This window comes from Molossus molossus, unplaced genomic scaffold (assembly GCF_014108415.1).
Source record: "Molossus molossus isolate mMolMol1 unplaced genomic scaffold, mMolMol1.p scaffold_m16_p_10, whole genome shotgun sequence".
In the NCBI taxonomy this organism is placed as follows: Eukaryota; Metazoa; Chordata; class Mammalia; order Chiroptera; family Molossidae; genus Molossus; species Molossus molossus.
In genome coordinates, this window is record NW_023425345.1 from 246,558 (window position 1) to 380,435 (window position 133,878).

The window sequence follows — 133,878 nt, forward strand, 5'->3', positions numbered from 1 at the left end:
AGCCAAGGGGAGGATGGTCGGCCGCACAGGACGGTTCCCCAGCAGGGCCTGTCCTGACTGCTGCCTCGGACCAGCCCCGGGATCCGTCCAGGCCACGCCGGGAGTTCTGACTCACCCCGCGAAGGGGGCCAGGAAACCCAGCCGCGTGCAGCCCGAGGGGTTCGAGGGGTTCGGTGGTCCACCTTTGAACCAACTTGGAAAAGAACGATTTGGATAAAATGTCACATCCGTTTTCAAAGGGTCAGCACTGGAGGCAGACGCCCGTGCCGGGCGGAGGTGGCTCCCACCTCTTGCTGTCCCTTTCGCTCTCCTGCCTTGGCATGAAGGGGCCAAGGAGCCCGCAGCGCTGCCTCCTGGCAGAACCCCACGGCTATGTTCTTTCCAGACCCAGACCTGGCCTCCTGGGTCTCCTCTCCCCATGGCCCCGGGGGTGGGGGGTGAACAGAGGCGGCACAGAAGGTTCCGGCCTCGGCCTCGGGTCCGTTCCTCTCCCTAACGTCACTCATCCTGAGAAGACGCCCCGATGCCGTTGTAACTCTCTTCCCTGCTGCAAACACCGCCATTCTGACCCACCCCAGCCTGGGCACAGCGGGGCCCGACGGAGTGCTGCACCCTCTGCCCGAGGGTCCGCGTGGCGCTCAGCGGGGTCGGACGGCCCGCTCGCCAGCGCTGGCCCACGCAGGAGGCGAGAACCACAGGGAAGAGAAAGGCCGGAGGAGGCTGACTTGCTCGGGCCGCCCCGGGAGGCAGGGGTCACACGCACGTCATACACCCCAGCGGGGGAGCTGAGGAAGGAGGGCTGAGGGGTGAGTCAGTGCAAGGACCCCCTGAGACCCGGCCGACGCTCCCCCTTCCTCTCCTGAGCCAAGAGGTGACCAGCACGTCCAAGTGCCCAGCATTCCCCTCTGCAGACACCCCAGGGGGAGACCCCAGGGGGGCTCCAGAAAGCCCTACCCCAGGAGGAGACAGACGAACACCATCGTCCTCTGTGGGGCTGCACTGTGTCCCCAGAGTCCGTGTGTGGTCCTGACCCTCAGGACCACAGAACAGGACCATCTGGAGCAGAGGTGTTCCGAGGCAACTGAGGTAAAAGTAGGCCGTGTGGGTGGCTATAACCCACTGTGACTAGTGTCCTTCTAGAGGTTAGGACAGACACACACAGAAGGACGAGCTGGGAGGACACAGGGAGAGGGGCTCGGGGAACCAGCGCTGTGGGTGCCGGGTCTCGGACGCCAGGTCCAGACCTGGAGAGGACACTCCTGCTGCCTGAGCCCGGCCTGTGGCTCTGTCGGGGCACCGAGCATACACACAGCCTGCTTCCCCAGGTTCCCAACGGGCCCTGAGATGGGGACCCCGTGGAGTGGCTGCCACCTGCCCGGCCGCTCCGCGGGACAGACATCCGTCCGCAGGTCCCTCCCTCCCCGGCGGCAGCTGGGTCATCGGGGCTTAGAGGTTGGCGTAGAAACGAAATGGAAATGACGGAGTGGCCAGGACGTGGAAATGGGGGGGGGGGCATTCCTGCCACAGCAAAAGCTTCTGGAACTTTAGAGTGGAGTTTTTAAAACGGCAAACGGCTTTTAATCAAAGGCCTGGTTTCCGAGGAGAGCCCTCCCGGGAGACTCCGCCAGGATGGCCAGCTGCAGGGGCCCTTCTGCGGCCTGTGGTCACTAATGTGCCCGCCGCTGGACCGCAGGGCCCCTCCCAGGGCCGGGGGGGCTTGGGTCCGGCTTTCTCCCCTTTCACCCTTCCATCCAAGCCCGCAACCAGGGACTCGCGCCCAGGCCCCCGGTGCAGCGAGGCCTCGGACGTGAGCACCGGGTCTGGGACCCTGCACGGCAGGCGCGTGGGAAGGAGGTCAGGGCAGCAACAGAGGCGGGCGGGAGGGGGCGGGGAAGACGCGGGCTCGCGGAGCAGCACAGGGGACGTCGCCGCCGAGGTCACTCCACCTCCTTGTACTTGTTGAACATGTTGTAAAGGACCCGCAGGGTGGATTTCAGGTCCAGGTTCACCACGTCTGCGGAAGGAAACAGAGGAACCGTCACAGGACGGAGGGTTCACCTGGAGCCCGGGCACTTGGGGGGCACGTGGGCCAGGTGCTGCGTCCAGGGCGCCCTCCAGGACGCTCTGGGCAGTGCCATCCCAGACACGGGCCTCGGGACAGCCCCAGGCTGCCACCCCTGGAGGAGCCCCCGGGGCAGCCGGCTCAGGTGCCCCTCATCCTCTCTAGGATTTCTGGGACCAGTGTGATGACGACGTTTGCGTGGTGTGGGGTCAGCAACAGCCAAGGCCATCGCTGGGGACCAAACTCCACAGGCTCAGCTGCGCTGGGACCACTGGCCGGCAGCGGGCCTGGCCTCCTGGGGCAGCGTGGTGCGGCCTGCCCAGGACACTGGGGATGACAGCTGCGTCCAGGGCCCCGTCACTGCGGGCCGCGGGTTCTCGTCCTCATACCCTGTGACCTCACCGCGTGACTTGGGGAGGGCTGCGGTTCACGGGTCACAGGAGGGAATTCCTGTCCCTGGATGGGCCTTCAGAGCTGTCTGGCGAGCCTCCCGGAGTGGGCGTCCAGAGGGTAAGGAACACATCCCCCCAGACTCGTGCTGCGGCTGGAGGGTGGTGATTCTCAAAGTGGGGTCCCCAAACCGGAGCATCGCCGTCACCTGGACACTTGTTAGAAATGGGCCTTGTGGGGCCCATCCCACAGCCCCAGACTCAGTCTGTCCTTGGACAAAACCTCCCAGGATTTAGATGTTACCTCCAGTTAGAGAAGCCTGGAATGGGCCACGTGACACAGTGCCAGGAAGGGCCAGGGAGGCGGGCCCTCGGCCCTGGCCTCCGCCCCTCGGGGAGCGTGCACACGCCACCTCCCTGCTCAGGCATCAGGGACACAACTGTGCAGTCACTGAACTACAGTCGGCCTCTGATGTCCTTCCAGGCCATGGAACAGCATCCCCAGCCAGAGTGTGGCCCTGGGAGAGGCAACTGCATTTTGAAGTCCGTGGCCACAGCCTTCGAGTCACATGGTCCGAAAAGACCCAGCACTGGTGGCTCCGTCAGCCCTCCTGGTCTCCAAACCAGGAGCGTAGGAGTCATGGGGACATGGAGACGTGGGACACAGCAGAGCAGAGCCAGCCTGTGAGCCACCCACTCAGAGACCTGGTCACACTGTCCTGCCATGCCCGCTCTCCCCAGGGCACCTGGTCGTGGCCTTACCTTCGGGCCGAGCCTTGGGTTTCTTGAGCCCTCCATCCAGCATCAGCTCAAAGGCAAAGGACACGTTGTGCACCTGCCAAGGACAGGTACAAGAGTTACAAGGACAGGTGCAGGAGTTACAAGGACAGGTGCAGGGGTTACAAGGACAGGTGCAGGAGTTACAAGGTGCATGAGTTACAAGGACAGGTGCAGGAGTTACAAGGACAGGTGCAGGAGTTACAAGGACAGGCGCAGGGGTTACAAGGACAGGCGCAGGGGTTACAAGGACAGGTGCAGGATTACAAGGACAGGTGCAGGAGTTACAAGGACAGGTGCAGGAGTTACAAGGACAGATGAAACAGTTACAAGGACAGGTGCAGGAGTTACAAGGACAGGTGCAGGAGTTACAAGGACAGGTGTAGGGGTTACAAGGACAGGTGCAGGGGTTACAAGGACAGGTGCAGGATTACAAGGACAGGTGCAGGAGTTACAAGGACAGGTGCAGGAGTTACAAGGACAGATGCAACAGTTACAAGGACAGGTGCAGGAGTTACAAGGACAGGTGCAAGAGTTACAAGGACAGGCGCAAGAGTTACAAGGACAGGTGCAGGAGTTACAAGGACAGATGCAACAGTTACAAGGACAGGTGCAGGAGTTACAAGGACAGGTGCAAGAGTTACAAGGACAGGCGCAAGAGTTACAAGGACAGGTGCAGGAGTTACAAGGACAGGTGCAGGAGTTACAAGGACAGGTGCAACAGTTACAAGGACAGGTGCAGGAGTTAGGTGCAGGAGTTACAAGGACAGGTGCAGGAGTTACAAGGTGCATGAGTTACAAGGACAGGTGCAGGAGTTACAAGAACAAGTGCAGAGTTACAAGGACAGGTGCAGGAGTTACAAGGACAGGTGCAGGAGTTACAAGGACAGGTGCAGGGGTTACAAGGACAGGTGCAAGAGTTACAAGGACAGGTGCAGGAGTTACAAGGACAGGTGCAGGGGTTACAAGGACAGGTGCAGGATTACAAGGACAGGTGCAGGAGTTACAAGGACAGGTGCAGGGGTTACAAGGACAGGTGCCAGAATTAATGCCAGGCTGAAGCTGTCGCCAGGCCCGCCCTCTGCCCACCACTTTTCTTCTGAAAGGGCAGGACAGGAGCAAGTGTGGACAGAGTGGGCCTTTGGAATAACCACAAGGACCCAGGGCACCCGGTGCAGGGCAGACATCCACGCATTCACTAGTGGTCCTTCCTCCCCTCGCAGTGATCGGGGCGGCCGGGAGACACAGGGGTGAAGGCACAGAGCCTGCCCTTGAGGTTCCTTCCATGTGTCTGCCCCAGGCCCCGGCCACACAATGAGAAGTGGCAGTGGCCCCATTTTACAGATGAGAAAACCGAGGCTCGGACAAGACAAGTCACTCCCAGAGCGCCCAGCCCTGTGCAGTGTCCCCGGCAGAGCAGCCCCTTCTCCCGGAGCACCCTGCCCCACCAGCGGACCACCATCGAGCGCCTCATCTGCACACAGCAGGCTGTGGATCAAGGCGGAGACAGGGTGGAAAGAGGGAGGAACAGAGTCGGGCTCAGACGGCAGCTGACTTGGGAAGCTATGTCCTCTGGGCCCCTGAGAGGGTGACGGGGGGAATCCTCGAAACCGCTCAGCGCTGAGCGTGGGTGTCGTGAAACCCACGCTGCCCGCGGAGAGAACAGTTCGGAGGGTGCTCCCTTCCGAGCCACACGCAGCCACTCGGCCCAACAGGGCCTGGTTCGGAACAACTGCCCTCCTCCTTCCTTCTCTACTGAGCACACTGGCAGGCAGGGGACGGCCACCACCCTCGGGGTCGTGCCTTCACCCCTCCGTGCTCGTGTCCACAGAGAAGCCTCTCCTGGGCCCGGGCCCTGAACACAGCGGACAGAACGCGGCTTTGGGGCCACCCTCCCTGACCGTGGGGACCAGCCACATGACAGGACACCCTGAAGTCCCTTCTCGCGCAATTAAAGGACCTTGGGGAACCTGGCCAGGTGAGGGAGAGTGGAGGGTTCTGGAAGGGCGCGGGCCCCTCCCCTGCCAACCCTGTGACCCCGCGCTGTCCCAGCCCTCTGTGGTTCCGTTTCCTCGTCAGAGACAGAGAGGAGCAGACTGGGGGGCAGAGGGACAAGGAGCCTGAAACTAGAGCCCTTCCTGCGATTTGCTTCGAACCTCTGAGTCTCCAGGACACGGTCTACTCCAGAGAAAGGGGCTCTGTGGAACCTTCCAGAAGATGAGGGATGAGCACAGGTACTTAGCCAAGCGGCCAGCACAGAGTAAGACTCGCCGAGGCTCTAAGACAGAACCCGCGGTCCCCAGGCCTCTGAGGGCTGAGAGGGTGCTGGCCGTTTGCCGGGAGGACCCTGAGGTCGGAGCGTCCTGTCTCGTCCTAAACGCACTGAGTCGTTTGGTGGCCTGGGCCCAGGACGCTGGCCCTCGGTCTCCTGCTGCACGGGTCCGAGGCCAGAGCTGGGGTGCAGGAGACACCACCCACCACCTCTGCTCGCGGAGCCCGGGAGCTCGGGTATCGGGACCAACCCAAAGTGGGTCCGGGTCTACGCCGTGGGGACACATCGCCTGTGAGGTGTCGGGAAGACAGGAGGTTGATAAACATCACGGCTCAGGGAGACCCTCCTGGCGGCTCCGTGACACCTCTGCTCCCTGTGGGGGAGGGGAGAGGATGCAGGGGTGGGCTAACGGGCGGATAAGGACCCCCCAGAATGGGCACCCTCCCTAAAACAGCCTGCCTTCCTGGCTCCCACTCGGAGGTGAAGGCGGACTGAACAGGCCAGGGCGGCGACTGACAAGGACTGTCATCCGTGGAGGGAAGAAGGCCAGGCAGGGGATGGCCCCGTCGCTGGCACAGAGCCTCGTCCAGCCCGAGGGCGGAATCCACCCTCCTGCCAGCGCCCTTATCCATTCGGACCGGGAAAGACGCTCTTCAAAGCCCTGCTTCTGCCGCCAGCCGCACGGGGCCTGGACACGCACCAGCCTCGTCAGCGCACGGCGCTTCCTGCCCGGCTCTGCAGCTCGGCTGGGTCCTCCGCGCCCCCGTGCCCACGCACTCGCCGCGCCCCACGGACTCCTCCGCCTGTCTCCATCCCAGCAGCCAGAAGTGGGCAGGCGGACAAACCCCGGCCCCGCGTTCGAAGGTTTCTCTGGCTGCCTGCCTCTCTGACTCATGGGTCTAGCGCTTTGGGGAAATAAAACGACAGATGCCCGTGTGTCCGCAGCAACACGGTCCGTCCGCACGCCAAGTTTCCGAAGGCGGTAAATGCTGGCAGGCTGACCGCCGGGAGGCCCCGGGCAGGAGGCGGACGGCCCGGCCGCACGCACAGGGCGGCGACGCCGGAGAACCAGCACCCCAAAAGGACAGGTTAGGCCCTTCGAACCAAACAACCCTCTTCGGGGACTTTTCCAAGAAACAACCCACAGGAATTGAAGAAACACACAGATTCAGGAAGACGCCCATTGTTTTCACAGGGACCAACGGAACAGCGGGTCACCACTGAGCAAGGCGCCTGGGACGCTGGCGAAGCGGCAGCGGCCCCGGGAGAGACACGTGCGTGGCGCAAGCAGGGGGCAGCCTGGCAACAGTGCTGCATCTGACCACAGTGATCAACGACGCTCTCAGCCCGAGGGGAAGACCGGCAGAGAACCGACGCCCGCATGGCCCAGGGGCTCCGTCTCCCTGCGATGCCCAGTCAGGCTGGCTTATGTTTTGAGCCGGTCGGGGTCCCCACCCGTGCACCATAAGGGGGACGCGCACCTTCTGGTCGAAGCTGTCCGGGGTCAGGTAGAAGTGCTGCAGCGGCACGAAGTAGTCCTCCAGCAGGCCCATGAGCAGCACCAGGTACACGCCGTCTGCAAACTGCAGAGAGAGCAGTGATGCGGGGGAGTGTGCACGGAGCCGGCGAGGGCCCGCTGCTCGAGAGGAGGACAGGTTTGAGAGCTGAACTGTCCCTCTCCGATTTACGAAGGGGTCTGCCGCCACAGGTGAAGGCCGGTGCCGGCGCCGCGCCGGGCATGGATGGGACTGTGACTGTGTTTGCAGTTGGAGCCACGTGGGTGGGGCCACGGCCTTCCCAGCCACCAGGCCCCTCCCCCACCACTGCCGTGGGAACGACACGGGCTCCACGTCCGGTGTGTGGCTCCAGGGAGATGGTGACCCACTGAGCACCATCCGTGCCATGACGGCGTGACTGCCCCAGGGGCCGTGCGCTCTGGTTCGGGGTTTGCAGCCCTGTTCTGCTCACTTGTCAGCTGCCTGCGCCTCCCTCTGGCTGTGCTCAGGGCAGCGGACAAGACTGCCCCATCCTGGAGCCTGGGGACGATGACCTGTGTGTGCAGCCGGCATCTGGTGTCCACCCCAGCTGGGCCCCGGGCAGCGGGACGGGCCCCGGGCAGCGGGACGGGCCCCGGGGGGGGGGGGCAGCCGTCACCCGAGGTCCCAGTCCTCCTCCCCGCCCCTCGCCCAGAACCACTCCCACCACAGGATGGGGACCGGGGTCCAGAGCAGACTGCCCCATGCGCCCCTTTCACAGAAAAGGGAGGCGGATGAGGGCAGAGTGACTCCGGAGTGGAGGAGAAGTGATGAAGAGTCAAAGCCTCAGAGTCCACAGGCAGGAAGCCCTGGCCGGGGGCGGGGAGGCCGGGCAGGGTCAGCGGCATGTGGGCAGGCGGGGTCCCTGAGGGCCTCCAGGGGCAAGAGCCGCAGGCTGGGCTCGTGGCCTGATTGGTAGGTGACCCCTGCCTGTGTTGCGAGTCTCATTCTTCCAGGAAGACGTCACTCATTCCTTAAGGAGAGCAGAGGGTGCTTTTAAAAAGTCATGTAGGCCTGGCTGGTTTGGCTCAGCGGTAGCACGTCGGCCCTGGATCAACGAGCTGCAGGCTCGGTTCTGGCCAAGGGCACTACCCCGGCTGCCGTCCCCAGCCCCGTCGGGGTCGTGCAGGAGGCAAACCAGTCGACGTGTCCCTCTCACGTCAATGTTTCTTTCTCTCTCCCTCTTTCTGCCTCCCATTCTATCTGAAGATAAATAGCAAAATCAACAACAACAAATATAAAAAGTATGTACCCCGGATGTGACCGTTTTCTGCTCCACTCTGGTGGGAAGCACTGGAGTTTCCCCCAGTGACACAGAGCCGGCGTGCCCAGGACACGGAGCCCGTCATCACGACACCTTCAGGGACCAGGGGGGCCGTGAGGAAATACACCACCCACACCACCTGCCCGGGGGTGCTGTACCCACCCGAGACGGGCAGGGGGGAGGGACGGGGGCCGAAGAAAGGAAGACACGGGAATGGAAAGGGGCCCCCAGGAGGGTGAGGGCCGGCAGACTGTGGCAGTTTATCAGCAATGAGTGGGCCCCCAAACACAGAGAGGGGGGTCCTGAGATAGGGGTGCCCGAGCTCAGAAATCCCACCTGGGGAGGCCCCAAGATTCCATCCTCACTATCTCCATCATCAACACCAACTTTTTTTTTTAATCCTCAACCAAGGATATTTTTCCACTGATTTTCAGATAGAGAGGGAGGGAGGGAAGAGGGAGGAAGAGAGAGAGAAACATCAGCGTGAGAGAGACACATCGACCGGTTGCCTCCTGCACGACCTTGACCAGGGCCAGGGGATCAAACCACAACCAAGGTATGCGCAGGCCCTTGACCGGAATGGAACCCACAACTCCTTGGTCCATGGGCGGACGCTCTAACCGCTGAGCCAAACGGCCAGGGCTCCACAGCCACTTTTAAATGCTTTGTCCCCCATTAAGCCTCACCGTGTCTGCGGTCTCCAGGTCAGACACGTGGAGATGCTCGGAGCTCAGTGACTGGCTCAAAGCCAGCGAGCGGCCCGGAATACACAGGGTTTTCAAAAAGAGGGAAAACACGTGTGTGCGCACACACGGACACACACACGCTCACACCTCTGAGCAGGAATCTGACCCCCACACATCCGGACTTGAAGGGTGACCTATTTATAAAAATACACCATTCCCCTGAAATAGGAGAAGAACGTCCTCTGCATTTCTGTGGCCACTGGTCTCTTCTGATGGACCAGTGGCTAAAGGCAGCTTTGAGATGTTACTTTACACAGTGTGGTCACAGGAGAGGAGCAAGGACACGGAGCAAATAAAGACTAACACAAATTCAAGCCCTGCCCTGGCCGGTTTGGCTCAGTGGTTGGAGTGTCGGCGTGAGGTCTAGAGAGACCCGGGTTCGGTTCCCGTTAAGGGCATGTACCTCGGTTGCAGTTGGTCCCCGGCCCTGGGTCGTGTGGGTGGCAGCCACTCTATGTGTCCCTTGTGCGTCAATGTTTCTCTCTCTCTCTCTCTCTCCCTCCCACTTTATCTGAACAAAATATCTAAAAAATGTCCTCGGGTGAGGATTAAAAAAAATAAATTAAATTAAAAAAAATTCAAGCCCAGAGTCTCGGTCCAAGACGCCTGGCCACTACCACTGGGGTGGGGCCCCTCTGGGAAAGGGCAGTCGGAACCGCAGGGGACGGTGTGTCCTCAGCACTGAGGTGACAGCGCCAGGGGTCAGACCTCCCTGGGCCTCAGGGCCCCTCCCTCTGCTCTAACGACTCTAAAGAGTTCACCCTGAGGACCGGACAAGGCACCAGGCCTGGGCCAAGAGGCTCCCTGCACCGCCGGGCGCCGGCGCCGGCGCGGGCGACGCCTGTCGTGAGGGGCCGGCCCGACGCAGCTGAGGGACTAGACAGCGGCTATTAAAAGAGACGACCACAGATGGCAGCCCAGGCACTGGAGGAAAGATCAGACTGCCACACACACACTCTCCCTCAGATGCTCACAATATATTTAGTAACAAAAAGCACATTACAGACAGCTGCTCAACAGGATCCACTGCCGTTTGGAAAACACGTGTGCACATAAAATACCCAGAAAAATGCACGTCCATCCGCGCACGACGGTGACCGCGGAGAGGGTGATGGGGGAGGCCGTGGGGAGGGAGTGAGGAGGGCTTTCACTCCCCACTCAGCAGACTTCTGGACTGTTCATGGATCAAGCAGCAGACAGTGGCCGTGTGTGCAGTGTTGGCAGAGCGCTAACACGATACAGGGATCTGCACGCAATTCACAGAACACGTGTTCACACTAGAAACGGCCGTTCAGCCCTGGCCAGTTTGGCTCAGCGGTTAGAGCATCGGCCCACGGACAGAAGGGTCACAGGTTCGATTCCCGGTCAAAGGCATGTACCTGGGTTGCAGGTTTGATCCTCAGCCTCGGTTGGGGTTGTGCAGGAGGCAACCCAGCGATGTGTCTCTCTCACATTGATGTTTCTCTCTCTCTCTCTCTCTCTCTCCCCCTCCCTCCCACTCTATCTGAAAATCAGTGGAAAAATATCCTCGGGTGAGAATCAACAACAAAAATAATATATATATATATATATATATTTTTTTTAAACGGGCCATTCGGCTTTCAAATACTGACCCACGCCGTCCGGGCCTATGCGGAAGAAAAGTCTGGAACCAGCCTCGTGGCACAGACGCATTACAAAGGATTTTCAGTTGTTTTGCTTATCTGCCTGCTCAGACATTTCTCCAATGAACCTGAATTACTTTTTTAATTAGAAAAGCAAATGGGGAAAGTTAAGGAGAAAGGAATGAATGCAATCACCCTGGGCTTTCAGAAAGATCCGCCGCGTATTAGAGAAATTGGTACCCAGGACGCCCGGCCCCGGATCCCAGCCCCAGCTAATCCTGGGGAAATTATATTTTGTCTTGAACACTTGCTGAGTGCTCAAAACCTATTTTTGCAATGCTGCTCTTGTTCTGAGTGGGAGTGGGGGAGGCTACAGCTGAGCCTCAGATAACTCAGGGGTTAGGACACCCACCCCCCTCACCGTCGAAAGGCCATGTGTTATACACTGTGTTCTTACAATAAAGTCAGCTGGAGGACAGATGTTATTAAGGAAAACCACAAGAAACAGAAAATGCACATATACTTCTGTACTGTGTTCACTGGCATCACAAGTTTACATGTCTGTGTACAAGACAAATCCCATGTGGTCCAAAAGCCTGCAGACATTATGTGTGTGACTGACACTAGACATCAAAGAGAAAAAATGACGTGAGAAAGAAATGCTCATTTACAAGGATAACGATTTGTGCCTGATAACAAAGAAACAGCAATATGATCGTTTGGTGAGTAAGACAATCTCAAAAGATGTTTCCAATATATTTTTTGTTGTTATTAATCCTGACCTAAGGATATTTTTCCACTGATTTTTAGATAGAGCAGGAGGGAGGGAGGGGGAGAGGAAGAGAAACATCAATGTGAGAGAGACACATCGACTGGTTGCCTCCCACACAACCCCGACCAGGGCTGGCGGTCGAACTGGCAACCCTTGACCAGGAATCGAACCCTCGACCCTTCGGGCTGTGGGCCGACGCTCTAACCACTGAGAAAACCAGCCCTGGTCGGTTTGGCTCAGCGGTTGGAACGTCGGCTTGCGGACCAGAGAGTCCCAGGTTCGGTTCCCACTAAGGGCACGTACCTCGGTTGTGGTTTGTCCCCAGCCCTGGTTGGGGTCGTGTGGGTGGCAACCGGTTACTCGATGTGTCTCTTTCACATCGATGTTTCTCTCTCTCTTCCCCCTTCTCTCCCTCCCGCTCTATCTGAAGATAAATGCAGAAAATGTCCTCGGGTGAGAATTAAAAAAAAAAAGAAAAAGAAAGACATCCAGGTGTGAGTGGACCCGTACCTCAAACCCATGTTGTTTGAGGATCAGCTGTACCTCGTACTTATGCAGAAAACACTGCATATTCACCAGGGGGCATTTAGCAAGCATCTGCCAGGTGCCCGGGACAGAACATTCCAGACCAAGGGACCTGCACAGGCAGAGGCTCTCTGTTGGGGTGCATGGCACCCTGGAGGTGTTATGAGTTGAATTGCGTTCCCCCAAAGAGATGTGCAGGCGTCTTGGCCCCGCGTCCCTGTGAATGTGACCTTATTTGGAAATAGTCTTTACTGAAGTCATCAGTTAAAAGGAGGTCAATAGGGTGGGCCCTGATCCAACATGACTGGTGTCCTTACAAAAAGGGGAGACTAGCCCAGCTGGTGTGGCTCAGTGGTTGAGCATCGCCCCAGGCACCAAGGGGTCGCCGGTCCGATTCCCGGCCAGGGCACATGCCCGGGTTGCGGGCTTGATCCCCAGTTGGGGTGTGCAGGAGGCAGCCAGTCGATGTTTCTCTCTCATCGATGTTTCCACCTCTCTCTCAGCCTCGGGGAGCAGCCCAGAACTGCGAGGGAACCCAGGTCCGTTGTCTCCGCCAGTTGGGGATACTTTGTTCCAGCCCCGGGAAATAAGCAGAGGGTCTGCGAGGTGGCGAGGCCGGCTGGGGCTGGGGCTGGGGCTGGTTCGGCTGTAGCGCGGGCGTCCCAGCCTTGGAACAAGATGGTGCACGGTTTGCCCACGGGGCCCCGGGATCAGAGCACTGGCCGGCGCAGAGACTTCCGACCCGGAACACCGCTTACCTGGGTCTCCAGTTCCGTCACCTCCAAATTCAGCTTGTTCAGGTGCTTGTTCACAAACGTGATGAGAGACTGTCAGGGCAGAGGGGCAGGGCAATCAGGACAGACGCCAGCTCCCACCCGGGGCTGGGGGCCACCCGGCGCTGTGAAACGCTTCCCTGGTCTCCTGTTTACTAAAATAAAGGGCTCCTGTTTAGAACGAAACGTTCTTCCGATGACCCTTGGTTTGAATGAGATTACGCCTGGAACGGTCCCAGCTGGAGAAGGAAGCACACGGCAGGTCTCCCCCAGGAGCTCAGGGCCCGCCCAGGCCTTCGGAAGGATACAGTGGTCAGGTGTGGCTCAGTAGGTTGGAGCATCGTCCTGTGCATCGAACGATTGCAGGTTCGATTCCTGGTCAAGGCACGTGCCTGGGTTGCCAGTCTGGACCCCAATCAGGGTGCACATGGGGGTCGGCCGATCAATGTTTCCCTCTCACATCAATGTTCCTCTCTCTCTCTCTCTCCCCCTCTTCCATTCTCTCTAAACTCAATAAAGCGTGTTTGCAAAAGGAAAAGAAAGCCGTTTGGGGAAACTCCTAGACGAAGGACTCTCTCCTGGTCGCAGGCAGAAAGGATCACGGCTCAGATCTCACAGGAGGGCAGGCTGCCTTCCCAGCGAGTCGTCTGCAGAGGCTGGGGCAACGCCGTGCGCTGTGGGCTGAGGCTCCGTTCCCGCCGGGGGAGAACAGGCCTTCCTGGCAGACCCCCAGCCCGACTCCAGAGCCTCGGGTGCAAGCGGGTGTTTCGTCCCGAGGCTTCCCAGCCCGCCTGTCCTCTGCGCACCCGTCGTGGGCAAGCAGCCCCACGTGCGTGTGGACGGCCCTGCCGGCAGAAGCCTCCTGTTCACTGAGCAGCTGTGGATGCAGCGTCATGGTGAGGAGGCCAGCAAGACCCAGGGGGCGACACGCTTAACATCTCACAGTGAAAAATAGCCTCGAGTGGGCATGAACGCCACGCCGGCTGGGGAAGCACTCAACGAAGCAGGGAGGGGGCAGGACGGTCCCCGGGGACGGAGATACTGAGCTGCTCACTGGACGCACTGTAGTTACGTTTCCACTGTAATTACACTCCAGCCACGTGACAGACACTGCGGGACCTCAGACGTGTCCCCACCTTCCTCCCACTCGGAGTCGGGGCTGCGGGAGCCGAGGAGACGCACACGGCCCGGGAGCTTACCTTCTTCACCAAGCTGAGCTTGTCCGGGGCGTGGTCAAACAGCGTGTCGAAGGCGTCCCGCTCTGCGTGCAGGGAGACACAGGGACGGGGGGTGGACACGGCGCCGCTGCTCCATCCCCGCCCGGCCGGCCCAGGCAGAGGCAGCTTCGGCCCTCGGGAAGCCAGCCCAGAGCTGAAGAGCCTTGGCAAGAAGATGCCTCTGGGGCCCCTTCGACAGGGTGTTTCTTCCGACAGGAACACGTGGGAGCAGCTGGGCGCCCGCCCCCGTCACATCCGAGGACGAGGACGGGAGGGGTCCTTCCCCGCACTCCGCGTCTCCAGTACATCCTGAGTCCACTGGACATCTGCCCCCCGCTGCGCAGCGCCCTCCCCTGGCACAGCTCCAGCCTCTGGCTTAACACGTGTCCCTCCCCCACGCCGAGCCCCTCAGATCCACTCCCCCGGCGGGTGGGGCAAGCTTTTTACAGTGTAAATTAGACCATTTCTTGCCTTCTCCCAACCCTGCCCCCACTAAAACTGACCGACAACTTTTTCTTACTCTTAGCATAAAAATCATTCCCGACTTCCGGTCAAGGTGGCGGGTAGGTAACCGCGGTATCGCGTCCTCCCACAACCACATCAAAGTTACAACTAAACTACAGAACAACCATCATTCAGAACCGCCTGAAATCAAGCTGAATGGAAGTCCTACGACTACGGAATTAAAGCAGCAGCCACATGGAGACTGGTAGGAGGGCGGTGGCGCGACGGGCTGGTCCCACACCCACGTGTGGCGGATAAAAATCAGGAGGCTCCCATGGCTGGGAAGGTCCTTCCTGAGGACTGAGGGGTCCCCGTCCCACACCAGGTGCCCCGCTCAGGGTCCCAGTGCCAGGAAGAGAATCCCCATCACTTCTGGCTAGAAAACCAGCGGGAACTGAGGCTCAGGGAGGCTGAGGCGGCTGGAGCCCCAGGCAGCTCCTTAAAGGGCCCGCGCGCGAACTTATCGGACTCGCTCCCTCTCAGCTTGGAGGGGAGGCAGCTCGAGGGGCGCCAGAGACATACAGGGAAAAACTGAGCTGTTTGGCATTGGAGCGAGGGCTGGAGAGGGGGCTTTCTCCGGGACAAACGTGCTGTCAGAGGCCTTTGTTCCTCTGGTGAGCCCTTCCCTGGGGCGGCAGACAGTCGCCATATCTGGGACCCCAGCAACCTGGCTCACACTGGTAGCCCCACCCTGCTGACCCCCTGAGGCCCCGCCCTGCCCCACGCAACTTTCAGGCCCACCCAAGCTGTTGCCACTTGCTTAACCATAGGATTGGCCTGTCTTGGATCCCGCTTCAGGTTTTTCCTAAATTCCTCCAAACGAGCAGCATCTGGTCTCAGCGAGCCCCATACCTCTCGTTAAGTAATACACAGAAACAAACACAGGGAGGCAGCCAAAATGAGGAGACAAAGAAACAGGTCCCAAATGAAAGAACAGAACAAAACCCCAAGAAAAGAACTAAGCAAAATGGAGATAAGCAACCTAACAGATACTGAGTTCAAAATACTGCTTATAAGGATGCTCAATGGACTTAGTGAGAACCTCAGTGAACTTAGGGAGGGCCTGGATGCACAGTCAGAAATGAAGGAGGCATTAACTGAAATAAAGAATAATTTACACAGCTTCAATAATAGAGTATGTAAATCCAAGGAGCAAACCATCGATTTGAAATATAAGGAAGCAAAAAATGCTCAATCAGAACAGCAAAAAGAAAAAGGAATAAAAAAAAAATGAGGATAGTGTAAGGAGCCTCTGGGACAACCTTCAAGCGTACCAACATCCGCATCTTGGGGGTGCCAGAAGGAGAAGAGCAAGAACAAGAAATCGAAAACCTGTTTGAAACAATAATGGCAGAAAACTTTCCTAACTTGGTAAAGGAAACAGACATACAAGTCCAGGAAGCACAGAGAGTCCCAAACAAGATGAACCCCAAGAGGCCCACACCAAGACACATCATCATCAAAATGCAAAAGGTTCTCAAGACAAAGAGAGAATCTTAAAAGCAGCAAGAGAAAGGCAGCTAGTTACCTACAAGGGAGTTCCCATAAGACTGTCAGCTGATTTCTCAAAAGAAACTTTGCAGGCCAGAAGGGAGTGGCGAGAAATACTCAGAGTGATGAAAAGCAAGAACCTACAACCAAGATTACTCTATCCTGCAAAGCTGTCATTTAGAATCCATGGCCATATAAAGAGTTTCCCAGAGAAAAAAAAGTTAAAGGAGTTCATCACCACCAAACCATTATTATATGAAATGATGAAGGGTCTTTTTGAAGAAAAAGATAAAACATATGAACAAACAAAATGGCAATGAATACATATCTATCGACAATGGAATCTACAAACAAAATGAACAGGCAGAACAGAAACATTCTCATAGATACAGAGAACATTTTGTTGGTTGCCAGTTGGGAGGGGGGTTGGGGGAATGGGTGAAAAGGTGAAGGGATTAAGAAGCACAAATTCATTGCTAGACTGACAAACCTCAAAGGAAAGGGGTTGGGGGGTGGGAAGAAATAAACCAAAGAACTTATATGCATAACCAATGGACACAGACAATAGTGTGGGAAAAGGCGGGAGGGGGGCGCGAGGGGAGAGGAGGGGGTTAATGGGGGAAAAATGTGGAACATCTGTAATACATTTTACATCCAACAATAAGGATTTAAAAAAAAACAACCATTCTCCTTCCTATGGGCCCACGGGACTCTCGGAGCTCAGCATCGTCCCGGACACACTCACCCTCCCTGACTTGACTCCGCCAACCGGCCTCCGGGCTGCTTCTCTGTCACTCGCTCCCGGCAGGGCCTTTGCACCTGCTGTTCACCTGTCTCCCTTCCTGCCGGTTGCACTGCCTCCTGAGGGCCTTCCCTGAGCCGGGAGCAGAGCAGCCCCTGCCAGTCTCCTCCTGCCCTGGGGCGTTCTCCACAGCGCTTAGTCACTACTGCTTAGTCACTACGCCGCAGGCTCCTCCTCACTTGTCTGCTCCGGATCGCTGGGCAGTCAGCGCCGGAGGGCTGGCACCACCGTCCCTCGTCCCAGAACAGGGAGGGGCCGCAGCCAGTGCTCAGAACACATGAGTGGACAGAGGGGACGCTGCTCCAGAGTCTCTGCACGCTTCCAGGGTACCCCTGTGGGAAGATCTTCGGGGCCCGAGGGGGTCCGTTTCACCACCCCACCCATCTCCCTTTGCCCAGGCGAGCCCTAACCCACGTGGGGGACCAGCCAACACAGAATCCCACCTTCCCCCCGCGCGAGGTCACGGGCGGCTGTCAGCGCAGCCCCTGCCTCCCTGGGGCTGAGAAAGGAGCGGGCTGGCTGGGGGCCAGGGGCCCGGCTCTAGGCTGAAGCCGCGGGGGGACGTGGCGGGCAGGGCAGAGACCACTGCCAGCAGGACCCCAGGCCGGGGCTGAGGTCTCCAGGGTGGAGGCAGGGCTGTGGGAGTCGCTGCCGGGCAGGAGGGCAGGAGAGGAGGACGTCTGGAAGGGCCTGGGGCTCCTGACTTCTGTCCTGAAGGAGCCGCTGACCCCCCAGGTTTCTGGGGTCAGCACGAGGTCCTCTGTCACTAGCCAGGGCTTAGGCCCAAACCCAGCCCAGCGGGCGGGGGTGGGGTCTCCTCCGGGACCAGAGCCAGCCCGGGGACGTTCAGTCCTGCCCGGCCTGACGCAGGGGTTGGGGACAATGAGAAAAGGAGGTGAGGGCCCGAGGAGCTGCAGAGCCAGGTGACAGGGAGGAGCTCTGTACCCCACTGCCCAGGGCAGGGCCGCAGGGCCCCTCACAGCCCAGCCCCTGCCTCCTGCGGCTTTGGGGAGGGGGGAAGGTGAAAGGGAAGAAGGCGGGAGAGAAGGAAGGGGTGTGGGTGTGTGACAGGTGCACACATGCATACGGGGACCAGGCGTGTGTGAGGGGTGGGGGTGGGGTGCAGAAGCCTCTGCCCAAGTCAATTACTGCTGTAATCGTCTAAGTCAGATTATACTCAATCAGACGGCCGGCTGAAGAGGGGAAAAGCTAATCTTTACAAAGCAAAACACGAATTTTAAATGCAGTTTGAGAAAACCCCAGAGCACAGCGCTGACGTCAGCGGGGTATATTTAGCCGGGCACCGCGGGGCTCGCAGAGTCGGGGCGAGGAAGGGCAACAGAGCGGCGTCACCAGGGCCCGCAGGCCTTCGCTGCACCCCGCGCCTGGCCTTGGGCACGAAAATGGATCTGGGTTCAAATCCCAGCTGCCCGACTCCACAGTCCCCTGACTTCAGGCAGGTCGCTCCTGGTAAAGTGGGGGGTGAAAACACCCTCCTCTGGGTCACAGAAACAAACAGGGAGCAGCCCTGCCCTTGGGAGGGGCTGAGGGGTAAACCGAGGTGGCCAGAAAGGACACCGAAAGGGGCCGAGTCAACTGGCGTGTGCCAGTGTCCGCCAGGCTCAGCCTTCAGGGATGTCTGGTTTGGTCCAGGAAAAGTTGTTTTTGTTTGAGTCGTTTTTTAAGTTGGAAGTTGTATCCATAGTTCTGAGTTTCTGGCTTCTCTTCAAGAACCGACGAATCCACATTCCCACCTGACATCAGCGAGCCCCACTCGAAGTGCACTGTGGACTCTGCACTTTGCCCCAGACCCCACCCCTCCCCGCTGCCACCCCCAGAGGCCAAGGGGCAGCTGCCTGTTACCATCAGATATTCCGGCCGCCTCCCTTTCATGTGATCAGCCCGGTCCCTGGAGGCGTCTACGCTCAGGGCCCTGGGACACAGGGGCCCGAGGAGGGGGTCCCACGGGACGAGAAGACTGGAAGGGGGTTCCGGGCAGAGAACAGAAAGCAGAGAGGGCCCCACACCGGGTGGCCTGTGAGGGAGGCGAGGGGGCTGGGTCCCGCGGGCTCAGGGTCCATGACCAGGAGAGGTGTGGGAACAGGCCCAGCGGCAGACGGGGGGTGGGTGACCCAGAGGGGCCAGGAGGGGAAGAAGAAGACAGCTTCTCCTCCCTTCTCCCCCACTTACCCAGGAAGGGGCTCTGGGAAGAAGCCGGGGAGGGGGAGGGGGCGCATTCAGAGAAAGACAACCAGCAAACCCGTTGCCATGGAGATCAGGCTGCAGCTCCCCAACTCCCCTGGGGAGAGAAGGGCTTCCCATTCCCCTAGCAATGATGTCAGGAGCTGGGGGTAGGGGGTGGGGGGCAGAGTGGACCCTCCCTCCCTAGCTCAGAGAGCTTATGGGAGACACTGAGGCCAGGGACACACGCTCTGCGAAGCCCAGGGGTGGACACCAGCCAGGGAGCGTCCGCCTGCTGTTCTGGAAGCTCCTGGGCCATGCACTGAGGAAGACCCGGCTCCAGCCCCCAAGACGCTTACTCTTCGGGCAGCCATGTGCTAACGGAGAGTGAGAAGGGCCGGGGTCCCCACACTGCCAGGTTCCCCGTGCCCGCCAGACACGTGGCGGGGCTTGACGCGAGTGAGCACAGCAAGGTGCCTCCTGTGAGCGGAGACACGAGTAAAGAAAGAATAAGGTGAGGTGGGGGCAGTAGGAGCAGAGGGTGCTCAGGGAGGGCCCCCGGTAAGTGACATTTGAGGGAGAGCTGGAGGTGAGGGCGTGAGCCATGGGGGAATCTGGAGGGAGAGCATTCCCAGCGCAGGGTTCTGCGGTGTGAACGCTGAAGGGAAGTGTCCTGGGGGCAGAGAGGGAGCCACACGCAGGCTGGACATGTAGGGGAGCGAGGAGGCCAGAGACCAGGAGGGGGCGTCCAGGAGGGCCACTGCAAGGACCGTGGTTCTGTCCTAAACCAAGGTGGGGGTGGTGAGGAGGAGTGAGGGGTAAAGGGGTGCTTAGGAAGCCTGGCCCCAGCGACAGTGCAAAGGAATCAACTAGAGGGGCCAGCGGGGGCCAGTACCCTGGGGGAGATCCCACCTTGGCGGCGGCGAAGGTGTGCACAGGAGAAGGCTGGCCCGCTGCTCCAGGCTGCTGGCGTGGGAACCAGGAGACCCGGCAGCTGCGTCAGTGAAGCCAACAGGGAGTGGAACTAATTGCCTGCCACCCACTAACAGCCTCTGCATCTCACACGGATGCAAGAGCCTGTGCAGGAATGAGGCCAAGTCCTCGGGCTCCGTGGCTCCACGTCCCTGCCCCCCATGCTCCGGGCCCCCCTCCCCCATGTCCCCTTCACACACCGTGACACCTGGCTCTCACCCAGGAGTCGGGTCCTGGCACCAGCCCCAGCAGCGCCCGCTCACAGGCTGCCGGGGCCCCTCCCCCAGCGTCTCCTCTCTCTTGCACACAGCCCCCCAAGGTCTCTGACACCTGGAGCAGGCCTGTCCCAAACACAGAGGTGCCAACACACAGAAAACCGCAGACCACAGTTTCAAATGCTCCGCGGGCCCCACTCGTCACCCCCGGGCCTCTACAATCCAGAGGTCTAGGACCCCCTGCGGCAAGGACAGGGAAGCCGCAGACCATGCACTGCGCCCCCAGACGGGCCTCCCCAGACAGGGCCAGGCCGCCCACATGCCCGTCCACTCGGGGCGCCCCACGCTGGCCCTGCAGTGAGCTGCACTCCCCACTGCTACTCTGCCCACAGCAACTGGCACGTGACGGATTCCTTTCCTCTGCACCCCCATTTGTTTAATTAATAAAGACACAGAAAAGACCTGAATTGCTACTTAAAACACAGGGCAGACGGGGATTCCCAGGCCCGTGTTCAGGCCTACCTAAGAAAGCGTCACTGTGGCGTCGTCTCACGTTTAAGACCTTTGAGAACCGAAGAGCCTTCTTCATACACAGGTAGCAGTGGGGTGCCCCTGGACCCCCACAGCCCCGGGACAGCTCCGGGGGACGCTCCCCCGGGGCCCTGCAGCTCCCGGACCAGCTCCAGGCCGGCAGGCCCCCGAGCACACGCGGACACGTCTGCTGGGTTTCCACGTTCCCTGCGGACATGCTCCCACCCGCTCACTGCGGAACATGGTATTTGGGGGCCGATGCTTTTGGAATAGTCTCCAAAGCAGTGCGCCTGGCTCAGGCTGCCTCTGGTGTCCACGCTGCCACAGCTGTCCCTCCATCCGCCACCCCTCGCCGAGGTGCAGACGGGGCCACGGGGCTCCAACGGGCAGGGACCAGCTCTGGGGAACCCTAACCACCGCCCCGCAGAAGGAGAGCCGGCGGCCGAGTAGATCCCGTGCTCACTCTCACGTCGTCTGCCCAGCAACTGTGACCAACCCACTCCACAGAGAGGGACAGAGAGGCCACGGGGCAGGCCAGTGTGCCCAGCGGGGCAGAGGCAGGGCTGTGCCTGGAAGGGAGCTGGCTGAGCAGAGGTTTTAAGGCAGGAGGCTCCACCCCTTCAGGAAGTCTCCCCTGGCTAACACGCTCGCATGCAAGCCGGCACCTCTGCCCTCCCTGCTGTCCTGGTTTCCACTCGGGCTGCGTCCCTGCGGGGGAGCACGTGCTGTCACCCACACTCCTCTCCTCCCGCCCGGCCCCTCCCTGCTCGGAGAAGCACACCACGGCCCCAGCACAGGGCCCACGGGGAGCCCCGGGGAGCCCCAGCTTCCTCGAGGGTCCCAGCGCAGCTAAAAGCACAGGGCTCCTGCGGCCCCACGTGAACCCTGGGGGCTTCCGGGCCAGCCCAGTGCCCACCACCCCTGACCCCCCACCTTCACCCCGCCCGGGCTTACTTACCAAAGCGCCCCATCATCTGCCTGCAAACAAGAGAGAGAGAGAGCGCGCAGTGAGTCCGTGTGCGGGGAGGGCGACCCAGCGCCGCCGGCCGGGATTGCCCCCCTGAGGGCTATTTATAGAACGTGACCACACTTTGATCAATTCCGTCCCACAGTAAATCATCATCTTCTTTTAAAGCCCTCTGCCCTTGTCGCTGGGAGGGTGTGCACATCACGGAGGGGTTCATATCAGCAGGAAAAGGGTCTTCCTGACCAGCATGGATGGTGAACTTTAAAATACAAGGGTGCAGGTGACCTGAGCCCCATCTCCCTGTAACAGGATCCTGGGGAGCCACAGGCCACGCTGAAGCCAATGGGTGGATACCTGGCTTCTCTGTGGCGACTTCAGGGGCACGAAGGCGCAGCTCCTCCCATGTGCCACCTTCCCGAGACACAAAGCCATCTTTATGTCCTCCCCAAACCTCTCTGGCCTCAAGTCCTTGGGCTCCATCTCATTGAACAAATACTTTCTGGAGCCCCCGCTATGAGCAGGCCATGGAGGTACAGTAGTGACGCCCCTGGCCCGCCCTCGGGGCACCTGGCGGTGCTCTCCAGCGTGACACACGGGAGATGCGGTGGGAACCAAAAGAAGCCAGCTGCTCCTGCCTGCAAACAGAGGGGGCTTCCTGGAGGAGGTGGCCTCAGAGCCGCCTCTAGAAAGAGATGGGAAGGATGTTGAGGCTAGACGGGAGGTGGGCAGGACGCCGTAAGAAACTGAAGACGGGCTTTCAGTACGGCGGGAGGGCAAGCCGCGAGGCGACTGAAGTCAGATGCAGCAGGAGGCAGACGGGCACTAATGGTTTAGGCAGACGTCCGAGGACTGCGATGCCACACGTGCTAGGGGAAGGGGTGGGCCAGGGCAAGCCAAGTCCGCTGGACAGCTCCCCCACCCGCGTCTGGGGTGCTCCGCTCCTCGGAAATTCCCTCAGGGCTCACGGCACTTCCCACAAGCTGATGTCGCATTTCTAAGACACACCCTTCCTCGTCCGCTAGACCGCCAGCCCTGGAGGAGCAGCAACGGTCAGCCTCCCGGCGCCCAGCACAGCGCCTGGCACACAGTAGGCCCCGTGGGCCGTCCACCGCTGCTCCCCCACCGGCAGGGTCTGTCCCCGCCCTCTGGTCCGGGATGGCCTTCTCACTGGCTCTGACTCTGAGTGTGGGGGTACGGGGCACCCGGGGAGGCCCTCTCGCCCTCTCGAAACCTGAGGGCACCATGGAGGATGCCCAGCTTTAGAAGGAGAGACATGCGGAGGGACAGAGGTCCACACTGTCACCAACCCCCAGACCAGCCTAAGAGCCACCCAGCTGAGCCCAGCCCCAGCTGTCGCACAGAACTGTCATCAAATAAAATGACTGTCGCTTCAAGCCACTTGGTTTGGGGTGGTTTGTTACATGACCATGGACAACTAAGACACCAGGCCACTCCTCACCCCTTTCAAGTCCTCCTCCTGCCCCAAAGCCCGCTGTCCCCTCCCTGCCCCTCCCCGCCCCTCCGGGCCCCCACGTCCCCGCCACGGGCTCGGCACAGAGCTGCCCACGCACCAGGCCGCCGGCAGCGTCCCTCCCACCCCCTGCCTGCTCCCGCACCGGGAGTGGCTTCCTGGGTCGGCTTCGCGCTTTGAAAGACCTGCATGGACTCACGACAGTGATCAGCCCCTGTGAACTGAGTGGGTGGGCTGAGACGGCCGATAGCCCACCTTCCGTTCCATCCCGAACAGCTCTAGTCGGGGGCACAAGTGCCGTGACTTTAAAGACCCCCCACAGGGTGTGCGGAGGGCCGCCGACACCCCACGCGACACGCACCACGGGACCTGCTATTCGCAATGTGCTGGAAGCGGTTTAGGCCTAAGGATCGCCCTCCGGCTCCTCCAGGCCAGGGTGGCTCAGCCCTGTCTGCCCACGAGCAGTGGTGGGTTAGACGTGTGGTCCCTCTGCGGAGCCAGTGCAGACGGGTAAATGAACGGGGACTGTGGTCCCTCTGACCGTCCGAACGCCCCCTCCCTCCCCTCTCAACACTGCCAAGGCCCCTTCAAACACAAGGAGTCAAAGGCCCCGCCCTGGGGAAGAACTGTTCTGCCCTCACTTTGCGGATTGAGTGCGCCGGCCCTACCGAAGGTCGACGCCCTCCACTCCCTTTCCCTCCCTGAGGGAGACTGTGAACATGATCGATGTGTTCCCACGTGTCCATCGGTTCAGGCAGCTACAGGAGTTCTACCTGCTCCGCCAGACGTTTTCTAATGTTTCTACGTGGGAAGTAATGGTCTGGGTTCCTCGTTCACCACCAGCCCACACTCTCCCTCGTCCTCCCTCCAAAGAGGGAGCGAGCTCTGGCGCAGGCCGTGGAGGCTGCCAGCCGGGCAGACGCGGGCGGGATCCACCGCCAAGTGGAGGGACGTGAGGTGTCGTGTCCCTGGGGCCACGGGGCCAGGAGGACGGGGCGGCAGGGCCACTTACTCGGTGGTCGTGGTCAGCTCCTCCGTGACGTGGCTGGAATGCAGCAGGCCTTCCCGCTTCTGAAAGGCCAGAATGAACAAGTGAAAAACACACAAACACCCGGGCAGGTCGGGGGGAGGGCAGACGGGGAAGGGCAGGTCGGGAGGAGGGCAGGTCGGGGGGGAGGGCAGGTCGGGGGGAGGGCAGACGGGAGGAGGGCAGGTCGGGAGGAGGGCAGGTCGGGGGGAGGGCAGACGGGGAGGGCAGACGGGGGAGGGCAGATGGGGGAGGGCAGGTTGGGGGGAGGGCAGACGGGAGGAGGGCAGGTCGGGGGGAGGGCAGACGGGGGAGGGCAGGTCGGGAGGAGGGCAGGTCGGGAGGAGGGCAGATGGGAGGAGGGCAGGTCGGGAGGAGGGCAGACGGGGGGAGGGCAGGTCGGGAGGAGGGCAGGTCGGGGGGAGGGCAGACGGGGGAGGGCAGATGGGGGAGGGCAGACGGGGGAGGGCAGATGGGGGAGGGCAGGTCGGGGGAGGGCAGACGGGGGAGGGCAGGTCGGGAGGAGGGCAGACGGGGGGAGGGCAGGTCGGGAGGAGGGCAGACGGGGGGAGGGCAGGTCGGGAGGAGGGCAGACGGGAGGAGGGCAGACGAGAGGAGGGCAGACGGGGAGGGCAGACGGGGGAGGGCAGATGGGGGAGGGCAGGTCGGGGGGAGGGCAGACGGGAGGAGGGCAGGTCGGGGGGAGGGCAGACGGGGGAGGGCAGGTCGGGAGGAGGGCAGACGGGAGGAGGGCAGACGGGACGAGGGCAGGTCGGGAGGAGGGCAGACGGGAGGAGGGCAGACGGGAGGAGGGCAGACGGGAGGAGGGCAGGTCGGGAGGAGGGCAGACGGGAGGAGGGCAGGTCGGGAGGAGGGCAGACGGGAGGAGGGCAGATGGGAGGAGGGCAGGTCGGGAGGAGGGCAGACGGGGGAGGGCAGGTCAGGAGGAGGGCAGATGGGAGGAGGGCAGGTCGGGAGGAGGGCAGACGGGGGGAGGGCAGGTCAGGAGGAGGGCAGATGGGAGGAGGGCAGGTCGGGAGGAGGGCAGGTCGGGAGGAGGGCAGACGGGGGGAGGGCAGGTCGGGAGGAGGGCAGGCGGGGGGAGGGCAGGTAAGGAGGAGGGCAGATGGGAGGAGGGCAGGTCGGGAGGAGGGCAGGTCGGGAGGAGGGCAGACGGGGGAGGGCAGGTCGGGAGGAGGGCAGACGGGGGGAGGGCAGGTCGGGAGGAGGGCAGACGGGAGGAGGGCAGGTCGGGAGGAGGGCAGACGGGGGGAGGGCAGGTCGGGAGGAGGGCAGACGGGAGGAGGGAGGGCGAGGAGGGCAGACGGGAGGAGGGGCAGGTCGGGAGGAGGGCAGGTCGGGAGGGCAGGGAGGGACAGGACGGGAGGAGGGCAGGTCGGGAGGAGGGCAGAGGTCGGGAGGAGGGCAGGTCGGGAGGAGGGCAGGTCAGGAGGGCAGACGGGGGGAGGGCAGGTGGGGGCAGGGCAGATGGGGGGAGGGTAGACGTCGGGAAGAGGGCCTCAGGGCTCCTGAGGCCGTGCATAGATGGCCAGGCCCACGAGCCACCTCAGGGACAGCGAAAGAACAAAGAATGGTGCCCACATCCGGGCCGGGAGCCTCTGGGAGCTGGAATTGCCACACCCCCACCCCCACCCCCACCCCCGCGCTTAGGCTCCATGTCTCTCGAAGCTGTGGGGGTCTCAGGAGAAACACCAGCTCCCAGAGGGACCCCCATACCACGCCCTGCACTTGGGAGAGGTGAGGAGCAAACACAATGATGGGAAACATCAATGATGTAACACACGCCCCCCAGAGTTGGGTCCATTCAGAGCCCCAGAATTCGGCCATATTTGGAAACCGGGTGATGCAGCTGTAACAGGTTAATAGAAGGTTAGGGCGGGTCTCCCATGCCAGATGCCGGGGTCCTGACAGGGAGAGAAAACAGAGACACGGAAGGTGGACAGAGAGGAGAGGCCACGAGACAAGGAGGCAGAGACTACACCCAGGTGTCCACACGCCAAGGGCACGGGGCCTGCGCCAGCCGGGCCGCAGGCCGCAGGAAGGCCCCTCCCTGGAGCCCAGAGGGACGCGCCCTGCCAGCTCCTTCCTTAGGACACGGGGCCTCCGGCCCGGAGGGAATCCTGTCTGCTGTTCTCAAACCCCTGGCGTGTGGCGGCGTGTGGCGGCGTGTGGGAGCAGCTCTAGGCCACGAACACGGCTCCCGGAGCCTGGCGGGGGTGTGGGCAGCCTCAGGGTGCCACTCATGGCCAGCTACCCCAGCCCCCACCGAAAGCCCCTGCTTGAACCCCTTCAAGGGACAGGGAGGTCACTCCCAGCTGGCAGCCCACGGGGCACCCCTCTCAAGATACAGGCTCCGGAGCCTTGCTGTGTCCGGCCTCGCGGGAAGCCTTCCTGCAGGCGCCTGTCCGTGGAGCTGCCCCACCCTGACGGAGCCTCAGGGGAGCCCTGGGAGAGGCCCGGGACCCCGATTCTCCTTCTCATGAGGTGGGCGCCGGCCGGTGGGCACAGCCCTAGGCGCGGGACACCGGAAGCTGAGTTTTCCAGGTTTGTAGTATAACCTCGGTTTTATGGGGAAATCACTGTAGCTCAGAGACAGCAGTGCTGGGTGGTGGTTGGGGCACAGCCCTCATCCATCCCTCCACCCACTGCGGCACCCCTGCACCCCTGGGCCTGGAGGACGGCGCGGGCGGGGCCCTGGGGAAGGCGGGCCCTCTGAGGTCTGGGACCGGCTGAGGCTGAGGCCGGCCGCTCTCAGACTGCCTCTCCCCAGCTTGGGCGGTGGCCCAAGGAATCCTTCCGTGACCCTGGTCAAGGAGGGCGTGCCAGCAAGTGCTTGCCCGGGTCAGTAAAACTTCCCGCAAACCCAAAAGATTAAACCAAAGTTCAGGCCTGAAAGGAAATAGCCCAGTGAGTAAGCGGCAGGGAGCTCCGGGGGCCTGGGCTGACGTGCGTGGGTCTGGGAACCGTGTTCCCGTGTGTCCTCAAGAAGCCTTTCCCGCCGGCCGAGCCGATGACAACGGGCATAGTTCCCTGTCCTCGTCACCCCCAACCACAAACTCGCTCCTCAGGGAGCAAAGGGGGCCAATAGCAGGAGCGCCTCATCTGACGCCAGGGAAGGGCGTCCCGGCCGCCGGGTGAGGCCGAGCTCCCGGTGCACGCAGGGGTCACTCCCTTGGGAATCACAGGGCCGGCCAGAGCCTCGCCGACCACAGAGACCAGGCCCTGTAAGTCCACAGACCGGAGGACAGCGTGGAGCCGGACATCCCCAATAAAACGAACACTGGAGCCCTGGCCGGGCTGGCTCGGCGGTTAGAGCGTCGGCCCACGGACCAATGAGTCACGGGTTCGATTCCAGCCAAGGGCACGTGCCTCAGTTGCGGTTCATCCCCGGCCCTGGTTGGGGTCCTTCAGGAGGGAACCAGTCGATGTGTCCCTTTCACATCGATGCTTCTCTCTCTCCTCTCCCTCCCTCCCACTCTATCTGAAGATAAATAGAAAAACATCCTCAGGTGAGGATTTAAAAAAAAAACAACAATTAATAAACGCTGGAGCCCTCGGTTCTGGGTGCCCCCTCGGCCCCGTGGCAGAAGCAGCTGCTCCTGTCGGACTCTGGCCTGTTTCCCTCACGGAGGGACGGCAACAGCCACACGGAGCACCAGGTACGCAGCAGGTGCTCAGCAGATGCGTACTGGACAAAGCACCCAGCCGGGGCAGTCTGTCCCTGAAATGCAAGGACACAGCCAGGAAAGGCAGCTGGGCCTCCCTCAGAAGGACCCTGGCTCCTGGCTACAGTTCTCCAAGTGAAGCCAGAGAAACGACCCCCAAGGCGGAGGAGTGGGGGGGCGGCCCCCACACAGACTGAGCCCGCAGGTGCCTCACCGGCCTCTGTGTCACAAGCCGGCCCCGCCCCTCTCCAGCAAACAATACGCTTGCTCAGAGCCTGCATTCCGACCAGCGGCTTCCAAGAGAAATGAATGTTCTTCTCGAAAATGTGGGGAATGACACCCCGGCACTCCCGTGCCTTGGAATCTGCCTCTTCACATCGATGACATTGTCCCTGCTCCAACCGCCTGTCTCAAGGTCAGGGTGAGACACGCGCTTTGTCGAGAGGGAGACACAGAAAGCAGCCTCCCGGGGGGACAGAAAGGAGACAGCGGGGAGCACAGGAGGGAGAGGGCAGGTGCCCCTGCAGCCGCGTGGGGGACAGGCCGGCCACCTGGCGCTACTCACCCGCACGACCACCACTTGCACGGAGACATGTTCAGGGAGGCGGATCGGGGCCCGGAAGTGCGTGGCCAGGGACACGAGCAGGTGGAGGATGGCCACCAGGTTCTTCCCGTGGATGGCTTGTGGGGGAGGACAGAAGAAGCCTCGTTAGAGCGTTATACGGTAACCCCGAGCCTGCGTCCAAAAGGCGATGACGAAGCTACGTGGAAATGAGACCTTGGAGGGAAACCACAGGCCATGGAGAAACGGAGAGAGCCGACGCACATCCCCCCGAACTCCGTTTCAGCGCCTGACTCGGGCCTGTCTGTCGGCCTCGGTGTCTCGTGCAAGCGCAGGAGAAGGGAAGATCGTGAGAAACAGGTCACCCTGCCACTCAGCCGGCACAGGGACGCGCATCACGACCTCTCTGCCATGAGCCACCCCACGAGGGCAGGCTATCGGAAATGCTGCTTTGGGGACGGGAGACCTGAATTCCACCCGCCTAGGTCCCTGGCCTTCTGAGAGCTCGTCTTCTCCGGTACGGGGGCCACTGTCACCACCGAGCACAGGGCTTTACTGTTTACAGAGCACCCGATGCCCCACCCACAGCCCCGCTACCCGTGAGGTCAGCTTGGGTCTGTCCGAGGTTTCGGTGCTAAGAAGCCAGAAACCGACCACAGGGCAGCCACAGGGCCCCTCCCCAGCAGGGGGGCTCCTAAGCCACAGCCGGACTGCCCTGCATGGAGGGCGAGGGGTGTGGGGAGAAAGCCCGGAGAGGGATCTCCGCTTCCTCGGTCTAGTTTTTCACCCTTCCGGTTCGCGTCCTGGCTGGGTGTACTGCGAGGTCACGTGTTCCTAACGCCAGCACCTCTGAGACACAGCCTGGGCCCAGCGCGCACCTCCTGAGGACCTGCTCGGGTGGGTCACGGTGCCGCCCACCTGGTGTGGCGGCTTGGGTGTCTGGGTGTCCCTGGCAAGAACCCCACACAGCTTCTGTCTTGTAATGAATTCCCACCCTCCCTCTGACGTCTCTCCGACCAGAAAGAACTCCACTCTGTCCTGAAGTCCGGGGGGTGGGGGAGAAGGGGACAGACAAAGGTGGTGGGTGGGGCCGCGCGCTCCTGGATTGGGGTGCTGGCTTTCCCCACCATGCCTGCCTGTCGCGGAGCAGGGTGAAGGAGCTTGTTCACTGTGAGATCCGATGGGAAGTGGCCGGTGGAGAGCCGGGAGCCCCGCCCCCGCGCCGCTCACCGTCCACCGCCCACCGCAGCGCCCAGCCGTGGGGCCTCAGCAGCTCCTGCACCGTCTCCAGCACCGTCTGCAGCTTCTGCTTCTGCCCGACTTCAGACTGCGTCACCTCGGCCACGTTCAGTTTGCAGCCGGCCAGCTTCTCTGCGGTGAGGAGGACAAGAGCAGGGCAGGCTGTCAGGCGTGGCCGGGGGGGCGCAGGGACGCCTGGTCAGGTCACCCGAGTTCCTCCGATAACTGCTCCAGAATGAAAGGGGGTGGGGTGCGCGGGCAGAACGCCGGCGTCCCCCTTGGGGACATTCTGTGTGCATGAAATGGACAGAATGATTGACGTGGACGGGCAAGGAGGTGACCTGCGGGGACGGACGGGAGCTGCGGAGGCGGGCCAGGGCCTTCCCGGCGGGAAGAGGACTGGATGGGAAGATCAGGGTGGGACATGTTCCCTCCGCCTCCCAGGCCCTCCCGGCCCACGCTCGTCTCATCTGGGCGCCGGGAGGGACAACCAGGCCCCCGATGCCTGCGACTACCCAGTTTCCCAGAGTGAGCAGGAAGCAGCCTGGAGGAGCCAGACAAAAACCGTCACATCAGCTTAAAGGACAGTTCCTGGGGCTAAGACCAGCGGTGGGCGACGTCCGGCCCCGCACCTGCGTGGGCCAAGGCCAGGAAGGAGCCCAGGGCCCCTCCGGTCTGTTTATTCCAAGTCGAGTCGCATCATCACACAGGCCAGTCACAAATGGGGTGTCTATCTTGCAGTGTCCCCCCCAAGGAACTGCTAAGGCATTTGCACTGGCAGTGTCTGCAGCCCCCCTCCCCCAAACCGAGCAAGGACACGCAGTCCTGACGTCTGTCCCCTCGAGGACACGGATACATACAGCAACGCCCCTGGGCTTGGGATACTGCATTCATCACTCACAGCACCGTCCCGAGCACCCCGTCCTGGGCACTGCCCCGGGGCGCCCCAGGGTGCCCTCCCCCAGCGCCGGCCACGTCCTCTGCACCTGGGCTGCGCAGACGGTGCCCGGCCCATCGCTCGGCTCCCCTCCTGAGCCACTTCGTGCTGCACCCAGAAGCCCGGGTAACCTTTGAAAACGTGAACTCAGATCATGTCACGGCCCTGACCAAAACCTCTACTGGCTTCCTGTCACCTGTCACTTGGAATAAAAACTTCTGTCCACCAGGGCTGCACACGGTGTGGCCCTGTCCATCTTCCCAGCCCCCACCCCCACCCCGCCGCACATTCACCCCCTTCCACAGCCCAGTGAACGCTACAGACTGCTCCCCACTTCAGCTCAGCCTGGAACCTTCTTCCCACTCCAGCTGCGGAGCAGCCTGGGCAGAGGTCACCGCCCGACCACCCGCCCCGGCCACCGGCCACCCTCTCGGCCCCCAGCCCTCCGATCCTCCCCCCCCCCCTCGGCCCCCAGCCCTCCGATCCTCCCGCCCGCCCCCTCGGCCCCCAGCCCTCCGATCCTCCCGCCCCCCCTCCTCGGCCCCCAGCCCTCCGATCCTCCCGCCCGCTCCCCCTCGGACCCCCCAGCCCTCCGATACTTCCCCGCCCCCCCCGTCACTCGGCCCCCAGCCCTCCGATCTCTCACTCCGCCTCCCCCACTCGGCCCGCCCAGCCCTCCGATCCTCCCCGCCCCCCCCCCCGAGCCACCGCACCCGTCCAGTCCTCCCGCCCCCCCTCTCGGCCCCCAGCCCTCCGATCCTCCCCCCCACCCCCCTCGGCCCCCAGCCCTCCGATCCTCCCGCCCCCCTCACTCTTGGCCCCCAGCCCTCCGATCCTCCCGCCCCCCCCCTCGGCCCCAGCCCTCCGATCCTCCCCCCTCACTCTTGGCCCCCAGCCCTCCGATCCTCCCACCCCCCCTCACTCTTGGCCCCCAGCCCTCCGATCCTCCCACCCTCGGCATCTCCTCACGCATTTATTCGCTCTGAGGTTGAACACCCCGGACTCATCTCCCCTCTGCCAGACTATACGGAGTAGGGGGCTCCTGCTGACTCTTAGGAAGTGTGTTATCCCACACACAAGGGGACACTGAGTCCTCAAGGTCACCTTTGCAGACTTATGGGACCCTAAAAATGTATTAGAACTCCTTGGGGACACAGCTGAAGCTGAAGGACCCGGACGAACACGCCTTCATTTCCTGCAGAAGGAGCCCCTGTCCTTGGAAGCAAGGGGACCGACCGCAGGGCACCCTCGCTGCCTCGGCCAGTGCAGTGACCGTGCGCCCGTCACCCAGAGGAACTGGGGACTCGCGGCCCCGGCTCTCCTTTTCCATGTCTCTGTCTCTCTGCCACGTCCTGGCTCCAGACCCTGGGCCAGCACCCTGACCGCTCCCGCGTCAGCTCGGGGCAGAGCTCTGGCTGCCCTGGGGCGACATGAAGAGCTGTGTCCAATCAGTGTCCACTCCTCGCCCCTCCGCCCCCTGCAAACCACAGCCCACTCGCAGAACACCCTCCGGGACCACCCGCCCGCTCCCCCCGTCTGAAGGGAGGGGCGCAGGCTGGCAGGGAGGGCCACCCAGAGGAACCGGTGCCCCGTGCACCCCCGTCCACGCTCCCCTTGGCAGCGCGCACCCAGCAGCACAGCAGGGGACCACCTAGAAGCTGTGCGTGACCTGCTGCCTAGGAGCTCGAGTGGAACGCCCACCGGAGAAATGACGACGGGACAGGGGCCCTGAAGCCCAGGCCCCCGGACGCCACCTGGGGGCTGAGGGCTCAGGACTGGGGCTTCCGGCCCACTCTCAGGACGTGTGACCGTCGGCCGGCTCAGGTGGCCTGCACTGGGAACGCCCCTCCCGCAGACTCACCCAAGAGCTTCTGCAGCACCTGGCCGTCGTACAGGTCCTCTTCCAGCTGCTTCACGATGATCCTCTCCTCCGCCAGCACGTCGTTGATCCAGTCGATGAGGACCTGGGGGAGGCGGGTGTGATGGCCATCTCAGCAGCGCCACCCGGACTAAGGCAGTGACCATAGCCGGCGGAGGACCGAGGGCCGCGGGACAGCCGGACGCCGCAGCACAGGGGCCAGGCCGGCCGCGGTGGGAAAGGCAAGCTGCTCCCAGCCTACGGCCAGGGCCAGAGGGTGCCGACCCCCAGGCTGCCAGGGCTTCTGAATTCACGAGAACCCAGGGGAGGCAGCCCCCTCCCAGACTGGGCCTGCTCCTGGCGGGAACTCCCAGCCACAGGGCCCGAGGACACCAGCTCACCAGGGCGTGAGGAGGGGGTTCCATGAGCGGATGGTACTAGCACTGCCCTGGGGGGCCTGAGGCAGCACAGGCCATAAACCGTCTGTCCCCTCCCCTCCCCTCAGATCTGCACCAAAAACAGTCCCGATCACCCCGGGCCTAAAGCTGCAGAGAAAAGGGGATCCCGGAGGTCCACACCACGAGCTCTGAGCTCCTGCCCTTCCTGAGAGCTTTGTGGAGACAGAATCCGCTCACCACACAGTCACGCTTGTCAAGGGTGCGCGCCGGTGGTTTGCAGGGTGCTCGCAAAGCCGTGCAGCCATCGCCATCATCAACCGAAGGGCATTTTCATCATCCCCCAAAGCAGCCCTGCACCTGCTCATCAGTCACGCCCATCCCCCGCCCCGTTCCTTCCAGCCACCAAGCTCTCTTGCCCGTGGATCGATCCGCCTGCCCGGACATTTCGTATGAACGGAACCACAGAATGCTCTGGGTCTGGCTTCTCCCACTTGGCGTGTTTTCGAGGTCATCCACGTCGTGTGACTTCATGCGTTCTCGTGGGTGAGTCACAGCCCAGTGCGTAGACACACGCCCCCCCAGCTCGGCTGCGGCAGACAGCGCGGCTCTGGATACGGGTGGACACCTTCTCTACGTGGCTGCTGCTCACTTCTCCAGGCCAGACTCTCCTCCAAAGCGTTTCCCGTTGAGTGTGCTCGGGGGATAGCACGAGCAAAGGCAGCTTCGATGGCGGATGTGTCCCTCTCTCCCAAGGCCAGCTCATGCCCTCCCCTGCCTTCCAGCGCTGTCCCTGTCCCAGGAACCCCTGCGCCCCCCCGCACCGTCCTGCGCAGGTTCCACGAGCTCCTCTCACTGAACGCGTCACCCCCAAGCCTGCTGTTCTCCAAGAGGGAAGCAGACACCAGGCATGAGTTTCAGGAGCCTGGACTCCACCCCGTAACATTACTTCTGCCCACTTCTCAACTGGGTCCACTTCTCAACACCTCCTCTCCCACTGCCCTTGTCCCAACCACCTCCCTCGACCAACGCCACAGCCCTACCTGAGCACCCTGCCTCCTCGCTTGTGTTCTTCAAATACCCCAAGCTCCCCCCGCCTCAGGGCCTTTGCACGTGCTGTTCCTCCACACTGAGCACACCCCGTCCCGACAGCCTGGCCAGCTCGCACTCATCCTTCAGGTCGCAAGCTCCTGTATTGTCCCTGACCTGACCGCCCCACCCCACCCAGGCCACATCCTCATACCACAGCTCCCAGCACACCCAAGTGCCTTTTCCCTGACCTGGTCACATGGGCAAGGCCAACTCATCTTTGCTCATCATGATCTCCCCGACTGGACTTCAAGTTCGCTGAGGTCAGCAGCTATGACATGTGTGCGGCTCTGTCCCCAGCACCCAGTGCTCAATGCCTGGCATGGCGCTCCATACACAGGTATTGTGTTAATCAATTGACTTACGGAGCACCTTCTATGTGCCAGACCCTGGGAATAAATAGGGCAGAGGGGCCTCTGTCCTGGGGGTCCCTCCGACCTGGGGGTCAGACAAGAAGGACCAACGAGAACCACACTCCCAGGTCGTGGAAAGTGAGGTGCGTGTGGTGTAGCAGCCTGACACACACACCCCAGCCAGGTGGCCCAGGCCCGCGGCGGCCACCGTGTTGCCCCACGCCGTACCCCCAGAGGCTAACCTTGGGCCAGACCCACGGAAGGGGCCCAAACAAACTGCAGAACAGCCTGCAGACCTGGCGAGGTCTCTGGGGCCCGCCACTGGCTGCTTCCGGAGGCTGCCTTGCCCGGGGCGCTGTCCTGCTGGGAACCGCCGGACAGATGGCGTCTGCTGTGGAGAAGCTGAAGCTTCGAAATCCATCTGGGTCTCCGAGCCGATCAAAGCCCAGACGGGAACACCAGCCAGGGCAGGGTGAAAAGCGAGCTCCACACAGGGGGCCAGGAGGTGCCCCGCGCTGAGAAGCAACCGCAATCCACCGCGGGTCTGCCGGCCACCCCGAGGACGTGCGGTCTCCTCGGGGACACCACCCCATGCTTCCCAGCTCCTCCGTCCTCGCCCTCCGATCGCAAGCCCTTCCGTGACGTTCAGGGATGTCCTCACTTGCAGGCCCCGAATCCTGCGGGCACACGTCTGGACGTATCCTAACGGTGCCCTTGGCGCACACGTTTTACGAGCTTTCTCAAACCAGAATAAAAAAGTCACTGTCCCTCTAGCTTCTTCTGAATGATTGTCAGGATCTGCAGCCTGTCTCCCCCAAACCACAACAGTTACGTTTTAATCACTTCCAAACTGGCTCGTCACTGCCGAATGAATCCACGGAGGACTGGACCCAGCGGGCGGAGCGCCCGATCGCATCCCGGCGCCTCCCGCAGCTCCTCCGCCCAGAGGAGCCGCCCACGGCCGATGCTCTTCACGGGGACGAGGGGAGAAGAAAACAGGGCTGAACAACCAGAGTCTTGTCCAATAAACCGGGAAATGAGGTGTGAGACCTGCTCGTGGGGAGAAGGGCGGACCCCGGCGATGACGCAGTCAGCGGCTGCGGGCCGACGGGCTCTCGAGTGCGGGGGCCTCTCCCGGCCATTCCTTCTGGAAGGTACGAGGACGGCCATTCCCCCTTGGAAAGAGGGTTCGGAAGTAGAGGCTCCCGTCGGTGAGCCGCTACGGCCCAGGCGGCACAGGCTTTGCCTGTACGTCAGGGCGTCTGCGGAGGGTCTGGGGAAAACGGTGACAGGGCGGGACACTGGCCAAGAGGACGTCAGGGCGAGTCTCTCGGGCGGCCGTGTCCCTTCTAAATCCGCCCACCCGCCTGCCCCGCGGCAGTGGCCTGGAGCCGTGTCCGCGGTCCCCTCCTGGACATGCTGGCGGCAGGCTCGGCTGCTCTCCCTCCCCAGTCGGAGCTGGTCTGCCAATCCGGGAAGCCGGACTCCAGAGCCCAGCGCACCCCCACCCCTCGACCTCCATCCCTGACCCGAGAGATGCTCAGATGGGGTTCCTGGATGAACGCCAGAGCCGGTCTTTATAGGAAGCAAAGGACAGAGGACAGCATTTTACACAGTGACTGTCTGGAGACAGCAGGGTCAGGGGCAAATTTGCAGAGGAACAGAACAGGGGCCAAGGCAAGAGGTGAAGACAATTAAAAAAAATTTTTTTTTCTTTATTGATTTTAGAGAGAGAGGAAGGGAGAGGGAGAGAGAGAGAAACGTCGATGAGAGAGAAAATCGACTGACCACCTCCTGCATGCCCCCCACTGGGGATCAAGCCCACAACCTGGGCATGTGCCCTGACCGGAATCAAACGGGCGACCTCTTGGTGCAGGGTCGACGCTCCACCACTGAGCTGCACCGGCCGGGCGTGAAGACAGTTCAGATGACAGAGAACAGAGAAAGCACATGGAGACAACTCTGCTTCCTCTGGAATGTCCTGCTGCTCCCAAGACGGGGACGTGGCCAGAGGCCCCGATGTCACCCAGACCTCACTGACCCGCTCAGGTCTGCAGGTGGGCCACCCAGGAAAATCTCTGGACCACGAGGCTCAGGAGCTGCCCTGGCTGGGACGCTCCTTGAATATGGTCACATCAGTGCCAGCAAATGCCGCCGTCCACGACTCCCGGGGAAGTCAGGGTGCGGTCCTCCTGCGCCCCGCTCCACACACCTTCCCCAGGCTTATTTTAACCTGGTCCCTTCACGGCAAGAACCACGCTTCTCTCGAATCATCAAACCTACGGGCCGTCTCAGGACGCCATGCGATCCACGAAGGCCCGGGCAGAACAAAAGGCAGAGGAAGGAGGGTTCGCCCTGTGTCTGCCCGGCTGCTGGGCCGGAACATCGCTCTCTCGTCCTCGGCTCTCTGGCCTTCGAACCGCAGCACCTGGGTCTCCACCCAGCTTGCGATGGGACCTCCCAGCCTCCATCGCCATGTGAGCCAGGCAGAGACAGGGCAGGGCAGGTCCCTTGCTTCTGTTTCTCTGGAGAACCCTGAGGAACGGGGGGCCTTCGCCACCTCACGCTGACGCCTCCCCGTGAACGGCCTGCTGGCAGCTGCTCCGTTTGTTCCAAACAACAAACAGGTACTCGGGGGGGGGGGGGTTAATAAAGTAGGAATCAACATTTGGGGTGGGTCCTAAAACCGACATTTTCAATGTCTTTTTCTGTTTTTGTTTTCGTTTTTTGTGAATCCTCACTCAAGGACACTTTTGCATTGATTTTAAGAAAGACACATCGATGGGTTGCCTCCCGCATGACCCCGACCGGCCCTGGGATCAAACCTGCAACCCAGGTACGTGCCCTTGACTGGGAATCGAACCCGAGACGTTGTCTCACTGCTGAGCCAAACCGGCCAGGGCGGCATCGCAGTCTCAGGTTTGTAAAAGGTGACGCACAGGGTCTCTTTACGCCGTGTCAGCCCCGTGGACACGCACCACCGGATTCCGCAGCAGCGGCGCAGGTGGAGGAGCTGTTTCAAAAGCACTTGGCCAGACACGCACTGCGTGACCGGAGTCCAGGTCACCGGAGCCCGGTCACCCCGCTGGCCGCGGCAGCGACGCGATGTCCGGGCTGCCCGCGGGGAGCGGGCCGGCGCGGCGGGAGAGGCCCCAGAGCCTGCTGGGGTTCCCACTGGAGCCTCAAACCTGCCGCCCACACGGGGACACGACAAACAGGACGGACGAAGCCTCACCGCTCGCTGCGGCTTGGAAACCACGCGGGGGAGCGCGCGCAGGAGAGACAGAGCCCCGCCCTCCGCCCTGCTCCCCTGACTCGGAACGACACACTGTCAGCTTGTCAGCCGGCTCCTTGTCAGCTGGTGTCTGCCCGTCCGGACGCAGCAGAGACTGACCGTCCACCCAGAGCCGGGGTGTCGCATCACACGGCTCTGAGCAGGAGCAGCCGGAGGGGTCACACCTCTGCCCCCCCGGCCGCTCCCTCCGCCCAGCACAGAGTGCGAGCCGGCGGTTGCAAAGGCCCCGTGGAGCGGGCACTGGGCAGGTGTCCACACCATGACCTGGACCCCTTCCTCCATGCAGCCTCCTCACCACACGCCCTCACCTAGCAGCATGAGGCCCCCTTCCCCAGCCCTCTGGCTGGCTCCTTTCCCAAGGAGCCTGCACCCCCAAAGCTTAGCCCCAACAGGAACATCCCAACCAAGATGCCCCTCCTTACCTTGACCAGCTCCTTGAACTTGGGGTCATCCCTGGAGGTGGGGTCGATCATTGTACGCTCCTCATTCTCCTCTGGTGGGGACAAAGGAGCAGGGTCAGCGTTCATGGGGGCAGGCAGGTGGGCAGCTGACTTCCTGGCACGGGTCGGGGAGGTGGCCGAGAGCGGAGAACCCCGGTGTTTTCTGAGTAAGCAGTGGCGGCCCAGGGCGGCGGCCTAGCGGGGAACAGCCCCTGGAAAGCGGAGGGCAGCCTCGAGCTCACCCACCCCCGCGGGGGACGCAGTCACCCCATCCTTCTGCCGGCCTCGCCCCTCGCTGAGCACATCTTTGGGGGAGACCCTGGGCGTGGCGGCCAGGCCCACGCTGTCTCCTTGTGTGCCTCGCGTAACATGAACACGGGGAATGCTCACCGCTGGGTGAGAGAGCACAGAGCAAACACGTTAGAAAGAAAACGCAGACAAGGAGGCTGTTTCACAGCAACATGTGCTCGTCCTCACTCTGTCTGTGCAGCTGTTTGACTTTCCCTCCGTGCTCTGGCCTTGCTCTGGGGCAGCAGGGACCAGTGAGCTCGGCACAGGAGTGGCGAGGCGATGAGCGAGGGGCCACGAGGGGCCACGAGGAGCCAGGCCCGCGGAGGCCAGACACGACCCGGGACGCACGGGTGGAGGGGACCCGGGACCTGGGCCCAGACCAGCTCCTGGGGAGCTGGGGGCCCTGTCGGTGTGGGTGGGAACAAAACGGCTTTCGTAACAGTGGCTTCAGAGCTCAGCCCCAGGTGCCACCTGAGCTCATTTTAAAGCTGACAAAGGGGGAAGCTATTTCTGTGCGGACCTGATGTCGAGAGGGAAGCTCCAGGGGACACACCGAGGGCCGCAAGGGGGTCCCTGGCGATGTCCCGCTGAGGCCCTCAGCAGCCTCCCACGACCCCTGGGGTGCAGGCTGGCGTCCTCCGTGCGGCCAGCGAGGCCTCTGCAGCCTGTGTCCCCGGCCCCCCGGCCCCCCTCGCTCCTCAGCAAGCCTCGCCACCACCTGCCACAGGGCCCTGGCACCTGCTTCTCCGTCTGCCCCCCCCCCCCACATCCCTTCACCCTTCCGAGCTCAGCTCCAGGTGCCGCCTGAGCCCGGGCCGTGGAGCCTTACAAAGCACCGTGGAGAGCAGGGCAGCTGGTTAGAAAGACAGACCAGAGGGTCAGGGCCCAGGGACAGGCCGGTTCCGGGCATGACTGACACGTGGCCCGCCACGGTTAAGATGAATCTACTTCCTGTCCCCGCTGGTCTGAAGCAGGGTCGCACCCAGGAGTGACAGTGGCCCCCACCCCAGGGCAGCAATGTCTGGAGACATGTTTGGTTGTCTTGAGGGGGGGTGGCATCTGGTGGGCAGGGGCCAGGACAGCCCCACAACAGGGTTTATTCAGCGCCGACACCCCACGAGGCCAGGACAGCCCCACAACAGGGTTTATCCAGCGCCGACACCCCACGAGGCCCAGGACAGCCCCACAACAGGGTTTATCCAGCGCCGACACCCCACAAGGCCCAGGACACCCCACAGCAGGGTTTATCCAGCGCCCACACCCCACGAGGCCCAGGCAGAGAGGCCGCTGTGACTCAGCCTGACTCCCAGACCCGCAAGCCGATCCCAGCTCCCCGTGGACGGTCTCACCCAGGAGCACCTGCCTGGACGGTGGCTCCAGCCAGACCAGGACCGTCGGCCACGGGAACCATGGAGAGCCACGCTCGTGCAAGAGGGAGAAGCCTCCGTGGCCCGCAGGCCGGCAGGGAGCCCGGCCGCCGCGGCCTCGGGCCGCTGGGCCGAAGCGTCAGCACTTTCACGAGCTCCTGCTAGCCTGGCCTCCTCCCGGAAACCACAACACGGGGGCCCGCCGGGACTTCCCTTCGAACGGGGGTTCGGAAACACAGGGAAGTTTCCCAGATGGATCAGATCCCAAAACACGCTGTAAGGACAACGTGCCCAGCCTGTCACCTGGTCAGGGCTGAACCGGGGCGTGGTCCCCAGGCGGTAGGGACACTTGGCAGGTCCTACCCAGCAAGCCCCAGGCCTGGGGCAGCTCCGGTGCACAGAGATGGGGCACTGCGTCACTCCTGTGTCATTTCCCATTTGGGGGCCTTGTGCACCCAGAGACACAGCTCCACCAGGGCTACCGAAGTCCCAAGGCAGCCAGCAGCTCCTCCATGAGGGCCTTTCCCGTGCACAGCAAGAGCGCGGTCACCTCCATCACCGGCTGACACTCCCAGGGACATCCCTGCCCCCGTCACCCGGGGCCCCCCCGTAATGACTCAGCTTAGCCAACGACCCCGCCTCATCCCCTCTTCCTCGCGAGAACCCCAAGAAAGACCTTTGCCTGGACTTTGCCTCCAGCCCCTGCCTCCGCCCTGCCCTGGCGCCTCCCCGAGGGGCCCTGCCTGGCACAGGCCCCACCTGCGCGGCCCCGGGGACAACGTGCTGCGTTTCAGTGGCAGCTGTCCCCTCAGCTGTCGGCCTCGCCCATCCTAAACCGTGATACAACTTACATTTTTCACCAGGGACAGCGAAATCTACTTGCTTTTCCCCGCACACTTTTCTTAAACGACCTTGAGCCAAGCGCACGGACCCTCGAATGCCGCCCAGTGTGGCATCGGCTCACGCGGCGGTGGCCGCCGGGCTTCCCCGGTCTCACCAGGGCCGAACCGGGCAGCGCACGGTACCTAGCAGGGTGTCCTCCGGGTGCAGGTCCAGCAGGGCGGGGGACATGGGCGAGTTGATGGCCTTCTTGCCTTCCTCCTGCAGGTCGCTCACTGTGAGGCAGGGAGAGAAGGGGAACAGTCAGCATGATGGGATCCGCGGCCTCCGTGCTGGCAGAGGACACAAAGAGAAGTCGGCTCCTGTGTTTCAGGCATTTAACGAACATTCCCAAATGGCTTGTCGCCCAGAAAAAGTCTGAGGAAAAGCGATCCGGACCAAGAATATGCTCTGCGACGCTTCCCCCTGCCAGCCCCCCCCTCCGGCCGGCCCGTCTGCCTCCACCGCTCCTGGAATAGGTGACCGAGACACGGAAGCTTCTGGATGCTTCCAGACCTGCCCGAGGCGGCTGGGACGGACCAAGCTTGGGTCACGGCGACAGGGTCTGAGGAAGCAGGGCTCCCCTTCCCTCCCTGGGGACCCCGGGCGTGAAGGCCCCGCCAACACCTGCACAGGTAAGCGCAGAAGTAAGAGCAATGCCACGTCGAAGCCACATTCACGGGGACAGGACCCAGGGTGTGACGGCAGGAGCAGCCCGGGGGCGGGAGCACAGACCACGCAATGGTGGTGTCGCGGGGAGTGGCCATGGCCTCCGGTCTAGAGAGCGCGGGTCGTGCGTTGTGCGTGTGTTGGGATGAAGGTCCGCGAGGCGCGGGGCGAACAGAGACTCAGCGTGGACCCCACGGGGGCAGGACCCCCTCGCTCCCTGCTCTAGAGAGACCTCAGGAAGACCCTGAAGTCACACCACTGGGAGGGCCACCAACTCCCCGGCTGGTGAGACGTGTCTCTTCCATCAGCCGTGACTGTGACGTGCAGACCCCGCTGCTGGCCCGGTTCCAGGCAGCCCAGACCAGACTCACGGGCGCGGGGTGGGGCCGGGGCACCTGCCGCTCTTTGCCGCCCTGGCTGAGCCGCGTGGCCACAGTCCCCAACCACACGCCACAGAAACAGCCTCTCCACCCTTGACGGCCAGTGACAGTGGCCAGGCCTCCTCCTCTTCAACGCATGTTCTTAGAGGTGAAGACTTATTTCCTCTTCCAATGCCACAGTCACCTTGGACTTGAACGCCTCCAACCTGGGCACCTGACGTGACAGGTGACACAGTACAAGGGGGCGTGGCATGATGGCTTTGGACCGGGGGCCTTGTCATCACCCCCTTGCTGATGGTTCAACCTGGCAGGTCCCATTCACCCCTGTGAGGCTGTTTGCTCACAAGGTCAGGTCCCCGAGCCCACAGCCGGGCATCCGGTGGGCTCCCGGGACTCAGCCACACACCCAGCCCTGGGGACGACCACCCTCCACCCTTCAACAGATCAGTGGTAGTGGGGCCCCAGGACATTGGTTTTTCACATCAATGAAGCCCTGATACAAGACTATTTTATTTTATGCTTTTATCCTCACCCGAGGACATGTTTGCATTTATCTTCAGATAGAGCAGGAGGGAGAGAGGGAGGAAAAGAAAGAGAGAAACATCGATGTGAGAGAGGCACATCGAATGGTTGACACCCACACGACCCCAACTGGGGCTGGGGACAAACCGCAACTGAGGTACGTGCCCTTAGCGGGAACCGAACCTGGGTCTCTCTGGTCCATAGGCCGATGCTCCAACCGCTGAGCCAAACCGGCCAGGACCTGATACAAGACTTTTAAAAGTACACCCATGTTCACAACAGCATGATTCACAAGAGTCAAAAGGTGGCAACAGCCCGAGTGTCCACTGGTGGACGAGGGGTAAACACAGTGTGGTCTATCCATGCTGTGGAATATTATTCACCCATGAAAAGGAAGGACACTGACACAGGCTACAGCGTGGGTGAACCCTGAGGACATTGTACTCAGTGAAATAAGCCAGACACGAAAGGACAAATTCTGGGCCATTGCACTTGTGTGAGGCCCCTGGAGGAGGCCAATTCGCAGACCGAAAGTAGGGTGGCGGGTGGAAGGCTGGGCCCAGAGTGTCAGCTTGGGAGGACGAGAAAGTTCTGGAGACCATGTGGTGATGGGCGCACAATGAGAATGGGCTTCACGCCACTGAACTGTTCTCTCAGACACGGTTGAGGCGGTAAACTTTGTTATCATATTTTACCATAATTTAAAAGAAAAAGGGGACCCTCTCCCACACATTCCGTCTGAATTCAGCCCCACAGCCGCAGCGTGTACACCGTCTTAGCCCCCCCAAGCAGGCCTCCTGCCCCCCAAAGCCTTAGCTCGACTCTGCATCGGAAGCAGCCAGTGTTTCGACCCTCAGAGTGACCGGTGAACATGCTGCGTGGCGAGAACACCCCCGCACCTCCCACCCCTAAAAAGACTCCAAAGAGCCCCGGGGCTCGTGCAGGCCACGTCAGAAAACAAAGACCAAGCTCCAGCGATTCCTTTACTCCATAATGAATTACAGAGTTTTTAACCAGAAGAGTTTTCAAAGGCAGGAAGGGAAGGAGGAAAAGGGTGTTTCTCTCCACACAGTCTCCCGTGTACGAAGGTGCGGGCGGGAGCGGGTGGAAGGGGTGTGGGCAGCAGCCCCGGCGGGTCCGGAGGAGACGCTGTGACGGCTGTGTTCCCCGCGGGGGAAGAACAAGAGCCCTGGTTTTGCCGGAGCAGAGGGTCTGGCCGGCGAGCTCAGGTGGGCCACGCGGGTGGGCCACGCAGGTGGGCCACGCAGGTGAGCCGTGACCTGGGACACATGCCAGAGCGGCTGTGGGAGGGGCCGAGGGGACTAAAACGCTTCCAGGCAGAGAGTCGGGGAAGGAGAAGGGACGGCATTTCAAAGCACAGAAACTGGGTCACAGGAAAACGGAGCAATTTCCACACCGCCCTTGAACTTCAAAGATAACACTAGACAGGGCCCAGGATTCCAGGGCCCTAATCGACGAGAAATGCTCCCACAGACCCGCCCGCGCTCTGGCTCAGCAGCACGTTCCAAGGGGCTGCTTATGTGTCAAGCCCTGAGGTTCACAAGGACCCCGAGCCAGGAGGGGGTCCCAGGCAGACCACAGGGCCAGCGGCCAGCTGTGATGAGCCTGGGTCTGCGGTCACAGAGCTCCAAGTTCAAATCTCACTTTGCCACATGCTGGGGTGCGGCTTGAAGCAAATCCCCTCCCCTTGCTAAGCCTCGGTTTCCCCGTCTGTAATGTGGGGACGGCGGCAGCACCTACCTCCAGGGAGGTTCGTAGAAATAAATAAGATTGGGGACACTCTCAGCTCCTGCTTCAGGGGACAAGCTCTGTGAAGGGCACGGGCAGGAGAAGATAAACAGGGATGAGTGATGAAGAGGAAGGTGAGGTCCCTCATCCAGGGAGAACCATGGAAGGCTCCCTGGAGGCGGCGGCAAGTGAATGTGGCCTTGAAAGATGCCAAGAATCCAGAGAAGGGATTTGGGGACTCTGTGCAAAGTACCTGGATGACATATCAGAGCTGGATGCTGGACGCGAAACGTGGAGGCCACATCAGGGCCGAACCGCAGGTGGGCTCACGGATGCCTCTTCAGGACTCTGCTCTCTCCCAGCCTGGGTCCTCTGAGGGCACGTGGCTGAGGAGCTTTCGGTCTAAATCTGATTACGATCCTCTGAGGTCAGTCCAGCGACTGGAAGGAAGGGCTCCTCTTGAACCACGGCTTTTCCCCAAGGCCCCCTGGCTGCCGGCTGAATTGGCTTTCCATTAACCCAGGAATGTTTTGGTTTTTAAAGTACCGGTGCACATGCCAGAAGGGAAACACTTCAAAGATGTGAAATCCCAGCTGTCCTGAGTCACGGACACAGCTCTGGATGTCTGGGGGCTGCGCACAGGGGTGTGGGCGCACAAAGGGACTGGGCTCGGTGCTGAGGCTGCGGATTCGTTGCAAGTGTCTGCCCGTGTTTTGAGATGAATGCCCTCGTCCACACCAAACCCCACAGCCGACCAGGAGGAGGCCGATGCCAACGCATTCCTACTGCGGCAGAGATCACCTCCCAGTGGTGACATCCACGGCGTGGGCCACACAGTGGACACGGGGCTGGGGATGCCAGGAGGGAGGCCAGGTCAGGAGAGCCACCGGAGAGCATTCAAGAGGGCAAGTACCACGCTGGGGATGGCCACTCCTCGCTCGGTCCACAGCAGCAGGGGGCAGTCACCAGATCTTAGGAGTTTCCAAATACAGCTGGAAATCTGGGGTTTAGGGTAGAATCTCCCAATTTATATATGGAAGCACACAACTGAAATTCCGCGAGCCAGTCAGGGGCCACCAGCCTGCATCCTCGGAACACAGTAAATGTCCTGTCACTGGTAAAGAGAGAGAGCCACTGGAACGTTTCCTGAGCACCTACTGTGTGCCAGACACCTTCCACACTGTTCGTTCATCTCATCTCCTCACCAGTCTATGAGGGAGCTGCGGGGTCCTGGCTGCCGGAACCTGATTCTACCTGGTCTTACACGTCACTGTCCCCGGCCCAGTCTTGCCTAAACGCCAAGCCTCAGTTACCGGCCACCTCCTCCAGGAAGCCCTCCTGGGTGCTCCACATCCACCCAGACTCCTTTCTTCCCAGCTCAAGTCACACAGCCCCGAACCATCTCTTCCGGACCATCCGCACCACCAGCGCTCACGCGGCTCCTGCACACAGGGGGCCTCGAAGTGACGAGAGGCGCAGCCTGGCGAAGGGCTCGGAACCCTGGAGCCCGTCTGCCGGTTCCGGACCTCGGCTCGGCCACGGACGAGCTGGGCGGGGCTAGGCGCCCCTGATGGCTCTGCGCCTCAGTTTCCGGGAAGGGACGAGCACCGTGAAGAGCTGCTGGCTTACAGCAAGCACTCGACAGCGAAGGGACACCGTGCGTTTCCGAAGCAGCGTCTTCCCGGCCCTGCGCCCAGAGACGGCAAGGTGCACCACGGAGGCCCGTCTCCCGCGTGGCACTACCGGCACGCAGGGGAGCAAGAGACTGGAGACGGAACCCGGCCACTTGGAAGCAACCCCCGACACGCTGCCATCCCCACCCAGGCCAAGTACAAAGGTTCCATCTTTGGCTTTTTTGTTTTTAATCTTTTTCTTTGTATGGGTTCCACTTCTTTATTTATTTATACCCAGGTTCTTTCCAGAACAAGAAAAAAGTGAAATAAAAATGCTTTTAGGCAGCCTTTTTTTTTTTCCTTTTGACATTATTAGGAAAGCAAGTTGGAAACCGGCTGGCTCACGGAGCGAGGTTCCTGTGAGGGGTGCATGGATCCGAAGGCAGAGGCCCTCGGTCCTCTTTCCAGGGGCCCCAGGGCACACCCCTGCAAAGTGGGGTACAGGGAGCTCCTGGGGCGAGGCTCCCCTGCTAGGGGCTCGGCAAGAATAAAAAGGCCTCATGGGGGAGAACGTGGCCCTCGGAGGCTGAGGCTGTAACAACTCCCTCTTCTGACATTTTTCTAAGTGTGTCATTTCAGCACAGCGGAGACGCTTTGTCACCAGTGGGGACTTTTCTATCTGCACGTCCTGGTTTTCAGAGAACAAAAGAGCAGGGGAGGATTTTCAGTAGGCGCCTCTGAACCGGGATCAAAGAGAAAACGCTCGCTCCCCGTCCCCATCTGAGCGCGCCGTGCGGGGAGCCGCCTGGATCTGGGGCCCTCCGCCAGCCCCTCCCAGGCGGACCACCTCCAGCTACAACCGAGCCCAGCGCTCCGCCGAGCTGGCAGAGAAACGCGGCGGGAAGGCAGGGTACCTCCTTCAGCTCCCACCCCGTCCCTGCCGTCCCAGTGTTTCTGCAGGAACCCCCAGAGTCTCTGCACACGGAGGCGTCCCGGCCCCACGAGGAAGCGGGAACTCTCTCCGGATGCGCACACTTCCGTCTGCGCGCGGAGATGCGTCTCCTTGCAGAAGCTGTAATTTATCGGGATAATTAAATCCATCGGCCATGAAGATCTTGTGACAGAACAGGTTTTCTAAAGATAAATCAAACTGTACTTCGTGGGAAGATCTCACAGCTCAGCAGAGTTGAAATGAGGCCCGAATAAGACCTAAACAAGTACGACGGCGCCCACGGGCTCAGTGGCCGGGCCGTGCTCTGGGACACGCCTTCCCGGCTGCACAGACACGCCATCGGATCCGGCCACAGATCAGGATTCAAAGGGGTGGGCTGTGGCCACGTCTCGCGATTGTCCAGGCCTTGAAATGTGGAGTTATGAACTCCGGGTCTGACCTCCAAGATTCTCGGGGTCACAACGGATGGACGACAGCGTCCTGTCCAGGCTAAAGGCAGTGAGGGCAGACAGCCCCCGAGAGCCGTTGTGCTTCCTGGCCCAGACGTGGGCGAGGAGAGAAATTACTTTCAGCGATCCGTTTCTCTAAACGTAAAAGGAAGAAACTCTCGACCTGGCCGGTGTGGCTCAGCGGTTAGAGCGTTGGCCTGCGGTCCAGAGAGACCCGGGTTCGGTTCCCGCTAGGGGCACGTACCTCGGTTGTAGTTTGTCCCCAGTTGGGGTCATGTGGGTGCGACCGTTGATATGTCTCTTACATCGATGTTTCTCTGTCTCTCTTCCCCCTCTCTCCCTCCCGCTCCATCTGAAGATAAATGCAAAAATGTCCTCGGGTGAGGATAAAAAAAGGAAGAAACTGTCGACTTCCAAGGTGCCCAGCCTGTTCTGTTTGCCCTGAGGCCTGGACCCTGGCCCTGTGGCACAGGACGGGGCCCACGGCCATCAGCTCGGTCACAGCGCTGTAATTCTCAGCGAGGGGTGAGCGCCGACGGGACCACGGGGCTGGCAGAGCACCGGGCTGCAGGCCAAACGTCTGATTTATGGGGTTTGCTCTCCTGGGACACCAGGTCCTATCGATTCCTCGAGCTGAAATAAGTGTAGAGACAAAAAGAAACACGGGAGCATCTCAACGAGGCAAAATCTAAAGGAGTCAGCAGGCACGGCTGACCCGACAGCTCGCTGCTGAGCCCCGTCCTGCTCGGCGGCGGTGAGCCTGGGGTTCCATGGCCGGCGGGGCTGACGAACACGGGTCACAGGCCCACGGGGCTGCCCGTGTGCGGGGAGAGGCGGGTGCAGGCAGCCGACGTGGGGAGTATTTCCAAGGAACAAATGTACGATGAATTAAGTGCCACGCGCTCCGCGGTGTGGCGTTTCAAAAGCAGGTGTGCAAACCGTGCGGCATGATATTGACGTAAGAAATACAGTCAGAAAGCTCAGCGCTACGTGTCTCCATGTGCCAACATCTAAAGGCATCTGCGAAAGCCCTGGCCGGTTTGGCCCAGCAGTTAGAGCGTCGGCCTGCGGTCCGGAGAGACCCGGGTTCGGTTCCCGCTAAAGGCATGCACCTCGGTTGCAGTTTGTCCCCGGCCCCGGTTGAGGTCGTGTGGGTGGCAAGCAGTCAATGTGTCTCTCTCACATCGATGTTTCTCTCTCTCTCCTTCTCTCTCCCTCTCGCTCTACGCAAAAATGTCCTCGGGTGAGGGGAAAAAAATAATAATAATAATCTCTTTAAAGGCACCTGGGAAAGAACGAAAGGATGCACCCCAACACGACAACAGCGGCACGACCTCTGGAGGGACGGGCGCCCGGAGGGAAGGAGGAAGCTGGGGAGGCTCCGCCACAACCGTGTTCACACGCCACCAGTGAAATAAAACTCCAGGGAAAAGACCAGACAACAAACAGGTGCCCTGGGCACAGCAGAGGCCACGTAAGGCGGCAGCCAAGTCCACAGGGCAGGGACCCAGGCGGAGGAGGCAGGCTGCCCGCCAAGCCTCGGCCTGGAGGCTCCACCCGGGCCTCCTCGCGGGGTCTGCCGGGAAAGAGCCTGCGCGTCTCTGCAGACCCCGAGCGAGAGGCCACTCGGCCCTGTGTGTGCGGGCGAGAGCGAGGCACTGGCGCTGGGGGTGGAGTAACTGCTCTCGGTCCTGCCATCAACTCCGGCCCCGGAGAACAAGGGCACCCGCCCCGCTCGGGACCTGGGCATCCCCTCTGCCCAGGACCACTCGCCTGCTCCTCTGGGCTGTTACTGAGCAGACCGCGCTCGGCATCTGTCTCCAGTGACTGGGGAGGTGCAGAGCTGCCTGGGTCGGCCTGGGACAGGCCGGGGAGGGGAGGGGAGAGGCCTGGGTCCTCAGGGGGCCCGGCCCCGAGGCCTGCCGGGTGCAAAAGGACCTACTCTCAACAACACCGCGAATGACCCGGTCTCCACTGGGGTCTCCGTCTTCTCGCCCCGTCGTCAGGCAGCCTGCTGGGAGCCTCTGCTAACCTTCGGCCTCCTGAGCACGGAGGCTCCCAGACTGCGATGCTCTCAGACCCCCAGGGCTAATGGGCGACTCGGACACAGCGGGTCTGGAACAGGGTCCCGGACTCAGCGTCACTCACTAGCTCACAGGCGGTGCTGCTGGTGCAGGTCCGAGGGCCATGTCGGGAGCAGAAAGCTGTTACCACACCCCAACTGCTCCTGAACCCAAACGGGCAAGCGACTCCTTCAGGGATGACCACAGGGGCCACAGTCCAGACCAGCACAGCCCTGGTTTCCAAGGAAGAAGGTTCACTGGGCACCCACCTGACACACGCAGGGACACGACGCTCCCACTGCCGACGAGGCCTCCGAAAGACGGATCACACCGGAGTGGCCCCAGCTGGTTATGGATGAAGCCGACCCGCCCAAGGCCTGAGGTACCCCAAAACCACAGAAACCCCCAGCTTGCGGTGGGGACGAAGGGAAGGGCGGGCTATCTCCTGGGGAGAACCCAGGATGGCACCCTCCCCCATGAGTCCCCGCTACTGCTCTTGGGCCCAGTGCAGAGCTTCCTGTCCCGGCAGCAAGGTGGAGACTTTGCTGGGCACCCTGACTTCTCCGAGGCCCCTCCACGTCCAGGGCCGGTTCCCACGGCCCAGCAAAACGGGTTCAGCCACCAGAATGGCTCCGTCAGCCTGCCCGGCTCAGGGACATGCCGGCCATCTGGAGGGGGCGACAGACCGGGGAGGGAACCGCACAGCACGACCACGCAAAACCATGGGCCCTGCCTTGGCCTCTCGGTGCCCCAGCCTCACCTCTCCCCTTCTGTGGGCAAGCATCTGCTGCTTCTCCTCCTCGGCCAGCATCCGGTAACAGGACCCCTCCCTCCCTGGGAGGGAACCAGCCTTAGACTCCAGGCAGGGCTCTGCCCCCACCCAGGGTGGAGCAGGCATCCCGGAACAATCGACACATCACTCTCCCCGGAACACAGTTATCAAGTCAGGGACAGGCTCGGCCCACGTGCAGTCAACAGCTACAAGATGACTCTACTACAAATGCACAATGAGCCGGGCACTCTTTCCCACTGGCCTTGACCAGAAAGGATGCAGGAGGAAGCTGCCCATCCTCATCAGCACTCAGAACCTAGAAATGAAGGCACTGGGTCAACAGAGCTGAAAGAACACTGTTCAGCAATACAGTCTGCGTGCTGGATCAAGCCTAACCTGAGGCCGACCTCCTGTGGCCCTTTCTGTAGAACGCGCCCATGAATTCCGTTTTGCTCTCGATCCACTCTGAGTTGGGTTTTTTGTCTTTTGCAAACTGAGTCCTGTCTGACACAGTAGCCCTTCCAACACGCAAACCCTGCCACATGGCTCCCTGGTGGGGGGCATCCCATGGCTCCCGCCGGCTCCAGGGCCAAACCCGAGCCCTTCACTCTCGCTGAACAAACCTCTCCTCTCGTTGACCCAGCTGCAGCTCCTGCCTTTCTGCACGCACCTTCTGAAGATGACCTTCTAGACTACCCGTGTCTGTCACACCTGGGCCCCAAGTGTCCCCTCCGCCGGAATGCCCTTCACTTTGCTCTGGCTCACTCCACCCATCCCCCAGATTCACTGAAAGTGTTCTCTGGACACCTACCCCGGGTGGAGTTAGGGTCCCTTCCGGGTTCCCACAGCTCCCCGTGCACATAACAACTACGATCATGCAGTTGTGGGGTGCGCCCACCTCCCTGCTCCTTGGTGCTGTTTAGTGTCCTGTACAACACCAGGCACGTGACCAGCATTCAGTAAATATCGGCGAATGAACGGGCGAAGGACTATAAATGTTTACAGCTGCAAAAGGAGCTGAGCAGAGAGTGTGCGTAAGACACGAAGTCAGAAGAACGGGGCACTGACTATTCTGGCGACACATTCCATCCCAGCCAGCTGGGGGGTCGAGAGTTTCCATCAGGCTCACGTTAGCCGGGCGGCCAGGCGTCACCAAAGCCCAGTTACGGCAACACCGCGTGTGAGGGGAGGACTCCGCAGGCGGGACTGTGGGGACCGGCTGCCCCGCTGCAGGAGGCGTGCAGGGCCCTGAGCCCCGAGCCATCCGTCAGTCCGAGAACGCGGGTCTGAAAACCAAACGTCGCTGAAGCACAGAAACAGAGAAGCCGGAGCTCGGATGGGGACATCGAACAGGTAACCCTCAGCCGGAGAAGCAGCCCTTTGCCTTTTCGCCTTTGCCCCGGGTGCTCGGACAATGTGAGAACCGCAGGAAAGCCAGTCGTCTGAGGGAAGAAGAACAGGAAGAAAGACGTGCATCTTGACCACCCAGCGAGCAGGAACCAGGACGCGGAGGGCCGGGCTCCTCACTCGGAAAGGACGCTCATCCTTCAGGGACAAGCGCCGGCCGGTCAGTTCTTCAGACAGAAAGCAGGTGGGTCCGCTTCTTCGGGTCCCCTCTCCCCACGCAGCAAGTAGCATCCTCAGGGCCCGAAACAGTGAGAACCGAGGACGGTCGGGGGGCTGCGCTCCCCTCTGCGCATCCGGACTCCTAATCCGCCTCCCAGTCCACCGCCTGGGACACAGGCCCACCAGGTCCCTCCTCCGCCCACAGACCATCCCACCCTCCACGGCCTCCCAAATCAGAGTCCAAGCCCCTCCCACGGCACCTGCCCCACCCTCTACTGAGGAGCTCGGGCCCCCTAGGTCTGCCCAGGTGTGCCCCCCGCCCAGCACCACCATATCCTGCAGCTACTCTGCCAGGTGGCCCGACACGCTACACTTCCCACTGCAAATCCCCCTCTTCCAAGGCCCCGTTAGAAGGCGTGTCCCCCTCCAAGCCCAGGGTCCATGCGGTGCCAATGGAACCGTGGAGGGGGAGGGGCCTTGGGTCCACCACAGGACGGCCACATGTCCTCAGACACACGCTCTAACTCCGTCCATCTTGTACGTCTCTCCACTGCAGGGGATAATAACCAGACCTGATCACGGTTGTCATGACAACTAATTTAACAAGATGGTGTGCGTGGCGAGGTCGCCAACTGCGTGGTAAACGCTGGGTCCCCCCTCCCTGCCATCATCAGCACCTGCGCCGGGTCACCGGGAGGGCTCCGCGTGTGTGGGCACCCGCTGGACAGGTGGGCCCAGCGAACCACGGAAGGCTTCCAGGTCCGGCCGAGAGCTCACTGATGATTCGACCTCCAGATTTTATGGTCCAGGGACTGTGTGGATGTCTCACTGCTGGGCTATAAATGGCCAGAAGCAGAGGTCAAGTCCCAGAGGAGGGCCCAGCGCACAGAGGAGACCCCACCAGTGTGTGCTGGCCTGAACGGGACCGAATCGGACCGAATCCTGAAAGCCTGCCATCTGTCAGCATCACGGTGTGGAAGACAGTCAGACACTGTCAGGCAGGTCACCAGTTCCCAAAGACGTGGGCACACCCGCTGCACCGCCGGCCGCCTGTGATCCAGCGGCGCAGGGCCTGCGCTGACTGTTCGGGCATCACCACGCACATCTTCACACGCTTGCTGAGCATTTAAAAGACGCTAATTAAACTGAGTTACAGCCGAGCTTCGTTTCTGCACAGAACATCAGGACGACAGCTGGGCGGTGCCAGCAACACAGCCTGACCCCCGCACCGGTTCTGAAAAGTACAAAGTGCCCCCCAGATCCGCCGGCCAGGGCCGGCCAGGGCCAGCTGCCATCAGCAGTGACAGCTGCCGGGAGAAGGCAGCCGCGGAGCCTGCAGAGGCTCGGAAGCGAAGAGGTCCAGGGAAGTCACCGTGCAGGTGCGCACCAGCGGTGAAGGCTGCTCACAGGCCACCAGACAGACGTGCCCGTCCGGGCAGGTGCCAGAGCACTGGCTTCCCCGGGGACCTCCCGGGCTGCCGCCATTTAGTGCGCGTTCTTCAGGGCCTCTGTGGCATGTGTCCAATTACCCCCACCCCTCTGATGCACAGCTGGACCCTCATCCCCGAAGCCAGCCTCCCTGACCCCTGAAAGGCCCATCCTGTTTTGCTTCCCATTTTCTCAGCCCCGCCCCCCACTTTAGCTCAAGTGCCTGGTAACCACTCCATCCTGGCCAATTTCATCCCAATCTGATGGGAAATCCTTGGAGGTGAGCCCCTGCTCCCTTGATTTGGGGCTGGTGCCTTTGTTAAACATTTCTACCAATCGACGGTGCTTGTGTTGAGTACATGAAATCGATTTCACTCACAGGCCATGAGAACCTGTCATTAATCAAAGATGAGCGAAAAAGAGTCGAGAGGAAGCAGAGGGTGGGGGCAGGGAGCAGAACAGAAAAGAAATGCAGGATTATCCAGAAAGCGACACGGCCGGCTCCCCTTGTGCCGGGCCGCGGGATGTGGCCCGCCGAGGCTGGAGCACGGAATCGCTGCTCACGTCCCGCAGGCGCAAGCCCGAGGCTCGCGCACCGAGAGAACGCGGAGGAGACAGCTGGCGGTGGGAAGCATCAACCGGCGAAGCGCGTCCCGCTGCCCTGTGCTGCAGAGCTCGTATTAATTAATCTGATCAGTAATGTCCCACTGTATCCAGGGAAGTCCAAAGTGTGCTTTGCTGAGGGAAATAAGACAATTAAATCATTAAGTCATTAAAAAATAAAAGAAAGACTCTACATGCACCTGCCACAGAACTCGCTGGGAGAGAACTTGGAGAGCAGCGTGCAGAAGACGCCGGGATGGCGCCCTCTAGTGGCCTGTTTCCACTCGTACAGGCGAGACGAGACCATCTGGAAAGGTTTCGTCTAAACAAGAGTCCGGCTTGCTGGGCACAGGGGCACCTTCAAAAACAGGTGGCTTTGGGGGGGGCGACCTTGGTGCTGGTGGCTCCGTTCCCACCTGAGATACTCAGGGGACCAAGGTGGCATTTCTGAGCCCTGCCCAGACACAGAAAGCTCCCCCCAACACTCAAGGCAGCAAAGATGAAAGACCCACGGGGGCGCCTGGGGGTGGGGCCTCTGGAGGCACGGGCACATGGAGAGCCCCTCCTGCCACCCCACAGTCCAGCTCCCATGGTGCCCTGGGCCGCTCCGTTCCTCCTCAGCCTTAGCGGTTGGAGGCATGTGCGTGCCCGCCGCTGGGTTTGTTCCTTGGCGCCCTGTGCGGGCCACACTAGGCCTGCCCCGTCTCACCAGCTCCCCACATGGCGCCGGCCGAGGCGGCATGTGGCGACACTCGGCGAGCGAATGCATGTTCCAGGGCCCTAACATTCCTTGCCTGCCTTTGTTTTTGCAACTCATGGGACCTATTTCCTCCGTATTGTAGGGTCTCCGAGGGAGCTGGCTGATGCTGCCGCTGCCCCTAGGAAGTCCCCACCCCTAATCCATAGAACCTGTGGCCTTACAAAGCAAGAGAAGCTTGTTTTCTAACCTTCACCCGAGGACATGTTTGCATTTATCTTCAGATAGAGCGGGAGGGAGAGTGGGAGGGAGAGAGAGAGAAACATCAATGTGAGACACATCAGAGTGGTCGCCACCCACACGACCCCGACCAGGGCCAGGGACAGTGCCCTTAGCGGGAACCGAACCTGGACTCTGGTCTGCGGGCCGACGCTCTGCCCGCTGAGCCAAACCGGCCACGGCAGCAGGAGAAACTGCAGTGGGATTAGGTTAAGGACCCGAGGCGGCAGATCATCCTGGATCACCCGACGCCCAACGCCATCGCTAGGGTCTTTATAAAGCGGGTATAGGTGGGTCTGAGTGAGAAAAAGGCGATGTGACCAGAGCAGAGGGGGCGAATGACACCCCACTGCGGGCTGGAAGATGGGGAGGGGCCACTGGCAGGGAGGCGGGGCCTCTGGACGCTGGGAAAGGGAGGGAACGGATCCCCTGGAGCCTCCTGCAGGGTCAGCCCTGCCCATGCCCTCCAGAATTGCAAGAGGCTACCTCTGTGTTGTTTGAAACCACCATGCTTGTGGTCATTTTTTTCACAGGGCCCAGGACAGTCCTCAGCAGTCCGTTTTACTGAGCACCTACTGTGCGCCGGGCACCACGCTCCGCCCTGTGACACAGCCGCCCGAACCAGGCACGGCCGCGGTCACGGGAGCGGAGCAAGCACGCAGTGAGCATGTGGGACAAGTCCAACCGCCGCAGTGGATAAGACCCCACTGTCCCCAAATGCACAGGCCACTCTCGTGTTGACAGCGAGGCCCAAGGTGGTCGGCTTTCAAATGGCGAGCCCACTGACATGTCCGATGTACGTGCCGAGGGCCTCGCTGTCGGCAAGAGCGGAAGTCCTGTCCCCACCAGGGCTTCTCAGGACAGCACCGGGCCTCGGGCAGGGCTCGGGGCCACACGCGCCCCTCCTGGCCTGGCCACTTAGGCCCTGAACCTCTGTGGCCCCGCTCCGTCCCCGAGAGCAGCTGCCAAGCACGGACTCAGCCCGGCCTCCGGCCTCCAGGGCTGGGCCCCGCAGGTTCTCGGGCAGCAGTCGGCCGTTTTCCAACATTGTAAGTATTAGAAGCAGCTCTTTTAGAGGTCATCATCTGAGTCACTAAAAATAGTGACCCCCAGCCCAGACGTCTGCCCTCGCGCGCCTGCGGTACACCTGGCACCAGGCACCCGAGCAAAGGAATGGGGGCGGGGCACAGAGGGTTTGGGGCGGTGAACCTGTCTGTGTCTCACTATAATGACGAAAGCGCAGCATCACAGAACTGTTCACACCCACAGAGGGCACCACACCAACAGTGACCCTACTGTGAACTGTGGGCTGTGAGTGACAACGGTGCGTCTGTGCACGGTCACCAGCTGTAACCACGGCACCACTCTGCTGGGATGCGAGCGTGGGGGAGGCTGTGCATGGGAGGGGGGTGGACAAGCTCCGGACTTTCCTCTAAACACTGCTGCGAACCTAGAACTGCTCTAAAAATAAAGTCTTTCTTTCTTCTTTTAAATAAAAGAGCAGCAGTGGGGACCCCTCAGGGTGACGGGGGATGTGTGCATGTCTGTGCATGTGTGTGTGCATGCGTGTGCATGTGTGTGTGTGTGTGTGTGCATGTGTGTGTGTGTGTGCGCGTGTTTGACACCCAGCAGCACCCAGGCCAGCCCAGCTCGGAGGCGGCCTGTGAGGAGGTGAGCAGGGCAGACCACGGAGTTGCCTCGGGAGGCCCCGACGCTGGGCCGGAGAGGGCCCCGCACGCGTGCAGAGGTGTGTGGCCTCTGCAGTCCGGTCCCTTCGCCCGGTCAGGATCCCCGGGGAGCCGGGCCTCATGCCCCGCCTCACAGGGTCGCCGTGTGGCTCAGACCCCATGCGGGCTGTGCTGTGCCCTGCAAACCATACGCACTAACTCATGTACAGGGTGAGGGCTCGTCCTTCAGCCGATGAGACCACGCTGGGCAGGCCCCACCTCCAGACCCCAAAGAGGAGAGGCATTGCCCGCTGCCCTCCAGCGCCCCATCCAGCCCCAGGGAGTGAACTCCCCTGCCCTCTGCTCTCCTGTCCAATGAGGGCACGAGGTGGGCACCGCAGGGCAGGAGTACTGCAGCCATGTCCAGTCCATCCATCTTCATCACCATGTGCATGCCAGCCCTGGGCTGGACCCCAACCGCCCGCACGCCACACAACCCGGGGGGCTGCAGCAGGCAGCCGGGGGGCCGGGGCGGAGCCATTGATGCCCAACGCTCTCCCACCGCACCCCACTTCGGAGGCGCGAGCGGGTCCCTCTGCCCCTGCAGCCGGGATCAGCCTGCCGGGCCCTCCCTCTCTGGGGCTGCAAGAAGCACGCCACCTGCCTGAGGCCCTGGCCTCCCACTTCTGGTTGTCCTGGCAACCGGGCACCCTCCCGCCCGAGGAAGCCAGTGGGCTCCGCAGGGTGAGTGCCCTGGACACTGGGGACAGCTGGGGGCCAGGCAGGGATGGCCAGCCCAGCCGCGTGTGCAGCCGACATGCTGTGCAGCCAGACAGCTGCTGCCCGGAGGCTCCACTGACCCGCGCCCAGGGCCACAGCGCCAAGGGACCTCCTGTCAGCTCGGCTCACCCCGCAGCGCGGGCGGCAGCAGGCACTGTGGACTCAGCACTGCGGAGCCCGTCCCAGCACGGCCAGGCTCCCTGTCCACCAGCCGAAGCCTCGCCCCGGGTTTAGGGGACTGGCCCTTTCTCATGCTCCCAGAGGGTCCTTCCGGACACTCACCCCAGTCCCCTGGGTGGCCAGCACAGCACCCCGCTTCCTGCCTGTGAAGTTAAACCGCCGGCTGTCTCCAGCTAGAGCAGACATGCCTGAGCACGGGTCCTTGGTGCCGAGCCCAGCACAGGCCTGGCGCACATAGGCCTTCGGAGACGCCCACCGGGTATCTGAGTGAGGGGCGCATCAGAACCGCACCTCCGGAGTCACGGAACCGATGACGCGTGTGACGCACCAACTCCGGAGCCTCGTGGGCGGAGCAGGCCCTCAGCAAATTCTCCGCCAAGAAGTCTCGTGGGCCTACTGTGTGCAGGCTGGTCACCTGCGTGGCTGAAGGGAAAGAGGCAGGTGACCGCCCCGCAGCCTGCCGGGGCCTCCTGCTTCCTCCTCTCAGAGAGAGGTTCCCACCGGCCTCCTCTGAGCCTTCTACAAGGGACGAATGTGTTTGCACAAGTGCCCCCCGACTTTCAAAGGCCTGCCCTACCTCCCCAGCATTTGAAGAAAATGACCAGAGTGACGTGTCTTCTCGGTTCCTTTACTTGTGCTTGGTGTTTGAGTCAGGGGCTGGGAAAGCCAGACATGTTCATTCTAACTGTCCATCTCCTCCGCGTGCTACGAGAAGCCTGGCGTTTCATACACTTTATCGTGTAGCCATGATGAGATTCGCCTCCGCGTGTGGGTCCATGCACTGGACGTGCACTAATGCCAGGCCCGGCGCTGGCCGGGACGGCCAGGACCGAGACACGGGCCGGCCCTCGGGGCTCGGCATCCAGGAGACACACCGTGCAGGAATGTGAGGATGCCGGGACCCGAGCGGGGAAAGTGCAATCCAGAAAGGCTTCCTGGAGGAGGCAACTTTAGAGTCGCGTCTTCAAGGAGCCTGGCCTGTATGGAGGAGGGAACGGTGCCAGACCTCCATCCCTACGTCCCCGGCGGGCACGACGAGTGTGTCCGTCCGCTCTGGGTCGTCCTGCGGCAGGCGAGTAAGCCGGCGGAGAGAGGGCACCTCTGAAGTTCCCGCCAGCAAACCGCCACCGTCTCCTGTCCATTCCACACCCCACGTGAGACCCCCCAACCGAAAGGGCGGCGAGAGCCTGCAGGGGGGACAGAGACAGCTGGCCCAGTGCCAGGGAGCAAGGAGTCTGCCTCTCTCGAGGGCCTGCCCGCCCCACGCCCTCGGCCGTGAGCCCACTCGGGCCCCTGACAGCTGGGGACGGGGCGTCACTGCAGACCCGGGGACAGAGGCTCAGCACGCAGGTGACCTGCCAAGGACAGGCAGCTCGTGGTGTCATTCGTAATGGTACCAGGTCTACCAACCACAAAGTCCTGTCCACAAAAGAACAAACGCGGGAAGTCACGGTCACTGACGAACTCTTGGACCCCAGAGGTCGGTGGCGAGGTCAGGAGGGGAGGGGCAGACGGCCAGCAGGGGCAGTGACGCCGAGAGCCAGCCGCTGCCCGGCTTTCCCGGGCGCCGCTCTGAACAGGCGCGGACGCCGCGGGCCCTCCAGGCCGCGAGCGGACAGAAAGCCCGGATATGGAAGGTGCCCCAGGCCCCTCATCCCGCTGGTGAGTGTTGGGAATAAACATGCGCTCACAGCCCCGGCTGGTTTGGCTCAGCGGTTAGAGCGTCGGCCCGCGGACCAGTGAGTCGCGGGTTCGATTCTGGTCAAGGGCACGGACCTCCATTGCGGTTCGGTCCCGGCCCTGGTCGGGGTCATGCAGGAGGCAACAATCAATGTGTCTCCCTCACATCGATGCCCCCCTTCCCCATCTGAGGATAAATGGAAAAATATCCTCGGGTGAGAATTTAAAAAAAAAAAAAGCATTCATCGACCTGAACCCAATGTGACCTCTGTGTCATCATCGGCAGCAGACATCAGGCCTGCAAGGGGGTGACAAACGCTGGTGATGACGCTGCTCCAGAAGGGACCTCAGGGTGCACAGGCAGCTGGGATGGGGTGGGGGCAAGCTGACCGACAGGTGGGGCGGAAGCAGGTGGCCACAGGGGGAGCCACAGGAGTAGAGGGCTCTCAGCTCAGGTCCCCAAGTTTTCGGAGCCTGAGGACCACTTTTTAATAGTAAATTTCATGTCCCTTCAGCAAAGAAAACACCTTTGACACAGCCTTTCAATTTATTCCCACGGGACCTGGAAAGCAGCTCCATGTATATAAGCAAGGTGCCTGGCCCCTAACATCTGCCCAGGTGAGGCCCACAGACAGGGTCTCCGTGGGTCTTGCGTGAATTAAGCCAGGGTCGGGGAAGGGGAGGAAATACTGGGTGAAGCAGAGCTGAACGGATGTCTTTTTCTGCAGGACTTCTCAGAGCCTTGATGATGCTCTTCTACACTGTGATCCCCCCAGGCAAGGGGTAGAGAACTCAGAAATCCAGCCTCTCCGTGAGAAAGAGCACGAGGGACAAAGTCTGTCACAAGCCCTTTCTCTGCCAACCCCTCCTGCACTGCCCTGGAGGGCCACTGGGCCTGGGTGACCCACTTACTCCTGTTCCTGTAAGGTCTGTTGTCTCTGGAGAGCTGCCTCAGCGAGTGGGCCCCCACTTTCCACTTCCTTAAGCCCTGCCTTCAACCCCGTTTCTCCTCTAGAACCAGCCTCGCGCACCCACAGAAAGCCTGCTCAAAAGAACACGCGTGATCGCGGCAAAATCAGCCTGTGACCTCCTCGAGGGAAGGCTGCTCTCTCGGTCACCCACGGGCCTGGCGCAAGCGTGCGTTCCGTTAAGGACACGCCAGGCAGAGCCCGGAGCCGTGTCTCCATCCACCAGACGGGGAAGGAGCACTGGCCGGTGCTCTCTCGGTGCCAGCACCGCAGCGTTTGAATAACCATCGTCTCGTGCAGTCCCCGCAGAGGGTCCCCAGGAGATGGAGGTGAAGAGCCCCTGCTACACCCGACGGCTGTACCATTGGCTGCGCTGTGGGTCAGTTAGCCTCTCTGGCCTTCGATTTCCTCAACTGCAAACTGAAGTTGTAAGGACGGCACGAGGCAGAGCATGTCCGGGGACTGGGACAGCACCTGGGGCCTAGAAGGCTCAGGACACCTCACCTGTCCCGTCTCCCCATTGCACAGAGTGACGGCCACCGCCACGGCCGTGCTGACGACAGCCGGCAGAGCTGGGCTCACCCCACACCGCCCGGCGCACAGCCCTGCCCAGGCTGCTGCCCCTGAAGAATAGAGGACACACCCCTGTCCCGGTGACCAGCACAGCCAGAGGCTGGCCAGGGTCGGCCGTTCAAAGGGAAGGACAGAACCAGAGGGGACTGCAGAGTGATCCGTCACATCAGACAGACACCCGCTAAGATTCCCAATTGCAGCTCGGTCCTGGCGGTGCCCCGAACAGCCCTCTCTAGGCCCAAAGACCGACATGAGCCGCCAGGGTGGCGAAACTTCCCATGCGCTCGGCTCGCAGTCAGGTGCCGGCCACAGGCCCCGTCCCCAGTGCCCTCACACCAGCACCCCGGTCACCTTCCCAGGAAAAGCCAAACGGCCAGCCAGCGTCCACTCTTGTCTGAGCAACCTGCCCCCACAAAGCAGAGAAGGAATAAGGGTGGGCCCCGGTTTCACTTCTGCTAAAATACTAAGGAAGGAAGGGGGGCACTCACTGGTGGAGAGGGTGCTGCAGCGGAGGCGTTGGGGTGCAGACAGGTGCGGCTGGGGGACCCGGGCTCGGCGGGGACACGGGGAGACTGAGACACACACGGAGGTCATATATGGGTGCGGGCAGGGACGCCACCATGACTTGCAGTTCGAGGAAAGGCCCCCAAGGGAGGCTTTGAGGAAGGGCACGGAGGATGGGGCGGCCTGGGTTGTCTCTAAGCGATAGAGCCCTGGCGACCACAGGATGTTATTTCTGTCTTCGTGGCCAGAGGCTCCGCGGGCAAGCACACTGCCCACAGGAACACCAGCCCGCAGGCCTGTTGAGGGAAGGAAGGAGTGTCCGTGCCTGGGTGGTGACTTAGGCTCGGTTATGCGGCTCAGGGAAAACGGAACAATAGACTTCGGCCTCCTATACGTTGACCGCGGCCTGGCCCAGGGACCAGGCTACGGGGCAGGGCAGGCGGGAGGGTCCCAGAGGTGGCTCGGGTCTGGCTCTCCGCCCCAACCCCGAGCAGAGGAGACATAATGCGGGGCAGCCCCCACTGCCTGGCGCTGCACCTCCAGGTCGCCCGCGGCCGCGGGGGGGGGGGGGGGGGGGCAGCGTCAAAGAGGAACACTTGTCAGCCTGTTTCCACGACAACAGGAATCAAATACCAGAAACAAAGCCGAGGCCGGAGCTGAGCCAGCCCAAACTGCGGAGGCGGCCCGCCTCCCTGCCCACTTCACCCGGTGGAGGGGCCCAGGAGGATCCTGGAAAAGGGGGGGCGGGGAGCCGAAGTCGAGAAGTAGAACTCACCCCCGTTTGCCACTGGACACACCACCTGGTTTCAGTCATTTCGGCCAGGGGCACAGCTCGCTGTTGGCTTTGCGGCACGTAGGACCGCGACTGGGAACGGACCGCATTTAGGAAGAATGAGCTACGCTGAGCGCCGGTGGCTGGCTCTTTACTCCTCTTCCCAGTCTCCTCCCATTTTTATTTTTTTTATTTAAATCCTCACCTGAGGATATTTTTTCCATTTATCTTCAGACAGAATTGGGGGGGGGGGGGGAGACATCGATGTCAGAGAGACACATCCACTGGCTGCCTCCTGCACGCCCCCTACTGGGGACTTGAGCCACAACCCAGGCATGTGCCCTGACCAGGAATCGAACGGGGACCTCTCAGTCCATGGGACGCTCCATCCACTGAGACACACTGGCTGGGCGAGGGGCAGGGGGGGATTTTAAGGCATGTGTGTCAGAAAAAACCTGCTGTTTATTTTATGGTTGAAAAATTGTATAGAATGAGCCCTGGCCGGTGGGGCTCAGTTGGTTGGGGCGTTATCCCATGCACGGAAAGGTGACGGGTTCGATTCCCGGTCAGGGCACATGCCCAGGTGGCAGGATTGAGCCCCAGTCAGAGTGCTTGCAGAGGCAGCCAATCGATGTTTCTCTCCCCCTCCCTCTCCCTAACGATCAACTGAACATTTCTATCATTGTATAGGATGCAACAGTCGGGCAGAAATTCATCCATAGAGCCTTCATGGTGTTTTTCAGAAGAAGAAAAAGGACAATCCGCCTTCTCTCTTCTTCTTCAAAACCAAGAACGGACTTCGACACGGACCCCGGAGCGAGCAGAATCGAGATACCATGTGAGCGACTACCTGTGGGTCTCCATCGCTCCCTCGCCTACGCAAACAACAGTAATAGCAGCAAAAACAACGAGCAGGTGCTGGGCACTTAGTAAGCACAGGGCCCTAAGGGATGCATCGTGCCCCCCAAATTCATGTCCACCGGAACCCAGGACTGTGGCCAAATGATTTGGCAACGGGGCCTTTACGGAGGTGGTCAAGGTAAGATGAGGTCTCGTGGGATCAGATGGAGGAATGGACACAGAAGACAGAGGGAAGAAGGCAGTGTAACAACAGGGGCAGAGACTGGGGTGACGAGGGTATCAGGACGCCAAGGATGCAGAACCCCCAGAAACTAGGAAGAGGCGAGAACAGGACACCCCGTCCCAGCCCCACCAGCTGCCAAGGGTGACACACAGCGTCCCAGCAGGACTTCAGACGCACCGCCAACGACAAAGTGGGCATTCCCTTCCGCCCGCTGGTCTCCTGAGCTTGGCAAAGGCGGGTGCACCCCCAAGACAGGCCTGCTCCGTGCTGATAAACTAGGCCTTGGCTCCCGATCACGGCCGCAGATGCCCTGGAGACGCCTCCCAGGACACAGCGCACCCGCCCTCCCCGGGCCGCGCTCTTGGCGAGGCTCGGCACAACCTCTTCCTGCGTCTCTGGATTTTCCACCAACACACCGCTTGTTTTTAGCAGTCCTGACTGCCTCACAGCCACTTTGCTCGTCTTGGAACCAAAGAATCTCATTGTGATGGTGCCACGTCCTGCTCGGCACACGACATGTTTCAAAAAGTAATTTACTTGGCTAAGGATCACGCACCCCCTAATTTAATGTATTCTTAAATGTATTTAATTTCCCCACAAGTGGAACTACACACTCACAGGCTGAGCGGTGTTGCCAAGTTGAGACAAGCAGAGGGAACAAAAAGAGCAGAAACGGTGAGCGTCTGTGCCAACCGACAAGGTCCCGCTGCCCGCCCTCACCGGCGCCGCTCTGGGCACTGACACAGCCAGCCCACAAGCCGGTGCGAGCCCCTCGCCTGGCGGGGACCCTGGGCACAGAGAGGCAGGGCGACCTGCCCCGCGAACTCGGGAGGCAGGGGAGGCTGGAAGTCCGGCATCACGGTCCACGCCCTCCCACGGCTGTCCTGCCTCCAAATCCAAGCTCAGCTGGAGGAAATCCCCCCGCAGCCAGGCGCTGAATCTCCTGGGTTCCGGAGTGACAGGGCTCCTGGCACAGGACCCGGCACAGCCCTGTGAAGGCTGCCGCTCAGCTGCACCGCGGAGCTGGGCTGTGATGCGACACACCGGAGTGTGCGTGCGTGTGCCTGGATGCTCTGCGAGGAAAGCAAAGCGACGCTCAGCGCACGCTGGAGGGGGTGAGGCACGCCGCTCGGAGGGAGGCGTCTGGAAGGGGCAGGGTACAAGTGACTGTCTAAACCAGGTAGCAAGATGCTGGGTATTTACTATTACTATTATTATTATTATTCAAACTACACATGTGTGGCCCTAGCCAGTGTGGCTCAGTTGGCTGGCTGTTGTCCTGTGCACCGGAAGATTGTAGGTTCAAGTCCCAGTCAGGGCACGTGCCCAGGTTGAGGGCTCGATCCCCAGTAGGGGGCGTGCAGGAGGCGGCCAGTGGGTGTTCTCTCTCACATCGATGGTTCTCTCTCTCCCTCTCCTTTCTTCTCTCTCTAAAAATCAATTTAAAAAAACACTACACATACGTGTACTCTTTGTATGTACAATATATTTCATAATGTATTTCCATTTATTTTTTAAATTGTGATAAATATACATAACATGTACCGTTTTAACCATTTCTAAGTACAGCCCAGTGGCGTGAAGTACATCGCAGTGCTGCGCAACCATCACCAGCACCCACGTGCAGAACTTTTTCATCTTCCCAAACGGACGCTCTTTGCCCATTCGACACGTCCTGCCCCTCCCCTCCCCCAGCCCCTGGCACCCACCGCCTACTTTCTGTCTCTGTGAATTTGACTGGACCTCATGTAAGTGGAATCACACAGTCTTGGTCCTGTGACTGGCTTATCTCACTGAGCATGATGTCCTCAAGGTCCATCCGTGATACAGCAGGTGTCAGGGTTTCCTTCCTCTTTAAGGCTGAGTAATATTCCACTGAATGACTGACCACATGTTTATCCACTCATCTGTCCACGGACATGTAGATTTTTTCCACCTGTTGGCTATTGTGAATAGTGCTGCTATGTCACAGTGCATGCTTCTTGTTTTTTTTTTTTTATGTGAGGAAAATATCAATGTGAGGGAGAAACATCGACCAGTTGCCTCCCATATGCACCCCAACCGGGGATCAAACCCCAGACCTACAACCTTCTGGTGTAGGGATGATGCTCCAACCAGCTGAGCCACCCAACCAGGATACACTGTATTTTCTTTTCTTTTTATCCTCACCCAAGGACACTTTTGCACTTATCTTCAGACAGAGCGGGAGGGAGAGAGGGGGAAGAGAAAGAGAGAAACATCCACGTGAGAGAGACACATCGAGTGGCTAACACCCACACGACCCCAACCGGGGCCGGGCACAAACCGCAACCGAGGTACACGCCCTTATCGGGAACCGAACCCAGGACTCTCCAGTCCGCGGGCCGACGCTCTGACCGCTGAGCCAAACCAGCCAGGGCTACAGTGTATTTTTTAATGACCGTGTTCCAAAGAAGGACGGAGGTAGCTACAAGTCCCAGCTGGGTGGCTCCTGGGGGCCAGGCCCCCACGACCCTCGCCCGGGCACGGTGGGCATGGTCTCCTATGGGCACTGCCCACACCAGCCTCTAGTCCTCCTGCGGGCATCGCTGCCAAGGCCCAGGCAAAGTGACAACTTTAAATGCCGCCGCGTGGGTCTCTCCTCGCTGTGGGTGCAAAGCGAGTCCGGCCCGCGCCGCTGTGTACCAAGGTGTCGCAGCCCGCGGCCCCGGCCACACTGCCTTCGCTGGACCCTGGCAGTCGGTCCTGCAGAGACAGGGCCTCCCAGAGGCTGAAAGAGCTCCTTTGGGGACCTGGCGGACAAAGACAGCTGGCTTTCCCCGATTAACCAAGATCATAACACAGTTTGTAAATATGTCAAAGGGCGGGGCCTAGGACCCGGAGGACGGCAGGAACACGGCTTCCCAGCATTTTCACGTGGGGTACGGAAAGCGGGGGCAAGGTCCTCCCGTGTCCCCCGATCTGCCAGGCAGCCGCAACCCCGGAGCCCCGGCCGTGGTCCGCATTCGCACGCCACGCCAGGTGCAGCACTCACGTTTAACTCCCTCCGCCTGCCTTCTGCCTGCGGCCTGTGAGCCTCCACCTCACTGGCTGGAGGGTCAAAGGCCAGAGGGAGACCGGCCGGCCTCCTGGGCTGCTGTCCCAACGCGCCCCAGGCCCCAGGCTGAACGCGACAGACATGGTTCGCTCACAGAGCGGGAGGCCAGACGGCTGAGGTGCAGGTGCGGGCAGGGCCAAGCTCCTGGACGGCTGAGGGAGGCTCCTTCCTGCCCCTCCTGCTGCCTAATGGTGGCCGCATCCTCGGCGGTCCTTGGCTTCTGGCCCGTCCCCTCGGTCTCTGCCTCCGTCCTCACAAGGCCTCTCTCGTGTGACTGTCCGCCTCCTGCTGTCGCAAGGCCCCGGTCGTGAGGATCTGGGGCCCACCCTGCTCCAGGATGCCCTGATCTCAACTACATGTTACCCACATCTGCAAAGAGCCCACTTCCAGACACGGCCACATTCACAGTTCTCGTCGGGGGACACAGCTCAGCCACCACAGGGCCTTTCACTCAGTGTCCCTTCGCGGTCCCTTCTTGGAGGGACGTGCACAGTGAACATCAGCAAGGAGCAGCCTGGCGTACACCCCGTCTATGGAGGGTAGTGCCAGCCACAGCCAGGGCTCCTGCCTCGGGGGGGGCCGAGGAGTCGGGGGCTCAGCCGGATGCCAGCACAGCCTGGCCCACGCGGCACCCGCACTGGCCACGTGCTCACTGAGACCGGAGCCGCTCACCCGGCACATGTCAGGGCGGGGCCCACGGGGCTTCCTCAGTGGCCAGTGCCTGGCCACAAAGTCACCGGCTATTCAGGGCGCAGCTGAGCCAGCAGAACATTCTCCGCTCTGGTTAATCCCCCAGCGCCTATAAACAGCCCGAGTGACGGCACAGCTCCGCCCGGCCCTCCCGCGCCCCGTAAGGTACACATACTTTCCAGCCGGGGGTTCGCAGCCACGGAGCCACGTCTTGGATTACACGGCAGCTGTCAAGTGAGACCTTCCCACTGGCTTCAGGACTCACGGCTGTCTGGCTAACGTGTCTCGACGAGCTACGCCTCCCCGCCTGGCTGTGACCGGCACAGACAGCGCCGGAAGCCGGCAGCTGCGAGGGAGGGCCGCCGGCCGCCGGGGACTCGACACGACAGACACTCCACAGCCAGACACCCCGCACCTGAAAGGGTTGTGCAAGGCACAGCCGCAAAGAAGTGCCCGCCTCTGCTGCCCCCTCACTTCCCTGCCCGGCGTCCTCCTCCGTGCACGGACCTGGTGACACACCTGTGCACACGAGACGACACTTGACAATTCACGAGGCCCTTTCTCACACGTTAACACCGTCAGTTCTTAAAACAACCCCGGAGATAGCCTGGCCGTGTGGCTCAGGGGACTGAGCATCGTCCCATGGACCAAGAGGTCCGCATATTAAAAAACAAAACAAAACAGCCCTGGCCAGTTTGGCTCAGCGGTTAGAGCGTCGGTCTGCGGTCCGGAGAGACCAGGGTTCGGTTCCCGCTAAGGGCATGTACCTCGGTTGCAGTTTGTCCCCGGCCCTGGTCGGTTGTGCAGGTGGCAGCCACTCGATGTGTCCCTTTCGATGTTTCTCTCTCTCTCTCTGTTCCTCTCTCTCCCCCCCCACTCTACCTGAACAAAAAATGGAAAAATGTCCTCGGGTGAGGATAAAAAAACAAACAAACAAAAAACGCAGAGATTGATCAAGGAGGTGTTGCCATCAACCCCCTTGTCCAGCTCAATGTCACCGAGCTAGGAAGGGACAAGCGACCTAGGCCTGGTCCCTCCCCATCAGTCTCCAGCATCTGGATCTTAACAGGCACAGGACAGCACTGGAGCGAGCGTCGGGTTGCTGGGGTCTCTTTAGGAGCAGTTCAAGGGAACAGAAAGGAGACTGAAAACACACCCAAAATCCAGGGAGTAGAATCTATGCCAGAGATCGGGGGTTCGCAAACCAAATCCGGCCCCTGGCCTGTTTCGGTCAATAAAGCTTTATTGAAACACAGTCACGAACATCTGTTTATTGTTTTCTATGGCTGCTTGCACGCTACAGTGGCAGAGTTGAGGAGCTGCCACAGAGACTAAAAGGTTTACTATCTGGTCCTTAACGGTAAACGTTTGCAGACCCTGCTGTCGACGGTGACTGAGAATCGAGGAAGGAATTCAGGCTCCTGGGGCCCTGAGGGGGGTTCACAGGGCTCGGAGTCCACGCGGGAGCGTCGAGTGCCGGTCCCCACCAGCGTATCCCAGAGGCCGAGTCTGCGGCCGGATCTGCTGGGCCACTAGGACCCACTCCCTAGGGGCCCAGACGGCTGCGCTCACACCCTCAGCACGGCCTCCCCCTTTCACGGGAGTGAAGTACCAATTTCAGGGTGATTTGCAGTTTGATTCTCCAGTGCTCTCAGGAATCGTGCTTAAAATTGGATCCTTCCGACACCAAGCAAAATAGAAACCAATCAATGGGGCCGCCCCCACGGCGGGGACGGGGCCTCAGCGGGCCTTTTACCGTGGAGAAACCTAATCGACCTTGGAAGGCCGCCCGCACCACCCTGGGTTCCCACTCGGCGGGTGTTTTTATACCAGTGAAGGCGTGTGGAGCGACCCCCAGCTTCGATGAGACCGGAGCCAACCTTGAGAAACGGACCTTCCGTTCTCATCCGGGGCCTGAAAGGGGGAAAGGGGAGGAGAAGGAGCGTTCCCTTCTCTGCTGGTGGCCAGTCGGGTTCACAGGGGGTCGTTCCCTTCAACACCAACAGGCCCGGGGCTCAAGGGGGATCCTCAGAGAGGGGCACCCCACCAGGAGACATGGCTTCCCGCCTGCTCTCGGGACCTGTTTCCTCCTCTGCAAAATGAGGCTCAGTTTTCATTTCACTCCTCTGGGGAGGCGGCGCAGCCCAGAGCTCAGCCTTGGGGCCACACAGCCTGGACCTGCAGCCTGGCTCCACGGCCGAATGGCTGGGACACCCCAGGGCTGGAGTCACCCATCTTCAGCGGACCACTGCCCAGTGACGGGACGTGACACTGTGGGCCGAGGGTGAGGGTGTGACCGGACCTGACGGTCCGGTCCATCTTCCCGGGACTTGCTTGGCGGAGGGGGACAAGGCGGGGCTGTCACCGGGACCCCGTCATGCTGTAGGGGTGAGAGCCACACGGGCAGGGCAGGGCCACCCCAGCGCCAGATCCCTGGGCCAGCTCCTTCCGTCCTTTCTCGGTCTCGTTTCCTAAGCCAAACCTTTTCTGCTGTGTATCTGTCCTGGACCATCCCGGCCAGCGGCCCCGCACAGGCTGAGACGTTCCCTCCACGCAGAAGTAAGATTTCCTTCAAACCTGACCCACAGCTCCGGGCCCTGGTGTTTGTCTTCTTGGGTTTTTTTTTGGGGGGGGGGGGGGGTGTTGGGCTTTCAGCAATGGCTGTTCACACACAACTCGGGTGGAAAGGGCCCGAGTACCTGCTGGGATGTGACCACACAAGACCAGGGCCACACTCTGCCCTAGCAGGACCCCCCGCACTGCATGCCCCCTCCCCCAAATTAACAGCTTTGCTCCCCCCATCACAATGCGGCAGAGCTGCCTCCTTCAATCCCCTTTGCCAGGCCTTGAAAGAGGACCTTGGTGACCCCGCAAAACCACGGAGATTGGGCTGCTGCTCCGCCCTCCCCATAAGGTCCCTGGGTTTCCGGTCAGCTGACTCTGTCTCAGCTCCCAGGTCCCGGCCGCCCTCCAGGCTGTGGTGGACCACTCAACTGGCAGGAGCTGGTGCCCCAGCCCCGAGGTCGCTGCCTCAGCAATGAGCCCCCCCTGCACCTCTTCTCCTTGGGTGTGTCGGAGGAGCTGCGTAAAGTGACGATCTGTAATCAACGGCCTGCTGAGGCCTAGTGATCGACTGCACCCTTGTGCCCGGGCCCCAGCCCCCAGCTTACTTGCCACGTGGCCACCTGAGAACCTACTTGTCCACCTCTGGCCGCGAGCTCACCCTCAGCCTGCAGTCAGCCGCCGCCCCAGCAGCCCAGCCCAGCCAGGGGTTCGGTCTCCCCACCGGCAGCCATGGACTTCCAACCCCGAGAGTGCGACCCCAGCACAGAAAAGGGCGAGAACCAGGCAAGTGCGCAAGGGAGGCCTCTGCAGGGTGGGAACCGGGCCCTGCCCAGGCAGGGAACACAGTTCCACTTCACAAGAGCATCCAAAGGCATGACTCCCCACGGACCCCCCTGACCAAGGAGGCAAAGCCACGCACACCGAGAACTGGAAAGCACCTCGAAAGGACTCAGAAGAAGAAAGACCTGTCACGGATGGAAACACTTAGTATTGTTACAGTGACGATGCTACCCAAAGCAACCTTCAGACTGAACGCAGCCTGGCTGGTGTGGCTCAGCGGCTGAGCACCGACCCATGCACCAAGAGGTCGCTGGTTCTTTTCCCAAGAGATCGTCTGAACGAGACAATGAAGAGCAGCCTCAGAGCAGGGCTCTAAGAAAGAAAAACGAAATGATTGTAGAAATGTGTCCTTGCAACAAGGTCCAAGGGGGGAAAGCACAGCAAAGCCCAGCTGCACACAGCAAGGCTGAAATTCTGTGTGCAAGTTCAAGTTCTGTGTGCAATAAAAGTTCAAGTCGTTAAAATCTCATTATACTAATAATATGTTTTCTCAGACTTACTGGAAACACTGACTTCCCCTCGCACAGTGCAGACGTGTTCGGAAGCAGCAGCGCGGGGTGTGTGAACAGGACGGGGCACCTCTCTCTCCTTCCCATCTCTGCAAAAGCCTGCACCCCAGACCTCACCAGGCCACACACAGAGTTAGAACTGACTTAGGGAGGAGCATGCATAGCTCCGCCCACTTGCCCCCAGCCCATCCCCTGGTCTTCTCTATTTGGTGGTTAAAGGGGTGGCAATAGTCATAATAAGAATGATAAAGATTGCCCCGGCTAGTTTTGCTCAGTGGTTAGAGCGTTGGCCCGCGGACCAGAGAGACCGGAATTTGGTTCCGGCTAAAGGCACGTACCTCGGTTGTGGTTTGTTCCCAGCCCCGGTTGGGGTCATGTGGGTGGCAGCCAGTCGATGTGTCTCCCTGGCATCGATGTTTCTCTCTCTCTCTCTTCCTCCCTCTCTCCTTCCCGCTCTATCTGAAGACAAATGCAAAAATGTCCTTGAGTGAGGATTAAAAAAAAAAAGAAAAAGAATGATAAGGAGGCCCTGGCCAGTTTGGCTCAGCGGTTAGAGCATCAGCCTGCGGACCAGGGAGTCCTGGATTCGATTCCGGCCAAGGGCACATACCTCAGCTGCAGTTCGTCCCTGGCCCCAGTCGGGGTTGTGCGGGTGGCAACCAACCGATGTGTCTCTCTCACATCAATGTTTCTCTCTCTCTCTTCCTCCCTCCCACTGTCTGGAGATAAATGTAAAAATATCCTCTGGTGAGGATTTTTTAAAAATTAAAAAAAAAAAATGATGATGAGGCCCAGCCAATTGGGCTCAGTGGACTGTGCGTTGTCCCATGCACGGGGAGCTCCTGGTTCAATTCCTGGTCGGGGCACATGCCCAAGTTTTGGGTTCAATCCCCAGTAGGGGGCGTGCAGGAGGCAGCCGATGGATGTTTCTCTCTCTCTCTCCTTTCCTCTCTAAAAAAAAAATTCAATAAAAACGTATTTTTTAAAAATCAGTAAAACATATTTAGAAACGATGATGACGATGATAACGATGGCTAACACCTGCGGACGGCTTATTACCTGCCTGGCCCAAGCACTTCCCGTGTCTTATATGTAAGGTGTTTGAACACACAGGAACACGTGCAGAGCTCGACGGTACCACGGACATCGTCCTAAACCCGTTTCACAGGTAACCCTCCACCCGTCCTCTGGCCCCCAGCACTCCATCTGTATCCGTAACACATGATCACAAACTTGGTGGCTTAAAAAAATACAAATTTACTATCTGACAGTTCTGGGAGTCAAAAGTCCAAAATGGGTCCCACTGGCTAAAATCAGGGCTGAGGTCCTCCTGGAAGCTCTCGGGAGGACGTCTCTTTGCTGTTGCAGCTGCCAACGGCGCCCCTCTCCTCGGCTTGCGTCTCCGCATCACTGCGCCCCGTGCCAGCCACTGGTCCCTTTCCCTCACGGCGACACGCCTGCCTCCACCTGTAGGACCCGTGTCCACCCGGAGCAGCCGGGATAACCTCCCATCTCACCCTTCACTTCGTCACATCTGCAAAGTCCCTGTTACCACGTCAGGTGGTGTCTTCAGTTTGCTGGCACTGAGAAGCGGACATTTTTGAGGGCCGCTATCTGGCCTATCCTACCATCTTATTTCCCATGCTTTGCAAAATAAGTTGCAGACAGGGACATCTCTGCTCCGTTCGACTAACTAGAGTTCAGTATATACGTACGGGTTTGGTTTTTGTTTGTTTGTTTTTTAATCAACATGTGCAGGCAATGAAATGCCTCTTTTTGGTTCCCATCCAGTGAGTTTTGACAAATGAGTGTACCTGCGTTTCTCAAACCCCATCACGATCGAGGACATTTTCATCACGGAAGACTCCTTCCTGCTCCCCCCCGGCAGAGCCCCAGCCAGAGGCACGTGGCCGACTGGCATGTCCACACACGACTTCCTGTAAGTGGAGTGGCACAGCGGGACAGCGTGTGCCTCTGGGTCCGCTGGGTTTGCTGGGCAGTGGCTGTGAGAGTTGTGTACGTCCTTCCTTCCCTTGGCCCGGTAATCTTCCGTCCTGTGAAAACTCCCCCGGCCACGTCTCCGCTCTCCTGCTGCTGGGCCACTGAGCTGTTGCCAGGTGTTGGCTACTGAGTACAGTGACGGCGAACATCCCTGCACTGTCTCGCTACGGGCTCGGGTCTCCACTTCCCTTGAGTGAGTATCTCAGATCAGCGCTGCTGAAACAAACGGCCAACCTGACTTCCCGAGGGACCACAGCACGGCAGACCCCTCCGCCCACCCGGAGTCCCGGCGGCCACAGCCCGACCGAGACCTGCTGGGGCAGCGCAGCGGTCTGCCAGGTGCAGTGGATGCCCTCGGCTTCTAATTGGTGGTTCGTTTCCCAGGCGACCATGATGCTAACGTCTTCTCCAGAGGCCTCCTGGCCATTCCTACGTGTTCGCGGCTGGAGTGTCTGCTCAAAGCTTTTCTCTCTCCTTTTACTGGGTCGTTTATCTTTTTATTATCGAGGAGTTGGAGTTCTTTTCATATCCTGGACACCGGTCTTTTATTAGACGTGCATTTGGGAGATGGGGATCATTGTGATTTATAGTAAGAAATACACAGATTTGGTCTTCATCCCAGCTCTTGTCCCAGAGCTCTTAAAACCGTAGGAATTTGCCTAAGTGATGAGAGCTGGAACGATGTCTTTTGTTTAATGAGGTGAACTAGGTAATCTTCGGAAGGGGCTGGTTGCCAGAGGAACCAACTTTTGGTCCCACCCGGGATCTCCAGGGAGGAGGGAGGGGCTGGAGATGGCGTTCAATCACCAGTGGCTGATGATTTAATCAGTCCTGCCCGTGTAATGAGGCCTCCAGGGAAACCCAACAGGATTAGGTTCAGAGAGCTTCCAGATCGCAAACATGTGGAGGTGCTGAAGGGCGGCACCCCCCTTTCCTGCACACCTGCCCTGTGCTTCCCCCCTCTGGTTGCTCCTGAGTTGCACCCCTTTATAATCCCCTGGACATCCAGTAAGTAAACTGTTTCTCTGAGTTCTGGGGGCTGCTCTAGCAAGCTAATCAAAACACAGAAAGGGGGGGATGGGACCCCCTAAGTTCAGGCCGGTCGGTCAGAAGCACCCGAACTTGTGATTGGCGGACGAAGAGCGGGCAGCCTCGTGGGACTGAGCCCTTAACCTGTGGGATGTGACGCTGTCTCTGGGCAGACAGTGTCAGAATCCAGTTGAACTCAGGGTCCCCGCTGGTGTCGGGGGACTGCTTGGCGTCACCCACGTTGGAATGGGGGTCAGAATAGTAGTTGGCGATCGGAAGTGGAACTGGTACCGAAATGGTGGGAATACTTCCTCCCACTCTGTGGCCTGCCTGGGCCCAATTTAAATTGCATCGTTTCATTTAATACCTCAGTTCCCCAACAACCCTGGGAGTTACGTGCTCTTTGCAGAGCAGGAAACTGCGTGCAGGCAGGAAGTATCTTCCCCAAGGTCAAAGCCCCAGAGGGCAGCAGGACCAGCTCAAACCCTACCCTTAGGCCCCAAGACCACTCAGTGGCCGTGCCCACGACAGACGGCCTCTTCCTCACTCAGACCACCTCAAGTGACCCAAGGGCATCTCTCATCATCGTCTCCCGACGACGACACACCAGGCCTGGGGACCCAGGCCGCCGGGCGCACGGGCAGTGAGCCAACAATCCCCAGCAAGAACGCACCGGACGGGCACAGGACGGGCAGAGAGGCGCCCCGACCTGCTGGAGGATGATTCGGAAGCCGCAGCCACACGCAGGCCGGCAGGAACGCAGGCCTAGGGGACGGAGCGGCAGACACCCGGAGCGGGGTGTGAGCCGCCCCCACGGGGATGAGCTGTATTCCCCCCCCACTCTCCCACCTCACAGATGAGGAAGTGAGGCCCTGACGCCTTAACACTCAGAGGGTGACACGTAGCCCCACACAGGTCCCCCAGGGCCCGGACACTCAGCGCAGGTACAAAGTGAGAGAATTCTGCTTGCTGCCCAGAGCCGATCTCCTGACGCCTCGGACACTGGGCGCCCCAGAGACCAGACGATACCAGGACCAGAAAGAAAGTCTCTTGTCTGAATACGTGGCTCTGAGGAGGACCTCAAGGACGCAAGAACCACGAACACGTCCGTCACCGGCGGCACCCTGGTTTCTGTTCTCTCACCGACAGCAGCCAGTAGGGAGAAGCGGACTAACATGATGGCCAACTGCTTGCACCGTGCTCCCAGCTGTCCTCCTGTTCTTCTGTGGCTCCCGTAACGTAATCAGTAGTAAAGCTACTCGTGAGGAGGTGAAGCAATTTGATGAGAGGCCCAGAAGTTTCCGAGTGCAGAGAAAACAGGCTTTCTTCGGCTACATCTTGCATGGGCTGGAGCCGCACATTGGAAAACAAGAAAACAGCAGGGTCAAGGTCCCCGGCCTTTGCCAACCACAGCGGGAGGCCTCCGCCGCCCCCAGCAGGTGCTCGCCCACGACCAACACGGGTCACTATCCTCCGGCTGGACAGGGACGCAGTGCCTTGGTGAACCGCTGGGGGGCGGGCGAGAAATACTCATTCCACGGAGCAGGGGCAGGATCTACCAGCAGAACTCCTCCAATGGGTGAGGTTGCCAAGGTGACCTGACTCTGGGGACCAGGCAGGTGCAGCCAAGATGCCAGGGGAACCAGAGAGTTGGCCATTCCTGGAAGAGGCCGCCTCGGAGCGGGAAGGCGAGGACCTGAGCCAGCACGGTGCACCCAGATCACCCTTCGTTCTCCACGGAGCCAGAGTTCCCAGGACACTGTGACAGGCCACCCAGCAAAGCCCCAGGTACAAGCTGACTGCCTACGTGTTTCTCTCTAACTGTCCTCCCCTCGCTCCCGGATGACGGTGGAGCAAACAAGGAGAAAGGCTGCATTTGAAGATTATAATCAGAATAATAATCAAAGGAAACTTCACAAAGCCACGCCAAGCCCCCCTCCTTGAGAACCACTTCCTCTTGGTCAGAGAGAGGAAAACAGAAGAGCGATGTCCAGTGATTTCCACCCCTCTGGGGAGCACGTGGCAGACCAGGAGCTGGGCCGAGCTGCGGAGGACTGACTGTAAGGAGCCACCCCGCAGACAGGCGGCCCTGCCCGGCGCACAGGCATCTGGGTCTGCAGGGACCCTCCCGGGCCCAGTGGGTCCAAGCAGGACTTACCCTGCTTTCTCTTCCCATAGTGTGGACAGTGGGGCCACGTGCTAACCTGACCGGCTCAGGGAGGCCCGTGTGGGCCTTGCAAACTCAGAGACCTCAAGGACCCGCAAAGGATGGTCTGAAATGCAAACTTCTTAACTTAAAACCGTTTATGGCAGGTAGTCATGCCCTGGGCGGGCATCTTCCCTGACAGGTCAGTCTTTACCGTCCCTGAGCCTGTCTGTTGTCTTTTTGCGTCTACGAGAACATGTCTTTGTTTTTTTTGTTTGTGTTTTTTGTTTTCTTTGACTGGTTTTGGAGAGATAGAAACATCGATGAAAGAGAACATTGATTGGCCACCTCCTGCATGTCCCCCACTGGGGATCAAGTCCACAACCTGGGCATGTGCCCTGACTGGGAATCGAACCGGCCACCTCTTGGTGCATGGGTCGATGTTCAACCAGTGAGCCACCCCTGCCAGGCTACAATAACATATTTTTATAATATCAAACTCGTTTTCCTATTTCTGGACCCCTCAAAGCACAGGCACCCCTCTGCGGAGACCACAGGTCCCTCATTGTTATTGAGTTCATTGTTGACTGTTCACTGTCCTGTGCCCACCTATGTAGGAGATGCAAGTGTCTATCATTTCCCTTGTCCTCCAATCCCAGAGCCCCGCCCCTTTGCTTTCTCCCGCCTCCCTAATCCGGCACCATGGATTTCCCGGAACTCACCTGCACCTTCTCTTTTGATTGTAACGTATAAGCGAAGGTGCAACCCTGCCATTCTCCGAGCGTGAGCGCAATCCACGCGCAATCCGATGAGGTTCTGCTTCCCGACAACTGCCCACAGTTCTGGCTCAACTAAAGCTCCCAAAAATTCTTCACAGGTTTGAATGCTTCCTAAACTGACAGAATATTCTAGAATCCACCATACACATGGTTCCTCCACTTGTTTCCCTTCTCAGGTTAGGAGTCGAACCAACCTTAGCTGTGCTCGCCGGTCACTCTCTGAGGGTCTTTCCTGCGGGTGGTCAGCTCCTTCACGGGAGGGCCGGGAAATCTGGAGACTGCCCAGGCCCTCCCTCCCCTGGCCGGAGGAGACCCACTCACTCCAAATCCTCTTCCGAGACCTTGCCACATCGAAGGAGATTATTTCCTTTGACTTTTATTTCTTTCTTTCTTTTATCCTCACCCGAGGACATTTTTTCCATTTTTTGTTCAGACAGAGCGGGAGGGAGGGAGAGGAAGAGAGAGAGAGAGAGAAACATCGACGTGAAAGGGACACATCGAGTGGCTGCCACCCACACGACCCAACCAAGGCCGGGGACAAACTGCCACTGAGGTACATGCCTTTAGCGGGAACCGAACCCGGGTCTCTCTGGACCGCAGGCCGACACTCTAACCGCTGAGCCACACCGGCCAGGGCGTCCTTTTGGCTTCTAAAGGTACGTGGAGGAGCTGTTGGGACCTACTACCTAACAGGATGTGGAGGTCACTTCAAAGTCACGATTGTGCCACTCAGTTCTCTGCGCGATGTCCTGAATGATGCCAACTCTCCCTCCTACCCGGGCACAGGGTCCGGAGAACGCCTGCCTCCTCGAACCTGACTTTGGGTCCCCCGTGCCGAGATGACAGGGCCCCACTGACCGCTCCAGCTCGCCCGTGGCTGACCACAGCCCAGCCGCTACGCACCGCCTGCACTTCCCCAAAGGGCCTGGCTGGGGTCTTCCCCCGGCCTCTGGCGGGGGACCCCATGTGCCCGCTCTGGGTAATTCCCAGCCACCCTCACCTGCAACCTCCAACCAGAACCTAGGTCCCCAGGCTGTGTGTCACCCCATGGCTCTGGATCCGCACACTGCCTGCCCTCCCCACAGCACACCCCAGCCTCCTGAGGACAGGCCCGGGTCAGCACCCACCACCAGCCCCAGCCCACCAGGTGAGACCAGGTGAAGATTCTCCCCACAGCACACCCCAGCCTCCTGAGGCCAGGCCCGGGTCAGCACCCCCCACCAGCCCCAGCCCACCAGGTGAGACCAGGTGAGACCAGGTGAGACCAGGTAAAGATTCTCTGAGCTGTGTCCTTAGGCCCTCACTCTGGGGCAGCGCCTCGCACTGTCCTGGGACGGAGGACACGGTCTCCACCGCCTGTCTCTGACCAGAGCAATGTTGGAGGACTTCATGCCCTCTGACCTCTCACAGAAGTTTTCTATTTCTTCTCACACAACCTCAGGAGATGGGTCCACCAAGGCCACACCCACCTCTTCCTCTGGGAATCTGTCCCCCCAGGACGCCACTCACCAGGAGGCTGGAACTGGCTGGCCCGGCCACTCGTGCCTGGCCCAGGTGGGCAGAGTGGATTCTGTCCTTCAGGAAACCGAACTGAGCCCCGATGCCGGGGCTGGGCCCGGGGTGAGCTCACAGGAGAGCACGGGGTCATTCCAGATGCTGGCAGCTGGGGGCCCTAAGGAGCTTCCCACCACTTGGGGTGCTCAGCCAGCTCTTGGAGCCACTGAGACACCTCAGGAAATGCCACGGTTTGTCCACCTGACACAGGGGCTGGACCCCTCAATGCTCTGTGTGGACGCCCTGTGCATCATGGGATGTTTCCCAGCATCCTGGCCTCCGCCCGCTAGAGGCCAGTAGCACTCGACCCCCAGTTGTGACCGTCCAAAGTGTCCCCAGACACTGCCAGTGTCCCCTGGGGCAGAATCGCCCGAGCTGAGAAGCACTGGCTTAAACCAGGCGGAGTGGCTGCTGGGGAAGGCTTTTCCTCACCTCGGAAGCGAGGGGTGCCTGCCCTGCGGGGCTCTTACGTGACCTGATTCCACAGCAGTGTCAGTGGGCTGGTGTCAGGGAGACAGAGTCTGCACAGCTGACCGCTCTATAAAAGTGGGGTGATCCAAAGGGAACCCCCTGGATGAGCAGGGAGTGGTTTAGGACATGGGGTATCCTCTCCTGGAAGTTATTTATTTAAAGTCCACAAAGGAAACTTAACACTTCTGACCTTCAGTTCAAGGTCGCAACCATCTAGTGACCTATCTATCTATTTATTTATTTATTTATTTATTTACGTATTTATTTATTTATTTGTTTTGGTTAATCCTCACCTGAGGATTTTCTTCCATTGATTTTTAGATAGAGTGAAGGAGGGAGGGAGGGAGAGAGAGAAACATCGATGTGAGAGAGACACATCAACTACTTGCCTCCTGCACAAGCCCAACTGGGGCTGGGGATTGAACCTGCAACCCAGGTACATGCCTGTGACCGGGAATCGAACCCACAACCCTTCGGTGTGCAGGCCGACGCTCTAACCACTGAGCAAAGCGGCCAGGGCTACCTAGCGATTTCTTTAGATCTAGTTGGAGCCACAACAAGAAATCAAACAACTCAATTAAAAGATGGGCCAAAGATCCGAACAGTCATTGCACCGAAGATACACAGAGAGCACGCAGCACTTGAAGGGATACCGCACGGCGTGTCACTAAGGAACGCGAAACTAAAACCACTCTTAAAACATATTTACACACACACAAAATAGGCAGTCAGGAACTAGGCATTTCCTTGATGCTTTCTCCCCACAGTAAAGGAGGGAGATAGTTGGCCCTGGTGGCTTCGGCTCCCCGCGGTTCTGCACTGGGCACAGGTGTCTGGGCACACAGGGGGCCTCTCGTGGCGCATGCGTGAAGTGGACTCGCTCGGCCCCTCCCTCCAGGGTTTCACTGGCCTCAGAGCTGGCCTCACCCCTTGAAGGATTTTACACAGCAGCTGGGCATCCCTGGGGCTCCCCCTCATCCGCCTTCTGGCCAGTTGACCTATGGGGGCTCTCGTCGCGTGGGGAGCTGTCCTCTGCACCTGCTCTGCTGAGCCCCAGAGAAACCGACCCGAAGTCCCCAGGCCTCCTACGGGGAGCTGGGGGTTTCTCTTTCAAGCATTCCTTGCACTCTTCCCGATGCCCACAGTCAGTCACGGTTCTGCTTTCTGAGCTGGGCCACCACATGACACAACGTGGTCCCTCCCTAGAACACGGGCCTTCGTCACACCACGAATTCACCCACGGACACCTCCTGCATCGGTCGGTTCCTCCAAACACCAGTGCAGAACTTTCCTAAAACGATCGCCCCTGGAAGAGGGCAGGACGGTCGACGTGCCTTGTCAACACCAGGGCTCTGCCAGCCGGAGCTGCCAGCTGGCTCTGCGGATCAAAATCTCTAACTTCTGGGTAACGCTGTCCCCCACGTCCCTACGGGGGCCTCACCTCCACCCACGCTCCTGAACGGTCAACTTTCTAACAAAGGAAACGAAACCCAACGTGCAGCTGGCAGGGCCCGGCGCCCTCGAGCACCTCTTCCTGATCACAGCTGTAGGCAGATAGGCGCCGTCCCACGGGGGCCCCGGAGGGGCGTGGGTGGCACGGAGGGCGGCAGGCCTGTAGGAAAGCTGGCGACCCTCAGTCAGCCAGGACCCCGTTACCAGGTCCTCACACCTCGCTCTGCTTAGGACTCCTTCCCCTCTTCCTAAAGACCAAACGGAAGCCACTGAGTCCACGTCCAGCCCCCCTCTCCAATTCCTGTGTCGGAACCCATCTATGGTTTTCGGCCTTAGGTTTCCTTGGGGGACCCCTAAGTGTGCCAGGCACCCAACCTGGAGAACCGAGGCAGGGGATCCAGCTGACACAAAAGCTACAACGGCAGAGCCACAAGCGTCTGGCTGCTTCTGCTGTGCCCGTGGCCGCTCTGCTCGTGGCCGATGCTCGGATTCCCGGGGACACACTAGCCATCGCAGCAAGGAAGGCAGCATTTCCCCGGCCCATGACGTCGGGCTCCTGCTCCTCCTATTCCGAGAGCTAGTGTCACCTAGAACAGGCGCAATAGTCCAGAACGTTCCGCGTCCTTGCTCTTCTGTGGATGAGGTCCTTCCGCTTCCCTCCGGTCTCACGCACACATCGCCCGTGTGTTGGCTTCCCCGGGCACTCGGCTGCGTGGTTACCTCTCTCTGTGGGGCCTGTTATCATAGTCCTGTCGGTCTGTTTAATGTCTTGGGTTCCACCACAGCAAGAGTCTCGTCTACCTTTCTTCCCAAGGTCCCCCAGCAGGCTCTGCCCGCGCCTTGGGACAGTCACTTACGTCTGCCATTGCTGTCAGGTGTACAGAGGAACTGAAATGACTCGGTGAGGGCCACAACGACTGTGAGTGAGGGCGCCCAACACGGGCGGCGGGAGTGGCAAAGAGAAAGTTTGACTGACATTTATCAGCTCCCTTAGGAGGCATGACTTCAGAGAGATTAACACAGGCCATTGGGTCCTTAAATGTCAGGCTTAAGAGAACAGTAGCCAATTTGCTCAAGAGGAGACAGCTAGACGTGACAAGGCCCTGACCTCCGGGAACCGAATAACCTAATTTGTTAAAAGCATCCCTGGTAGGAAATGTGCCTCCCAAGTCCCTATTTGGGGGGACTGCTTGGGGATACACACGTCCCCAGAGGGCAATATGTCATAAGCATCCCTCAGAATACACAGTGGGGGGGGGATGGGTACACTTGTCCCCACGTGTACATGTCCCTGCGGTACAGGGACCCAGGGAGTCCGCCCATGGGGGAGGTGCTAGAGACCTCCCAGGAGGTAAGGTGGTCTCAGGGGGATGAAGGAAACCCCTCCGCACACCCTACCTCGCAGTCCTTTCCCTCCCCCCTGCCTGAGGCCAGCCCCTGGGGCTTCCCTCCGCCCTTCCCTCTGCAAGCAGTCACCCACAGTCACAGCACCCATGGGGAGTCAGTCCAGGGGAAGACGCTCGCCCACACAAAGGGAAGTGCAGGCCAGCCCTAGGAGAGACCCGAGGACAGCAGCGTATTTAAAGCACACCCACGAGGTGCCAGGGGTGACATCCCTAGTAACTCTAAGAACCTGTAGGAGGAGGTAGGTAGTTTTTAGAATCATTTCCATGGGCACACAGAGTAAAAACTGGGGGGCCTCTGTGGTCCCTGCTTACAAGATCCCGCGGTCTCTGGCCCATCCTCTCTGCACCCCTTCTCCCCCCACACCTCCACCCCCAACTCCGACCTCCAACCCGGTCCAGAGCAGGGACACCAGCGGGCCAGCCAGACTAAGTGTCCAGTGACTGCGGGTGGAATGGGGTCACAGCACAGGGACACATGGAGGCGCCGCCCGCTGCCCTTGACCGGCGCTCAATAAATGACCATAGCGGAGCTGGGCACGCGGCTGGGCAGGGGGCTGGGCAGGGGCTGGGCGCGGGGCTGGGCAGGGGGCTGGGCAGGGGGCTGGGCAGGGGCTGGGCGCGGGGCTGGGCAGGGGCCTGGGCGCGGGGCTGGGCAGGGGCTGGGCAGGGGGCTGGGCGCGGGGCTGGGCAGGGGCTGGGCAGGGGCTGGGCAGGGGGCTGGGCAGGGGCCTGGGCAGGGGCCTGGGCGCGGGGCTGGGCAGGGGCCTGGGCGCGGGGCTGGGCAGGGCCTGGGCGCGGGGCTGGGCAGGGGGCTGGGCGCGGGGCTGGGCAGGGGCCGGGCGCGGGGCTGGGCAGGGGCCTGGGCAGGGGCTGGGCAGGGGCCGGGCGCGGGGCTGGGCAGGGGCCTGGGCAGGGGCTGGGCAGGGGGCTGGGCAGGGGGCTGGGCAGGGGCTGGGCAGGGGCTGGGCGCGGGGCTGGGCAGGGGCTGGGCAGGGGGCTGGGCAGGGGCTGGGCGCGGGGCTGGGCAGGGGCTGGGCAGGGGGCTGGGCAGGGGCTGGGCAGGGGCTGGGCAGGGGGCTGGGCAGGGGGCTGGGCAGGGGCTGGGCGCGGGGCTGGGCAGGGGCTGGGCAGGGGCCGCGCGCCCGCCGGGCTGCGCCTGGGCCCGGCTCCCTGACGCTAGCTCCAAGCCTGCCCTCAGCAGCGCTAACCACGCGGGAGCGGCCTGGCTCGCGGCGAGGTGAAGCGGTTTAAAGGTCCCGGGAGGAGGAAGGAGCCAGGGTACGGCCTGCACCAAAGGTCGCGGCTGCGCGCCACGCCAGCCTGGCCGGCGGTCCCGGTGGGGGTCGGGGGCGCGCGCGCGGTCCCGGTGGGGGTCGGGGGCGCGCGCGCGGTCCCGGTGGGGGTCGGGGGCGCGCGCAGGGACCGCGGTCGCCGCGGGACGTGGCGGCGCGAGCAGGGACGCGTGGTCCCGGCGGGGCGCAGGCGCAGCTGGAGGCCCGCGGAGGGCGCACTCACCCTCCCGGGCCTTCTTCTTCCTCGCCAGCGTGCCGCCCAGCTTGCCCAGGAAAGACTCCTCCTTCTTCATGCCGGCGGGCCGCCGCGGGGACGAGCGCAACGGCACAGAGGACATGGGCCGCGGGCGCAGCGTGTCGGGAGCCGCCTGGTCGTGGCCCCGCCGCTGCCCGCGTGCCCTGGGGAGTGGCCGGAGGGCGCGGCCCCAACGCCGGCGCCCGCCCCGCCCCGCCCCGCCCCCGGCCCCGCGGCCAGCGGGCCGCCTGGACCGGCTACGTGGTCACGGCTTCCAGCCCGCGAGGACCAGCTGTCCGCGCGTCACTCCCGCCCCGAGGAGCGAAGGGGCGGGGCGGCTCTTCGGGCCGGAGCTGAGGCGGACCCCTGGGGCTCCCTCTGCATCCTTCTGTTCTCGGGCCTGAGCCCGGGGTTTGGCGGGCTCTGCTGATGCTGACCGGGCTCCCGCGGGGAGAGGGGCGGCTGGGCCTTCGCGCGGCCCACGTGCATCGAGTAACCCACAAATAGGTCATTTCACCTGCTGGGCTCCACCCAGAACCAGCCCCGGGGCTGGAGGAACCCCTGTGAACCGTCCTCATCCGCGGGGAGCAGGGGGCTGTTTCCCGAGGACATGACGCAGCCACAGGAAACGGAGCCGACAGGGCACCGAGGGCAGGGCGTGTTCAGGCCCCGGGAGGGGCAGGACCAGAGGGGACAGGGGAGAAGGGGGCAAGGCAGGCCTGGAAAGTGCTAGAAGCTGGGGAGGGATTTTAAGATGTGAGGTGACATGATCCCATCTGGGTCCAAAGTTAAGTCTCTGATGTGTGGGTGGCGGGTGGAGGAGTCAAAGCCAGGCCCAGGGTGACTGCTTAGGGGAGAAGTAAGCAGATTCCAGGGGACCCTCCCAGGTCGGAGCCCCAGACTGGAAGGAGTGGGGAGAGCTAAGGCTGGTTCTTGCTGGGCCCAGGCTGAGGGGTGGGTCACCCCAGACAGGGGCCCTGAGGAGGCCTGCCCTCCCACGGTGGGGGTGGGGGTCTGGTCCCGCGGTGAGGTTTCCATCCCCCTTCTGCTGGCTCTGCCTCGCCGCACCTGGCGACACCATGAAAGCGTTTCTCCAGCGGACACCCACGTGCTGACAACTGCCCACCTAGTCCCAGCAGGCCTGCAAACAAGAGACTCGGCTGAAAGGGGGCCTGGGCCTCCCCCGATGGTAGGGTTCCTGGAATTGTGTAGACATCATTCATATAAAAAGCACAATCATATCTTAACTGCAAGCGTGGTACTTGTTGCTAAGAAAACCATACGGTGGTGAGGAATGAAATGCAAAGCAAGTAAGGTGGAGACCTCCCATTAGCCTTCTGGATAAGGCTCCTCTGCCCCACCCCCGCCCCAGGGCGAGAGCCACCTCTGAGCCTGAGCCAAAAGCTCACTTCTTGTTCAATGCAGCTTGGAAGGCTTTTGTTTTGTTTTAATTATTGTGTTGGGTGGAATGGCTTTGTTTTGTCTCCTGTGTGCTGCAGAGAACAATCAAAAACGGACTTGAGGGTCGGGGCTTCGTTTCTGTTTTTTTCTGGGTTCGAGGAAGGAGTAACAAAAGACCTCAACCCCCAACTTCCCCTGCTTCCCATCCCGCCCCTGGGGAACTCACTGGCATTCTCCTGGGGTCTCCTCCACCGGAAGGACTTCCTAAGCTGCGTTTCAGAGCAGTGAGCCTGAGCATGCGCTGGAAGTTCGGGAAGTGTTGGGGCATTTTTTGTTGTTTTTTATTCTCACCCGAGGATTTTTTTCTCTTTTTTTTTTTTTTTCATTTATCTTCAGATAGAGCAGGAGAGAGGGAGGGAGGAGGAGAAAGAGATAGAAACATCGATGTGAGAGAGACACATCGAGTGGCTGCCCCCCACATGACCCCAACCGGGGCTGGGGACAAACTGCAACCGAGGTGCATGCCCTTAGCGGGAACCAAACCCGGGTCTCTCTGGACCGCAGACCGACGCTCTAACCGCTGAGCCAAACTGGCCAGGGCGAAAGTGTGTTTTTAATAGAAAAGAGGATTTAACGAGAAGCAGAAATATGCCCCAGCAGCTCCGTCTTCCAAGTCTTAGCACGATACCCGCGCCTAGTGCGCCATGTTCTACATGTGGAGCACGATTATGAAAATCAGACCACGGGCAGCGGCCCTGCTGAAAGAAATCCATGTTGCTTCCTTTTGAACGGAGGCCCCTTCCCTGCAGGCTCGGTGGAGGACGAGGAGCAAACATTCCGTGAGCATGTGCGGGGCCCCACACACGTGACCCGGGGCAGCCCGTCCCTCGTTCCTGCTGCCTTCCCCATGAATGGACAGGCACTGGGCAGTGCTGAGGGACGGGACGGGCTCGAACCCGTCAGCTGAGGCTGAGCAAACAAACAGCCCTAAGAGCAGTGAGCCAGGACACCCCAGCTGGCAAATCCGAACAGTGCGATACGATGAGCAGCCCGAACGTGTCTCGAAACCATGGTGAGCGAGAGAGGCCGGACGGCACGCTGGGTGGATTCACTTGTTTGCAGTTCAAGAACAGGACGCCTCTCTTCTATGTTGACAGTGGTCACCCTGCAGGGAGCGGCAACCCTGAGTGACGCCCAGGTTTTCGTCGCGGTGGGAGGCACCGTCTGAGTGCGCGTCCTCGAACTGCGCGCCCACGAGTCCTGCTGCTGCCTACCAGTGAAACCTCCGAAAAGTCCCGGGGGAAAGAAAGTAAGTGAATGACACCCGTAGGCAGGAGAATTGGAGGTCTCTACCTTACTTGCTTTGGGTTTCATTCCTTATGAACTTGTCTCTTAAATACTGCAACGGTCCCCTCCCTGCCCATTCGCATAACGGAAAAGAAGTGATATATTGAAAAAACCTGATGAGAGCGGGGAACTCTTGGGGAGAGCGAAGGGAACTCGTTAGAGGGAGAGCCGGGCTGTGAAATGCTTTCTGCTGCTGCTCATTTCCAAACCAGCCGGCAATTTGGGGAGCGCGAGGTGTGCGGGAGAAGATGGAACGCTTCATTGGTTCAGTGATGGAGAAAATGCCAAACTTCCCCAGGTGAAGTTCAGCGGGTCCTTCTGCTCTCGGGCAGCGTCTCCAGGCTGTAATTACAGCCTCTGAGGTGGCCTTTTGAACCGCGCCGTTTAACCTGCTTGCTAATTTAGCGATCTGGCAAGAGGGCAACCTGTGATTTCCGCTGGGAACACGGGGAGCGTGACAAGATGACCAGCCTTGACTGGAATTTTAAAACTGAGCTGGTAACACTTTCCCCCCACATGAGCCGAGCATGAATATCTAACTGCAGTGAGAGGCGGCTGGCCTCTCACTCCAGTGATTTCGGAGACATCAGCAAACTTGGAGACAAAGGAAGTTGGGTTTGCATTTGGTAACAACTCCTCTGAGTTTTGTATTTGCATAGTAGGCAGATTAAACTACATACGCACTTTGTTCCCCTAAGTATTTCACAGATGAGGAATGAATGAAAACTTGGCACCGGGTAATTGGTCCTGGTCGTCTATGGAGAATTGGGAAGGCCCCCTAAAAGAGTATGCGTTCTGAGAGCAAATTCCTTAAAAAAACATGAGTACATGTCGTGTGGGTGAAAGAATGAAGGTAGGCCTATTAGACAGTAACACTTTAGTCTGAATTTCTTTCACCATTCATTTGCCATATGTGTATCACCTGCCTGCAAAAATAAAAGGCTTTGCTTTCCTCCTTCTACCGAACTTGGGAGCAGTAAGGAAATGAGAGCTGTGCTTTGGGTGGAGGGGAGAGCGACGGGGGGGGGGGGGGGGGGGGGGGGGGGCACGGGCACTTTGGGACAGTGAGCTTGCTCCAGGCTGCTGGATGGAACCGGAGACGTGGCCACCCCAGCACCTCGTAAGAACATGACCGGGGCCAGGGGTCTGGGGCAGGGGTCTGTGAGGAGTCAGGCAGTGACTGTTTTTCTCCGTGGGCCATCAGGCTGCCCCAGCCCCTCAGCTTTGCTGACATAAGCAAACCAGCGTGGCAGTGTTCCCGTAAAACTTTATTTCTGCGCTCAGAAATGTAGATTTCCTATCCTTTTCACATGTTGTGAGATAGTCTCCTTTAGACTGTTTTCTTCAAAAACACTTAAAATGTAAATTCATTTTTAGCTCACGGGCCGTGCAAAACCAGACGCTGGCCCAGACTTGGGAGCGGACCGTTCCGAGACGGAATTTCCCTCACGGCACATTTGTGCCTAAAAACCCTGTTAGTGGTAATGATGATGGTACCACTAAAAAAAAACAAACAAAAAAAAAAAAACGATGTTTAAAAGAGGAGAGTGATTCCAGTCCTGAGTGTTGGACTCTGAGGGAGTGGACAGAAGCTGCCCTTAGAAATACTAACACGACACGTCCTGAAGCGGCCGGTCACAGTTCCACGCCAGTGATCTGTTCCATGAAACTGTCTGCCCTGTGGTACGAGGCAGGAGGAGCTCGGCGCGCTGGCCTTTGGGGAAACGAAGAGCCCCCTGTGCACCTGTGACGACGCCATCGCGGGGTCCAGCTGACGGGGAGGCGATGGGGGCGGGGAAGGCTGCCTGGCAGGTGTGTGAGCGGCAGCCCGAGGCTGTGTTTTCCACTGTGCACACTTACGCCTCTGTTCATCCCGCAGACATCGTGCCTGTCCACCTGTGAGGAGTCACTCCACACCGTGGGACACACCGCAAACAAGCGAGACCACCTGCCCAGGGGATCTTACCTTCGGATGGCTGAGGAATTCAATTAGCAATTTAGAAAACCCAGACAGCCCTGGCCGGTTTGGCTCAGCAGTTAGAGTGTCAGCCCTCAGACCGGAGTCTCAGGTTCGATTCCAGCCAAGGGCACGTACCTCGGTTGGGTTCAGTCCCCAGCCTGGGTTGGGGTCGAGTGGGAGGCAACCAGTTGATGTGTTGCTTTCGCGTCAATGTTTCTTTCTCTCTGTGTGTCTCTCTCCCTCCCTCCCGCTCTGTCTGAAAAATATCCTCAGGTGAGGATTTAAAAACAAAAAAATAAAAAAAGCTTTAAAATGCCCAGATGGTGTGGCTCAGTGGTTGAGCGTTGACCCTGCACCAAGAGGTCGCCGGTTTGATTCCTGGTCAGGGCACATGCCCAGGTTGTGGGCCCGATCCCCAGTGGGGGGCGTGCAGGAGGCTGCCAGTCAATGTTCTCTCTCATTGATGTTTCTGTCTCTCTCTCCCTACCCCTTCCCTCGCTCTAAAATCAATAAAAAATTTTAAAATTTTAAAATAAAAGACCCAGACACAGATGAGTGTGCATTTTACACCTATGTGTGCATACACACGCACATTTTACATACATGTGAACGTTTACAGAAGCCCAACTTTCAGGTCCTGTGTCAGGGGAGGCTGATCGGAACGCAACCTCTGCATCAGGACCGGAAAGAGCAACGTGATGTTTCCGTAGCAGGAAGAACTGATTTCAGAATATGTTTGATTGAACAAGTGGCGCTCAGGCCGACCACAATCACTGGTAAAAACAGTCATGTAACGAGGCGAGGTTTTCTTCGTTCAGGCGCACAGTTTGAACAAGGAAATGCGCCCGTGGCGGTCTGCCTCGTACCCACCAACCAGAAGGCCCAGCCGCTGCGAGCACATCGAATCAGGGGCCTGTTTTTACCGAAGCTCACTCCGTGGTGCAACACCCGCCGACGGTCCGCACTCAAATTCACAAGGAAGTCAGTGAAATGTAGGCTCGGGGGACTCTCCAATCATCGTGCCATTTAAATATTGATTACGGAGGGAGAGCCGTGAGCACGTGAGCTGAGTTCTCCGGGAAGCATTAGGCAGCAGTAGCCAAGCCCTGCCCTCAGGGTGGGCCATCTGCAAAGGGTCCAGCCCAAGGAGACCGCCACCGAGAACACTCTTCGTCCAGCTAACCGCTGTACATTTCTCAGAACCTGAAAGGAAAATGCAGGACGAGTCTTTGTCCTCGAAGCCGTAGGTCTTGCGAGTGGCAGATATCCAGTAAATATTTGATGAGTCATAAGAGTCTGCCTCTGAAGGCAGAAAGCACCCCAGTGTCCATGGGCAGATGAAAGGATGGAGCCCACGTGACGTACACGGGAGGTCCTGACACCTGCGACACCAGATAAACCGCGAGGACGTCACACCAGCTGAAATAAGCCGGACATAAAGGACAGGCACCGTGCCGGTCCACTTGCTGGAGGTTCCTAGAGGAACCACAGGCCTCGAGACAGACAGTGGGGGGCTGCAGGGACCCGGAGGACGAACGGGAGCTGGTGTCGACTGGCACAGTCTCAGTTTTACGTGGCGAAGAGCTCTGGAGATGAATGGACTTCATGCCACTGAACTGTACACCCAAGATGGGTGAAAGGGTAAACCGCATCATGTCTACTTTAACACACGTTTCAAAAGAGGCGTGTATCTGAGACCCGTAATAAATCGGGCCCTGCCTCTAAGGGAATGGAACGAACCAGCACCGCGGTGAGAGGGAAGACGTGGGGGGGGACAGGGAAGAGAGTGGATAAAGCGAGAAGAAATAGTCTTCCAGAGGCAGAAAAGGGTTAACCAGAGAGCCAGAGGGGGCGCAGAGGGTCAGAGGCTGCAGCCAGCACCCGGCACCAAGTGGAAGAAATTCACTGGCGGCCTCTGGAGGGAGCGAAGAGCCCGCTGAGCCAGGGACAGAACCGGCCTCCCAGAAGGGGTGCAGGTCTTCCCTGCCCCGCCCTCCCTCCCCCAGCTGCCTCCAACTCCCCGCTGACCCCACTGTGGCCCTTCTCCCTGTTGGGGTGTGTGCTCCCCCGCAGACAGGCCACACCTCTGTACCCCAAATGGGCTGTGCAAGAACCGAGAGCTCGGTCAGTGTTTGCAGCAGGCTGCTGGCGGTCCCTGGGGTGACCGTGATGTCTGCACCCATGCAGAAGAGCTTGTACCAATCGATGCACGTCAAGCGTGGCTCCCTCTCCTATCCGCCGCCCAGGTGACAGGTGTAGTGACGAAGAGTGACCTGCCCTCAGGTCAGGAGAGAGGTGGCGGGGAAACACGGGAGAATCTTCAGAAACAAAGCTTTGCTGTCCCCTCCGCTGCTCCTGTGCCCATCCTGTGGAGTGGAGGGGAGAAGGGGTGTGCGGGCCTGTCGGGGGACCTGGGCTCCAGTCTCGGAGGAGGTGTGAAGGGACCCCACTGCTTGGAGGTCACCCCCGCCGCATTTCTCAGTCTGACGCACACAGCTCTCCTGCAGGAGAGTGTGCTGGGCCCGAGACTCTGCATTCCTTCTTTCTAAATGTATTTTTAACTAGTTGACACACCACATTATGTTAGTTTCTGGTGTGCACATTGTGCTGACATTTACATGCCTTACAGAGTGATCACCCATCTGTCACCCATGTTATTGACTGTTCCCTGTGCCGCACACTACATCCTGGGACTTCGTTTATGACCAGGAGGTGGCACTTCTCAATCCCCTCCCCCACTCCGCCCATCCCCCCACACCCCTCCCCCTCGAAGCCCCTGCCTCCTCGCTTCTGGTCCCTTCCAGCGGGAAGGCTGCTGCTGTCCTCAGGTGTCACCGTGGGCTTCTGGGATAAGACCTCGCCGGCCGGAAACGTCGCTCACGTCTTGAAGGTGTTGCGGTTTCTGATGCTGAGGAGACTCCACCTGGAACCTCAGCGTGCTCAGGACACGGCTCCAATCTCAGCACAGAAACAACACAGGGCCAGCCCAGTGTTCCGAGCTTCGCAACATATTTTTAAATCATTCACCTACTTGAGTCAAACAGTTACTTCTAAAACATCGTGTGCTGGCCCCTCTTCTCCTCCCCCTTCTCGGGAAAGGGAGACCTGGTGGGAGCCGAGAGGGAGGGGGTGCAGACCCCCTTGAGTGCGGAGCAGGGCCGTCTGCACCAGCCGGGCACAGAGGGGCCATTGTGAGGGGCTGGCCAGTCGTCCCCTCCACTGACTGGGTCCCCCTTTCGAATCCAGCTTCTCTTCAGTAAAAGATGCACTGTCACCCAATGAGGCTCCAGAGACAAGGATCTCTCCCATCCTGACCCCTCCCGTCCACCTCTCCTCCCTTCCCGATGCCTTTTTTGAAAGAACGGTCTGTCCTCCGCCTCCCCTCCCCCCTCCCCGGCTGCCCCTGTGCTCAATGAGGCTGCTCATCCCGCTGCCTCGGGCCAGCCCAGGGGTCACAGCTCAGTCCTTCCTGCCGCATGTGACATGGTGACCACCTGTTGTGGTCGAAATTGTTTTCCCCCAAAAACCATGTTGAAGTCCTAACTCCCAGTCCCTGGGGCTGTGACGTTATTTGGAAACAGGGTCTTGACAGGTGTAACTGGCTCAGGTGAGCCGTCAGCTCAGACCTCAGTCCAACGTGGCTCCTGGTGAAGATGGAGGTAACGGGAGCCGAGCCACGTCCGGGGTCCCAGGCGCCACCAGAAGCCAAGAGAGGGCCGAGAGCCTGCAGAGGGCCTGGCCGGCGACACCTTGTCTCTGGACTTCCGGCCCAGCGCTGAGAGGATCCAGTCTGTTGTTTCCCCCTCACTTGGCGGTGCTGGGCTACGGTGGCCCCAGGACACACACACCACCCGCTTCACACGCGTCCCGGGGCCGAGGAGGGCGGGCACGGCCTCTCCTCCTGCCCGCCCGGGCTGCGCCTGCCCTGGAGCCCGCCCTCGAAGCTCTCCCTGGGACCCTCGTTCATGCCCAAGGTTCTCGAGGCCCCTTTGAGCTCATGACCCCGACTTCGCATGTCCAGCCCAGACACCCTCCTGAGGGCCAGGCCCCTCCGGACACTAACTTCGAGCTACATCCTCCCACTCACCCGCTCCTGTCCCCGCCCTGACTTGTTGTGAACCAGGGGAGGCTGGTCAGGCTGTGGTGACAAGGACCCAGTGCTCAGGGCCTGAAGACGCAAGGTTCATTTCTTTCCAATCCTTCAGGTCTGTCCAAGGTCGGCGCAGCTGGGCTCCATGTGGGCCTCACTCCGGGGCCTGGGAGACGGACCCCGTGGTCAAGGGAAAGCAGCCCACACACCGGTTTGTAAATCATCTCTGGACTGACTTGGCCAGTGTGCTCAGTGGTTAGAGCACACACACACACACACCCCGCCCCCACCCAAGGGTCAAGGGTTTGATTTCCAGTTAAGGACACATACCTGGGCTGCAGGTTTGATCCCCAGCCCGACAGCGCGTGTGGGAGGCAACCAACTGATGTGTCTCCTTCACATCAACGTCTCTCTCTCACTCTCCTTCCCTCCCTTCTACTCTCTCTAAAACAACCAACGAGAAAAATATCCTCAGGTGAGCATGAACAAACAACAAAAGTAAATAAATGAATAAATAGATCATCCCTGGAGTGACTGCAGTCCCCTCCTCACAGTGTCCAGTCCACACCCAGTCCCAAGGGAGCAGAGTTGTGCCCCAAAGGTGACCACATGTATCTGGATGGCACTGAGCTCTGCCATTCCTGGTGAATTCAGCCCCCGCCAGGGATACGGGGACCAGGGGCTCTGCCGTCCCCAGACCTGTAGCTGTGCCCGGAGCCCTCTGGTCCCACCTCCTCCTCGTCTCACCCCGCCCTCCTGTGAGCCTGAGTCACACACCACCTCTCACCAGCACAAGATCTCCCCACCCGGAGAACCCACATCTGGCCCCGGCCGGTGTGCTCAGTGGTGGAGCGTCGACCCTGCACCAAGAGGTCACCGGTTCGATTCCTGGTCAGGACATATGCCCAGGTTGTGGGCCCGATGCCCAGTGGGGGGCATGCAGGAGGCGGCCAATCAATGTTCTCTCACGTCGATGTTTTTCTCTCTCTCTCTCTAAAATCAATTTTAAAAAACATTTTTTTTAAAACCCACATCTGGCCCTGGCCGGTTTGGTTCAGCGGTTGGAGCGTCGGCCTGCGGTCCTGAGAGACCCGGGTTCGGTTCCCGCTAAGGGCGCGTACCTCGGTTGCAGTTTGTCCCCGGCCCTGGTTGGTCGTGCGGGTGGCAGCCACTCGATGTGTTCCTTTCGCATCGATGTTTCTCTCTCTCTCTCTGTTCCTCTCTCTCCCTCCCACTCTACCTGAACAAAAATAAATAAATAAATAAAATAAAATAAAACCCACATCTGCCACCGCCCCTCTGACTTAACTTGTCAAAGGCGTCCCAAGGCCACCAGCCTCCCCTCGGCCTGGAGGATGAGGCCCTCCTGACCGCCCCCCCCCACCCGATGCAGTTCTCCCAAACAAGCCCCAAACCTCAGGCCTCACTGGCCAGTAGTCATCCTCTTGTCCTAGGGACCCTGCAACTGGTCACTTCTCCCAAGTCCAGCAGGTGATTTCCTCCTCCCTGGTGTCTCCACCCCCCGGGAGCACTTCCGTTATAGCTTATCACACTGGGTAGCGATTGGGTGCTCACCTTATCTACTCATTCATTCACTCATTCACTCACTCATTCATTCATTCACTCGTTCATTCATTCACTCATTCACTCACTCGTTCGTTCATTCATTCACTCGTTCATTCATTCACTCACTCACTCGTTCGTTCATTCGTTCGTTCGTTCACTCATTCACTCACTCGTTCGTTCATTCATTCACTCGTTCATTCATTCGCTCATTCACTCACTCGTTCGTTCATTCGTTCGTTCACTCACTTATTCATTCCCTCACTCATTCATTCATTCCCTCGTTCATTCACTCATTCATTCACTCATTCACTCGACAATCACCACGGTGCCTGCTTACGCTCTGGGACCAGGTCACACACACACACAACCGGAACCATGGCAGGTTGTCACAAGTGAAGGGCGGGTACGTGGATTTGATGCCGACGCCCCACAGTCACCTCTCTGCCCCAGGACCAGCCTCTGGGCTCCAGACTCCCGAACCTCAGGCTCAGCAAACTGCGCCCACAGTGCAGATGCCGCCTGTCTTGTAAGGGCCCAAGAGCCACGGGTGCTTCTATATTGTTAATCGGTTAAAAAAGGTCAACAAAAGAGTGATGTTTCCTGGCAACTTTCTGCTTAAAAAAAAACCCGTGGCCACTGTTGCAGATTTTAATGTAAGAACAGTCATCTTCCTTGAAGAAGTAAGAACCTTTTCAAACGCCCAGTCTGGCTGGAATTCAGCTACCAACGACCCGGAACACTGGCCAGACGGCGGAGGGCTGCGCCCCACACGGTCCCCCACCGCGGGGCCCGCGGGGCCGGCGCTGGGGCGGTTCCCACCCGCCGCGGGATTCTGACCTGGCGCCTACGCGGAGCCTGGAACATTCTCTACCCAGAAGCCTTTGCCTGTGCGTCTACTCAGACCTTGTTCCCTTCAGAACTACATCTCCCACGCCCCGCGAGGCAGCCGAAGGGCTCCCAGCTCGGAGGCCTTGCAGGGTCCAGGCCCCCAGGACCCAGGCCCCGGCCACCCGTGGGGGAGCCCGTGGGGGAGCCGTGGGGGAGCCCGTGTGGTGTGGGAGCCCGTGGGGGAGCCGTGGGGGAGCCCGTGTGGTGTGGGAGCCCGTGGGGGAGCCCTGTGGTGTGGGAGCCTGTGGGGGAGCCGTGTGGTGTGGGAGCCCGTGGGGGAGCCCGTGGGGGAGCCCGTGTGGTGTGGGAGCCCGTGGGGGAGCCCGTGGGGGAGCCCGTGTGGTGTGGGAGCCCGTGGGGGAGCCTGTGTGGTGTGGGAGCCCGTGGGGGAGCCGTGGGGGAGCCCGTGTGGTGTGGGAACCCGTGTGGTGTGGGAGCCCGTGGGGGAGCCTGTGTGGGAACCCGTGGGGGAGCCGTGTGGGAGCCCGTGTGGTGTGGGAGCCCGTGGGGGAGCCGTGGGGGAGCCCGTGTGGTGTGGGAACCCGTGTGGTAGCCCGTGGGGGAGCCTGTGTGGGAACCCGTGGGGGAGCCATGTGGGAGCCCGTGGGGGAGCCGTGGGGGAGCCCGTGTGGTGTGGGAGCCCGTGGGGGAGCCCGTGTGGTGTGGGAGCCCGTGTGGGAGCCCGTGTGGTGTGGGAGCCCGTGGGGGAGCCCGTGTGGTGTGGGAGCCCGTGGGGGAGCCCGTGTGGTGTGGGAGCCCGTGGGGGAGCCGTGTGGTGTGGGAGCCCGTGGGGGAGCCCGTGTGGTGTGGGAGCCTGTGGGGGAGCCGTGTGGTGTGGGAGCCCGTGGGGGAACCGTGGGGGAGCCGTGGGGGAGCCGTGGGGGAGCCCGTGGGGGAGCCCGTGTGGTGGGGGAGCCCGTGGGGGAGCCGTGGGGGAGCCCGTGGGGGAGCCCGTGTGGTGGGGGAGCCCGTGGGGGAGCCGTGGGGTCCGGGCGGCGTCGATGAAAGAGCCGCTGCTACTCCCCGAGTGCGCCCACCCGCTCTGCCTGCGGCCACCGTTCGTCGCGCCGGTTCCCCGGCCTCTGCGCTTCCACGTCCTCCGCGAAGAAGGCAGCTTGGCGGGGAGACGGGACCAGACCCGTCACTGAGGAACGCGCCCTCCCCCCCACCAGTGTCTCCCGGAACAACGGCCCTTATGAAACCCGCTGGACAAACACGCCTCGGCCAGGTGCTCAAGGTCAACATCGCAGTGACCGGTCGTGTGGACAGCAGGTCCCCTGACAGGACGTGATGAGCGACACTTCACCTCTGTGGTCCTCAAACCCTAACTCCGTAAATATTCTGTTTCCACGGAGAAGTGCCGGGCAAATCCCAGTGAAGGGGCCAACCTGCCAAATTCCTGCCCGGTCCCCCTCACCACGGTCAAGGTCATCAAAACAAGGACTGTCAGGGAAACCATCACAGCCCAGAGGCGCTAAGGCAACGCGACAAATGTCCCGTGGGTCCCAGGACAGAAAAGGACAGTGGGGCCCTGGCCAGCATGGCTCCGTGGTGACAGCGTTGACCTGCACACTGAAGGGTCAAGGGTTCAAGTCCCAGTTAAGGGCACGTAACTGGGTTGCACGGTCAATCCCTGACCCGCCAGGGCAGGTGTGGGAGGCAACCAATCGACGTGTCTCTCTCACATCGATGTTTCTCTCGTCCTCTCTCCCCTCTCAGCCCCTACCTTTCACCCTCTCTAAAAATCAACGGAAAAGATAACCTTGGGTGAGGATTAACAAGAGAAAAAGAAAAAGACAGTCGGTAAACACTAAGGCAATCTGAGAAAAGTGGAGGCTTTAGTTGGTAACATGTTAACACGGGCTCATTAACTGTAACAAATGTACCCGGACTAATAGAAGATGGTAATAGCAGGGGGTGGATGGGGGTGGGGGGTGAGAACTCTGCGCTATGTTCAAAATTCTTCTGTAAATGAGAAACTGTGACATGGAAAGTGCACTTTAGCAGACAATATCATCATCGATGTTTAACGAACTGTTGCATTTCTCCACCTTGACTGCAAAGGAAGGATTTTCAGTGTTCAGAGCTCATAAGGAAGTCAGTTGTGGACTCTGGGGTGAGTGAGCAGCAAGAATCTTATCGAATCAAATACTTTCAGGACCCTTTGAGATCCATTCTCCTTGAACTTTATTTCAGATGTTTAGCCCCTTTGCCGGGACTGGCCAGACAGGAGCAGGAGAAGGTCATGCAGGGGAACCGAGGGCCGCCCAGGGAGGCGCCAGGTGTCCGCTCAGGCCGCTCACCTCGTGACAGCCACGGCACACCTGAGCCCGCAGGGGACATCTGCGCACCGGACACGTGTTCCTGCCTGGTGACTGGCGTGGCCATCCATGGCAATCATCCCGTTTGTTGGTTCGTTTGTAATCCTCACCCGAGGATATTTTTCCATTGATTTTCGACTGTTTGGTCCACAGGCCGAGGCTCTAACTGCTGAGCCAAACCAGCCAGGTGGGACCTATTGGCTTATTTTCTCCGATGAGAGAAGGGGACAGGCCTTTTCCAGCCGGCTAGAGTCTCATCCTCGACCCGAGGACAGGGAGGGCCAGTGTGTGCGTAGAGGCTTCCAGAGAAGCAGAACCAACAGGACAGACAGACACAGGTGCCTCCTGTGGGGACAGTGACAGAGACAGACTGCAGTGTGGGTGGGCCGCACCCAATCCACTGAGGGCCGAAAGGGACACAAAGGCCACCTTCCCTGCCTCACTGCTTGAGCCGGGACATGTCCCTTCGGCTTCCCTGCCACCAGCTTGGACTCACACCGGCGGCTCCCGGGTTCCCAGGCCTTGGGCCTCGGGATGAATTCCCCAAGGGCTCTCCCGGTCTCCAGCTCGGAGGAGGTGTCGGCCTCAGTAACAACCCCTTACCGCCTCCTTTCGTTACGCGCACCTCCTCCGGTGTCTGGAGAAACCGGCGCTCCCCGTTCCTTCCTGCGGAGGCTTTGCCGCTGCTGCTCCCCCCCCTGCTGCTCCCCCTCCCGAGCAGGCTGCTCCCCCTCCCGAGCAGGCTGCTCCCCCTCCCGAGCAGGCTGCTCCCCCTCCCGAGCAGGCTGCTCCCTTCACCCGAGCAGGCTGCTCCCCCTCCCGAGCAGGCTGCTCCCCCTCCCGAGCAGGCTGCTCCCTTCACCCGAGCAGGCTGCTCCCCCTCCCGAGCAGGCTGCTCCCTTCACCCGAGCAGGCTGCTCCCCCTCCCGAGCAGGCTGCTCCCCCACCCGAGCAGGCTGCTCCCCCACCCGAGCAGGCTGCTCCCTCTCCCGAGCAGGCTGCTCCCCCTCCCGAGAATGCTGCTCCCCTCTCCCGAGAATGCTGCTCCCCCTCCCAAGCATGCTGCTCCCTCCACCGCTCGCCGCTGGCTCACCCCTCCCTCATCGTCGGGCCTCAGTTTGAGTCACTTCTGGAGAAGAGCCTTTTCTGACACCCCAGACTAGGACCGACATGGTCCTCCAGTACTCAGCTGGATCCGAGACCCACCGCAGAGCCGACCGGCTCCCCCCAGGAGGGGACACCAGGCTGGGCAGGAGCTGGCTCAGGAGGGGGGTGCCCCCTGCAGAAACAGGCCCAGCCCCTGGCACCTGAAGGGCATTGGAAGGTCATTTGGTAGGACCGTCAGGGGCGGGGAGTAGGGTGAGGCGGGGATGAAGTAGAAGGAGCAGACATGAGATGCCGAGGGAACTCTGGGGATAAAGGAGGCCAGACTCCGCTCCGAGCCCAGCGCCTCACATGTGTGTGGAGACTCGAGGCCGCTCTGACTGCTCAGCACACGCCCTTCCTCCTCTGGCACACAGCTTCCTGCTCCCGAGCCCAGAGGAGCCGGGAGGAGGCTGTGTTCCGAGGGACAGGAAACGAGGAGCCCTGGCCAGGCCGGGTGGTGGAGGTGGACAGGAAGGGACAGGCTGGAAGCAGTCCTTCCCGGGCAGCGGCTGCGGCTGGAGGCGCCGGGCTCGCGTCTCTGGGTTAAAGTGGAGTGATGGATTCCAGTCGACCCTGACTCGCTCCACTGACCTCTCAGGAAATGCCGCCCCATTTGACCCCAGCACTTCTGGGGAGAGGAAGGACGTCCGTTTCACCCCCCAGGCTCAGCGTCAAGGCCGCACCAGCTATGATGTTCTCACTGTTCTAGCAGGGGCTCTGCCTTCTGGTGTTACAGGGGACTTGTGTTAGATGAGCGGTAACTTCTGGGGAGAAGCACATCAAAGTGACGGTATTTGGGTCTGACTCCACGTGGGGAGGTCACCTCCCACTGCAGTGATGGATGCACCCGGCCTGCCACCGTCTCAACCGCGCGAAGTCAGAATATTCCAGTTCACCAGCACACCTGTCTCATGATAAATGTAGAAAAGCTCCCTCCATTACAAACTGATTGCTTGAAAAGTGTCGGGGGGGGAGGGCACTGGGGGGAGAGGCTATAATTTTCGCAGTGGTCCAAATTCATAGAACGTGCTTTCTCTTCAAAAATGATCACTATTTATTTTCCAGGCAAGATTATGCTGACTCTCCTTCTGCACGAACACTCTGTTCTTGAAAGTTACCTAACGATTCAGCAAAGGAGCGCAGTAATTTACTTGGCAGGAAAATGCCATGAAGAAAGTCACAAGTCCAGCACGGGACAAACCGTCCAGGATGGCCGCTGGGACAGACCGCCCGGGATGGCCGCTGGCCCCCTGGTAGACCGTGTTCGTTCTCAAAAACGAGACACTGGTCTGACTGCACAGGGCAGGGAGACGGCGTCCACAGCTCCCTTCTCGAACTCCCTGAGTGTGCGTGTCGAACATGCCTGCCTTTCATGCCAAATTGCCCGATCTCCTGTCTTTACCGCGTTCCCGGGAGACAACGAACCGGGAAACGCCGAAGTTTCTCCCCTGCTCACACCGTCCTCTGGATCACATTTACCATCTCAGGCGAGACCACCCGCACCCCAAGACTGCACCTGCCTCCTCATAGAACGTGCTTTCTCTTCAAAAATGATTACTATTTATTTTCCAGGCAAGATTATGCTGCCTCTCCTTCTGCATGAACACTCTGTTCTTGAAAGTTACCTAACGATTCAGCAAAGGAGCGCAGTAATTTCCTTGGCAGGAAAATGCCATGAAGAAAGTCACAAGTGCCTCCTCACCCCACCCCGCCCCGCCCTCAGTCCACCTGCTCCGTTATCCTCCCAAACTCGCCTACTCCTGGGACACGCTCAGAGACTCCCTCTTGTCATCGGCCGCAGGCAGGGGCACGCAGACGAGCGACGCACCCAGAGCCGGCCTGTGACACCAGCTGAAGGAACACCCTCTCCAGCTCCAGCCCTTGGCTGCGGGGAGAAAAGAAGCCTGTTTCCAGAACCAACTGTTTAAGAGGAGCTAGAAAGTTGAGTTTTTGTTTGTTTTTTTATCCTCACCCGAGGACATTTTTGCATGTATCTTCAGATAAAGCGGGAGGGAGAGGGGGGGGGAAAGAGAGAGAGAAACATGGATGTGAGAGAGACACATCAAGTGGTCGCCACCCTCACAACCCCAACCGGGGCCGGGGACAAACTGCAACTGAGGTACGTGCCCTTAGTGGGAACCAAACCCGGGACTCTCCGGTCCGCGGGCCGACCTTCTAACCGCTGAGCCAAACCGGCCAGGGTGAAAGGTGAGTTTTGAGCGCGGTCCCCCGATTTTAAACACCATTCTCCAGACTAAGGAATCCTCTCTTCCCTCCTCCGTGGTGAGCCTGAAACAGACGATGCACGTGAGCACACTAACTGCCCTGGGAACACGTTTATCTGGCCTTTAAAAAAAATAAAAAGCAAATTCAGAAATCACTGGGCCTGCAGAGCTGCAGGTGTGCGGGACGCCCGGGTGGCCCATCCCCCTGGTGCGGCCTCCTCCACTGCCCTTGGTTCTGGGGCCTGTAGACGGCAGCCAGGTGCGCGCGGCCGAGGCGGGGTGGGGGCGCTCTCTCTCCCCACGAAGCCACAGGTAAGGCCCCGCAGTCGTGGGAGACCGTGAGTTCATGTCACGGTGGGTTTTCCTTCACGAGCACCGTGAAAATTAGGTTCACCTCAGTTCCTGCTGCAGATGGAAGATGATGGACCAGCCCGGGGCGCGTCAGCGTTCTCGTGGGAACAAAGGCTGGCTCCGGGGCCCGCTCACTGCAGAGTGGAACAAGAGGTTAATCACACAAATATCAAACTGTTCCGGCCCCGATGCTCAGTACCTAGAGAAAACTGGAGTGGAATTAAGATGCAAGGACTCGCTGCGGCGAGGTGGAACCTGGTGGAGGGATTTCTCTCGCTTTTCCGACCTTCCCGCCACATCCGAGGCTCTGAAGTGGCAGCGACGAAGGGCCACTGCCCACAGCCAGCTTGGCCTTCACAGGGGCACGGTGCCCAGTGCGCTGGCTCGACGCTCTCCCTGCCCACTGCGTGCACCTGAGAACGAGCAGAATTCCGAGGGGCAGCCTGCGGAGTCCTCCTGCCGGGGACACGTCTCACCCCGGGGGGCAGGGTCCCGGTTCGCTTTGGTTAAGGAGCCCCAGCAGCGACCGGATAACCCAGCCCCACTTGATTAAACACGCACCTTTGCACACACGACTCCTTCTTTGGAAGGACGCGTTCTCTGCTAACCTGGTAGGCGGATTCTCAGAGGCCACGTGTCTGAGACTGTGCTATACGGATTTGTTGTTCTCAATCTTCAGGGTCTGAACTCGCCAGGGTTACTACATGGGCTTCTTATCTGGCCAAAGGCATACATGCAAAACTGAAAGCACACTATTCAGGGGGAGCGTTTAGTTCCCCATGTTCCCCATTATTAAGAAAGTAAAACTTTCTCCCTACATGTTCTGTGCAAAGTCCCTGGGGCTCATGCGATAAGGGTGAGACAGACCTCGGGGGCGGCGGGCTCGACCCAGACGGTGCGGGTCCTTGGACTGAAGCTGTCCCTGAACCCCAAGCTCACTCGGCAGACACGCACGACAGGTCACAGGAGGACAGAGTGACGGGACCGCAGCCCCCGCTTGGAGAGGGAAAGAAACCCCGCAGTAAAGCAGCACCTGAACCCTGGACATCTGTACACGACACCATTTTCCCCTGAGGATGCAGAAGAAACTTAACTTGAAGAAAGAAAAAGAACAAAACTTTCCCCACGTGTGACTAAGTACACCCCAAAACATGACTTTAAGAGACACCAGGTGTGTTAGAGAGAGTAGTGCCCCCCCCCCCCAACGTCCATTCTCATTTCTGGAGCCTGTGACGATGTCCCAGACGTGGCCAGGGGACGAAAGGCTGCAGAGAGCACTGATGACCGCACGAGGGGCGCGGCCCAGACTACTGGGGGGCCCGGCATGTTCACAGGGGCACAGGAGGACGGACAGGCAGACTGTGAAGGAGACGGAGGATGCCAGGCGGGGCCACCGGCCAAGGAAGGTGGGTGCCTCCGGAACGGGAAGAGGCCACGAACGGATTCTCCCCTAGAGCGACCAGGACGGACTGGCACTGCCACACTGCGGTTTCAGCAGGGAGACCCATCCTGGACTTCTGCCCCCCGACGGACACCACCGCTCGGTGCCACCTCGAGCCACCGGTGGGCAGCGGTGTGCTAGGGCAGCGGCCAGAGCCTGGCACCCCCACCGGTCCAGTTCACCCAGCCACCTCTCTCCAGAGGGCACACGCCCCTGCTTTGCTTCAGTGTCCCTAACGTCACATGTTCTCCTTTCTGCCCCTCGCATTTCAGTGACTCACACAGGTGGCACGGTGACCACAGCCGCCATCGCCCGCGCGTTGGGCCAGCACGCGCCTCTCTGAGCCAGCTTCCCCCAGGGCACTGCTGAGCGCCCACACGTGGAGCTGAACAGATGCGGCTGTCTGGACAGGAGAGGGACCGGGTCTGTCCGACGGGACGCCGTCTGGGGAGGAGAGGGACCGGGTCTGTCCGACGGGACGCCGTCTGGGGAGGAGAGGGACCGGGTCTGTCCGACGGGACGCCGTCTGGGGAGGAGAGGGACCGGGTCTGTCCGACGGGACGCCGTCTGGGGAGGAGAGGGACCGGTCTGTCCGACGGGACGCCGTCTGGGGAGGAGAGGGACCGGTCTGTCCGACGGGACGCCGTCTGGGGAGGAGAGGGACCGGGTCTGTCCGACGGGACGCCGTCTGGGGAGGAGAGGGACCAGTCTGTCTGACGGGACGCCGTCTGGGGAGGAGAGGGACCGGTCTGTCTGACGGGACGCCGTCTGGGGAGGAGAGGGACCGGGTCTGTCCGACGGGACGCCGTCTGGGGAGGAGAGGGACCGGTCTGTCCGACGGGACGCCGTCTGGGGAGGAGAGGGGCTGGGTCTGTCTGACGGGACGCCGTCTGGGGAGGAGAGGGGCTGGGTCTGTCCGACGGGACGCCGTCTGGGGAGGAGAGGGGCTGGGTCTGTCCGACGGGACGCCGTCTGGGGAGGCACACACGAGATCCCAGGCCCCAGGGGGAGCCAGCGGGTCACCCTGCCCGGGAGAGCAAACCATAGCCACAGTGCATCCGAATGTTTGGCTTGAAAATTTATTGACATGATTCCCACAAGGCTGCGGTCAGGGGACCGCTGGCATGTGCTTCTGCAGAGAACACGCGTGGTGCCAGGGACACGCTGCCGCCACGTCCCAGAGCTTCTCCCAGAAGGGCTGGAGGACGCTCTGCGGCAGCTACAGGAACCTTATCCCCGCTCCGAACTGGACGCCATCACATATCCTAGAAAAAGGGCAGAAAATCAATACTGTGGCGGCTCTGCCTGCCCCTTCCAACCGCACACACGGCGCACTGCGCAGGGCGCTCGCGCCTTCCCGCGGAGACGGTCCGCTCGCGCTCCTCCGTCACTGACTGGGCGCCGCCCGCCTCACTCAGCGCCGGGCCCCGGAGGCCGCACTCGGCCAGACCCTGATGACAGAGCCGTGAGACCTCAGAGACGACGGGCCAGTCACCTCCCACACAGGCCAGCGAACCTTTCACAGCTGTTCCCATTTCTGTAGGGTCTGAGACCCTAATCAGAGATGCCGGCATCTCTGATTTGCGCACATATGATTCCCCAGTCTGGCAGCTGCCGAATTTCAGAAATGAGCATTAAATTCTGACAGCATCACTCAACGTCAGCGATCCCCGTGCTGACGGCGCGCTGGTGGAGGTGGGCCAGCGCGGAGGGCACCGCGGACCCGCGCCAGGCTGTCACAGTGCCTGTTCCCTGCGCCTCCAGACGGAGCTGCCGTCCGTTCCGGTCCCCAAATGCCATGCACACAGCAGGTTTCTTCCTTTCAGAAGAAACACACTGAAATTCGTCTCTAAAACAGTTTTCCAGTTTAACCTGCAGAGGGATGCGAAGCTGAAAAGGTGACCTGGGGCCTCCTCTGTACAGATTACGGGAGAAGGGTCGATTCAGCTGGGCTCCCTACAGCAGCAGTACTGACTTAACAGGGCACAGTGACATCCAGCGGCCTCAGCCACAGTGCAGCCCAGTTGGGGAGCTGCACCCCACCTTCCAGTCTGAAGGACCGGAGGCCCAGAGCCTTCTGGACGTGCCCCAAGTCCCACAGCCAGGGAGTGGCCAGGGAGTGACCAGGCAGGGGCTGGCGGCCAGGCCCGCCGTCCTCTGCGCTCGCCAGGCAGCCGAGAGGCGCGGCAGCACCCCAGAGGCGGAGCTGACAGAGCCGCAGCAGACCCCAGAGCACGCCGGTGCTCTCTGCAATAAAACGTGTCCAGTGCACGTCCTTGTGCAGCTGGACTGAGAGTCGACACAGTCGGAGAACGGCGGCTGCTCGTCCTGGCGCCAGCCTGTGTCTTTTCTGAGACGGGTCAGCACAGAGTTAGCTGGACAGTCAGCTCTGGCAAGGTCGGTGAGAAGAGAGCTCCTTTGCTCTCCCGGCTGAGCTGAGGCGCAGAAGAACCCAGTGAGGGCGGGGGCAGCAAGGCGCCCTGCATTCAGCTCTCGAGGAGCGGAGGCGGGGCTGGTCGGCTCATGCTGGGGCACAGGGGACGCAGCCCCGCCTGACCTGACAGCAGCACTGCGAGCCTCCGCTCCTCCTCGGCCCCCAGGGCAGCCGGGAGGCTCACACACAGGACAAGACCCAGTGCAGCTCGGCCTCTCACGCGGCCGGCACCACGAGCACCACGAGCCCTCCCTCCCTGGAACTGTGACGGCTTCAGAAGGGACACGGAGTCGCCAGCACCCCCCCCCCCCAGCACGGCTGGCACACAGCCTCAGCTTCACAGGCCGCGAGTTAGCAGTGCTCAGTTCGAGGCCCACCCAGACCACGGCATCAGGACCTGCCTTTGCCAACAGCCCGGGGGGTCGGAGGCAAGTGGCAGTTTGAGACTCGGAGGCTCTGATGGCTGTGTCGCCCATGTCTGACTTCACCAACGGCACTTCAGGGGCACCTGTGCTGCTCCCTGCACAGATCCAACGAGCACCTGCTGTTACACTGGGAGACCCGCACTCACACCTGTCTGACTTCACCAGCGAGCACCTCTGCTGCTCCCTGCACAAATCCAATGAGCACCTGCTGTTACACTGGGAGACCCGCACTCACACCTGTCTGACTTCACCAGCGGGCACCTCTGCTGCTCCCTGCGCAAATCCAACGAGCACCTGCTGTTACACCGGGAGACCCGCACTCACACCTGTCTGACTTCACCAGCGGGCACCTCTGCTGCTCCCTGCACAGATCCAACGAGCACCTGCTGTTACACCGGGAGACCCGCACTCACACCTGTCTGACTTCACCAGCGGGCACCTCTGCTGCTCCCTGCACAGATCCAACGAGCACCTGCTGTTACACCGGGAGACCCGCACTCACACCTGTGGTGGGAAGAGGCTTCCAGAAAGCAACTTGCCAGCTTCACTTACCCAAGAGTATAAAGGTTTGTTGATACTTTGCTAAAAAATTACCCAAGGCCCAAAATTTGCTCTAGAAAAGTGTCCGGTCTTTCATATTCCACTGTCTCTGCAATCAGGACACAAGAGCCAGCAAGGCCTGTGTCCACACAGCCGGCAGGCGGCGCCGCACAGGGGCCTGAGCGGGGAGGATGCCTCGGAAGGAGCGGTTTCCTTGGAGAAAAGCTGGCCATGGCGACTGCACCACAAGCGACACCAGCCTGAGAAATGACCAGGTCCCTGCCGGCACCCGACGTGTGCCAACGCCTCCTGGGTGTGCACGCCCTCTGCCCCGAGCCTGCAGAGCAGTCAGGGCCCTGCCCACTGCCGGGTTAGGGACTCACCCTGGGTCCCTCAGCGTGGCCAGGCTGGGCCCTTTCGGCCTCTGCACTGCGGAGAGCAGGCGGGGTTGGAGGTGAGCTGAGGGCCGAGCAGCTGCTGTCTGCAGGCTGGAGGAGGGGCTCTGGCAGCACCGGGAGCCGGGACAGGACCTCACCGGCCTTCCAGAGGGAGTGAAAGCGGCAGAGGCTGCTACGTGGACGGCCATGACCTGGACAACAGACACAGCACTGCAGCACGTGCTCACGCTTCAGTAAAAGCTCACCAATGAGGCTCCCCTTTAAAAAGCGCCCTCACCCACCACAGGGAGGCAGAAGACCATGGTCTAGTGCTTCTTCAACAGCCCGACGCTGACGCAGGCCATGACTCAGCCGGCACCACCAGTGCAAGGTGCAAGGGCGCACGGAATGAAGAATTAAGCACAGCCCGGAGTACAACCCAGAAACGCAGGGGACGAGATGTCAAACACCACGTTATGCAGGGAATGTCTGTGTCCCCCTACGTGCATATGCTGAAGCCCTAACTCCCACCATGAAAGGCAGGCCTCTGGGAGGTAATTAGGCTTAGATGAGGTGACGAAGGTGGGGTCCCCGAGGTGGTGCGTGTCCTAGTAAGAAGAGAGAGCAGAGAGCTCGCCTGCTCTCTCTCTGCTGAGTGAGGACACAGCGAGCAGGCAGCCACGTGGCCCCAGGACCAAATCAGCGGCGGCTCGGCCCTGGCCCTCCCGCCTCCAGAACAGGGAGAACGTGAACACGTCCGGAGCTGCATCGTCACAGCAGCCGAGCTGGCTGACACGCGCGGCCCTGGCCCTCCCGCCTCCAGAACAGGGAGAACGTGAACACGTCCGGAGCTGCATCGTCACAGCAGCCGAGCTGGCTGACACGCGCGGCCCTGGCCCTCCCGCCTCCAGAACAGGGAGAACGTGAACACGTCCCGAGCTGCATCACCACAGCAGCCGAGCTGGCTGACACGCGGCCCTGGCCCTCCCGCCTCCAGAACAGGGAGAACGTGAACACGTCCGGAGCTGCATCACCACAGCAGCCGAGCTGGCTGACACGCGGCCCTGGCCCTCCCGCCTCCAGAACAGGGAGAACGTGAACACGTCCGGAGCTGCATCGTCACAGCAGCCGAGCTGGCTGACACGCGGCCCTGGCCCTCCCGCCTCCAGAACAGGGAGAACGTGAACACGTCCCGAGCTGCATCGTCACAGCAGCCGAGCTGGCTGACACGCGGCAGCGACAGTACTTCTGGGTGTCTGAGAATCCTCACGCACACCGAATAGCACAGCACCTGGGATCAATCTCTGCAGCTGCCAGTGGCCCCACACTAGGCCCACTCACGCCATTTCCAGCAGACCTGGCTCAGTGAGGTGATTACTGACGGAGCCAGTCCAAGGAGGTGGGTCCCGCTGCTGCCGAGAGAAGCCTGGGGAGCACGTCCTCTGCGGCCCAGAGCGGAGCTCTGCCCCTCGACCTCCGAGTCCCCGGCCGACACAGTCCCCACTGGCAACACCCGCGGTGCCCAGCAAGCAGGATCGCTGAGGCCTGTCTGTCCCTGCGGCCCCCTGGCAAGTGGGTCAAGCAGTGTGAGGTGCAGGACACATCACAGATTTTCCTCCAAACCAGACAGAAAACCCAATGGAGGAAAATACTAACATTTTCAATCTTTTGCCAACTCTTCAATTTCTCCTAAAATCTTGAATCTCAAAGGCCACCCATGAGATGAGGAACACGTCCGATACGAAGTAAAATCACGAGAAGTGCAATGGGACTGTGGAGAACTGCCGGCACCTACCTGTCCCCCGACTGCACCCCCATGGGGACGCAGTAGTTAAGCTCCAGCCGGGCGATGTTGCCCAGCCTGAGGACGATCCCCGCACCGTAGGACCAGCGGATGCACTCAGCCAGCTTCCGAATATGAGCTCTGGGGCCCTCCCCTGGAAAGAGAAAGGAGGGCGTGACCAGGGTGTGCGGGCCCGTCCTCCCTCCAACACGGCCTCCGGGCTCTGGCTTGCTGTGCCCTGGGCAGTTCAGGCCAGGCCAAGGTGCTCGAGGACAAGCGTGAGGTGGGATCAGGATGGAGACAGAGAGGCGGGAGCATGCTTCTCCCGGTCCCAGAAGCCTCGCCTCTCAGCTGAGCCCCGCACATCCTGTGCCCGAAGGCCAGGCCCCTCCCCTGGCCCCAGGGAAGCCCTGCTCCAAAGGTCAGTGTGAGGGCCTGTGTTCTGTGCGGCGTTCCAAACACCTTTTCACGACCCCTAGCTGGACACGTCCCTGTGGTCTCCTCCGGCCCAGGGCCAAACGACAGCCTTAATGACTGGCAGACAACAGGTGGTCAAGACATGTCTCTTGAGAAAATGAGTAGATTCTTCTTTGCAACACCGCACTCGATGACCACTTTCACGTGTGTCCCATTCACTCAGCCGACAGCTTTATTCTGGGCACGGTGCCAGGTGCCGTAGGAATTTTTTTAAGGTGTAGTCCTTAAACTTAAAGACGACATAATCTCAAAGACACCTGTCGGTACTGTGCTTTTAAACATGCCGTCCCCTGCACCACAGAGCTTTCCAAAGAGCCCGACTTACCATAGTTGAGGTTGCAGAGGTTTCCCGCGTTGAGGAAAAAGTGTGTCCTGAAAAGCTCTCCGAAGCCGCCCTGGCCCGGCCGGAAAGGTAGCGGGGTGTACAGGTGCAGGCCGCCGGCCCAGTACGCCTCGCCGCCCAGGTAGTCGCCTGGTCCGGGCAGAACAGGACAAGGTCACACAAATGGGGAACGACTCGCGCCCACGATTCACACGCAGGTGCGCTGCGCACACGGCCCAGCGCTCGGGCCTCAGCCGCTCCTCTAGCTCGGAGGCGATGGCCCCCCTGCAAGTGAGCTTTCTTTCTCGCGGTTTATTTTACACTCCGCCTTCCCTGGACAGGTATGCTAGTGCGGCTTAGAAAAGAGTGAAACCAGAAATGTGTCCCATCTACCAAGTGCGTGGAATCAAACCCGTGGCCTCACGGCAACCGCCTTCCCCAGGTGCTGATTGCATCCCCTCCCCCGGCAAACGAAGTGCGGTACTTCGCACACATTCCAAGGCCACGAGAGGCAGGACCTGCACCTCCTGGAAGCGGCTGTCCACGCTATGAATCACAGGCACAGGGCCCACCCCTCCCTGTGTGAGGAAGCCGCGTCCCAGCTCGGTGGCTAGAGAAGAGGCTGCTTCTTAAGGAGCCAAGTGGTGCTGTGACTGTCCACCGAGGGCACACATGCCCCCACCCGTTCCATTTTAACTGCAAACAGCCAAAGCATTAAAGTGACAAAAAACAAAGAAACACTAACCCCTAAAATATTTATACTTGGTGCGAAATACAGTTTGTAAACTGTCTTAGTACTTTCGCTACAAAATGACAAACCATGAAAAGGAAGGGTGGCTGTCTCCGAGATTAGCTCTTGGAATGAACCGCTGACTTGCCAAGACTCTGGTCTCCCGGGTCCCTTCATAGCGAAGTGCTAAGGAACAAAGCCAGGACAGACAGCACGAGGCTGATGGTGCCTGTGTTCTGTTTCCCAGCAACTGCCCATCTCTCTTTATCTAATCAGAAAGTAACAGCCTCACTGCAGAAAATCTGACAAATACAGGGAAGTAGAAAAATGAAAAAAGTCTTTCACTTCTTCCATTCAAAGATAACTAACATCCTGATGTCTTTTATCCAGTGAATGATAACGAATCATTATAAATAAGAAAATAATGTGAGCTATTTTCTATATACAGAGAGAGCTTACAGTCCTTCCATTCTTCTTAGTTTAATAGGATGTAAGCACTTTTCCTGAACACCTTACGCCCTGTGAAAATGTGGGGCCGGTGCCTGAGTAAGCCCTTATACATACCACAATGCAATTATCTATCCCTCACCTATTGTCACACTGGTGTCTAATTTCTTGATAGCGGGCATTAACCTATGATGAGTTTCCTCGTACACACATATATATGTATGTACAAAAGTACATACGTCCTGAGCGTATAGCTCAGTAGCTTCCACACACAAACACATCAACACCCAGATTAAGAAAAGGGTGTGCAGCCCGAGGGCCCGGCTCTCCGCAGTCACGGCCCGCCACCCCCACCGAGTGCAAGCACAGCCCTGTCGTCGCTGCACAGGCCGGGTTAGCTGTCCCCACGCCTCACAGACATGGACTCAAAGAGTGCGCATCCCCTGGGCCAGGCTCCTTGTTTCTGAGGTTCGCTCCTGCCATCACTCAGCCAGTGGCTGAGACTGTTCATCTTCACTGCCGTATAATATTCCACATGTGCCAAAACCACGCTTTACTGACTCCTTCTATTGTCAATGGGCATCTGGGTTTCCAGTTTTCAGTTGGAGGGCATTATTAAAAGCCCCGGCAAGTATATATTTTAGGCTCATGATACATAATGTCAAATTGCCTTCATGAAAAGCCGCAACAATCTACTTTGGCCCCTAGGGCCTTAGCACTGGGCTGCCTGAGACCTGAGTAAGTGGCATCACACTGTGTCTTCGTTTCCAGGCCAGTGCAGACTCCTGCACTGTCACAGAGCCACACACAGTGCTGAGTCACAACAACAAACTATCCATGAATTATGTCACTTTCCTAAGAAAATGACACGCTGGTAAAGCACTCTAAAAACGAATGAAAAAAATCTATATTTTGTACAAAAATGTCTGCATGGGACAATCATTATTTATAAAAATATAAAATCAAAGCCACAAAGATATTAAAAAACAGAAAATCAGGGGAGATGTTTACAGTGGAGATGCATCACTGAGGTGGTTTGGAAGCGCTTCACCGTGCGGAGGGGCCCCGCCGCAGGGCAAGTGCCGGAGGGGCTCTGCCACAGGGAGAGTGCTGGAGGGGCTCCGGGGAGCAGGCCTCCCCTCCCCGCGCAGCAGACAGAGACACACCCACCGGGAGCAGCGTGGCCTCCAAGCAACTCCTTCCCCCAGCAACTCCACTACATCAGGTGACAAAGTATAAGTCACAGATGGACACCAAGACTCAGCTACGTTATTCACGGATACACTGTTTCATGATCAAAAGGAAAAAAACAGTCTAAATGTCTGACTTGAAGCTTGTTTAAAAGACTTAAGTACGGCAACGGGAGAAAATACGAAGCCGTTACAATGACACCGTAATAACTGTGGATGGTGCCAGGTGGCACTGGAAATATCGGGGGACACTTCATAAAGTATGATCATCTAACACTGTGTGCCTGAAACCGATACCAAGTAATATTAAAGCACTCTATTCTTATCTCTGATTCACTGCTGGTGGGAATACAAAACGGCAGAGTCATTGGAAGACAGTCGGCTAGGTTCTTACATGACTCAGCAATTGGCATTTATCCGGATGAACTGAAACCTTACACCCAAACGCGCGCCTGCACAGGAAAGCCTCACCGCCCTGGCCCTGGTGCAGGCTGGCTGTCTGGCACCGACCCAGACGTCCTCAGCAGGCGCAGGCACAAGCAAGCTGCCAGAGCGGAGCCTTCCCTACTGGACTACTGTGTGGAATGCTACCTGGTGACAAGAACATCTGAGCAATCAAGCTATCAAGAGACTCGGAGGAACATCAAATGCACGTCCCTTAGTCAAAGAGGCCAGTCTGCAAAGGCCACGCATGGCGTGATTCCAAAGGACTTTCTAGAAAAGGCAGAACTAGGGAGACAGTAAGAAGGTCAGTGGCTGCCAGGAGTTGGGGGTGGAACGCAGGAGCAGGTGGCGCAGTGGGCTCTGGGCAGTGGCACCTGTGTGTGACCCTGGACTGGTGGCTCTGTGCCACGACGCACGCACTGCGGGGTGTCATTGGTGATAACGCACGGACACCAGCTCAGCATCACCGCAGTGTGGTCACCACTGCCAGACGTCAGCGGCTGGGGGCCACCGGGAATGCCGTACTTTTGACAGAGGGCGCTGTGGGCACCACCGGGAACGCCGTCCTTCCTGCTCAGTTCTTCTACAAACCTAGACTACTCTCTAATAACGTCTATTAATTTTTTTAAAGTACAGCATGTCAAGAAGATGAAATAAGCAGTCATTTTAAATGACAAAGTACTTATTCCTATAAACATCTCCCCATGGCATTGCTGGTGGGAGAAACAGTACGTACACAGAACAAGATGTGAGCATAAAGACACACGTCCACACACACGCTCACACGTCACCACGGGGAACCAGCACCACAGGTCTTGTGCCTTTTGCTTGGGTATATTGTTTTCCTACAGTTCCCTTAACAAGCATCTTTCCAGGCCTGCCGTATGGTAGCTGCTACGCTAGGTGTTAATTCCACTACCACTGAGGTCATTTAAACAAACACATCCTTTCAAAGCTGAGGTGTGGGGCCCGGCGGGGACAGACCTTCACTCTGTGGCCCAACGCTGTGCATGCTGAAGCCGCGCACACTGGTCGGTCCCCCGAGGTAGAACCTGGAACAGAGCAGACGTCAGAGGAAAGCCCGGGGGTGGGGGTCTCGAGACCAAGGCAAGTGCAGAGCGCGCGGAGCTTCTGCCCAGGGCTGGGCCGCGGGGAGAGCACTTCCCCCGCGAGAAGATGCACAGCTGCAGGGCGAGTCTCCTGGAGACCGAATCGCTTTCTTTTCATGCTCACACCGGCTCCCTCCTGACGGCGGTGTTGGGGTCTGATCCACTCCCTCCTGGCAGTTTTCACATTTCTGCTATTATCAGCGATGCTACAATGGACACCTTTGCACATAACAATCTTCGTACACTTCTAAGTGTATTTCTGTACATTGTATTTGTGGAAGGTGAAACTATTAGGTCCCAGAGTTTAGAAATTTAAAAAATATTATACTTCCAAACAGCCGTCCAAAAAGGCTGAACAAGGCTGAGCTAAAGCAGTTAACTCGGGCAAGGTTAAAGGAGGCGCCTCTCGCTGGAAGTTCCTAGGACTTCAGAGCAGCGAGGACAACTGCGCACCCTGCTGGCGGGAAGTTCCTCGGCCTTCAGAGCAGCGAGGACAACTGCGCACCCTGCTGGCGGGAAGTTCCTAGGACTTCAGAGCAGCGAGGACAACTGCGCACCCTGCTGGCGGGAAGTTCCTCGGACTTCAGAGCAGCGAGGACGACTGCGCACCCTGCTGGCGGGAAGTTCCTAGGACTTCAGAGCAGCGAGGACAACTGCGCACCCTGCTGGCGGGAAGTTCCTAGGACTTCAGAGCAGCGAGGACAACTGCGCACCCTGCTGGCGGGAAGTTCCTCGGACTTCAGAGCAGCGAGGACAACTGCGCACCCTGCTGGCGGGAGCACCACCTGCGACCCGCTTCTAGCAGGCGGCTCCCGCCTCTTCATCAGGCTGAGAAATCCTGTGCTTTTGAGATGGAATTTCACATTTAGAAATCTCAGGGGGAAAAAACGAACAAAAATTATTTACAAAATCAAATTTTTCACAGTGTCACTGATGTGCAAACAAAGAAGCATTAAAATGCTGCTCATGAAAAATTTCTCATGAGTTGGGGAACGGTTTACAATTCTTTAAAACGTTTTAAAAAGCAGGGAGAGCCTTGGCCAGTTTGGCTCAGTGGTTAGAGCGTTGGCCCATGGACCAGAGACCTGGGTTCGGTTCCTGCTAAGGGCACGTACCTCAGTTGCAGTTTGTCCCTGGCCCAAGTTGGGGCCGTGTGGGTGGCAACCAGTCGATGTCGCTTTCACATCGATGTTTCTCTCCCTGTCCTCCCCCTCCGGCTCTGTCTGAAGATAAATGCAAAAATGTCCTCGGGTGAGGATTTAAAAAAAGAATAAAATAAAAAACAAAAAGCAGGGAGAACACAAATCTGTATCCAAAATACAATATATCAACAATTTAACACAGACGTGCATATAAATTCACATGTATAGCCCTGGCCAGTTTGGTTCAGCGGTTTGAGTGTCAGCCTGCAGACCAGAGAGTCCTGGGTTTGGTTCCTGCTAAGGACACATACCTCGGATGCAGTTTGTCCCCAACCCCGGTTGGGGTCGTGTGGGTGGCAGCCACTCGATGTGTCTCTCACATCAATGTTTCTCTCTCTCTCTTCCTCCTTCTCTCCCTCCCGCTTTATCTGAAGATAAATGCAAAAATGTCCTCAGGTGAGGATTAAAAAAAAAAAATCACAGGTGTAAACACACGTCCACAAAGACAAACAGAAAGGAAGTCGTCCCAGATGCAAACTGTTTATCACTGAGCAGGGCTGTTCTTATGCTTCCTTAAATGTTTGTTTTTATATTTCTGCAACGTGTATGAACTGTATTCTTTCATACTCAAAACAGAATACAAACTCTTTAATAAAGTTAACTCCCTCCCCCAAAAAAGACAAAAAATTAAGCATGAGGTATGCTGGGTATTTTGAAATTAACTTATACCTTAAAACCTCAAATTTGAAATATCTGCTCTCCTAAGTCAACTTCTCCAAATAGCTTAAAAGAAACCAACCAAAAAACCAAAGGAAAGCATTTGCGATGACCCGCCCCACCCAGTTAGCACTCACCTGTCTGCAATGCTTGATGGCTTATCACCAATGGGGACCAGCATTCCGCCCCAGAGAGACGCTGAAAAGACCTATTGAAATAGAAACAAACCGTTTTCTCGCAGGGGCTCTCACCGCCATGGGCCTCAGCAGACAAGGTGCAGGAGACCTGGCCCCTGGCCGCTGTGGGGAAGAGGCCGGGAGGGGCACAGGCTACTGGAGACCATCAGGCTCGTGCAGCTGAAGAACCAGTCCTCAGTGTTTTGTGAATACTTTAACAAACTGCACCTCCAAATATCAGATAAAGATACACCAAACACAAACAAGAAACAAGCCAAACCCCAGGGAGGGCCTAGCTTCCACTCCGACACAGTGGGACAGCATACTTGACAGGGAAGGGAGACCAGGCCAGCAAGGGATTCTGCCCCAGCCCAGGTCGCTCTGACTTGGCCTCAAAACGATGGAGGACGAAGGGCACGCAGCATTGCAGGCAGAGGTTACGATGCTCCTAAATTGAGAAATGCGGAGACACGCAGCTCCCCACCCGACCTCAGAGACAGAGCACTCTCTAGAACAGGTCAGGGGCATGGCCCAATCTTCACGCCCACGTAACACGCCGCACAAAACCTGCCCGACAACCCCTCAAGCCACCACAGCTCTCTAGGCTCATCTCACCCCGTCTTCCTGGCACTGACCCCCATATCTCCTGAGCACAGTTTTCTTGCTCATCTCGTGTCCTCTCTCTGACATGCACATTCCTCTGTCCTTCAAAGCAGCTCGGACACCTCCTTTCTGGAGCTTTGTAAGAAGGGTCAGAGGTGAGTCCTAGGATGGGCAGCGGGCAGAGGGGGCCACACTGGACAGTCTGTTCTGATGGACACGGCTACTTTGAGCCTGGCGTCCCAGAGATGCTACCGAGAGAAGCGAGGGGCCAGAGCTCCGAATGCTCTGGGAGGGCCCCTCACCCGCTCACACCATTCTGGACAGGAGCAAGAAGGGAACCGGAGCGGGTCACCTGGCAGGGCCCAGGCATCGTCGTAAGATGGCTTCGCAGGCCCGATGTCAGCAGATCGCAGGAGGCAGAGCCCCTGGTTCTCCTGTCCTCCTCCCTCGAACCATCACCCTTGGCCCGAGAGCAGGCCTTAGAACTTACTGCACACCGAAAATAGTCCCAGCCTGCCCCACATCCCTGCTGACCTCAGTGACCCAGTCACCCCTCAAACACCAACTCCCAATCCCTCTACACCACGGGGACTGTGACCCCCCCCAGTCCTCTCACGTCCTCAATCCCCTCCTTCCCCAGCTGAAATCCACGGCCCATCACTACCTCACCCACCTGCGTTCGCCTCACCTGTGTCTCACCTGGCCACCCCCAGGTCTGGTCAACGCCCCTCTCCGCTCCCTCAGCTGGACCTGCACAGCCACGGGGCAGGGGCACATGCCACATGCAGTGGCTCCTTTTAAACCGGACTCTGGCCTCTGACAGGCCCTGGGAGCTGCCTGGCTGTGCCCCCCATTCCCCTCCCTGCTCGCCCCTCTCCAACTTGGCCCTGCCCTCCACACGCCAGCACCGCCTCCGCCTCCACTGACAGAACCCCGAGACCCCGAGTGCCCCCACACCCCCTCCCACACCCCGCCCTCCACTGACAGAACCCCGAGACTCCCACTTCTCCGCCCTCACCCCGCCCTCCGCTGACAGACCCCCGAGACCCTGAGCGCTCCCACTTCTCCGCCCACACCCCGCCCTCCGCTGACAGACCCCCGAGACCCCGAGCGCCCCCACTGCTCCGCCCGCACCCCGCCCTCCCCTGACAGACCCCCGAGACCCCGAGCGCCCCCACTTATCCGCCCGCACCCCGCCCTCCGCTGACAGACCCCCGAGACCCCGAGCGCCCCCACTTCTCCGCCCGCACCCCGCCCTCTGCTGACAGACCCCCGAGACCCCGAGCGCCCCCACTTCTCCGCCCGCACCCCGCCCTCCGCTGACAGACCCCCGAGACCCCGAGCGCCCCCACTTGTCCGCCCGCACCCCGCCCTCCGCTGACAGACCCCCAAGACCCCGAGCGCCCCCACTTCTCCGCCCACACCCCGCCCTCCACTGACAGACCCCCGAGCGCCCCCACTTCTCCGCCCACACCCCGCCCTCCTGCAGGCAGCTCGCATGCTCCTGGCCAGCCGGGCCCTCCTCTGCGTCAGGACCCTCTGCTTCGGGCCTCACCTGGCTCCTGGTCACCCCTGCCAGCCCCAGGCGGCTGAGCGCGCCCCTCTGGCAGTCCCGCCCCACCCCTTCCCCCTCCTCCCCCTCGCAGGAGGGCTCCTCCCTCCTCTTCTCATCCCTCCCACTGTCTTTACAGAGAAGTCGCTTTTGCTTCGGATAGCCACCACTTTTCCAGGAATGTCCTTCTTCTCGGGGAGCAGGACCTGATCCCACTGCATGGAGCCATTCTCTTTCACGCACCCCGAGACTGTCCTGTCTGTCCAGGTTCGCAGTGAGCACATGACAAACCCTAAGGCTGGCTCTCAAGCTGGGTGCCTAGCACCATTCGACACATTCTCTGCCCTCACACACCCTCCGACCCCCACCCTCTCAGGCCGCCACCTCCCGACCTGTCCATGTCCGCGCCGCGTGTCCTAGGGCTCGGCCCAGAGACAGCTTGTCTTCTGTCCACACCCGCGGTGCCATCTGCCAGGCGCTGTGGCCACCACCTAGATGCAGACACCTGGCCTGTCCATCACAGTCTGACCGCCCCCTCAACTCCACTCACCACCTCGCCACCAACTCAACAGCTCAATGGGGCCCCACCCCACCTTGCCCTCGGCCCAGCTCCTCCGTCAACACCAACTCTGGAAACCACAACTCTGTTCTCAGGCTCAGAAACCTCATGACAGCACCCGCCGCGCCTTCTCCAGCCCCCCAGCTGTACCAGCTCTGCCCACACGGTGCACCCTCTGCTCCCCATGCTAGTGCCTCTGCGAGGTGCACCCTCTGCTCCCCAGGCTAGTGCCTCTGCGAGGTGCACCCTCTGCTCCCCGTGCTAGTGCCTCTGTGGGGTGCACCCTCTGCTCCCCAGGCTAGTGCCTCTGCGAGGTGCACCCTCTGCTCCCCAGGCTAGTGCCTCTGCGAGGTGCACCCTCTGCTCCCCGTGCTAGTGCCTCTGCGGGGTGCACCCTCTGCTCCCCGTGCTAGTGCCTCTGCGAGGTGCACCCTCTGCTCCCCGTGCTAGTGCCTCTGCGAGGTGCACCCTCTGCTCCCCAGGCTAGTGCCTCTGCGAGGTGCACCCTCTGCTCCCCGTGCTAGTGCCTCTGCGGGGTGCACCCTCTGCTCCCCAGGCTAGTGCCTCTGCGAGGTGCACCCTCTGCTCCCCGTGCTAGTGCCTCTGCGGGGTGCACCCTCTGCTCCCCAGGCTAGTGCCTCTGCAAGGTGCACCCTCTGCTCCCCGTGCTAGTGCCTCTGCAAGGCTACAGTCCCCAGCCTCCTGACCACCAGCGAGGCCCACTGGTCTCCTGAGCCTCCACTGTCCCCCCTGTCCCTCCACTGGCCACTAGTGATCATCTTCTCAAACAGGTGCCACACCGTCAGGCTCTCTCAGAAGGTTCCATGGCCCCCGCCCCCATTTCAGTGGAAACGAGAGGACTGGCCCCCACCCTCAAGGGCCTCTGCTCCTGGCCCACCTCTGCCCTCACCGCTGCTCCCCGTTCCCTCACTGTGCCTTGTCACACAGCCCCGGTGGTCCTGGGACCTCCAAGGTGAGGCTGTATGGTCAGCAGAGACGTCATCTCAACAAAATAATTTACATAAATCCACATGTAACTTGGGAAACCACTCTGCAAATAAACTGGGCTACATCGATATCTGGAGCATTTGCTCCCTTGTGATGCTCCCCCTCACTCCTACCAGCGTCTGCTTGTAGTTCATTGTGTTGCATCGACCCCTAGCAGGCTGAGAGAGACAGCAACTCTGCCCTATCACACAGCCCCTATGGTCCTGGAACTTCCCGCACTCCTGCCCCCGTACAGAAGGCTGGCCCCTCACCCTGCCCTGTCACAGCACCCCAGTGCTCCTGGATCCTGCCGGCACTCCTGCCCCCGTATGGATGGCTGCCCCTCACCCTGCCCTGTCACAGCACCCCAGTGCTCCTGGATCCTGCCGGCACTCCTGCCCCCGTATGGATGGCTGCCCCTCACCCTGCCCTGTCACAGCACCCCAGTGCTCCTGGAACCTGCCGGCACTCCTGCCCCCGTATGGATGGCTGCCCCTCACCCTGCCCTGTCACAGCACCCCAGTGCTCCTGGAACCTGCCGGCACTCCTGCCCCCGTATGGATGGCTGGCCCCTCACCCTGTTCTGGGCTGTGTGGAGATGCTGCCTTACCAAAGACACCTTCCCTGACTATCTCAAATAAGACAGCACCCCCTTTGGGCCACGTTCTATCCTTCATGACACCTGCCAAACGACATACACGGGTACTAGCTTGTGGGCCTCCCTTCGCTAGAATGTGAGAGCAGGAACCGTGTTTCAGTTGCTGAGATAGCTTTACTGCGCAGACAGTGCCTGGCAGCCGGCATCTATGTGGTGGATGGGAAGGTGGATGGGAAGGTGGATGGGAGGGTGGGTGGGTGATACCTGGAGCTAAACACGGTATTAGGACAGCGGAGAAGCCCCACCACCTGGGTCTGGGAGGTCAGAGGAAGCCCGCAGGAGACACACCTGTGCCCGTCTTCAAGGCAGGGAGCAAGAGGCCAAGTGAGCAGGTGCCAGGAAGCAAGAGGGAGCCCAGCCCCTCTGGGAAACGAGTTCTGCACAGCTGGAGCCTGGGGCAGGGGAGGGGGGACACGACGGGACCCAAGGCTGCAGGCGCCGTGCCGGCCGCACAGGCTGGACGCAGGAGATCGAAGCTGTCAGGTCCCCAGGGTGGAGAAGGGGAGCGGTGGGGGACTCGGCAAACAGCGACATCACTGCCGGGTGAGCGGAGCGACAGCAGCGGCACACAGGCGACGGCGCAGGGGAGAAGACACAGGCCCTGCTGCTCGGAGGCTTCGAGGGGGAGCACTCAGAGCAGCAGGGAGAAGGTCAAGGGCAGCTGGCTGAAGGGCTGAGCAGGTCAGTGGGATCAGGAGCCCAGATGCAGGGCCCAGATTCCGGGAGGGAAGCAACAGTGTGGACAAGTTGGATTTGAAGTCTGTAAGGAACAGAGTCGAACGCACAGGAGCACACGGGTCTGTGGCCCGGAAGGAGAGTGGGCACACTCGGGGGCGCACAGGTGGCAGAGCCACAGGGACAGCAGGCAGAGCAGAAACTTCTGCCAGAACCTGGGGAGACACCCAGGAGGTGGGCGTGCGGTGAGCCGAGGGCCCGAGGAAGAGGAGCCGACCTGCGGAAGCAGTGTGGCCATGACGGGTCAGCTGGGGACAGCAGCAGGTGCTGCGGAGCCAGCAAGGGGAGGGAAGGGGCGGGGAGCTCACGCCTGGGGAAGAGCAGGGCAGAGAGCTGGGACCAGCCTCGAGGGCTGACAGTGCGGGACGGGCCAGGAGCCACGGGAAATAACCTCGCGTGAACTGTCTACAAGGACGCTTGTGCCACGTCATCGAAACTCAGTCCTTGCCCCAAGTTCTCAGGCAGCTGAGGGCACAGGCAGCAGAGGAAGGCGGAGACCTGTCCCCAGTCCCCTGGGGGCTGGGGAGACTGGAGATGAGCCAGGGCTCCTCTGCCCAGTCAGAATCTGGCCTCTTACTCCTCACTCCTGAGTGAGTGGAAGGAACTGAACCAAAGTGGATGCGAGACTAAAAACAAACATTGCTGGAAGCACCCAGGGCCCTGAAGACCGGCCGACTAAGGTGAAGGCTCCGCGTTTCTCTGGAAGTGACACGAGGGAGGGAGGTGGTTTCCTCCAGCCACAGCTCCTTGACCCCAGTGACGTCAGGAAGGCGCACCCTACGGCCTTGTGACTTGCTGTGAGTGGTCCCAGATCCCTTTCGAAGAGAACAGCTACGCCTTGTCCCAGAGAACCTTCGGCCTTGGGACATCTAGAAAGCAAGCCCTGCGGTGCTGAGCACTCGTGTCCTGGCTTCCACTTCTGTGCTCTGGGCGCTTGGAACCTGAGCGCCCAAACACCAGGCATGAAATGCAGGTGACAACACTCGGGCCAGGGACTCACCGTGTCAAGTAGCAGCTGTTTATTCAGCTGAAGCTCAAAGTCCTCTTTTATGAAGCTCACATCCCCTCCGGTGTAGCCGGCCAGCTCCTGTGGGGAGGAAGCACGGTCAAGCGGAGCAGACTCACCACACAGGTTACTGAACAACCTCCCCGCAACCACCGTTCCACTCTGCTGTTTGCATTTTTAGAAAAGCAACAGACCACTTCTGTCCCCTAGAAGCTGTGAACAGCTTGTTCTAGGTGGTACCGGGGGCCTTGGGACAGAATCATCAAACATACTGAGTATCCAGAGTCCGTTAGTCCCACGTGAGAACAAGACGCTGGCAACGGGAGCATCTCATTCAGAGTGTGTGTGGCTGATATGGCTGGTTTGGCCCAGTTAACGATTGAAGAAAACCTGCCAATCCTTCCCTTTCCCGGCCTGGCACGTTGCAGTGTCTGATGTCCAGCGGCTCCTGACACTGAGATCAGGCAGACGGAGCCGCAGGCCCCACGCAGCCTGGCCAGCCTGGCCCGACACCGCGGCCTGGCCCTGCAGGCCCATGTGTTACCAGCCCTGCTTTAAGTTCTTTCGTGGGAAACCACTCACACCAAAGCACAACCTTCCTCCTGGGCCTGGTAAGTGACACCAAAGAGGCTGGAGGTCATGCTCGCTCTGGGTGAAGGCAACAGACTGAACCCTGAGAGTAGACCGACACCCTCCAAGCCACCCTAGAATGACTCTTACAATGAAAGGGAAACAGCCGATGTTAAAACGTGACTCCCACCCTGCCCGCTTTGGCTCAGTGGTTAGAGCGTTGGCCTGTGGTCCAGAGAGACCCAGGTTCGGTTCCCACTGAGGGCATGTACCTCAGTTGCAGTTTGTCCCCGGCCCTGGTTGGGTCGTGCAGGTGGCAACCACTCGATGTGTCTCTTTCACGTTGATGTTTCTCTCTCTCCCCCTCCCACTCTATCTGAACAAAAAAATGGAAAAATGTCCTTGGGTGAGGATTAAAAAAAAGAAAGACAACGTGACTCCCCACCCCCAGCATCCCGAGCGTGCAGGGGGCACAGGGGAAGGAACACTACCTGGTTAACTTTCAGCAAAGCCCCTCTTCTGGGTAAGATAGAAGAGTTCCGAGAGTCGATGACCATGGCGTGCTGCAAGAAATTGGTACCGGGGCGTTTTCATTTCAAACAGGTCCACGAGATAGCAACCCTCACCGAGCGCTAACTACACACTAGGCATGGTGCTGAGCACTCGAACCCTTACATCACACATCTTTAGGAAGACCCCGTGAGGAAGGCAGGGTCGTCACCCCATGTTACACAAGAGGAAACTGAGAGCAAGGGACTAACAGTTCTTGTTCATTAGGGGGCAGGTTGGGGCCCCATCACTGGGTCCCTTCTCTCGAGGAGCTTGACACCCCAACCAAGGTTGGCTCAGCAACTTCCAGCTAAGCTCCAGTCGGCTCTTAGGCATACCTTGGCCCGTTAGCACCAATGTTATTTAAAAAAATAAAAATAGGTAGCGTCCATAAATTGAGTGACCAGGACGCACCACTCCTGCCACCCAATCTGTGACGCTTGTCTATCCGTCCCGGTGTTGACGAGGGATACTTCCAACATCCAAATATCCACTCGCACAAGGAAATCCTTACCGAGAGAGAGGACTTCAGAGAGTGGCCGCTTTCTTGTCGGACGGCAAAAGACGCGGTCCTGGAGAGGCAGCCCAGCTCCCGCCACACCCCTTCCCACTTGACGGTGTGGCTGGTCCTCCATATGGGGAACTGCAAGCACACGAGAGTCACCTCGTGCAGGACGACTCGCTGCCCGAAGCAGGCTCAGAACGGGCTTCCTCACACTATTAACTGACTGCATATGTGAGATCCTTGTTGTAATGCTGGGCGGGAGGGAGACAGAGAGTGGGAAGGAGCAGAGAAAGGGGGCAGAAAGCTGTGATCAAAGGAAACACTGCTGGCCGGACTGCTCTGGGGAGGGTGCGGCTCATGGGTCTGGAAGCAGAACACAGTCTGGAACTGACAGGCTCCCTCTCCAGCCCGAGGACACTCTGGCACACCCACGCGGTCCTCCCAGCCCGCCTGAGGCCAGGCTGGTGACCGAGATGCACACATCAGCCCCTGGAGAGGAGCGAGGAGACGAGGTGGCATAGGCGTGGAGAGCACCCTTCCTGCGGCCAGAAGCCTGCGTCCAGGCGGGACAGCGGTCTTCGCTCTCTCGCCCAGGTGCTGCTGGCGGCCTCAGTGTAACACGACCTTACAAGGAAGCCGGCACGCCCCGCCCCAGGGAGCCCACGTCAGGGTTCCTCTGGGGCTTGCAGGCCTGCGAGAGACCTTCAGGCCCAGACACCCCATCTGTTGTCAGGGTGAGAACTTGGGGCACCCACCTCGACACGCTTCTCATCAAACCCCCATAAGGCACTGTGCTGGGCACCGGGGGCAGCCTGTTTACCTGCCTTTGCTGCACCCGGGGCCCCCGAGACTCAGCTCTTCCCCAGGCGGCTGCGGAAGGTGCAGAGCTGGCCTAAGTCATCTCGCCTTCCTCGGCAGGCCCCTCTGCACGAGACGCACTGCCCCTCAGAGGACACGCGTCTCATGTCCTCATGGTCAGGAGGACGAGGCGGGCGCAAGGCACCGTTCTATCTGTGCAGTCAGCCCGGGTTCATGTTGGCACCGAGCACAAGTAGGAAAAGGTCCCTCCAGGGGCTTGTCTCTCAGCCTCAGGCTTAGAAAAAAGAGATGCAAGGGGACACGGGAGAAGGACGGGAGCCACAACGCCAGTGGCCACTGGAGACCCGCCAGGGTGGGGACTGGGGAGCAGCGTCTGCCGTGGGGCCCAGCACGGGGCAGAGGCGCCTGGAGCTCGCCCTTCAGACCACGACAGACGGCCACACGCAGAACCGCAACGGGGTGCAGATGCGTCCCAGCCCGAGCCCTGCCCACCTGGCCTTCCCGTCTCCCTGGCCTCGGTCTGCAGGTGAGACACACGAGTGACTGACGAGTGCCCAGGCCCCGGGTGCCGGGTCAGGCTCAGGCAGGGACTCGGGCTTCAGTGGGGTTCTCAGACCCAATCCGGGGGGATGTGTGGGGGGGACTAAAACCGAGTCCTGGGCCCTGTTCCCAGAGATTTTTTTTTTTTATCCTCACCCAAGGACATTTTTCTTTTTTCTTTTTTTTCCTTTTTTTGTTCAGATAGAGTGGGAGGGGGGGAGAGAGAGAGAAGCATCGACGTGAAAGGGACACATCGAGTGGCTGCCACCCACACAACCCAACCGGGGCCGGGGACAAACTGCAACCGGGTACGTGCCCTCAGCGGGAACTGAGCCCGGGCCTCTCTGGACCGCAGGCCGACGCTCCAACCACTGAGCCAACCGGCCAGGGCTTGGGGTTTCTATTTCTGACCAGCTTGCGGCAAGGCCAATGCTGCAGGTCTGAGGACCACCCTGGGGGAACTGCTTCGATTGACTAAAGCCTAGGACAGGAGAGGAATAGGAACATGGGTAGAAAGAGGGGAGCCCTGGCCAGTTTGGCTCAGAAGTTAGAGCGCTGGTCCACGGACCAGAGACCGGGGTTCGGTTCCCGCTAAGGGCACGTACCTCAGTTGCAGTTTGTCCCCGGCTCCAGTTGGGGTCGTGTGGGTGGCAGCCACTGGATGTGTCTCTCTCACATGGATGTTTCTCTCTTTCTCTTCCTCCCTCTCTCCCTCCCACTCTATCTGAAGATAAATGCAAAAATGCCCTTAGGTGAGGATTAAAAAAAAGGAGGAGGGGAAAGAGCAGGCTCATCTTCAAGCCACAACGCGGCCAGAGGAATGCAGTTCCCTGAGCTGCACTCGGCAGGTCCCGCTGGAAGTGAACCTGAGTGTGCGCCAACAGCGAGGCAATCGGCCAGCTATCACAGGTTCCGGATCTTAGCACAGGAGGAGGGACAAACAGGTGGCACCTTAGGAAGTCAGGAGCACAGAGGAAACCTGACTGGGTCAGAGAAGCTGCCACCGGGCACATTAGCCACTCTGGCCTCGGCAGCTGGGCCCATGAAGAGGCGCCTGGCCAGGAGGGCAAAGTGCAGAGGGTGACCCAGCCACCACGCCGGCCCACCCGCCCCCCAGCGCTAGACCGCTGCCAGGTCTGAGTTCTCCCTGCCCCGCGCCCCTCCTGCGGTCTCCCGGGGTGCACGGAGGGAGGACGGAGAGCTACTCACACTGTATTCGGCGGACACGCCCCTGTCGGTCTCCCGAAGTGAGCTCCACGGGAACTGCCCAGTCACCTTATACAAGTTCACGGAGAAGCTAGGAGGCAATGGGACAGGGCCTGAGCAGCCGAGACAGCGGCTGCAACCTGCACACAGAGCAACAGACGTGAAAATGCACGTGTGGGCTCGTCTTCACAAGGAATGCCCCGCGGGCAGTACCCCCGCTGGGGCAGACGGTTCTATGCGGTCTCCGTTCACAAGCAGCCAGCCACTCTGACCTCACACTAGCACCGCACTCAAGGCCTGTCTGCTTCCTACTCTGACTTCACACCAGCCACGCACTCAGGGCCTGTCTGCTTCCTACTCTGACTTCACACCAGCACCGCACTCAGGGCCTGTCTGCTTCCTACTCTGACTTCACACCAGCCACGCACTCAGGGCCTGTCTGCTTCCTACTCTGACTTCACACCAGCACCGCACTCAGGGGCCTGTCTGCTTCCTACTCTGACTTCACACCAGCACCGCACTCAGGGCCTGTCTGCTTCCTACTCTGACTTCACACCAGCCACGCACTCAAGGCCTGCCTGCTTCCTACTCTGACTTCACACCAGCCACGCACTCAAGGGCCTGTCTGCTTCCTACTCTGACTTCACACCAGCCACGCACTCAAGGGCCTGTCTGCTTCCTACTCTGACTTCACACCAGCCACGCACTCAAGGGCCTGTCTGCTTCCTACTCCGACTTCACACCAGCCACGCACTCAAGGGCCTGTCTGCTTCCTACTCTGACTTCACACCAGCCACGCACTCAAGGGCCTGTCTGCTTCCTACTCCGACTTCACACCAGCCACGCACTCAAGGGCCTGTCTGCTTCCTACTCTGACTTCACACCAGCCACGCACTCAAGGGCCTGTCTGCTTCCTACTCTGACTTCACACCAGCACCGCACTCAAGGGCCTGTCTGCTTCCTACTCCGACTTCACACCAGCACCGCACTCAAGGGCCTGTCTGCTTCCTACTCTGACTTCACACCAGCCACGCACTCAAGGGCCTGTCTGCTTCCTACTCTGACTTCACACCAGCACCGCACTCAAGGGCCTGTCTGCTTCCTACTCTGACTTCACACCAGCCACGCACTCAAGGGCCTGTCTGCTTCCTACTCTGACTTCACACCAGCCACGCACTCAAGGGCCTGTCTGTTTCCTACTCTGACTTCACACCAGCACCGCACTCAAGGGCCTGTCTGTTTCCTACTCTGACTTCACACCAGCACCGCACTCAAGGGCCTGTCTGCTTCCTACTCTGACTTCACACCAGCCACGCACTCAAGGGCCTGTCTGCTTCCTACTCTGACTTCACACCAGCACCGCACTCAGGGCCTGTCTGCTTCCTACTCTGACTTCACACCAGCACCGCACTCAAGGGCCTGTCTGCTTCCTACTCTGACTTCACACCAGCCACGCACTCAAGGGCCTGTCTGTTTCCTATTCTGACTTCACACCAGCCACGCACTCAAGGGCCTGTCTGCTTCCTACTCTGACTTCACACCAGCACCACACTCAAGGCCTGTCTGCTACCTACTTTCTTTCGAAGTGTCCAGGCTGTGGCTTGAAGAAGGACAGGCCGTAGGAGGTCTCCTTTGTGCCGTAGGAAAACTGGAAGGTCACCTTTTCTGCGCGGCCAAGCAGATTGGGGAGCTTGAGGCCAAGCACCTGGGGAGACAAAAAGACAGTGGAGTTCAGTGAAGGAAGGAGATGTCTCGAGATGCACCAGGCTGAATAAGGCGCCCTCCTAAAAGAGGACACAAACATTGACTGAGACCTGGCCGCAATCATCTGTGACTGCTCACTCCATACGACCCATCTCTGCTGCATGCCCGTGCCCCGCGCACTCGGCGGGCCGATTTGAGGGCAGCTGCACTGGTCAACTTCACCGGGAGGCTCAGGGAAACCAACTCCGTGGGTTTGGAGTTCAGGGAAATTTGAACAAGAAATGTCATATGAACACCCCCAACTCATTCCTAATTCACTACTAACATTAATCTTGTTTTCAAATAATCCAAAACATCACGACCCATTCTAAGAGGACTACTGAGAAGCCACGGGTCACCCCACAAGCAAAGGAGGGGGGAGGCTTGGAAGCTGCTGTCAGACTTCAGAGCAGCGCTCACAGCGCGTGACTGCGGTCCCCGCGAGGGTGCGGAGTCCTACCATGCTGCCTTCGTTGTTCCCGACCATGGTGTTGTAGCTGCCCGTCACCCGCCTCAGTTCAGTTACTTCAAAGGTAACGTCTAACCCGTTTGGAAGTGCGTCATCACCTGGGTGAGAGAAAAGACTCAGCAATGAGACGGACAGAACACGTACTTCCATTTTAGGTCCTACTGCTAAGGAGCACCCTGAAGCTGTGTTCATGTTAAGCCTCCTGTGGGGATCACGCTGTTCTTTCAACTTCAGGAACACGGCCACTCTGCACCCACGCCTGTCGGCCAAGCACCGTCCCGCACAGATCACGGCAGCAGGCTGGCTGCAGGGCCACCCCGGCAGCACCGCCACTCAGCATCCACGCCTGTCGGCCAAGCACCGTCCCGCACAGATCACGGCAGCAGGCTGGCTGCAGGGCCACCCCGGCAGCACCGCCACTCAGCATCCACGCCTGTCGGCCAAGCACCAACCCGCACAGATCACGGCAGCAGGCTGGCTGCAGGGCCACCCCGGCAGCACCACCACTCAGCACCCAGTCCTGCTTCTGCTCTCCTGTCAGGGAGGGCCTCGGACGTATCTGGGGCCTCAATTTAACTGACATTAAAAAGTGGAATTCATGTGACAAGAGGGACTCTAGTCACCCTGAAAGAGAAGCAAGAGGCACGAACAAATGCAGGAGGTGACTATGTTTGTCCTTCTCCAAGCTAGGGGTGCAGTGCCTGGGGGTGATTGCTGTCGAATTCGGCGCAGCTGCCTCATTACCCACCACGGGCCTGGGGTGCAGAGGACCAGGGCTGAGCTCTGCAGGGCGTGGGCCCCCCACAGGAAGGGGGGCGGGCTCCGACCCTGGCTGGACAGGAGATGCTCCTGGAAGCTGTCAAGCTCACAGACACCCGGCACTGGCTCCCGACACTGATGCAGCTGGTCGGGGTGGCGTGCCGGCACCGATTTTCTCCTTTCTAATTAATAGGTGTTACTGTTTAAAGCAGTTTTAGCTTCGTTGAAAAACTGAATACACAGTAGTTTCCACATAACCCTGTCCAAGCTCCTCGCACAGCCGTTATCACGTCCCGCACTAACGGGCTCCGTCACTGAGCCAGCAGGGACCGTGCTGTGAACTGGAGTGCAGTCTGCGTGAGGGGTCACGCGTGCTGCTGTGCGCACTCGGGCACTCCCGCCGCAGTCACAAGGACAGACCCACTGCCCTGAACGATCCTCTTTAAAGCTCCCGGGTAATTCCAGCGAGCGGCCAGGGTGGACTGCTGGCAGGCGTGGACCCGCTGACACGAACACGCCACCCTGACTGGCCACCAGGAGCAGCACTGCAGAGGGGTGCCAGGGGCCCCCGTCGCGCACTTGTTGACCTGGGGCACGTTAAACCTCTCCTGGCCTGTCCCCTTCGCTGACAACGACTCTTTCTGAAAGAGGGCTGGAGACACTTGACCAGGTTTCTGTGCGGCTCACCGGGATCCTGCCACAAGCCCATGTGTCGAGCTGGGCGCGGGCACGACGGGCACCAGAGGGCGCAGGGAGCTGCGTCTCTGCATCTCTCCCCTCGTTAAGCCAGCGGGCCTCCAACTTCAGCTGCATCAGTCACCTGGAGGGCTCGTCATGCCGGATTGCTGCCGCACCCCCAACATTTCCGCCAAGCCCCCAGGGAGGGCGGTGCTGCTGGTCTGGGACCACACTTCGAGAACCACTGTGAACCCTCAATTGCTGGCTGCGTACATGGCCACTGAGACTTTATTCCCCAGGCTCCCTGCACCAGATGTGGCACATGAGCAGCTCGGCCTGGCCGGGGATCAGAGGGGAGCTGCGTACACCGAGGGCAGGTGCTGAGGGAGCCCTTCACCCTCTTTCCCCCCTCCCTGATGCTGCAATGAGAGGGGTGGAGGCTGAGATGGTGCTCGGCCATCCCAGGGACCAGGGGACCCCGTGACATCATGGAAAACCACACCAGCCCCAGGGGACCTCAAGGAGCAGAGCTATGACACCAGCCTGACCGTCTGCCACAGCAAACAAGCAAATGAACACAAACAACAACAACCCTGACTGTAGCGCCCGCCTCTTCAAAGCAGTTAGACGGAGTCTGCAAGCCACCTGGACACCTGCTGGGCTGGGCAGCCCTGAGGGACGCCTGGCTCCCACCTCTGGGGTCCTTCTCAGATCGCTGGTGCCATCCAGGCGTTTGGAGGACCCTATCTTCAAAGTCTGCCAATCCCCCTCGGCCTGGCACACGAGTCCAGTTACTCAGAGGCCACTAACTGCCAAGCCCCGGCTGTTTGATAACCCCCAGGGCTACCCATCCCTGGCCGCACACACAGGTTCTGTGACCCTGGAGGACAGTGGGAGGGGGCGTCGTGGACATGCCACCCACAACATGTACCTTGACACGTATCAATCAAAACATCCACGTGTCTAAATATTCCCAGACGGAGCAGTTTTTCACGGGCTTCGTGAGATCTCCGCATTACCTATGAGAGAAAACAGAGAAGGTGTTTCTCTACGGTAGACACGTGGACAGTGGCCCTGTGTCCCGGCTGGCGGTTTCCCATCTGGGGCTGGTCACTGAGAAGAGACCACCACTGAGACCAGGAAGGAGACCACGCACTAAGGGGCAAGAAGAGATGCGATCAGAGCTCATGATACAACCCCTTCTGTAGAAACAAAAACCCAGATTACAATGCACACAACGCAGCAGGCTTTCCTGGAAGGAATCACAGCCAAGAGCTGGTTGCCGTCCGGGGAGAGGGAACCTCTCGTGCACACGCGTGCATTTGTAGGCTGTTTGAGTTTCCTAACGACCACTCTGCTGTTTCCTCTTCAGTCAAGAGCAGTCCTCTGATGCCAGGAGACCCCCTGGAGGGACAGTGGGAGGAGAAGGGTGAGGTCAGAAAGGGACTCAGGAAGGAGGCTGGGAAGGGCCTCGCGTCACAGCTGAGCTTAGATTTCACCCTGCAGGAAAAGGGGAGTTGCTGCAGGGTTGTCAGCAGGGAGAGACAGGATGGACATGTGGGTGAACATGGAGGAAGGAGAAGACTGGACAGAGAGGGAGGCGGAAGGGACCCCACAGCAGACCTGGTCAAGTCCAGGCCCCAGTGTTAGAGGGGAGACAGACGACACATTTCACAGGCAGGCGCCCGAGGACAACCACTCATTGGACAGAGCACCTGGGAGGAGAGCAGAGCCACAAGCGGTTGGCTCTGGGCTATCGCTTCGCGGTGCCATTAGAGAAGTCGGGGGTGGAGATGGGCAGAGCTGGGGGGAGAGACGAGGAGCACAGCTTCCAGCCGTGTACAGCTGGAGATGCTGTGGCAACTCCATGCGGAAAGGCTGAGTGGAAGCTGCCAGTGCAGGGCCAACGCTCAGCAGAGATCAAGGCTAGAAAGGAGGCTGAGAACCTCAGCAGAGGTTGTAGCTGAAATCGGGAGTGTGGATGCAATCACCCAGGAGACTGGTCCTCCTGGAAAACCCACACTTCAGGGTGGTCACAGGGAAAGAAGCTGACGACAGGGCCTGAGGTGAATGATGAGACACAGAAGCAGCCTAGGAGAGTGCGGGAAAGGAAACGTTGAGAACAGAGGATATAAATGCCTTCCAAAGAGAGTAAAGCAAGAAAAATATATTCGACGTGACAGTTATCATTTTTCAATATGCAAGAAGCTTATTAACAAAAGCCCAACGATCCAATGGGAAACAAAGACACCAGCAGGTAATTCACAAGAGAAATATGAATGGCAACAGACATGGAAACAGTGCTTAATCTCATTCATGATTAAAAAGTGCAAATTGATGTGGAGAGGAGGGTGTCAATAGGAGGCAAAAGGAGGGACATCTGTAATAAAAATAATTAATTAATTAAAATAAAGAAAAAGTGCAAATTGAAACGATGAGATTGTATTTTCCACCTAACAGGTTGGCAGGAAATTTTAGTGTGCAACTGCCGGTGTTGAGACAGAGCCTCTCACATGCTGCTGGCAGGGGCATGGCCTGGACGGATCCCTCTGGAAGGCAAGCTGGCACTGCTCACCCTGCAGAGCGCAGGCCCTCTGACCGGCAGCCCACTTGCAGGAATGCATCCTACAGAAACACCGGCACATGTACGCAAAGATGCTCACTGGCACTGTTCACAGGAGACGACTTACATCAATGCTCCCCCGCAGGAAACTTGACAACAAATGAAGGAAAAGCACGCGAGACCCCAAGCCGCTGGTGTGTGCAGATGTGGAAGCTCTCTGTGACGATCAACGATGTCAGACATGAAAGGTGCAGGGAGAGGTGGAGGCGGGACTGCTGCCTACAGGCTCGGCGTGTTCTGGCCTGCACGCCACTCCTGGCGGACGCCTGAGAGGCGCCGGGAGCCTCAGCCCGGCTTCCTCCGAAGGCTGGGAGGCTTGGGCCCGGCAGCGAGCGAAGGACCTACGGACCATTTCAACACCCTCCACTCCGTTAGACTGTTTTATGCTGTTTTTAAATTGTACTTATATATTAATCATCTTCTTAAATATTAACTTTTAAAAGTGGAAATGGCCGAACAGTGCGAAAGGTCAGGAAAATGGGGACTGAAAGGAGCCTCTCACCCTGGCCAGTGTGCCCAGTGGTCAGAGCGTCAGCCCTCGCAATGAAGGGTCACAGGTTTGACTCCCGGTCAGGGGCACGTACCTGGGGTACAGGTTGGATTCCTGGCCTAGTTGGGGCACATGAGGGGGACAACCAATCAATGTGCATCTCTCACATCAATGTTCCTCTCTCTCTTTCTCCCCCCTCTTCCCCTCTCACTCTAATAATCAATGGAAAAGAAGATCCTCGGGCAAGGATTAATAAAAAAAAAAGAAAAGAGAAAAGAAAGGAGCCACTGGCCCTGGCCACGAGGCAGCTGTGGTGACCTGCTGGCATGCAATGTGATTCCAAGGTCAGAAGGACAGAAGGAGCCCACAGAGGACAGAGGGTAGGTGACGGAACCCAGGAAAGAGACTGGAGAAATGAAGCAAGGGCCCAAGGGGGCAGCAGGGCAGGTGACAACCACGGGCCACCCCCAGGTCAGGAGAGCGCCGAGCAGGTGCAGGGAGGGCTCGGCACTCAGCCCAGCAGCCCCCCCAGCGCTGGGACAGCTGTAAGAACGCAGGGTGGGCCAGCCTCGGGAAGGACAGACGCCCTCTCAGGGAGGGGCGAGTGCCCATGTCAGTCTGCAGGACGCACCCAGAGAGCCGGGGGGCCGGTGCGGGAGGCCAGTGCTCCCTCCAGGGAGGGGCAAGGTCATCAGCAGGGGCCAGGGCGGGCGTGTAGCGGTGTGAGGACCCGGGAGTCACAGGACCTCCGGAAGAGAATGGAAAAGGTGCCAAGCCAAGAGAATACTTGCCTCAATAAGGTTTTTAGCCTTAAAAACGTCTCCGATTTCATACATGATGATATCATCTTTAGTCCTTCCGAGTCCATCAAAATGTACGTGCTGAACCACCACCTGGATGTGACAAGGGGACACAGACTGCTCAGGGTGACACGGGGCAAGAGGTCAGGCATCCAGGCTAAAGACAAATGTCTGAAATTCATTTCAAGGATTTTCCTTCAAGTTTAATAATCCACATTTATTAATCCCAGACTTTATTCTATGTATTTTTCATACTTTTTCATCTAACTGGTGACTTGAACTTACCCTTTGCTATGTCTGTACTTCCTGGGAATAAGGTCATCTGCATCCAGATGACCAGGGACCACGTCAGTCCTAAACCCAGCAGGCCCAGAGGTCCCCTATACGTCCTTTGCAACGTGCTCCCCGTGTACTGGCCCCTGGTGACGCTGACTGTGACCTGACCTCCACCGTGTGCACCTTGCCAGAGAGCTGGTGTGGACAACGGCACGGGAAATACTGACTCAGAGGGCCCCTCACCTCTGAGCACAGTGAATATGCAGTTGGTTATTTAATTTATTCAAGAAAAGTACACTGATCACCTCTGAGACAAGAGTTATTCTAAACACAGGATACAGCAGTAAACAAAACATAAATTCCTGCCTCAATGGAGCTTATATTTTAAGAAGGGAAAAAAGGGAAATATATATATATATATATATATATATGGTATAGTAAATGTTACTAAGCAACAGAAAAATAAAGCCGAGATGATAGGAAGTATTGGGGAAATTTGTAACTTATAGATGACTGGAATACTGCACAGAGATCATATTAATTTGAGAATTAATGGAAATATGCTTATATTTCTTCAGCTGTATTTAATTTCAAAAGCAACAAAATTTAGGAAAAGTTTCATTCAAGGCCCAAGGTCTTTTTTCTGGAAGCAGGGAATAGAGAATAAACTTAAACATAATTTGTTTATCTTTGAAATACTTTTCTTTTTAATGACATAAATACAAAATGTGTTTGTTTAAACCTCCCGCATAAATAATCAAGGAAAAGCCATATTTCTAAACCCAGAAACAATTTTTCTAAAGGACCAGTCTTTCTAAAATGTCGCTGGCTACAAACCAGACTTTGACGAAGTCCCGGAGAGGGGTCAATTCGTCCCCTCTCCCTACAGGTCTACGGAGGTGAGTGTTTCTAGTAGCAACTATGTCCAGCCCTTCAACAGAATACTCACATCTTTGTTTTCAAGAACTTCCTGTTTAGCTTCAGGTTCAACTTCAACAAATTCAGCTTCTTCTCCTAAGGCTCCAAAATCAGGTCCACTGGCTGGAAGAGGCTCCAAACTCTGAAAGGGAAGGAGGAACCACAGATAAATGCACTTATAACTTTAAAAAAAACCAAATCTTAGAGTTGTCTTTAGATAGTGCTCCCAAAAATTCAGTACCTTGCGGTTCCCTCCAGCGAGTGGGGGCAGGGGCAGGGTTGGGGGCACAAGGGCATAAGCTAATGTTGATGTACAAGTCTCACACTGTGGTAAGATCCTCGGTGTCCAGTGTATTATTAATAAACAAAACAAAGATGGATTTTTCAATTAACTAAAAGGATCAGGCATGAACCTATAATGACTGTCTCAAAGACATATATCAGGGAAAAGAAAAAAAAATGTTTTCCTGTTGTTAGAGAAAGTATCTTTATTTTTTAAATCAAATTGGATACATTCTAGGACAACTAATTACATTGACAACCCAAATTACTAAAATCTATTTTTCTGGACCCGGATAGATTTGTTTGGGTTCAGAGAGTCTCATTCACACATTTAGAGAAAACTGCGTATGTTCATAAAATGAGCCAGAGGTCACTTTCTTCAGTCTGACCTGACATTATCTCAAAAGCATTAAAGCGTCTTCTGAATAAGGGTTCGCAGGCTATGCCTCAGTTGATACTTCCGGGGAGACATAACAATAGTGTCCATGATCATATGCATGTAATATTATATATTACACACATGCTTGCTTAACCACAGGGATTCCCAGACACTGCCAGAATGGATTCAGAAGGTCCAGCGTGGCACCAGCTAAACGTGCAAACAGGCAAGTTTGGGGAAAACCATGTTAACTAGTTATCTGGCTGCTTCCTTACTCCAGCTCTTTAGAAATAAGCACTTTTAAGTGCACACAAGGTCTGACATCTGAGGCACACATAGCAGTGAGAACTCTGCGCCACTATCACCTTTTCCCAGGGATATTCAACAGCCTCTCATCACTGCACCCTTTATAACATCACTGGTTCTCTGGAAATATAATGACCTGACAGTACCATGTCCCCTTCCTCTCTCTGTCCTAAAAGACTTTATGATCCTCAAAGGTGCCTACAGGTTAGAATCCAGCTAGATGCCTCCACGAGGCACTCCACTCCCCGACCCTCACATTCGTGTTTGTGCACACCTAGTTCTCTCTGCCACAATAACTTCCCCTTAAGCAGCTTAAAAGGCCACCTTAAATGGC

At 59.5% G+C, this 133,878-nt stretch overlaps 2 protein-coding genes and 1 long non-coding RNA gene across 7 annotated transcripts in view; 1 reads left to right on the plus strand and 2 right to left on the minus strand.

Annotated features, from left to right (window-relative positions):
- Positions 1-1,550: 1,550 nt before the first annotated feature.
- Positions 1,551-82,597, minus strand: PARVB (parvin beta). Of its 3 annotated transcripts, none has more exons than XM_036250901.1 (13): positions 82,472-82,597; positions 40,635-40,724; positions 37,934-38,004; positions 32,383-32,485; positions 29,576-29,716; positions 28,349-28,464; positions 24,083-24,141; positions 21,591-21,610; positions 13,919-13,980; positions 12,705-12,773; positions 6,982-7,083; positions 3,214-3,286; positions 1,551-2,014 (listed from the first exon to the last, which is right to left on the minus strand). In XM_036250901.1, exons 1-13 carry the CDS (start codon positions 82,584-82,586, stop codon positions 1,938-1,940), a joined length of 1,098 nt encoding a protein of 365 aa, XP_036106794.1. In that variant the 5' UTR covers positions 82,587-82,597; the 3' UTR covers positions 1,551-1,937. The 3 variants fall into 3 exon arrangements, with proteins under 3 accessions (XP_036106794.1, XP_036106796.1, XP_036106795.1); XM_036250903.1 differs by lacking the exon at positions 82,472-82,597 and adding an exon at positions 60,567-60,585; XM_036250902.1 differs by lacking the exons at positions 1,551-2,014; positions 3,214-3,286; positions 6,982-7,083; positions 12,705-12,773; positions 13,919-13,980 and adding an exon at positions 20,861-21,340.
- An 861-nt stretch (positions 82,598-83,458) lies between these two features.
- Positions 83,459-87,287, plus strand: LOC118624650. Its single transcript, XR_004958404.1, has 4 exons — positions 83,459-83,672; positions 84,694-84,956; positions 85,042-85,193; positions 87,111-87,287. It is a non-coding gene; the product is annotated as an uncharacterized LOC118624650 (long non-coding RNA).
- Positions 87,288-102,282: 14,995 nt separating this feature from the next.
- SAMM50 (SAMM50 sorting and assembly machinery component) overlaps positions 102,283-133,878 on the minus strand; it is a 150,063-nt gene continuing 118,467 nt past the window's right edge. Inside the window, exons 2-15 of one of the 3 annotated variants that reach the window (XM_036252734.1) lie at positions 132,609-132,719; positions 131,375-131,476; positions 128,402-128,489; positions 126,025-126,131; positions 125,396-125,526; positions 123,825-123,912; positions 121,266-121,394; positions 120,694-120,765; positions 119,627-119,713; positions 113,494-113,564; positions 111,373-111,440; positions 107,581-107,727; positions 106,791-106,932; positions 102,283-102,484 (exon numbers count right to left, since the gene is read on the minus strand). In XM_036252734.1, coding sequence (XP_036108627.1) covers positions 102,439-102,484; positions 106,791-106,932; positions 107,581-107,727; positions 111,373-111,440; positions 113,494-113,564; positions 119,627-119,713; positions 120,694-120,765; positions 121,266-121,394; positions 123,825-123,912; positions 125,396-125,526; positions 126,025-126,131; positions 128,402-128,489; positions 131,375-131,476; positions 132,609-132,719 — 1,389 coding nt within the window. In that variant the 3' untranslated portion in view covers positions 102,283-102,438. The remainder of the gene's footprint in view (positions 102,485-106,790; positions 106,933-107,580; positions 107,728-111,372; positions 111,441-113,493; positions 113,565-119,626; positions 119,714-120,693; positions 120,766-121,265; positions 121,395-123,824; positions 123,913-125,395; positions 125,527-126,024; positions 126,132-128,401; positions 128,490-131,374; positions 131,477-132,608; positions 132,720-133,878) is intronic. The other 2 variants (XM_036252735.1, XM_036252736.1) reach the window with 2 other exon arrangements.

Bases quoted from the DNA above. Each gene is read 5' to 3' on its own strand.
- PARVB (XM_036250901.1), bottom strand. From the start codon at position 82,586: ATGTCCTCTGTGCCGTTGCGCTCGTCCCCGCGGCGGCCCGCCGGCATG. The intron at 21,611-24,082 runs GTAAGTGGCCCT...TCTTGTTTGCAG, and splicing joins GAGCTGACCACGACCACCGA to GCAGATGATGGGGCGCTTTG. The intron at 2,015-3,213 runs GTAAGGCCACGA...TTCCTTCCGCAG, and splicing joins ACCCAAGGCTCGGCCCGAAG to ACGTGGTGAACCTGGACCTG.